The sequence below is a fragment of the Hemitrygon akajei genome, unplaced genomic scaffold, assembly GCF_048418815.1.
Source record: "Hemitrygon akajei unplaced genomic scaffold, sHemAka1.3 Scf000153, whole genome shotgun sequence".
NCBI classification, from domain to species: Eukaryota; Metazoa; Chordata; class Chondrichthyes; order Myliobatiformes; family Dasyatidae; genus Hemitrygon; species Hemitrygon akajei.
Window position 1 is genome coordinate 180,356 of NW_027332039.1, and position 144,179 is coordinate 324,534.

General features: G+C 45.9%; 2 protein-coding genes across 2 annotated transcripts in view; one reads left to right on the plus strand and one right to left on the minus strand.

Moving 5' to 3' along the window:
- The first annotated feature begins 29,885 nt into the window (after positions 1-29,885).
- LOC140724025 (E3 ubiquitin-protein ligase TRIM39-like) lies at positions 29,886-89,066 on the plus strand. Its single transcript, XM_073038511.1, has 5 exons — positions 29,886-29,984; positions 61,063-61,113; positions 61,995-62,125; positions 77,275-77,393; positions 88,264-89,066. The coding sequence occupies exons 1-5, from the start codon at positions 29,886-29,888 to the stop codon at positions 88,815-88,817; spliced, it is 954 nt and encodes a 317-aa protein (XP_072894612.1). The 3' UTR covers positions 88,818-89,066.
- Positions 89,067-118,439: 29,373 nt separating this feature from the next.
- LOC140724026 (zinc-binding protein A33-like) overlaps positions 118,440-144,179 on the minus strand; it is a 65,407-nt gene continuing 39,667 nt past the window's right edge. The window contains exons 6-7 of the mRNA XM_073038512.1: positions 134,835-135,031; positions 118,440-118,496 (exon numbers count right to left, since the gene is read on the minus strand). Coding sequence (XP_072894613.1) covers positions 118,440-118,496; positions 134,835-135,031 — 254 coding nt within the window. The remainder of the gene's footprint in view (positions 118,497-134,834; positions 135,032-144,179) is intronic.

The window sequence follows — 144,179 nt, forward strand, 5'->3', positions numbered from 1 at the left end:
TGATGGTTAAATTAATGGAAAGTATTCTTAGAGGTGGTATATATAATTATCTGGATAGACAGTGTCTGATTAGGAACAGTTAACATGGATTTGTGCGTGGAAGGTCATGTTTGTCAAAGCTTATTGAATTTTTTGAAGAGGTTACGAGGAAAGTTGACGAGGGTAAAGCAGTGGATGTTGTCTTTATGGACTTCAGTAAGGCCTTTGACAAGGTTCCACGCGGAAGATTAGTTAGGAAGGTTCATTCGTTAAGTATTAATATTGAAGTCGTTAAATTTATTCAGCAGTGGCTGGAAGGGAGATGCCAGAGACTAGTGGTGGATACCTGCTTGTCAGGCTGGAGGCCGGTGACTAGTGGTGCGTCTCAGGGATCTGTACTGGGTCCAATGCTGTTTGTCATATACCTTAATGATCTGGATGATGGGATGGTAAATTGGATTAGTAGTATGCAGATGATACTAAGATAGGTGGCATTGTGGATAATGAAGTAGGTTTTCAAAGCTTGCAGAGAGATTTAGGCCAGTTAGAAGAGTGGACTGAAAGATGGCAGAAGGAGTTTAATGCTGATAAGTTTGAGGTACTACATTTTGGTAGGAATAATCAAAATAGGACATACATGGTAAATGGTAGGGCATTGAAGAATGCAGTGGGGCAGAGTGATCTGGGAAAAATGGTGCATAGTTCCCTGAAGGTGGAATCTCATATGGATAGGGTGGTGAAGAAAGCTTTTGGTATGCTGCCCTTTATAAATCAGAGCATTGAGTATAGGAGTTAGGATGTAATGTTAAAATTGTTCAAGGCATTGGTAAGGCCGAATTTGGAGTATTGTGTACAGTTTTGGTCAATGAATTATAGGAAATATATCAACAAAATAGCGAGAGTACAGAGAAGATTTACTAGAATGTTACCTTGGTTTCAGCACCTTAGTTACAGGGAAAGGCTGAAAAAGTTAGGTCTTTATTCTTTGGAACGTAGAAAGTTGAGGGGGGACTTGATAAAGGTACTTAAAATTATGAGGGGGATAGATAGAGTTGATGTGTATAGGTTTTTTCCATTGAGAGTAGGGCAGATTGATACAGGAGGACATGAGTTAAGAGTTAGGGGGCAAAAGTTTAAGGTTAACACGAGGGGGGATTTCTTTACTTAGAGGGTGGTAGCTGTATGAAATGAGCTTACAGTAGAAGTGGTAGAGGCAGGTTTGATATTGTCATTTAAAGTAAAATTGGATAGCTATATGGACAGGAAAGGATTGGAGGGTTACGGGCTGAGTGCAGGTCGGTGAGACCAGGTGAGAGTAAGCGTTCGGCACGGACTAGAAGGGCCGAGACGGCCTGTTTCCGTGCTGTATGGTTATATGGTTATCAAATGCGCAAAAATATTTAAAAAATTTAATTTCTTAACATTTCTGCACACAAGACGTTAGATTCAACGCTTAAGCAGAGTGGATATTTAAATTACGAGGACAATTAACTGAAAAAGAAAATTCAAGTTGGCGTTGAAATTACAAGAAAATGTACAGTCATTTTCCAAAACTGGATCCGGGATGAAATTCCATACGATCACTTTCCCTGGATGAACGGATGACTATAGCTTCCCGCTGTAACATTGCTTCATGTCTGCATAGGCAAATGGAAACACGTCCGGGTGCCGTATTTCTCGCCAGTGGCTTCACCTGAACAACATCCCTTTCTGTGAAATCCATCCCCACTCTCCTCCATCCTGAAACGGACTCGGCCTTCTTCCTCTGCACAAGCCGCTGCCCTCTCTTCATTCAGTACTTCAGTCATCCTCTCTGCACCACCTGAGTTTACTTCTCACCTGAGCTTATCCTCTCAGACCCAATCTACTTTCCTTTCTCCGTATCCATTCATGCCCTGACCAACGAAGAAACTATCTACCTCTGCCTTAAATATATTGTAGAAAAGACTTGGCCTCCACAACTTTCTGAGGGAAAGATTTCCATAGGATCACCATTCTCTTGCTGAACAAATTCCACCTCATCTCCGTTCTTAAAGAACGTCCCTCTTGCCTGAGGCTGTCTTCTGTGGTTTAAACTATTTCACCATAGAACACATCCTCTCCACATCCACTATCAAGGACTTCCATCATTCGATAGGTTTCAAAAAGGTTACCCCTGATTCTTCTGAATTCTAGTGAATACAGGGCAGTGACATCCACGCTCTACATGTGACAATCCATTCAATCCTGGAATCATTTGCGTGTACCATCCTTCGGACCTTTTCAGTTTCAGCACATCCGCACATGTGACATAAGGGGTCCAAAGCTGTTCACAATTCTCCAAGCGAAGTCACACTTGTATATAACGTTTCAATAATACATTCCCGCAGAATTCCATCATGTTTGATTTATTGATCCTCTCAGCCCCATTCCCCGCATTTTCCCTGCAGCCTTTGACAACCGCACTCGAGAGAGGGTGTGAAGCACAGTTTGTCACACCACAGCTGCATTACATATACCATATGCTCACAACATGTTCATTTATGGGTCATACGGGGCGTCGTGGTTTTAAACTTTCGCTTTGGAAGGGGACGCGCGCTTTCTGGATGAAAATGCAGTCGTCACATATTTTGCACTGGTAACATGGCAATTGTAGGAATCCAGGTTCACACTAACTGACACCAGTTTTCCAGGTTTCAGGTATATTTTTTCAGTTGTCATTCAAATCCCTGGAATGATCCATATCCAGTGAATTAGAAAATAACTCTACCAATGTGAGAAAAATCATACTGGCTTCACATAGTTCCTTCGCCCAGATTCTGACATCTTTCCAAAATTTTGAATGCAATCTCTGCTAATGTAGCGATCATATCACCGCCTCTTTGCTGTTTGTTAAATTGAGTTAAATTTGCTGATTTTCCTGGAACAGACAAACTAATAACATTTGTTCACCTGACTGCAGGAATACAGGCACATTTATCAGACATAGAAATTACATAGAAATACATTTGAACCATCGTCAACATTTACAATTTGATTTACGTTTTAGGTACAGAGCCGACCATTTAACGTTACCAAATATTTGACTCCGCCCTTCAGCTGCTCCCTGAATTTCCTCTGTGACAGAGTGTAAATACACGTGTTGGTGCAGGTGGAGAGAAACTGCAACATGAACCCAAACTGTTGCAGGATATACGTCGGGGTGTTCAAATACTTGTCTGTGTAAAAGTAATTCTGAACTTGCCAGTTAACAGTGGATACAATATAGGGGATCCACAACAATATGAAATTGGCTGACAGAGCGAACAACAAAATTATTGACTTTCTCCGGTTCTCCACCTCTGGATCATTCTTTTTCTCTCTGCTGCTCCTGAGTTCCCGGCGAACTCTGTTTGCCGCGATAATATGACTGACTGTTAAAGCATTAAAAAGTAGAATCAAACCGATCGCTAATAAAGGAGTAGTGATAGTGTTAAGCAACTGGTATGCTTTCCACGCTGGTAAAGTTAGGAAATCCATTTTCAAAATGCATCTCCAGGGTATGTTGTCAATGATAAGGTAAGGTTCTACCTCAAAGTATGACGGAACACCCTTCGCACAACTTCCTAAACCCACAATTACTATCACAATAGTCGCCGTTCTCTCGGTACAGTATCGGTCCCGCAGCTTTTGACTGCAGATTGCAACGCAGCGATCGAACGTGAAAGCCACCGTGAGCCAAACAGAGCAGTCCATGGTTGCGAGCCTCAGGGCAAGCGTCACGGCGCAAACCGGTGTAATGAGCAAAGGAAAAGCATAAATATAAATATTATTGATCTGATCGAGTACAACAGCAAAAATAACACCCAGTAAATCAGCTGCCGCCATTCCCACCAGGTAACGGGAGATGCATTTAGAGAGTCCACAGTTTCCCTGAGACAGGATCACAATCGCCACTAAATTAACTGCAAGGAAGCAAAGAAGAGTTGGGTTCATGGGCGGAAACCCTGATCAGTTTCACTTGATATGCTTGCATTGAAATGTGCTGAATCGGATTGAGTGACCCATGCCGGGTCAGACAGGTTTCCATTCGGAGAGTGGAAATGTTGTCGGTACGGGTTCCGTCACTGTCCTCCGATTGGATGGTAACGACGTACCGAGTAACAGTTGAGCCCCAGCTGTCCGGCTGACAGCGTGATTTCCAGTGGGCGGCTTATCGACCCACTCATCTGGACAGACCCATCATTGTAGTGAGAATGCTGAAGGTTTTATATATTGTGGGAATAAAATGTACTCCGGGAGACTGTCCCTTCGAAAATAATATTTTGGAGTGGAGGGACAGCAGACCTAAATACCGGTGTATTTATCGGCGAAATATCGATGTACCGGTGGGAAATAAACTTCAATCTCGTACGTACCGATGGAGACGCAGCATAAAGATTTGTACTCCCTCATCCTGTGAGGTGGATGAAACAAATAAAATAAATCTAATTTATTCTAATCTATCTGAACTAAAACTGGGCAAAGATATATTCTGTGTATATCCGGGTGTCTGCGGAGCTCGCAGACAGAGCAACGGCGATGCTAAATATTGTTTTCATTTCGGCAAACGTTTGAGTTTTCATATTGATGTAGAATCAGATTTGGAAATGTACGCGCTGGTGAAGATGGAATGTCGAGTAAGGTACAATGCTAAAACGGGATCAGTATTAACCCTCGATTAATTGTTAATATTGACAGATTTATCGGACGTAAGAACCGAGTAACAGTTGCAGAGAAAATGAGAAAATAAAATATATACTTACACCTGAACGGTGTAAAACACTCATCTTATGAGGCACCGTCTGTAACAAATGCTGCAAGAACAGAACACACACATACAGTAGTAGCCAATTCCAGTTACTTACCAGGGATACCAATCGCTGCCAGTACAGGATAGTAAATACTCGCGATGTAGTAAATTACTGGATATCCCATTTTCTGTGTGAATTTGTTATCAGTTGAAAATAGTCCAGTTGCCGATATCTACTGTTGGTTGCTTTGCAAGCTCTTATACAGGAGAGGAAAGTGGACTCTGACAATTAATCGTATCACGTGTTAAGTCACATCAGTGACAGTCCACTGAACAAACACTTCATCTTGGTTTTCATTTATATGGATTGCGTCATCGTGCAATGAAGATCGCTCCCTCGGCAAAAAAAATCACAAAATAAGGATTACGTTTAATCTTTTTGTCTCACATCTTCAAACGACAACGTTGTACACTCTTCCTGTATGACATAGAGTTTGTGCGTTTCAAATAAAATAATTCTTGGTCTCCAATATTTTCACAGCGTGCACTATTACCCCAGATAATTCTGAATTGTAACATTAGGTCGAACCGATTGAGGTTCAGAGGTTAAGGAAGGGCTTTTAGTTTGGTTGTTCAATTCAATAATCCTTTCTTGGAAGGAAAATGTTCACAACTCAGCTTGTTCACAGCTTAGTTTGGTGCCACAGCAATGGTCAATTTGAATGAGAAATAACTTAGTAAACGATTAGATTAGTCATGTATCTTGAAGGTAATCTTAACATCTAAACTGGTATGAGGTTAGCGGGATAATCCGTGATTAATGTAAGGACGCAAACACGAGGAATCCTCTGTATCCCTTTTGCCAATCAACGTTCCAGCTTTGAGCTTCATCCCTCCCCCTTCAGTCTTCTCCTATCATTTCGAATCTCCCCCTCCCGCTCCCGCTTTCAAATCTCTTACTATCTATTTTTTCAATTAGTACTGACAATAGACAATAGGTGCAGGAGTCGGAAATTCAGCCTTTCGAGCCAGCACCATCATTCAAATTAATCATGGCTGATCATCCACAATCAGTACCCCATTGCTGCCTTCTCCCGATATCCCTTGACTCCGCTATCTTTAAGAACTATATCTAACTCTTCCTTGAAAGCATTTTGAGAATTGGCCTCCACTGTCTTCTGAGGCAGTGCATTCCTTAGAACTACAGCTCTCTGGGTGAAAACGTTTTTCCTGAACTCTGTTCTAAATGGCCTACACCTTATTCTTAAATTGTGGCCTCTGGTTCTGGACTCCCCCAACATCGGGAGCTTGTTCCCTGCCTCTAGCGTGTCCAATCCCTTAATAAGCTTATATGTTTCGATTAGATCCGCTCTCATCCTTCTAAATTCCAGTGTATACAAGCCCAGTCGCTCCAATCTTTCAACATGTGACAGTTCCGCCATCCCGGGAATCAACCTCGTGAACCTACGCTGTACTTTCAATAGCAAAAATGTCCTTCCTCAAATTTGGAGACCAAAACTGAACGCAATACTCTAGGTGTGGTCCCAACAGGGCCCTGTACAACTGCAGAAGGTCCTCTTTGCTCCCATACTCAACTCCCCTTGTTATGAAGGCCAACATGCCATTAACTTTCTTCACTGCCTGCTGTACCTGCATGCTTACTTTCAGTGACTGATGTACAAGAACACCTAGATCTCGTTGTACTTCCCCTTTTCCTAACTTGACACCATTCAGATAGTAATCTGCCTTCCTGTTCTTGCCACCAAAGTGAATAACCTCACATTTATCCACATTAAACTGCATCTGCCATGCATCTGCAAACTCACCCACCCTGTCCAAGTCTCCCTGCATTCTCCAAACATCCTCCTTATATTTCACACTGCAACACAGCTTTGTGTAATCTGCAAATTTGCTAATGTTACTTTTAATCCCGTTGTCTAAATGATTAATGCATATTGTAAATAGCTGTGGTCCCAGCACCGAGCCTTGCGGTACCCCATTAGTTCCTGCCTGCGATTCTGAAATGGACCCGTAATTCCCTACTCTTTGTTTCCTGTCTGCCAACCATTTTTCTATCCATGTTAATAACCTACCCCCAATACCATGTGCTCTAATTTTGCCCACTAATCTCCAATGTGGGACCTTAACAAAGGCTTTCTGAAAGTAAAGGTACACCACATCCACTGGCTCTCCCTTGTCTATTTTCATAGTTACATCCTCAAAAAATTCCAAAAGATTAGTCAAGCATGATTTTCCCTTCGTAAATCCATGTTGACTCGGACCGATCCTGTTACTGCTATCCAAATGTGCCGCTATTTCATCTTTTATAAATGACTCCAACATCTTCCCCACCACTAATGTCAGGCTAACTGGTCTATAATTCCCTGTTTTTTCTCTCCCCGCTTTCTTAAAAAGTGGGACAACATTAGTTACCCTCCAATCTTCAGGAAATGATCCTGAATCTATAGAACATTGGGAAATGATTACCAATGCGTCCACCATTTCTAGAGCCACCTCCTTAAGTACCCTGGGATGCAGACCATCAGGCCCTGGGGATTTGTCAGCCTTCAGCCCCATCAGTCTACCCAACATCATTTTCTGCCTAATGTGAATTCCCATCAGTTCCTCCGTTATCCGAGGTCCTCTGGCAACTATGATATCTGGGAGATAGTCTGTGTCTTCCCTAGTGAAGACAGATCCAAATTATTTGTTCAACTCGTCTGCCCTTTCCTTGTTCCCCATAATAGGTTCACCCGTTTCTGCCTTCAAGGGCCAACTGACGAAGGGTCTCGACCCGAAACGTCGACTGTACTTCCTCCTGAAGATGCTGCCTGGCCTGCTGAGTTCGATCAGCATTTTGTGTGTGTTGCATTAGTGTAAGGAGTCTGATTTTTAAAACCTATCTGAAGTATAGATAAATTCAAACCATTTTTCTTTTGCATAGGATTGCACTGTTTAACACGATGCATTCCGATTTCTCCCACTAACATATCAATCCATTTACCCCCTTTCCACTTGCAGCAGTGTGATCTTCATGCATTGTTCACTGCATTTTGCCCTTTTTATCATGCAAATTGTGCGAGGCTCAGGGTGTCACTTGTGAGAAGGCAAATGACGTCTAAAAGCGGTGATGTATCCGTAGGTGATGTCTCTTACTGCATTTAAGACACTTTGCATTTATGTTCAATGAATTGATACCTACCACAACAAAGCAACGAAAAGTGACAATAACTTCCAGTCGCGCTGTTCCTCTGTGTGGGAAGTCCCATGCCTGCAATAAATCATGTCGGGACAGTTTTTGTTCTCTATAGTCCAACGTTAATTGATTCCAGAATATGCCACTGAAAATTTTTTTTGGGAAAATTTCACTCCTTGATTAAATCTAAATAAAAACGCTGTACGGCCAGTTTTGTTGTCCAATGAAAGAGGGATTACCGTGCATCGCGTCTACGTCGCTGCTTGTACCTTTAGAAAAAAACTGGGACTCCACATGAACAACAACAAGGCAGCTCTTTCGGAGATCTTTCCAGTTGATTTTGGACAAACAGGTCTTTACATCTGACAACAGCAAATGAGAATTCATGTTATATATGCGTTCAAATGTCACTTCAATATGGTTGTGGATGAAGAAGTTTTCACCACTTGTGCTCTTTCTCAAGTTTCAATTTTAAGACAATGAAACATAAGATTTAGGAGGAGGATTCGGCCATTTTGCCCATAGAGTCCACTTCGCCATGTCATCATGGCTGATCTAAAATTCCTTTCAGCGCCAAATCCTTGCCTTCTCTTCACGCACAACCAATGAAGAATCTGTCAAGCTGAGTCTTCGACATACAGAATGCATTGGCCTCCACAACTTCCCGTGGAAAATAATTTCACAGATTCCCCACTCGCGGGCCAAATAGATTCATCTTTATCATTCTAAACGGACACCCCGCTGGCGTTAGTCTCTCCCACCATAAGAAACATACAATGGTTTCATTATATCTGCATGAAAAGACAAACAACATGAGAACAGAAGAAATAGGAGCGTCAGTCGGCCATCCGGCCCGTCGAGCCGTCTGACTCATTCAACAAGATCGTGGCTGATCTGACTGTGGACTCATCTCCACCTCCTGCCTTTTCCACGTAACCCTCAATTCCCGTTCTATGCAAACATCCCTCCAACCTGCCTTAAATATATTCACTGAAGTACTTCACTGGGCAGAGAACAATTGTGGGGCCTGCACCATCCCTTGTGCAACAACGCTCACCATTGATTTCCAGAGAAATATCCATGAACTTCATATCTCTGCTTTTTGTTAGTCAACCAATCCTCTAACTACGCTGATACATCGGCCCCAACTCTGTGAATCTTAATCCATGGAAAAGTCTTTAATCGGCCACCTTATTGATGTCCTTCCGGAAATCCAAGTAAATAACGTCCATCTGCGCCCTCAATGCCACTGCGCTCGTTACCGACTCACAGAACTACGGTAAGTTTAGCAAACAGAGCCCGCCTTCGCTAAATCCATGCTCAGTCTGCCTGATGGATCAATTTATTTCAGTTTCTTCTTTATAGATAGCTTCAAGTATTTTCCCAACTACAGACGGTAAAGCAACTGGCCCAAATCCTTTGGCCTACATCCGTTTTTGAACAATGGTGTGGCATTCGTCTTCTTCCCATCCACCGGTATCTGCCCGGAGTCCGCAGAATTTTGTTCAATTAACACCAATAAAAGAAAGACATGCAATTCTACGAATTTGATAAACATTTCATGCCCAAAGGTGGCGTTCTCCTTTGTTCCATTATCAATATTCCAACGCTACGTTCCATAACTAGCCATTTGTAACATAGAATCGGAGAATTTGAACCATTCGGTACTGTACAGCCGTTTGCTCAAGTCATATGGTTCAGCTTATGACTACGGTAAGTGTGATCCTGTCTCGGGGAACATTTGAATTTTCGGAATGCGTCCTCCGTACACCAGGTGGAAATGGCAAAAGAAGATCTCATGTTACTTGTTTTTGTTGAGACTGTGTAGACGGATTACATCTACTATTATGCTAATTTAACCCTCACGATCTGTCGGCTGCGTCAGTCCAGGGAAAACTGACAAGCGGGTGAGATTGTGATGACAGTCCGCCTGTTCGTGTGGATGCTGCGTGAATTGTTACCGTGTAACAAATTAGCACCACGAAATAACAGACAGTACACCGCACACAATAAAACGATTTAGCTTCATAATTCTTAATTTGGCTACAGAGTTAGTGAAGATGCAGCAATTTTTTTTTTTAAAAAAAGAAAGAAATGGGCCCGTTTTAACGAGACAGACCCATGTGCGTAAGTTGCATCTCACGGGTTCTCCTTCGGCGATCCTCTTTCGATCTCCCCGGCCTTCGTCGGATCATGACTCCGGTCCGGCGTCTTCCCTCTTCATCTCGCGAGGAACAAAGGACCCAGTTCACAGTGGTGTCAGGCACACTGCGCGGAAACACCCTCCCGTCCTTGACGGCTCGCATTCCGAAACACCCGTTATCTCCAACCATAACCCAAACAGTCCTTCTACAGAGAGACCATTACATTAGCAGTGAAACCTTTCCGAGGGTGTTAAACTCTCCTCCACCAAATGCAGTCATGTCCTCATGACATTAAGATAATTTACCAACACTTCATACAAAACACAAAGTCCTACCCAGGTGTAAAAGTCAGTGAAGTAGCTCCCAAAGGCGACAGCTGTCACACTCTGTTGCCCCGGTGCTGCACAGGACAGCCTAACCGGTGGTCTCCTCATTCTTTGAGACCTCCTTACCCCCTCATCTACTTCTCCAGTTCAGACATTCCTAGCGATACTTCTGGTCTACATGGTGAGGCCTTCGCCGGTCTATCAGTCCTGCCCTCCTGCAACTCGGACCCCACTATCCCCTGGCTGAGTCCCGCTTCAGCCCTTGCAGGGACAAGTTGAAACCCAGTTTATACACAGATAGATACCACCCCGACCCCGCCCCCGCTTTCATCCGATAGCTTGAGAACGGTTTGGAGTCTCTTTCTCAATCACTGCGGAGTTTGCAAAAGGCAGCAAATATCAAACCCCCATTTCCTCACCCTCAGAGTTCGTATCCTATTCAGGGGCGGGGGCCGGTCTGATCTCCCCTGCTGTTGGCTCTTCCGTCGCCGCTGAGTCCTCTTATTAGGAGTGTGCTGAATGTCGGCTTCGGGTCAACCCGCACCTCTTGTCCCAGAGGCAGATTGCAGTTCCTCTGGAGAATCCTGACAGGACGATTCCCATCCACTAGTTTCATCCGGAAAACTGGTACGTTTGCTTCCCAGGTATCCCCGAATTCCCTATGAAGAATCGGTCTCTTGGCATGAGTTGGCAGAACCGAACCTTTTGATCATAACTCCACTCATTTCCTTGATTCTGCTTGGCAGTCGAGACCTCGGCTAATTTATAAGCCTTTTTCAGCCTCCCTCTCCTATCAGACACACTTTAGATGAGTCTTCAGTAGAAGGTTGGCCTCGCCAGTCCCCAACCAAAGGCCAATGGGCAACCACGCCTCGCGGCCAGACATCAGATAATACGGCGAGTGCCCTGTAGCTTCATTTCGTGTATAATTATTACTATGAACCAAATGCCGAATGTGTTGACTCCACCTGTTCGGTGACAAATCTTCCTCCACAGTCCCAAAACAAATGGGCAACATCGCCTCGTGCCCAAACATGAGATAATATGGCGAGTACCCGGTAGCTTCTTTTCGTGTTCACTTCCAGCAGTGGACCAGATGTCCAATATTTACGATTCACTTGTTCTTCTTGATGATTTGCAAGTTTCCAAGCACTTCTGGCAAGGTCCGTGTAGACCTTTCGGGCTCGGGATCTCGACGCGTTGCTGGCGCAGAAACTCATGGATCAGCCTACTCTCGAAGTCCCGTCCCTGATCATTATATAGCCGCCTGGGGAAGCCATAGTAAAAAAAATACTTCTACCCTAACACATTGGCCACCGTGTACGCCCTGTGATCCACGGTCGGGAAAGTTTGCGCATCTCTGCGTTAGTGATCCATGATGACTAAGACATTCGTTGTGTTGCTGGAATCTGCCTCTATCGACAATAAATCCGTACAGACCAGTTCAAGGGATCCCACGCTCTGCAAGTGAGACAACGGAGCGGGCGGTATGTATCTCGTCCGTGTGTATCGAATGCTCGACTTGCAGTATTCCTGGACCACCAGCTTCACTCAGAGCTAGTAGAACCGATCTCTGTGCAGTCTTTTCAACCCACAAATGTCCAGAACCATCAAGAACTGACTTCAACGCAGTCCTCCAATACTTCTGATACAGAACCGGCTGAGAACGCCGAGACCAGTCCGGAAGCCACATGACCCGATACAGGAAGTGGTTCCTCAACTCCAGTCTGGGCCATTTTCTCAGTAATGGAGGCATTGTAGCTTGTGTCGTCTTCTCGCTTGGGCCCTTTCGACCGCTGACCAAATGGTACCGATGCCCATGTCATCTCACTGACCAGATGGCAATTCCCCAGGACTCTGTTTCGGTCAGGGTAGAAGTTAAGGGATTGTTGTCCGTTCTCACATCAAACTTGGCCCCGTAGAATTAGTGCGTTCTCCCATCAAACTTGGCTTCGTAGAGGTAGTCCGTTCTTACATCAAACTTGTCCCTGTAAATGAAGCAAGAAGGCTGCGAGTGGAACGTCGGAAGGGATTTTCAGGACGATGGCATTTTACTACTCGGGGTAAAGAGAGTCAAGTCTGTGCAGGCGCGTGACGTCAGCAAGTAACGAGCAGGAAGAGTTTAAAAAGAATTCCGCCTTATGCAGCGGGCAGCGGAGTGAGAGTGTAGCAGAGGGAGAGGGCTTTGGCTCAAACGGGGCTTCAACAAAGCGCTGATTCGCAGAGACTCACAGATAACAGTCTTCAACTTCCCCAGCGGGCTCTTCCCTTTCTCCCGTGGTCTTCTTCCGCTAACATCGGTTGCTCTGTCATGGCAGGTGAGCTCAGACCCGTGCCACGCTCCTCCTCTGACCTGTGGGAACTCAGGGAGGGAGACAATGTTTCGAAAGACTACGTCTGCTGGAAGTGTGTCTAATTGCAGCTTCTGATAGACCGCATGGCGGCACCAGAGCCGAACATGGACTCACTTTGGATTATCCGAGATGCTGAGAATGTCGTGGATAGCACACTTAGTGAGGTGGTCACATCGCAGTTTAAGGATCTAGGAAAAGATAGGGAATGGGTGACCAACAGGAACAGTTGTCGCAGGAAGGTCGTACAGGTGTCTCCTGCGGTCACCTCCCACCAAAACAGATATACCGCTTTGGAGTCTGTTGGGGGAGATGGCTCATCAGGTGAAAGCAGCAGTAGCCACGATCATGGCACCTTGGGTGGCCCTGCTGCGCATGAGGGCAAGAAAAAGAGTGGCGGAGGTGTTGCGGTAAGGGATTCCACGGTAAGGGTCATAGAGAGGAGCTTCTGTGGCCGCAAACGGGACTCCCGTATGGTGTGTGCCTCCCAGGTGCAAGGGCCAGAGATGTCTCGGAGAGACTGCAGGGCATTCTGAAAGGGGAGGGTGAGCAGCCAGCTATCGTGGTGCAGGTAGGTACTAACGATATAGGAAGAAAGCGGGCTGAGGTCCTACACGCTGAATTTAGGGAGCGAGGAGATAAATTAAAGAATTGGATCTGAAAGGTAATCACCTCAGGATTATTGCCGGTGCCATGTGCTAGCCAGAGTTGGAATGGCAGGACAGCTAGAATGAATATGTGGCTTGAGCGGTGGTGCAGGATGGAGGGTTACAGATTCTTGAGGCATTGGAACCGCTCCTGGGGGAGGTGGGACCAATACCTTCCGGACACTCTACATCTGGGCAGGGCCGGGTTCAATGTCCAAGCAAGATTGTTTAGCAGTGCTGTTGGGGAGGCTTTAAACTAATATGGCAGGCGGAGAGAAACTCACACAGAAAAGAGGGAAGGGATGCAGAGACCAAAGCTGGAGTTAGTGAAGATAAAAAAGTGAGTGTAGAGTGCTTAAAAGTAAAATGCAAAATTCGCATAGGTCACTAGATTCTAAACGGACAATGAGTATAAGGGCACTTTATCTAGATGCCCGTAGTATTAGAAACAAGGTTAGTGAACTTGTGGCACAGATCAGTACCAAGGCATATGATTTAGTGGCCATTACAGAAACCTGGTTGCAAGGTGGAGATGACTGGGAATCAATTATCCAAGGGTATCAGGTAATGCAGAAAGATAGGCAGGAAGGCAGAGGAAGTGGGGTGGTGCTCTTGATTAGGGATGAGATCAGGCGATTGTCAGAGACGACATAAGATCTACGGAGCAGAATAATGAGTCCATCTGGGTAGAGATTAAGAATAGTAAATGGAACAAATGACTGGTTGGTATTGTCTATAGGCAATATTGAAGTGGCAGAGGCGATTAACTAAGAAATAACTGAGGCTTGTAAGAACGGATCAGCCGTTGTCATGGGGGATTTCAACTTCCACATAGATTAGTGAATCAGGTTGGTCAAGGAAGTCTGGAGGAGGGCTTCATAGAATTCATCCGTGATGGCTTTCTTGAGCAGCATGTTAATGAACCTACAAGGGAAAATGTTATCTGAGATCTAGTCCTGTGTAATGAGAAAGGAAAAATTAAAGATCTTGTCAGGTATCCTCTTGTAAAGAATGATCACAATATGATTAAATTTCGCGTTCAGATGGAGGATGAAATAGTTAGATCTAAAACTAGTGTATTATGCTTGAACAAGGGAGACTACAGCGGGATGAGGGAGGAGTTGGCTAATGTGGATTGGGAGCACTGACTATTTGGTAGGACAGCTGAGGAACAGTGGAATACTTTCAAAGAGGTTTTTCACAGTGCTCAACAAAAGCACATTCCAGTTAAAAGTAAGGACAGTAAGTGTGCGGAGAGCCAGCCTTACTAAGGAAATAAAATATAGTATCAAATTAAATGCTCATGTGTACAAAGCCACAAAGAATAGTGGAGGGCCGGAGGATTGGGAAAACTTTAAAAAGCAACAGAGAACAACTAAACAAGAAATAAGGAAAAGGAAGATAGAGTATGAAAGTAAATTCGCAGAAAATATAAAATCAGACAGCAAAAGTTTTTAACAATATATAAAGCGGAAGAGGGTGGCTAAGGTCAACGTAGGTCCCTTGGAAGACGAGAAGGGAAAATTGATATTGGGTGGTAAGGAAATGGCTGAGGCATTGAACGACTATTTTGTGTCGCTCTTCACGGTGGATGACACATTTAATATACCAAAGAAGGATGTTATGGACGAAATGGGAGGTGAGGACCTCGATAAAATCACTGTCACTAAAGAGATAATGATGAGCAAACTAGAGCGCCTGAAGGTAGGTAAGTCCCCTGGTCCTGATGGGATGCATCCAAGGGTGCAGAAGGAATTGGCGGAGGTTACAGTAGACGCGTTGGTAATCATTTATCAAAACTCTCCGAACTATGGGCAGGTCTCTGCGGGTTGGAAGACAGCAAATGTCACACCACTTTTTAAAAAATGGATTTAAGCAAAAGAGGGGCAATTATAGGCCAGTTAGCTTAACATCTGTACTCGGGAAAATGCTTGAAGCTGTCATTAAGAAAGAAATGGAGAAATATTTAGAAAGGAGTGGTTCCATTAGACAGACGCAGCATGGATTCAGAAAAGGCAGATCTTGTTTGACAAACTTACTGGAGTTCTGTGAGGACATAATGAGTGCAGTGGATAGACGGGAACAGGTGGATGTCATATACTTGGATTTCGAGGGGGATCTTAAAGAAACATACAAAATTTTGAAGGGGATAGATAAGATAGAAGTAGGAAAGTTGTTTCCATTCCATCCCACACTGGAACTAAAGGACATTACCTCAGGATTCAGGGGAGAAGATTTAAGATGGAGATGAGGAGAAACCGTTTTTCCCAGAGCGTGGTGAATCTGTGGAATTCCCTGCCCAGGGAAGCAGTTGAGGCTTCTTCACTAAGTAAACTTAAGAAACGGTTAGATAGGTTTTTGCATAGTAAGGGAATTAAGGATTCTACGGAAAAGGGAGGTAGATGGAGTTGAGTTTGCGGACAAATCAGCTACTCCTGCTCCTATTTCTTATATTCTTATGTTCACTCAACCTATCCAGAACAGCCCATTTCAACGCCAGTAACAACTTGTGCATGGGATAGTTTTTCGAAGGGGGCGACAGGCTCCGGGTGCCAAAAGCAAAAGGCTTCAACCCGGTGCCCTGATCGTGATGCAGGACACCCCTGCGCCCTTTCTGCTAGCATCCGTATGCAGTTCATAGGGCAATCGGGGGTCTGCAAAACCCAGCACAGGAACCTGAGTCAGCAGCTCCTTCAGCGACTGAAAGGCCTCTTCACATTTCACATCCAGCCTTCCTCCGAAAGGCTCAGGTCTAAGATATTCTTTACCCTCCTCTCCGTTTGTCCTCGTCCCTTTCTTCACCAAGGGAGGGCACCACACAGAGGCTGAATTACATGGATTAATCACTCTCGCGTGGCCGATCACGAACCTCCGATAGTATTCACAGAACCCAATTAACGAGTGCAAAACATTCACAGCCTGGGGCGTTGGCCATGTGCTCACTGCCTCCAGCTTTGACGGATGGGTACTACACCATGCCCTGAGACTGTGTGCCCAACGTTGCTGGCGGACGTCTTGCAGAACTGGCGCTTCTTCATGGAAAGTTTTAACCCTGAAGATTTCAGGTGCCGCTGCACCTTCTGTCGCCTCGGTCCATATTCCTTTATGACACTATGAAGCCATCCAAATACACCAATATCTCAAACAAGTTCATACTCCCCACCTTTTTCTCCATGATCCGCTGGCAGAGTGCAAGGGCTCCCGGTATGCCATGGGCCATCCTTTCCAACTGGAAAAATCGGAGCGGATATATGAATGGCGTCCTCTCTTCGTCAGCCTCACTCATATCCTCTGGTAGTATCCACTCCTCATCTTTAGCTTACTGAAACACATAACACCACTCAGCGCATCATCAATCCTTTGGGACTTTACGACTGTTCTGAGTCCTATTGTCCACCCATATCCGTACCTTCCTATTCTTCTTCCAGGCCATGACTACTGGGGACGCATAGGGGCTTCTAGACTCAGTGATGATCTCAGCTTTGTTCAACCTACACAAGTGCTGCCGAACGTCCTTCGCCTCTGCGCAGGGCCAGTCGCCGTGACATCGCTCTGAGCGGAGTGTCCTTGGTCACACGGATAGTGTGATGAGTGTTGTTGGAACCTTCATCAAACTAATCAGTGGGAAAGACACCTTCCAGCTTGGGTATCTTCTCCATCAACCTCCTTTTCCAACCCACAGGCACCTGGGAGTCTCCGAATGTCAACGTTCCCCCTTTTGCAGACAGTTTCTCCTGTCTTTTCTCATTGGGTCACTAGACATTGCCAGCACAGGGAGGATATGCTCCGGGGCATACCCTGCTTGAAGGCGACATCCCCCTTCGTAAAGTTCCTGACAATCACTGCCATTCTGTTCGTCTGTACAACCGAGGGCTTCTGCAGTTCGCACCTCACCTGCAACCCAACAGGCGCGCCCGACTCCTCTTCGCGGTCTTCCGGAGCAGTCACCAATTGTCCATTACCCTCAGGCATTCCGGGAAATTTGGGGATTCCCATTACTGTCACTACCTCCCCGGGCCGTAAAACGAACGGCTTTGATTGGGTGAACCACACAATCCCTCGCTTAAATACGTTATCCTGTCCAATGCAGCCACGCACTTCCTCAAAAGCAGCTCGGAACAGTAGGTGAACAGACATTATTCTCAGAAAGTTCTCTCCAGCTTTCTCCTTGAAGGCTCCTATGAGCCTCTACACAATGAGTATTGGTCCACTCAAGAATTGAAGTGCCCCCACCTTCTCCGGACAAGCAAGCGCTAATGTATCAAGCACCTCAGCCACTCCCTCATCGGACTCCGAAACTCCAGCTTCACTGACAAATAACCATCATACGGGTAACCACACGCACGAAGACCCCACTGAGCGGGGTCGATGGGAAATGCGTCAAATACTGGTTGTCAAATGAACGGTAGAGCAAAGGAACCCGCGACGCTGTGTCAAGTTTGGCTCTTGCATAAAAACCCTCTATCTGGATTTTTCAGGAATAGGATCTTTTGCTTGAGACTGTTCCGGGACATATTGCTGGGAACATGCGTCCCACAATAGGCCAGGCCGTACCTCACTGGGTATCTTTTGACATTTTCCCAACGTCTCTTTCTTCTCAGGGACCAGGAAGTTCACTCTCCGATGTGTTTCCTGTCGTTCAAACTCCCGCCTGAAATGTTCCTCCACCACATTTATAACAGAGAATACCGGCCGCTACCCTTCTCGTGGGGCACCGGCTGTTAGCAGTCCTCTGCATAGTCCGTCCTCTCAGGGGATCCGCCTCCCTATCAGCTTCATCATACGAGTGGACCACAGCCTTTATGTCCCATAAAGATATCAACTGGGACATCTCAGTTCTCAACTCTGCCAGTCTTCTCTACGACTCCCCGGGGCAGACTATCCGTGGTCGCTGCAACGCAGGGAACCACTACCGACTACTGCACCCTGCTGACGGCGCTCTGCGCGCCTCCGGCGCATTCTCCTCCTCCCCTACTTCTCTGATAAGCTCAACAAACGACGGAGGGGGCGCGTCTTACGAGACAGTCAGAGACCACAGGCACCAGGTTCTGGGCCTGGGAGCCTTTCGCTATTTGGCACATTCTTAGCTGATCCACCTCAGCCGACTGACTGGCCCCTCTATGACACAAGCAATTTAGCTGCCTCTCCAACCGAAAAATGAAGGCAGAAAGATTCACCCCCTCCTCCTGACAATGTTTAGGAACCCTATCAGGAACTTCACTGAACTTACCGTTACACAAAACATCTTTTCTAGTGCTGGAAAGTAGGCCGCAGAACTGGCAAGTGGGTTTTGTGCCTTCTCTGCTCTGACTACGTCAGCAGCCCGCCCGCTCAAATTTTAAACCAATCGCTGTTGTTTTACGTCATCGGAGCACGACCAGTCTACTGACAACTAGGAGGTCTGCTCCGCCCTCTTACTCCTGTTCCCCTTTAGGGATGGGCTTCATTCAAGGGAAAAGGCAGGACCACCATAGCTGGGAGTTATTCATTTATTCCACAGGAGGTAAAGGCCAATGACAACGCGCTCCTCACTGAGGGGCTAACTACAATTACCAAATCAGGCCACGTCTTCCACTCGCTATGCGGAAACGAATGAACCCTGTCTTTAATGTATATAGCCTTCGGTTGCGGGAGACTCGGCTTGCAATTTGGCCCGCTCACCTATTCTCATCTTTCCCTGGAAATTATGAACAGTCCACGCCCCACCTCCCCTTGGGCGTCAATAGTACAAGGCAGTTCCACTGCCGTTATGTCACCGCTAGTCTGAACTAAAACAAAGTCTGTGCCCGCCATTTTATCAAACCTCCGGCCAAGAAACGTTACTTTCCCTATAGCTTTAACAGTACTGTAAAGCTGAATTAAAAATTCGTCAGGAATACGAATATCTACCCCATTCAACACGGACGGAATCGTTACCAGTACCACTGTGGATTCACACCACCGCTCAACCCCGGCAGCATCCGTATCCTCGCATCGTAATCACTTTACCGGTCAATGTTTTAGCACAATCTGAAACACACAACCCGCTGGTTCAAAGCAGCATCACACAGCACCCGAGAAATCCCGGTTGAGCCCTCACAATTGTAACCTTCAGTTCTGTCGGCTGCTGAAGTCTAGGGAAGACAATCTTTGGCCCTGCCAAACGGATGAGACTGAGATGCGAATCCATCCCGAAACCCCCCTGTTTGTGAGGATGCTCCGTGATTTGTAACAAATCAGTACGTCGAAATAAAAACCCAGATGCATACGATTAAACAACTTTGCTTTCTGATTCTTAAATTAGATACAGGGTTATTGACGAAAAGACAAAACAGGGGGCCCATTTTAATGAAACAGCCTGTTGTGTAGAAGATGGAGCTCACGGTTTTCCCTTCGCCGATCCTCCTTCGTTTTCCACGAGCTTCGTCGGATCATAGTTCCGCTCCAGCGTCTCCTCTCTTCATCTCCCGCCGAAGAAAATACCCGGATCATCCTCATGTCGAACACGCAGCACGAAAACTCCCTGCCGTCCTCACCCGTTATCCCGAACCATAACACAACACTGACAAACACTGCGTCTACAGAAAGACCATTAATTTGGCAGTGAAACCTTTCCCAGAGTGTTACACTATCTCATTGCTGATCACTCATATTTACGCTGAGGCTCTTACACCGAGTGGAGCAAGAAGGGACATGGTCATTTGACTGACAGTGGGTTTCACTTTCAATTGCTCTATAGCAGTTTGTTGACAAACAATTCGTGAACGCTGTGCAGTAAGAGAACAGCCACTGCGGTTGTAATGATTTTGTCGTTCGCCCGAGCTAATTAAAACAACACTAGTTGGTATCTTCTATCATCTGGCATTTAACAAACAACGTCTGGCGTGCATGTTGCGAATGATGGGCAACACCTGTATCTTTGGAGAAATGTCGGCAAAGATCAGAGAAGAGCTGACGAATGGAATGAAGTACATCGCATATTGGCAGAAATGGGAAACAAGTTGTGAAACGGTGCGTTTGACAGGTCTGCCATTTACTCATGAATCACTGATTCATGGGTTTAGAGAGACTGAAAGAAGCACTTCGGCATAGCGAAGTATTGGCATATTATTACTGGGTCTGCAGAAATCTATTACTAGAAGGATTTTATTCTCATTATTCAAATGGTAAAAGATTTCAGCATGCTGCTGTTCCTCGATACTTGGGAGCGCTTGTTCATGAATCGCAAAAGGTTGCTTTGCAGGAGCAGCAGGTTATGAAGAACGTTACGCTGCAACTGCACAGGGTACTGGTGAGGCCGCATCAGGATTACTGCGGGCAGTTCTGGTCCCCTTACTTGAGGAAGGATCCACTGGCTTTGGAGACGGTGCAGAAAGGTTCATCAGGGTTGTTCCAGAAATGGGAGAGACTGAGCCGCCTGGGACTGTACTTGCTGGATTTCAGAAGAATGAGTGGAGGTGTTTGAGAAACATATGAAATTGTGAAAGGGACAGGTAAGATATAGGCAGGAAAATTGTTTCCACTGGTAGGTGAGACTCGAACTAGGGGATATAGCCTCAAGAGACAAGATGCAGGGAACATAGCCTCATGATTCGGGGAGTACATTTAGGACAAAGATGAGGAGGAACTGCTTTTCCTAAAGGATTTAATCGCTGGATTTCTCTGCACAATGAAGCAGTGGAGACTACCTCAGTAGATATATTTAAAACAAATTTGGATGGATTTTTGAATAGAAGGGGAATTGAGAGTTACCGGGAAAAGGCGGAGATGAGTCTATAGTCAGATCAGCAATGATCTTATTAAGTAGCGGAGCAGGCTTGACGGGCCAGATGGCCGACTCCCGCTCCTATTTGTTATATTCGTGTGATCTTACCTCAGCCAGCCCAATGTCCCCGTAAAGCACCTACGTACTTGCAAACACCCCCTAAAGCACCTTCATACTTGCCAAGGCCCACGTAGACACAATATTATTTCCGTGCCCCCTTAGTGTAAACACATGTTTACCACGTCCGGATATGTGAAAAAGTATCCTGCTTAAATTTTTATTTGCCGTTAAACCTCGCTTACAGTCTTAAGGATATCAATGAGTTTGCTTTTATTAAGAGTTGAAATATCTTGCTGAAATTGTGACAATAAAAGCCTTAAATGACCGAGCAGTGTGTATTTTTGTGACTGTGGTTCACTGTACGAAGGCCTCTTTCAACGTGGTAGGAGAATGGATTTGCTGTGGAAAGCCGATTGAATCATCTCCAAAGATCAGGAAACTTTGTATCACAGCGTAATCAAAAACCACAAAAGCCGACAATTTTGAAACGAGCTTTTGATTGTTCATCATTCTGAATGTCGATAGTTTCTTTTTACAAACTCTCTTCGCGTACTTCAACCTTGTAAAGAAATAGGTTCGTTACACATTGCAGAATTTCCATATCGTTCAGATGATTGAATCCGATTCTGAGAACTCTTTCTTCAGTGACTGCAGGTGTGAGCAGACCTCCTGTAAATCACCAGCTGTGAAAAAGAGTTTCACACTTTATGCCCTCCCGTCTGCACCGTCCTCTGAGGTCGATGGTATGGTGAGAGTTCATCAACGCTTCTGCAATCCATTGCATCCAGTGTTCAAGGCTTTGGCCTGTACAGCTTCCCCAGAGTCCTTCTGGTCGGACTTAACGCCCCAACAGAAGCAAGAAACATTTTGATAGATATAAAACAGTAGTTCTAATTTGCATATAACGGATCGAAACAAAAGCTTACCTAAAGGCAACTAAAAGTTCACCAAGGGAGCTGTCAGGTTGTTGTTATAAAGTCTCAAGCTTCCTTTACGGTTCAAACTCCAACACAGTGCACTATATCCCGTTTACTTTTCTTTCACTGGATGAAAAGGATACATGTCGCAAACAAAATATTTATCGGGAACAGATTCTGGAATAAAATAACCTGGGATATGAGATAACAGAAAATGATATCAGATGATTTGCTCGAGATAATGAATCCACGGGATTTTCACACACACACACACACACACACACACACACACACACACACACACACACACACACACACACACACACACACACACACACACACACACACACACACACACACACACACACACTGGAAGTTATTGCCATTTGGGACCGCTTTGTTTTTGCGATTATCATGCATTTGCCTTAAGTGCTGTGTATTTAATCTAGGAAGCGAAATAGGCCAACCAGCTTCACCTACGTAGAGACATTTGCTCTGCGCGGTAACATCCCTTCTGACATAATATAAATTAATGCTTTCCGTGTCTTGTAAAAATTGAAAAATAAAGAAAGAACACACTAAACAATGGATGAAAATAATAAAACTGCATGAACAGACACTAAATATCAAGCTCCTTACAGTAATCACAGACGACCCCCATGACAGTGTGGATATCATATTGTCCTTCGAGAATTGTAACGATACCAATCTTTTGCTAAGTTGTTTCTCATTCATATTGGACGCTATCGTGGAACCAGACTAAACAAAAAACAAAGAGGCTTGAAGATACCCCTTCTATGGAAAATATTCTCTCATTTAACAGCCAAGCCACATGGCTTTCCAAAACTTAAAAAATTCTCAACATACTGCGCTGCACTGTTAATTATTTGAGGGTGATAGTGCACGTTGTAAACATGTTGAAACATAGAATAATTTCATTTGTAACGTACAAACTCTGTGCAAGAAGAATTTACAACTTGGAGGGCTATGGCCCCGGTGCCGCCAAATCCTTCCTTTAATAAACCTCGACCAACGCAGTAACAATATCGTCAATACTCTTCTGTTTGCCCCACTTTCCCATCCCAATTAAACTAAAGATGCAAACTTCGGCCGATGTAAGCGGATCCCAATGGTCAAGCAGATGTCTTCATGAATTAATATATTTATCCTGGAAAGGGACAAAAAATCTGTGGTGTTCAGTTGAAAGCGATGCCAGAAATATGTCAACGCTACGATTTAACATTTTAACAAGGAAAGGATTTTCAAAGGAAAGTTGTTGGAATTATGGAACAAAATGACAGAACCGACATACATAAGTGAAACTGAAATCATTAACAGATATTTCAACGGTTACAGGGACAGAATAGGTTCAACTGCATATAGCAGACAGACAACCAGGGGATGAGCGTAGATAGATATCTTGACTATAAATACCAGTTTGACGGAAATGCTTATTTCAGTCGCTAGAATCCCTTGAATCGATGATTTAATGAATAAATGACAGACGGGGGCGTAATTATTAGTGATCAGCAATAAATTAGCATCATAATAAATGTACTTCGTCCACAAAATCGCACCGAAGACAACTAGTCTGAGATCTCCTTTTGCCTTTTCCATCTGGTAAGGGTGATGCATTTCGAAAAGCCGGAGCAAACTCCGTCGGCCAAATGGTCTAATTCTGCTCCTATATCTCATAGTCTAACGGTCGTAATGTTATACTTGTGAAAGAACACCAGAGGGAAAGCTTCATTAACAACAACACTGTTGTTGATATTGAATCAGACATGTGGACCGATATAAAACAAGAGCTCCAATTTCGTGATATGAGGTGGAAAGACCTGCTTGTCTGATTTAACTGGAAGGTTCACCGAAGGAGCTTCCATGTTACTGCATTTGTAAGGACATTTTATTTCCCTAAAGCTACAACCTGCCACATAAACTCCATATACGTTAATCGTTCTTTCTTTGGACAAGATGACTGGCCTTACAGTGTTTCATGTCGATATAATAAAGGCGTGAGATTTCCCAAACAAAATACTTATAAGGAGCAGGTTCTATAATAAAATAACCTGGGACTGGAGACGACAAAAACTGTTCCGACATTATATACTGCAGATACAATGAAGGAATGGGACTTCCCACACACCGGGACAGCGAGAGGATAAGCTATGGTTATGTCTTCTGGCGGATATCAACCCAGTCAGGAAAATGTGGAGACTGCATCACCTCCAGATAAATCACCTATGCTAGACATCATCTGACTTCCCACAATGAACAAACAGAGCCTTGAAATATTTGCAAAATAATAAAAGGAAAAAAATGCAGTGAACAATGTATGAAAATAACGCTCCTGCAAGGAATAGCACAAAATGTCAATGGGGAAAGGGGAAATCAATCGGTATGTTACTGAGAGAAATACGAGTATTTCGTGTTAAACAGTGCAGTTCTATGGAAAAGAAATGGTATTGAATGTATCTATTTTAGAGAAAGTATTGTGAAACAAACTCCGTACATTAATTAAAGATGACCCCGCAAACCCCATATCAGTTTGGAATCATAAATTGGATCTTGGAAACATAAATTGGACCTTGGAAACATAAACTGTAAACAGATGTTCTCAGGGAAACGTTCGGAAGAAATGTGACAAATGTTCAGGGGATATTTGCGTGAGGTTCTGAGTAGGTACGTTCCAATGAGACGTGGTACGGATGGTGGGGTACAAGATCCGTGGTGTACAAAGGCTGCTGGAAATGTAGTCCAGACGAAAAGAAGGACTTACGAAAGAGTCAAAAAAACTAGGTAATGATAGGAATCCAGAAGATTATAAGTCTAGCAGGAAGGAGCTTAAAAATGAAATTAGGAGAGCTAGATGGGGCCATGAGAAGGCATTGGTGGACAGGATTAAGGAAAAACCGAAGGCATTCTACAAGTATGTGAAGAACAAATGGATCAGACGTGAAAGAATAGGACCAATCTAGCGTGACAATGGATAAGTGTGTATTGAACCGGAGGAAATAGAGGAGGTACTTAATGAATACTTTGCTTCAGTATCCACCACTGAAAAGGATCTTGGCGATTATAGAGATGCCTTGCAGTGGACTGAAAAACTTGAAAATGTAGATATTAAGGAAGAGGATGTGCTGTAGCTTCTGGAAAGCATCAAGTTGGATAAGTGACCGGGCCGGGACGGGCTGTGACCCAGGCTACTGTGGGAAGAGAGGGAGGAGATTGCTGACCCTCTGGCAATGATCTTTGCATCATCAAAGAGCACGGCAGAGGTTCCGGAGGATTGGAGGGCTGCGGATGGTATTCCCTTATTCACGAAAGGGAGTAGCGATGGCCCAGGAAATCATATGCGTGTGAGCCTTAATTCAGTGTTTGGTAAGTTGATGGAGAAGATCCCGAGAGGCAGGATTTATGAACATTTGGAGAGGCATAATATGATTATAGTCAGCATGGCTTTGTCAAAGGCAAGTTATTCCTTACGAGCCAGATCGAATTTTTTTGTTCATATGACTGAACACATTGATGAGGGTAGTGCCGTAGATGTAGAGTATATGGATTTTCGCAAGGCATTTGATAAGGTACTCCATGCAAGGCTTATGGAGAAAGTAATGAGGCTTTGCATTGTAGATCCAGAACGGGCATGCCCACTGAAGGCGAATGTGGTTGTAGTCGGGTCATATTCTGCATGGAGGCCGGTGACCAGTGATGTGCCTCAGGGAACTATTCGGGAAACCCGACTATTTGTGATTTTTAGAAATGACTTGGATGAGGAAGTGAAGGGATGGGTTAGTAAATATGCTGATGACACAATGTTGGGGGTGTTGTGGATAATGTGGAGGACTGTCAGAGGTTAAAACGGAACATTGATAGGATGCAAAAATGGGCTGAGAATTGGCAGATGGAGTTCAACCTAGATAAGTGTAAGGCGGTTCATTTTGATAGGTCAAATATGATGGCAAAATATAGCATTAATGGTAAGACTCTTGGCAGTATGGAGGATCAGAGGGATCTTGGGATCCGAGTCCATAGGACACTCAAAGCTGTTACGCAGGTTGACTCTGTGGTTAAGAAGGCATTCAGAGCATTGGACTTCATCAATCGTAAGATTGAGTTTAAGAGCCGAAAGGTAATGTTACAGCTATTTAGGACTCTGGTCAGACCCCACTTGGAGTACTGTGCTTAATTCTGGTCGCCTGACTACAGGAAGGACGTGGAAACCATAGAAAAGGTGCAGAGGAGATTTCCAAGGCTGTTTCCTGTGTTGGGGAGCATGGCTTATGAGAATAGGTTGGGTGAACACGGTCTTTTCTCCTCGGAGCGACGGAGAATGAGAGGTGATCTGATAGAGGTGTACTAGATAATGAGAGGCATTGATCGTGTGGAGAGTCAGAGGCTTTTTCACAAGGCTGAAATTGTTAGCACGAGAAAGCATAGTTTTAAGGTGCTTGGAATTAGAGCGGTGAGTGCGTAGAATGGGCTGCCGGCGGAGGCGGTGGAGGCGGCAACGATAGGGTCTTTAAAGAGTCTCCCAGATGGCTGTTTGGAGTTTGCCATGGGTAATACCTAGGTAGTTCTAAGGTAGGACACACAGACAGACAGACAGACAGACAGACATACTTTATTGATCCCTGAGGGAAATTTGCTTTCGTTACAGTAAATTATACCAAGTGGAAATAAGTCCAGGACCAGCCTATTGGCTCAGGGTGTCTGACACTCCGAGGGAGGAGTTGTAAAGCTTGATGGCCACAGGCAGGAATGACTTCCTATGACGCTCAGTGTTACATCTCGGTGGATGAGTCTCCGGCTGAATGTACTCCTGTGCCTAACCAGTACATTATTGAGTGGATGGGAGACATTGTCCGAGATGGCATGCAACTTGGACAGCATCCTCTTTTCAGACACCAAAGGACGTGTTCGGCACAGCTTTGTGGCCGAAGGACCTGTATTGTGCTATCTGTTTTTTTCTATGTTTCTATGTGGAGGTGGACTTCGAGATGCATAACTAATAATCGTTTATTGATGTCAGTTGTGGGAAAGATGCTGGAGTCAATTATAAAAGAGGAAATTACGACACATTTGGATTACAATAGAAGGATAAGTCCGAGTCAGCATGGATTTATGAAGCGGGACTCATGCTTGACAAATCTTCTGGAATTTTTTGAGGATGTAATTATGAAAATGGACAAGGGAGATCCAGTGGATGTAGTGTACCTGTACTTTCAAAAGCCTTTGATAAAGTTCCACATGGGATATTAGTGGGCAATATTAGGGCACATGGTAAATTAGGGCAGAGTACTGACATGGATTGAAAATTGGCTGGCTGACAGGAAACAAAGAGTAGCGATTAACGGGTCCCATTCGGACTGGCAGGCTGTGACCAGTGGGGTACCGCAAGGTTCGGTGCTGGGACCGCAGCTGTTTACAATATACATTAGTAATTTAGATGAAGGGATTAAAAGTAATATTAGCAAATTTGCCGATGACACAAAGCTGGGTGGCAGTGTGAAATGTGAGGAGGATGTTATGTGAATGCATGGTGAATTGGACAGGCTAAGTGACTGGGCTTATGTATGGCAGATGCAGTTTCAGGTGCATAAATGTGAGTTTGTCCACTTTGGTGGCAAGAACAGGAAGACAGATTACTATCTAAATCGAGACAAGTTAGGAAAAGGGGAAGTACAACGTGATCTAGGTGTTCTTGTACATCAGTCAATGAAAGCAAGCATGCAGGTACAGCAGGAAGTGAAGAAAGCTAATGGCATGTTGGCCTTTATAACAAGAGGAATTGAGTATAGGAGTAAAGAGGTCCTTCTGCAGCTGTACAGGGCCCTGGTGAGACCCCACCTGGAGTATTGTGTGCGGTTTTAGTCTCCAAATTTGAGGAAGGACATTCTTGCTATTGAGGGAGTGCAACGTAGTTTCACAAGGTTAATACCCGGAATGGCGGGACTGTCATATGTTGAAAGATTGGAGTGACTGGGCTTGTATACACTGGAATTTAGAAGAATGAGAGGGGATCTGATTGAAATATATTAGATTATTAAGGGATTGGACACGCTGGAGGCAGGAAGCATGTTCCCACTGATGGGTGAGTCCAGAACAAGAGGCCTCAGTTTAAGGATAAGGGGTAGGCCATTTAGTACAGAGATGCGGAAAAACGTTTTCACCCAGAGAGTGGTGGGTATGTGGAATGCTCTGTCCCAGAAGGCAGTGGAGGCCAAGTCTCTGGATGCTTTCAAGAGAGTGTTAGATAGAGCTCTTATAGATAGCGGGGTCAAGGGATGTGGGGAGAGGGCAGGAACAGGGTACTGATTGTGTATGGTCAGCCATGGTCACAGTGAATGGCGGTGCTTGCTAGAAGGGCCGGATGGACTACCCGGGCAACTACTGTCTATTGTCAATTGTTTACTGAGTTATTTATCCTCCAGTTTGACCACTTTTGTGGCACCAAACCAATCTGAAAGCAATAAGGAAGTGTGAGTATTCCCCATACGGAAAAGATTATTGAATTGAACAATCAAACGAAATGCCTTCCTTAACTACAGAATCTTAATGCGCTTCGCCTATTGTGACGATTGTTGATTATTTGAGGGTGATAGTCCACCTTGTAAAGATATTGAGACTAAGGGTTATTTTATGCGAAACGCACAAACTCTGTGCCATAGAATTGTCATAGAATACATATAATGTGCAACGTTCTCGTTTGAAGGTGTGAATAAACAGAATTGAACATTGTTATTTCGTAATTCCTCCGAGAGAGCGATTTACATTGCACGATGACGCAATCCATATGAACGGTTTACCTCAAGTGTTTGTTTAGTGGACTGTCACTGATGCGACTAACCACGTGGTATGATTAATTGTCAGAGGGCACTTTCCTCACCTGTATAAGAGCTTGCAACGCAATCAACAGTAACTATCAGTAGCTGTACTGCTTTCAACTGATCACCAACTCACACAGAAAATGGGATATCCAGCAATTTACTACATCGCGAGAATTTACTATCCTGTACTGGCAGCGATTGGTATCCCTGGTAAGTAACTGGAATTGGTTCCGACTGGATGTGTGTGTTTTGCTCTTGTTGCATTTGTTACAGATGGTGCCTCCTCCGGTTCAGATTTAAAGTTATATTTTATTTTATTATTTAATTTTATCCTGGAATTGTTGCTCTTTTCTCAGGTCCGATCACTTTGTCAATATTAACAATAGATTGAGTGTTAATATTGATACTGTTCCAGCATTTTACCTTTCTCGTCTTTGCAGCTTTACCATCACGTGTTGTTCCAAATCTGATTCTACATCGATACACGATCCCAAATGTTTACTAAAATGAAAACAAATCCTACAGCATCGCCGCAGCTCTCTCTGCCAGCACCCCGGATTTTCGGCAACACCCAGTTTCTTTTTTCTCCGTCTCAATCTCACTAGAAAGACTTCTTGTCTGTTTATTTATTGACATGTCTCTGAAATTGCCACGATAAGCTGAAAAACTCTTTTATTTTATCGTGTCATCTTAGGCCCAGTTTTGATTTAAATAAAAATGTATTTCATTTCTTCCATCCAGCATACAACATGAGGGAGCAAAAATCCTTATATTGCTTCTCAGTCGCAATGTACAAGATTGAAGTTTATTTGCCACCTGTACATCGAAACGCATTTAGCCGTCCTGTCCCTTCACTCCAAATGTCATCTCCCTGAATCTATTTTGTCCCTGCAATATATGAAACCTTCAGCATTCTCAGCTGTCTGGATGAGTGAGTCGATATGCCGCTCACTGATAACTTGCCGACAACTGGAAAGTTGCGGCTCAACTGTTACTCGGGTCCGTCGTTGTCATCCAACCGAAGGACAATGACGGAGCCCGTACGAAGAACATTTCCGCTCTCGGAATTGAAGCCTGTCCGACCCGGGATATGATCAGATGTCTGAGATTCACTCAATCCGATTTAAATCATTTCTATGCGTGTAATCCAAGTTAACGTGATCTGGGTGTCTGTGCATGAACCTAACTCTTCTTTGCTTCCTTGCAGTTAATTTAGTGGCGATTGTGATCCTGTCTCTGGGAAACTGCGGACTCTCTAAATGCATCTCCCGTTACCTGGTGGGAATGGCAGCAGCTGATTTACTGGGTGTTATCATTTCTATTGTAATCGATCAGATCAATAATATTTATGTTTATGCCCTTCCTTTGCTCATTATGCCGGTTTGCGCCGTGACGCTTGTCCTGAGTGTCGTAACCATGGACTGTTCTGTTTGGCTCACGGTGGCTTTCACGTTCGATCGCTGTATTGCAATCTGCAGTCAAAAGCTGCGGGAACGATACTGCACCGAGAGGATGGCGACTATTGTGATAGTAATTGTGTGTTTAGGAAGTTGTGCGAAAAATGTCCCGTTCTACTTTGCGGTAGAACCTTACCTTATCATTGACAACATACCCTGGCGATGCATTTTCGGAGTGGATTTCCTTACTTTACCAGCGTGGAAAGCATTCCAGTTGTTTAACATTATCAATACACCTTTATTGCCGATCGGTTTGATTCTACTTTTTAATGCTTTAACCGTCAGTCATATCATCGCGGCAAACAGAGTTCGCCGGGGGCTCAGGAACAGCAGAGAGAAAAAGAATGATCCAGAGGTAGAGAACCGCAGAAAGTCAATAATTTTGTTGTTCGCTCTATCGGCCAATTTCATATTGTTGTGGATCCCCTATATTGTATACACTATGAGCTGGCAAGTTCAGAATTACTATTACATCAACAGATATTTGAATACTCCAACGTATATCCTGCAACAGTTTGGGTTCATGTTACAATATCTCTGTACCTGCACCAACACGTGTATCTACACTCTGGCACAGAGGAAATTCAGGCAGGAGCTGAAGGCTGTAGTCAAACATCTGGTTACGTTATATGATCGACTCTGTAGATAAAACGCTGGTCGATTCTGAGCTTCGAAGGAGTTCAAATGCATTTCAATGTTATTTCCATGTCTGGTAAAAGTGTCCATATTCCAGCAGCCAAGTGAGCAAATGTTAGTAGTTTGCCGGTTCCAGTAAATTCAGCAAAATTACTTCAACAATGGGGGGAAGAAACAACAAATGGGCTCTACAAGGATCTCCAATCCTATTTGCCCGTTCCCTCACAAAAACTACTAACGTAACGGTTCAGAAGTTCACCCTGACAACCCTCTGCTGAACTCTCACCAACATTGCTTTTGGTCCATTACAGAGGTCCACAACCCCAGAGACTGGAAACGATACACTATGGGGTTGACAGAGACTAGGGACTATACAGTATAGGGGTGACAGAGACTGGAGACTATAGAGAAAAGGGGTGACAGAGACTGGAAATGATACACTATGGGGTTAACAGAGACTAGGGCCTATATAGTATAGGGGTGACAGAGACTGGAGATTATAGAGTATAGGGGAGTCAGAGACTGGAGACTATAGAGAATAGGGGAGTCAGAGACTGGAGATTATATAGTATAGGGGTGACAGAGACTGGAGTCTATAGAGTATAGGGGTGACAGAGACTGGAGATTATAGAGAATAGGGGAGTCAGAGACTGGAGACTATAGAGAAAAGGGGTGACAGAGACTGGAAACGACACACTATGGGTTTGACAGAGAGAAGGGCCTATACAGTATTGGGGTGACAGAGACTGGAGATTATAGAGAATAGGGGAATCAGAGACTGGAGTCTATAGAGTATAGGGGTGATAGAGACTGGAGATTACAGAGACAGGGGATTACATAGAATAGGGGTGACAGAAACTGGAGAAGGTATACTATGGGGTTGACAGAGACTAGGGACAATACAGTATAGAGTTGACAGAGACTGGAGACTATAGAGAATAGGGGAGTCAGAGACTGGAGATTATACAGTATAGGGGTGACAGAGACTGGAGTCTATAGAGTATAGGGGTGACACAGACTGGAAACGATACACTATGGGGTTGACAGAGACTAGGGACTATACAGTATAGGGGTGACAGAGACTGGAGACTATAGAGAATAGGGGAGTCAGAGACTGCAGATTATATAGTATAGGGGTGACAGAGACTGGAGATTATAGAGTATAGGGGTGACAGAGACTGGAGATTATAGAGAATAGGGGAGTCAGAGACTGGAGATTATAGAGTATAGGGGGGACAGCGACTGGAGACGATACACTATGGGGTTGACAGAGACTAGGGACAATACAGTATAGAAGTGACAGAGACTGCAGACTATAGAGAATAGGGGAGTCAGAGACTGGAGATTATACAGTATAGGGGTGACAGAGACTGGAGTCTATAGAGTATAGGGGTGACACAGACTGGAAACGATACACTATGGGGTTGACAGAGACTAGGGACTATACAGTATAGGGGTGACAGAGACTGGAGACTATAGAGAAAAGGGGTGACAGAGACTGGAAATGATACACTATGGGGTTAACAGAGACTAGGGCCTATATAGTATAGGGGTGACAGAGACTGGAGATTATAGAGTATAGGGGAGTCAGAGACTGGAGACTATAGAGAATAGGGGAGTCAGAGACTGGAGATTATATAGTATAGGGGTGACAGAGACTGGAGATTATAGAGTATAGGGGTGACAGAGACTGGAGATTATAGAGAATAGGGGAGTCAGAGACTGGAGATTATAGAGTATAGGGGTGACAGCGACTGGAGACGATACACTATGGGGTTGACAGAGACTAGGGACTATATAGTATAGGAGTGACAGAGACTGGAGACTATACACTATGGGGTTGACAGAGACTAGGGACTGTACAGTATAGGAGTGACAGAGACTGGAGACTATACACTATGGGGTTGACAGAGACTAGGGACTATACAGTATAGGAGTGACAGAGACTAGGGACTATACAGTATAGGGGTTCAGAGAATGGAGGCGATACACTATGGGCTTGAAAGAGATTGGGGTCTAGACGGTATAGACTGGAGACTATAGAGTATAGGGGTGACATAGACTGGAGATTATAGAGAATAGGTGAGTCAGAGACTGGAGACTATAAAGTATAGGGGTGACAGAGACTGGAAACGATACACTATGGGGTTGATAGAGACTAGGGACTATACAGTATAGGGGTGACAGAGACTGGAGACGATACACTATGGGGTTGACAGAGACTAGGGCCTGTATAGTATAGGGGTGACAGAGACTGGAGATGATAGAGTATAGGGATGACAGAGACTGGAGACTATACAGTATAGGGGTGACAGCGACTGGAGTCTATAGAGTATAGGGGTGACAGAAACTGGAAACGACACACTATGGGTTTGACAGAGACAAGGGCCTATACAGTATTGGGGTGACAGAGACTGGAGATTATAGAGAATAGGGGAATCAAAGACTGGAGTCTATAGAGTATAGGGGTGACAGAGACTGGAGATTACATAGAATAAGCGTGACAGAAACTGGAGAAGGTACACTATGGGTTTGACAGAGACTAGGGACAATACAGTATAGAGGTGACAGAGACTGGAGATTATAGAGAATAGGGGAGTCAGAGACTGGAGACTATAGAGTATAGGGGAGTCAGAGACTGGAGATTATATAGTATAGGGGTGACAGAGACTGGAGATTATAGAGTATAGGGGTGACAGAGACTGGAGATTATAGAGAATAGGGGAGTCGGAGACTGGAGATTATAGAGTATAGGGGTGACAGCGACTGGAGTCTATAGAGTATAGGGGTGACAGAAACTGGAAACGACACACTATGGGTTTGACAGAGACAAGGGCCTATACAGTATTGGGGTGACAGAGACTGGAGATTATAGAGAATAGGGGAATCAAAGACTGGAGTCTATAGAGTATAGGGGTGACAGAGACAGGAGACTATAGAGTATAGGGCTGACAGAGACTAGGAACTGTACAGTATAGGGGTGACAGAGACTGGAGACTATAGAGTATTGGGTTGAGAGAGACTAGGAACTCTACAGTATAGGGGTGACAGAGACTGGAGACTATAGAGTATAAGGGTGACAGAGACTGGAGACTGTAGAGTATAGGGGTGACAGAGACTAGGAACTATACAGTATAGGGGTGACAAAGACTGGAGACTATAGAGTACAGAGGTAATAGAGGCTGAAGACTACAGAGTACAGGGGTGACAAAGACTGGAGACTATAGAGTACAGAGGTAATAGAGGCTGAAGACTACAGAGCACAGGGGTGACAGAGAGTGGAGAATATAGGATATAGTGGTGACAGCGGCTGGAGACTACAGTTAGGGGTGAAGAAACGAGAGAATGTACACTTTAGGTGTGACAGAATCCGGGGATAATTCACTGTAGGATTACAGAGTCTGGAGACTTGACAGTGTTGGGTGATAGAGAGGACAGACTGTACAGTTTAGGGGAGACAGAGACTGGAGAAGATGCAGTGTCGGTGTGACAAAGACAGGAAACTATACAGTATCGGTGTCAGAGAATGGTGTCTAAGGGAGACAAGGACAGCAGAATATGCAGTATAGGAGTGAAGGATAGGATAAAGTTTCGGTGAAACAGACACCGGGGAACAGACCGTGTAGAGATAACTGATAAAAATAACGATTCTGGACACAGTCATTCCAAACAGTTTCATTTATTTTCACTCACACCGTTACTTCGGTTTCCAGACAGCAGAACGACCCCAAGAGACCGGAGAGGCCTCTTGGGGTGTCCTGAGACAATACCCGGGTTAGTGGGGTCCGGCGCCCCACACCTTGCAGAGGTAGCGCCACTGGGGGGAGGGCATTATTGTTTTATATTCTCCTGAGCATGTGGACACTGATCAGTGGGACATTTGTTGTGGAATCAAACTGTAACATGTTAGAACGCTGTTTAAAAAGGTCATTTTCTTCATCTAAAATAATTATTATCATCTGGTCACGTAATCCACACTCACCCCCACCCTCCCCCCGCCCAGACCAACAGTCCTTCTCGGCCAGGCGGAGGCAGATTTAAACCCTCAGTCTGCCTTTGCTGGGAGATGTGGCGGTTGGCTTTGACGTTTGGTGGATAGTTATATGGGAAGGTTAAAAAAAGAACAAAGTTTGTTGTGAAGAAAGCTTTGTATATTTGTAATTTTTTTGTGGATATATGTGTGCTTTAATTTGCCTCCTTTCTCCTTCACAACGTTTAAAGAGCTTTTGCACTATTTCCGCCTGGCACTGAATGAAACCCTTTGCACGAACGTGTTGTTGCGGCATTTTATCGGTTGCTTTTCAACTGGTGACCCTGGTCGGGTACGCTTCCTCAACACATCATAGTAAGGAGTGACAACCCCAAATGCACATTAGATTATCCCAGATCAGGAATCATTTCAAACAGTTCACAAAATAGCTGCCTCCACCTCACAAAAATAACGGAAACGATGTTCAAAGTTCTAACTGTATTTATCAGTAAAGTACCTTGAGATTCATTACACCTCAAGTTGACCTGCACCCCCTAATCTCCCATATCCGCCGACACACCCCTAAACCTGCGCACCCCCTCAGATCTGTGCGAACTCCTAAACCCACGGACACCCCACATGCATATTAGATCATCCCAGAGCAAGATTCATTTCCAAAACGCTGCCTGCTCCTTAAACTAATTTCAAGAACAAAGTTCAAAGAGCATTTTTATTAAAGTATCAAAACTGAAACAACCTTGGGTTTTGTCATAACCCCAGGTCCGCAGACACCTTTAATGATGTTATCCACCGTCCGGGTGGTCATCGGTACTGAGGCCCCAGGGCTCTTGCAAGCTGTGTGGTACCAATACGTCACATACCGGTTGTAGAGCGATCTGCACAGGGGGGTAACCTGGGAACCTGTGTCAAGTATGTCTATAGCCCAAATACCCGCAATACCTAGCGATAAGCTGCAGATTTGCCTCACTAAGCCTTCAGGAAGAGGACTTTACACTTCAGTGTTTTTCTTGATGTATTGATTGGAATGTGTCCCTATCGAGAGGCCATGCCGTTCCCTCACTGGGTCTCTCTGAAGTTTCCTGACTTCCCTTCCTGCCGGAGTGACCGCGGGCTCACTCTCTGAGGGTTTTCACGTTCTTTACACTCCCTCCTAAAGCGGTCGCTTTTTCCAGAGACCCCGTTCAACAGCGTCCCTCTGCTCAGTGTATCCCATCAGTGGGTCCGGCTCCCTGTCGGCTTTGTCATGCCTGGTGGCGGCAGCTACCCATTGTAGCCTGGACATCTCAGTTCACAAATCTGCCACAAACTCCTGTAACATCCCCGGTTGTGATATATCATTGTTCTCTTCAGCAACGGAGGCTACTACCGAGGTCGCCACCCTGCTGACGGAGGCTCCCGCTCACCCGTCGCATTTTCTCTTTCAATCTTTTTATTAATATTGAAAATATTATGAATGAAATACAATTCAAATATTGATAAGGGATTACAAACATATAGACTCCCATTACACATGAAGGAATACATAAGCAATGAATACAGTATAAGTAAGTTTCCCAAAACATAAACCAGATAGTGTATATATGAACAAGGTAAGTTTAGATATGCCATAATATATAGTATAAAAAAGAGAGAAAAAAAATAATAAATCTATCTAAGAAAGTTAACTAATCTACTAATCTAATATCAAGAAAAAAAAAACAAAGAAGGAAAAAAAACTTTAAAAAAACTTAAAAAGAGAGAAAAAAAGGGCTGTTCATAGTATCTCACAAGCATACATAAACATCAATGACGTCAACTCCGATCCTCTCAACATACATACGATTAAAGCTGAAAAAACCGATAAGCCTGGCACAGGGCCATTACATCATATGAAAATATTGAATAAATGGTCTCCATATCTTTTCAAATTTAATAGAAGTATCAAATACAGCACTTCTAATTTTTTCTAAATTTAGACATAACATAGTTTGAGAAAGCCAATGAAATACCGTGGGAGGATTAATTTCCTTCCAATTCAACAAAATAGATCTTCTAGCCATCAAAGTGAGAAAAGCAATCATTCGACAGGCGGAAGGAGATAAGTGAAGTAAGTCCATCATCGGTAAACCAAAAATTGCGGTAATAGGATGGGGTTGTAAATCAATGTTCAGTACCGCCGAAATAATATCAAAAATATCTTTCCAATATTTTTTCAAAAGCGGACATGACCAAAACATATGAGTTAAAGATGCGATTTCTAATTGACATCTGTCACAAATAGGGTTTATATGAGAATAAAAATGAGCTAATTTATCCTTGGACATATGGGCCCTATGTACAACCTTAAATTGTATTAATGAATGTTTGGCACATATAGATGATGTATTAACTAATTGAAGAATTCTATCCCAATTCTCAATAGGAATAATAAGATTAAGTTCTCTTTCCCAATCATTTTTGGTCTTACCAAAGGGCACTGAACGTATCTTCATAATTATATTATAAAGTTTTGATATAAGCCCTTTTTGAAAAGGGTTTAATTCAAACAAACTCTCCAAAATATCTGAAGACAGAAAATTTGGGAACGAAGGAAGTACCGTACTTAAAAAATGCCTAACCTGTAAGTATCTAAAAAAATGAAATCTAGGCAAATTATATTTATTAGCTAATTGCTCAAAAGACATAAAACAGTTGTCCAAAAATAAGTCGGAAAATCTTAATAATCCCTTAGTTTTCCAAGCCAAAAAAGCTTGATCTATAATTGAGGGGTGGAAAAAACAATTAGATACAATAGGACTATTTAACACGAATTGAGTCAACCCGAAAAATTTCCGAAATTGAAACCATATACGTAAGGTATATTTAACTATCGGGTTGTCGATTCGCTTCGGCAATTTAGAAAGAGCAAAAGGGAGAGATGTCCCTAAAATAGAACCCAGAGCATAAGCAGATACCGATTTGGTTTCCGAACTCACCCAATGAGGGCCAAAAGGACCATCCCATTCTTTCAACCAACATATCAAATATCTAATATTAACTGCCCAATAGTAAAATCTGAAATTGGGTAATGCCAACCCACCATCCTTCTTTGTCTTCTGTAAGTATATTTTACCTAACCTGGGATTTTTATTCTGCCATATATATGAAGAAATTTTTGAATCAACATTAGTAAAAAAGGATTTCGGAATAAAAATTGGTACCGCTTGAAAAACATATAAAAATTTAGGTAAAATAACCATCTTAATAGCATTAATCCTACCTATCAGAGATAAAGATAATGGTGACCACTTAGTAAACAAACCTTTAATCTGATCAATTAAGGGTAGAAAATTAAACCTAAATAACTCTTTATGGTTTTTGGTAATTTTAATCCCTAAATAAGTAAAAGAGTCATTAGCTAATTTAAAAGGTAAAATACCATAATTTGGGACCTGTCTATTCAAAGGAAACAATTCACTCTTATTAAGATTTAACTTATACCCAGAAAACTCACTAAATTGAGCCAACAATGATAAGACTGCTGGAATAGATTTCTCAGGGTTAGAGATGAATAATAATAAATCGTCTGCATATAAAGATACCTTATGAATATCTGTTCCACAATTAATACCCAAAATATCCTGTGATTCTCTGATGGCAATTGCCAAAGGTTCTAAAGCGATGTTAAATAGTAATGGACTAAGAGGACAACCTTGTCTAGTGCCCCGAAATAAACGAAAAAATGGAGATCTTTGATTATTAGTAAACACCGAGGCTACTGGAGTTTGATATATCAGCTTAATCCAAGAAATGAAGGTCGGACTGAAATTAAACTTCTCCAGCACATAAAATAAGTAAGGCCATTCAACTCTATCAAATGCTTTCTCCGCATCTAATGAAATAACACATTCTGAAGTATTATGTGAAGGAGTATAAACAATATTCAATAATCTCCTAACATTGAAAAAAGAATAGCGATTTTTAATAAAACCGGTTTGGTCTTCCGAAATAATTTGGGGTAATACCTTCTCCAGCCTGGAAGCCAGCAACTTGGAAAAAATCTTAGAATCCACATTCAATAAAGATATTGGTCTATAGGATGCACAATCAGTAGGGTCTTTATCTTTCTTCAGTATTAAAGAAATGGAAGCTCTATAAAAAGATTGTGGCAAATTCCCCAATCTAATTGCTTCTTCAAAAACCTTGCATAGCCAAGGAGATAGAGTAGCAGAAAAACATTTAAAAAATTCTACTGTGTACTCAACTGGACCTGGTGCTTTCCCAGAATTCATTGAGGAAATAACCCCTTTAATTTCCGCATCCGTAAACGGAGTATCTATTACTGAAAGATCATCAGATGATAGTTTTGGAAAATTCAATTTCCCGAGAAAATCACACATGGTATTATGATCCTGAGGGAATTCAGATTGATACAGGGAGGTATAAAAGTCTTGAAAAGACTTATTTATCTCATCATGGTTAATTGTCAAATCCCCATTCTGCTGTCGAACCTTAGTGATTTGGCGTTTAACTGAAACATTCTTCAGCTGACTAGCTAACAGTTTTCCCGATTTATCACTATGTATATAGAAATCAGATCTGGTTTTCATTAATTGATTTTCAATCGGAGATGTAAGTAATAAACTATGTTCCATTTGAAGTTCAACCCTTTGTTTATAAAGTTCCATGCTAGGAGTAGTCGAATATTTCTTGTCAATCTCTTTAATTTTATCAACCAATAAAAGAGTTTCCTTCTTAATGCGTTTTCTCAGACCAGCAGAATAAGAGATAATCTGTCCACGTATATACGGTTTAAAAGTGTCCCAAAGTGTTCCGCAAGAGATATCCTCCGTGGAATTAGTTGAAAAGAAGAAATCGATCTGTTCCTTCATAAATTTAATAAAGTCCGGCTCTTGCAATAAGGTAGAGTCAAATCGCCATTGTCTAGCACTTAAAGCTGTATCCGTAACATTAATAGAAAGTTTTAATGGAGCATGGTCGGAAATAGCTATAATATCATAATTACAACCAATTACCGATGGAATAAAACAAGAGTCAATAAAAAAATAATCAATTCTCGAATAGGAGTGATAAACATGTGAGAAAAAAGAAAACTCTTTGTCATTAGGATGACGAAATCTCCAAATATCAAAAACTCCATTATCAGTCAAAAAGGAGTTAATACAAGTGGCCGACTTATTGGGTAGAGTCTGAATAGGTGTAGATTTGTCCATCAAAGGAATTAAACAACAATTAAAGTCACCACCCATTACTAACTTATATTCATTTAAATTAGGTAAAGAAGTAAATAAGGACTTAAAAAGGTCAGGACAATCCACATTTGGGGCATAAACATTAACCATAGCAACCTTTTTATTACCGAGTAAACCCGTAATTAACAAAAATCTACCATTCGGATCCGAAAGGATATCATGTTGAACAAATGCAATAGAGGAGTCAATAAAAATTGAAACTCCCTTAACTTTGGCATTCGAATTCGAATGATACTGTTGACCCCGCCAAGACCTAAAAAAGCGATATATGTCCTCCTTCCTCACATGAGTTTCTTGTACAAAAATGATATGTGCATTAAGTCTTTGGAATACTTTGAAAATCTTCTTTCGTTTAATCGGATGGTTTAATCCATTAGTATTCCAAGACACAAAGTTAATGGTTTGAGCCATGTTTCTAAAGTCATCCCTTTGGTATATAAAGGGTTAACCATGTTATAAACTCATGCACCCGGAAGAGGGACAAAAATAAGGAGCGGGCCCGGAAGTGACGACATCGTAGACATATTTGTAGTTCATGAACAGCCCAAGTAAAAAAACTAAAACGAATTAATAAGAGAAAAATTAAAAAGGAAAACAGACCAACCCCCACCCCCACATGAAAAAGAAAAAAAGCCAAAATATGGCTAGAAAAAGGAAAAAATGAGACTAACTCTACCCCCATATCAGCGGCAGACAACTCCGTGTTTAAAGGATATATATAAAAAAACACCCCAACTTTAAGAATTATGATCGCAGTACTAAAATCTACGCTTCTTAATATGCTGGGTTGTAAGAAAAAGGAAATATAATCACTAAAAGTTTATAAATCGGGTTATAACCCAAACAAATCAAGAAGTGTTTAAAATATGATAAGCGATGCATTATAGGAAGAAGACGAAAAAAGAAACAATAACGCCATCTTAAACTAAGCCAAGAATACTTTACAAAAAACCACTATCTTGATATTAAAAAAAAAATTCCCTACGAAAGGTTAAAAATATACCTTCAAGGGAACAAAAATAATAGACAAAAATATAGTATAGTAGTTTAAGTGTATAAGACAAAGCGATTAATATAACGAAAGCACACTTTAACTTAAATATGAAGTATAGGATAAACCTACACCAATAGCCAGAGACTAACCCTGGTTTAAGGAATCGAAAACCGTCTTTCACGATCAGAATCACTCATTTATTAGAAAGTAGTGACTGTATCAGTAGGGAAGTTCTCTTCCAAATACTTTTTCGCCTCGAAGGTAGAAAAGACTACTCTACGCGGAGCGTTCGGCGGGGAGATCCTGAGCTTCGCCGGGTATAAGAGCGCAGGTTTTAGATTTTTCTCATAACATTCAGACATCAGAGGTTTAAAGAGAAGCCTCTTCTTCATAATTTCTGGACTAAAATCTTCCACCAAACGAAAGCAATAATCATGAAATTTAATCATCCCAGCCCTTCGAGCTTCACGAATGAGTTGTTCTTTGTCGTGAACATAGTGAAATCTGACGATTACCACCGGGGGTTTATCTGACACACTCGGTGAACGACTCCAAATTCTATGTGCTTGGTCAAGTACCGGGGGGTTTTCTGGAAAAACCGACGGAAACGCATCTTTTAAAAATTGAGCAAAGTATTTCGAAGGATCGTCTTTTTCTATGTCGTCTGGGAGACCAAGTATGCGTAAGTTCTGTCTTCTGGACCGATTCTCCAAATCGACACTCTTGGCTTTAAGTGTCTCCACCAGTTTAATGGTCGAAATTAAATCCTGTTGCAATTTTTCAATTGTCAAATCTCGTTTCCGCGCTTCATCTTGCAAAGACACGATAAGCATTTGCTGCTGGTTAATTACTGAATCCGTCTTAACCATATAATCTTGAAAAGCCTTTATATCTTGTTGAAAAGCCTGATGTTGTTCATCAAATTTTCTATCCAAAACCTCCATAAGCAGTTCATAAGTTAACTCAGTGCGTTGCGGTTGAGCTTGCTTCTTTCCATTGCCGTTCGGGTTACGCCCCGGTTCTCGTCCTTTGGATCTAAGAGCCATTTCTGTTTGCATATCTTCAAAAATTCACAATAAAATCTTAACGATAAGCCCAAGAAAGTAGTAAAAAACTTTTGGTGTAGGTAACAATAAGTTGAATAAGGGTGATCAAAGGTTAAAAAAGGTAAAGGTTATGGAGCGGATCTGAAACAGTACTCACTCCATGAGCGTCTCCCGCTGACCTCCCGTCGCATTTTCCTCCCCTCTTACTTCTCTGATCAGCTCAACCAACGCGGCAGGGAGGGGTACGCGTCTAACGGACATTCGGAGGCAATATCGCCTGTGACTGTGTGCCTTTTTGTCACTTGATCCATCCTTAACTAATTCGACTCAGCGATTTGTATGGGCCATCTCCGCCGCAAGCAACTCAGCCGTCTCTCTGGCCGAAAGCTGCAGGCAGAAAGTTTCTCTCCCTTCTCCTGAAACGTGTTCCTTCACTCCGTCATAAACTCCATCGGGCTTCCGACCGCGCCAACGACGTCTTTCAGCGCACGCATGTACCCGCGGCAGTGGTCAAAGGCTCCGTCTTTCAGCGCTCGCATGTACCCGCGGCAGTGGTCAAAGGCTCCGTCTTTCAGCGCTCGCACGTACCCGCGGCAGTGGTCAAAGGCTCCGTCTTTCAGCGCTCGCACGTACCCGCGGCAGTGGTCAAAGGCTCCGTCTTTCAGCGCTCGCATGTACCCGCGGCAGTGGTCAAAGGCTCCGTCTTTCAGCGCTGGCATGTACCCGCGGCAGTGGTCAAAGGCTCCGTCTTTCAGAGCTGGCATGTACCCGCGGCAGTGATCAAAGGCTCCGTCTTTCAGCGCTCGCATGTACCCGCGGCAGTGGTCAAAGGCTCCGTCTTTCAGCGCTTGCATGTACACGCGGCAGTGGTCAAAGGCTCCATCTTTCAACGCTCGCATGTACACGCGGCAGTGGTCAAAGGCTCCGTCTTTCAGCGCTCGCATGTACCCGCGGCAGTGGTCAAAGGCTCCGTCTTTCAGCGCTCGCATGTACCCGCGGCAGTGGTCAAAGGCTCCGTCTTTCAGCGCTCGCACGTACCCGCGGCAGTGGTCAAAGGCTCCGTCTTTCAGCGCTCGCACGTACCCGCGGCAGTGGTCAAAGGCTCCGTCTTTCAGCGCTCGCACGTACCCGCGGCAGTGGTCAAAGGCTCCGTCTTTCAGCGCTCGCATGTACCCGCGGCAGTGGTCAAAGGCTCCGTCTTTCAGCGCTGGCATGTACCCGCGGCAGTGATCAAAGGCTCCGTCTTTCAGCGCTCGCATGTACCCGCGGCAGTGGTCAAAGGCTCCGTCTTTCAGCGCTCGCATGTACACGCGGCAGTGGTCAAAGGCTCCGTCTTTCAGCGCTCGCATGTACACGCGGCAGTGGTCAAAGGCTCCGTCTTTCAGCGCTCGCATGTACCCGCGGCAGTGGTCAAAGGCTCCGTCTTTCAGCGCTCGCATGTACCCGCGGCAGTGGTCAAAGGCTCCGTCTTTCAGCGCTCGCATGTACCCGCGGCAGTGGTCAAAGGCTCCGTCTTTCAGCGCTGGCATGTACCCGCGGCAATGGTCAAAGGCTCCGTCTTTCAGCGCTCGCATGTACCCGCGGCAGTGGTCAAAGGCTCCGTCTTTCAGCGCTCGCATTTACCCGCGGCAGTGGTCAAAGGCTCCGTCTTTCAGCGCTCGCATGTACCCGCGGCAGTGGTCAAAGGCTCCGTCTTTCAGCGCTCGCATGTACCCGGGGCAGTGGTCAAAGGCTCCGTCTTTCAGCGCTCGCATGTACCCGGGGCAGTGGTCAAAGGCTCCGTCTTTCAGCGCTCGCATGTACCCGCGGCAGTGGTCAAAGGCTCCGTCTTTCAGCGCTCGCATGTACCCGGGGCAGTGGTCAAAGGCTCCGTCTTTCAGCGCTCGCATGTACCCGCGGCAGTGGTCAAAGGCTCCGTCTTTCAGCGCTCGCATGTACCCGCGGCAGTGGTCAAAGGCTCCGTCTTTCAGCGCTCACATGTACCCGCGGCAGTGGTCAAAGGCTCCGTCTTTCAGCGCTTGCATGTACTCGCGGCAGTGGTCAAAGGCTCCGTCTTTCAGGGCTCGCATGTACCCGCGGCAGTGGTCAAAGGCTCCGTCTTTCAGCGCTCGCATGTACCCGGGGCAGTGGTCAAAGGCTCCGTCTTTCAGCGCTGGCATGTACCCGCGGCCGTGGACAAAGGCTCCGTCTTTCAGCGCTCGCATGTACAAGCGGCAGTGGTCAAAGGCTCCGAATTTCAGGGCTCGCATGTACCCGCGGCAGTGGTCAAAGGCTCCGAATTTCAGGGCTCGCATGTACCCGCGGCAGTGGTCAAAGGCTCCGAATTTCAGGGCTCGAATGTACCCGCGGCAGTGGTCAAAGGCTCCGTCTTTCAGCGCTCGCATGTACAAGCGGCAGTGGTCAAAGGCTCCGAATTTCAGGGCTCGCATGTACAAGCGGCAGTGGTCAAAGGCTCCGAATTTCAGCGCTCGCATGTACCCGCGGCCGTGGACAAAGGCTCCGTCTTTCAGCGCTCGCATGTACAAGCGGCAGTGGTCAAAGGCTCCGAATTTCAGCGCTGGCATGTACCCGCGGCATTGGTCAAAGGCTCCGTCTTTCAGCGCTCGCATGTACAAGCGGCAGTGGTCAAAGGCTCCGAATTTCAGCGCTGGCATGTACCCGCGGCATTGGTCAAAGGCTCCGTCTTTCAGCGCTCGCATGTACCCGCGGCCGTGGACAAAGGCTCCGTCTTTCAGCGCTCGCATGTACAAGCGGCAGTGGTCAAAGGCTCCGAATTTCAGGGCTCGCATGTACCCGCGGCAGTGGTCAAAGGCTCCGAATTTCAGGGCTCGCATGTACCCGCGGCAGTGGTCAAAGGCTCCGAATTTCAGGGCTCGAATGTACCCGCGGCCGTGGACAAAGGCTCCGTCTTTCAGCGCTCGCATGTACAAGCGGCAGTGGTCAAAGGCTCCGAATTTCAGGGCTCGCATGTACCCGCGGCAGTGGTCAAAGGCTCCGTCTTTCAGCGCTCGCATGTACCCGCGGCAGTGGTCAAAGGCTCCGTCTTTCAGCGCTCGCATGTACCCTCGGCAGTGGTCAAAGGCTCCGTCTTTCAGCGCTCGCATGTACCCGCGGCAGTGGTCAAAGGCTCCGTCTTTCAGCGCTCGCATGTACCCGCGGCAGCGGTCAAAGGCTCCGTCTTTCAGCGCTGGCATGTACCCGCGGCAGTGGTCAAAGGCTCCGTCTTTCAGCGCTGGCATGTACCCGCGGCAGTGGTCAACGGCTCCGTCTTTCAGCGCTGGCATGTACCCACGGCAGTGGTCAAAGGCTCCGTCTTTCAGCGCTCGCATGTACCCGCGGCAGTGGTCAAAGGCTCCGTCTTTCAGCGCTCGCATTTACCCGCGGCAATGGACAAAGGCTCCGTCTTTCAGCGCTGGCATGTACCCGCGGCAGCGGTCAAAGGCTCCGTCTTTCAGCGCTCGCATTTACCCGCGGCAATGGACAAAGGCTCCGTCTTTCAGCGCTCGCATGTACCCGCGGCAGTGGTCAAAGACTCCGTCTTTCAGCGCTCGCATGTACCCGCGGCAGTGGTCAAAGGCTCCGTCTTTCAGCGCTCGCATGTACCCGCGGCAGTGGTCAAAGGCTCCGTCTTTCAGCGCTCGCATTTACCCGCGGCCGTGGTCAAAGGCTCCGTCTTTCAGCGCTCGCATGTACAAGAGGCAGTGGTCAAAGGCTCCGTCTTTCAGCGCTCGCATGTACCCGCGGCAGTGGTCAAAGGCTCCGTCTTTCAGCGCTCGCATGTACCCGCGGCAGTGGTCAAAGGCTCCATCTTACAGCGCTCGCATGTACAAGAGGCAGTGGTCAAAGGCTCCGTCTTTCAGCGCTCGCATGTACCCGCGGCAGTGGTCAAAGGCTCCGTCTTTCAGCGCTCGCATGTACCCGCGGCAATGGACAAAGGCTCCGTCTTTCAGCGCTCGCATGTACACGCGGCAGTGGTCAAAGGCTCCGTCTTTCAGCGCTCGCATGTACCGGCGGCAGTGGTCAAAGGCTCCGTCTTTCAGCGCTCGCATGTACCCGCGACAGTGGTCAAAGGCTCCGTCTTTCAGCGCTCGCATGTACCGGCGGCAGTGGTCAAAGGCTCCGTCTTTCAGCGCTCGCATGTACCGGCGGCAGTGGTCAAAGGCTCCGTCTTTCAGCGCTCGCATGTACCCGGGGCAGTGGTCAAAGGCTCCGTCTTTCAGCGCTCGCAAGTACCCGCGGCAGTGGTCAAAGGCTCCGCCTTTCAGCGCTGGCATGTACCCGCGGCAGTGGTCAAAGGCTCCGTCTTTCAGCGCTTGCATGTACACGCGGCAGTGGTCAAAGGCTCCGTCTTTCAGCGCTCGCATGTACCGGCGGCAGTGGTCAAAGGCTCCGTCTTTCAGCGCTCGCATGTACCCGCGGCAGTGGTCAAAGGCTCCGTCTTTCAGCGCTTGCATGTACCCGCGGCAGTGGTCAAAGGCTCCGTCTTTCAGCGCTCGCATGTACCCGCGGCAGTGGTCAAAGGTTCCGTCTTTCAGCGCTCGCATGTACCCGCGGCAGTGGTCAAAGGCTCCGTCTTTCAGCGCTGGCTTGTACCCGCGGCAGTGGTCAAAGGCTCCGTCTTTCAGCGCTCGCATGTACCCGCGGCAGTGGTCAAAGGCTCCGTCTTTCAGCGCTCGCATGTACCCGGGGCAGTGGTCAAAGGCTCCGTCTTTCAGCGCTCGCATGTACCCGCGGCAGTGGTCAAAGGCTCCGTCTTTCAGCGCTCGCATGTACCCGGGGCAGTGATCAAAGGCTCCGTCTTTCAGCGCTCACATGTACCCGCGGCAGTGGTCAAAGGCTCCGTCTTTCAGCGCTCGCATGTACTCGCGGCAGTGGTCAAACGCTCCGTCTTTCAGGGATCGCATGTACCCGCGGCAGTGGTCAAAGGCTCCGTCTTTCAGCGCTTGCATGTACCCGGGGCAGTGGTCAAAGGCTCCGTCTTTCAGCGCTGGCATGTACCCGCGGCAGTGGTCAAAGGCTCCGTCTTTCAGCGCTTGCATGTACCCGCGGCAGTGGTCAAAGGCTCCGTCTTTCAGCGCTCGCATGTACCCACGGCAGTGGTCAAAGGCTCCGTCTTTCAGCGCTCGCATGTACCCGCGGCAGTGGTCAAAGGCTCCGTCTTTCAGCGCTGGCATGTACCCACGGCAGTGGTCAATGGCACCGTCTTTCAGGGCTCGCATGTACCCGCGGCAGTGGTCAAAGGCTCCGTCTTTCAGCGCTCGCATGTACCCACGGCAGTGGTCAAAGGCTCCGTCTTTCAGCGCTTGCATGTACCCGCGGCAGTGGTCAAAGGCTCTGTCTTTCAGGGCTCGCATGTACAAGCGGCAGTGGTCAAAGGCTCCGTCTTTCAGGGCTCGCATGTACAAGCGGCAGTGGTCAAAGGCTCCGTCTTTCAGCGCTCGCATGTACAAGCGGCAGTGGTCAAAGGCTCCGAATTTCAGGGCTCGCATGTACCCGCGGCATTGGTCAAAGGCTCCGTCTTTCAGCGCTCGCATGTACCCGCGGCCGTGGACAAAGGCTCCGTCTTTCAGCGCTCGCATGTACAAGCGGCAGTGGTCAAAGGCTCCGAATTTCAGGGCTCGCATGTACCCGCGGCAGTGGTCAAAGGCTCCGAATTTCAGGGCTCGCATGTACCCGCGGCAGTGGTCAAAGGCTCCGAATTTCAGGGCTCGCATGTACCCGCGGCCGTGGACAAAGGCTCCGTCTTTCAGCGCTCGCATGTACAAGCGGCAGTGGTCAAAGGCTCCGAATTTCAGGGCTCGCATGTACCCGCGGCAGTGGTCAAAGGCTCCGTCTTTCAACGCTCGCATGTACCCTCGGCAGTGGTCAAAGGCTCCGTCTTTCAGCGCTCGCATGTACCCGCGGCAGTGGTCAAAGGCTCCGTCTTTCAGCGCTCGCATGTACCCGCGGCAGCGGTCAAAGGCTCCGTCTTTCAGCGCTCGCATGTACCCGCGGCAGCGGTCAAAGGCTCCGTCTTTCAGCGCTGGCATGTACCCGCGGCAGTGGTCAAAGGCTCCGTCTTTCAGCGCTCGCATGTACAAGCGGCAGTGGTCAAAGGCTCCGTCTTTCAGCGCTCGCATGTACAAGCGGCAGTGGTCAAAGGCTCCGTCTTTCAGCGCTCGCATGTACCCGCGGCAGTGGTCAAAGGCTCCGTCTTTCAGCGCTGGCATGTACCCGCGGCAGTGGTCAAAGGCTCCGTCTTTCAGCGCTCGCATGTACCCGCGGCAGCGGTCAAAGGCTCCGTCTTTCAGCGCTGGCATGTACCCGCGGCAGTGGTCAACGGCTCCGTCTTTCAGCGCTGGCATGTACCCACGGCAGTGGTCAAAGGCTCCGTCTTTCAGCGCTCGCATGTACCCGCGGCAGTGGTCAAAGGCTCCGTCTTTCAGCGCTCGCATTTACCCGCGGCAATGGACAAAGGCTACGTCTTTCAGCGCTGGCATGTACCCGCGGCAGCGATCAAAGGCTCCGTCTTTCAGCGCTTGCATGTACCCGCGGCAATGGTCAAAGGCTCCGTCATTCAGCGATCGCATGTACCCGCGGCAGTGGTCAAAGGCTCCGTCTTTCAGCGCTCGCATTTACCCGCGGCAATGGACAAAGGCTCCGTCTTTCAGCGCTCGCATTTACCCGCGGCAGTGGTCAAAGGCTCCGTCTTTCAGCACTCGCATGTACCCGCGGCAGTGGACAAAGGCTCCGTCTTTCAGCGCTCGCATGTACCCGCGGCAGCGGTCAAAGGCTCCGTCTTTCAGCGCTGGCATGTACCCACGGCAGTGGTCAAAGGCTCCGTCTTTCAGCGCTCGCATGTACCCGCGGCAGTGGTCAAAGGCTCCGTCTTTCAGCGCTCGCATTTACCCGCGGCAATGGACAAAGGCTCCGTCTATCAGCGCTTGCATGTACCCGCGGCAGCGATCAAAGGCTCCGTCTTTCAGCGCTCGCATGTACCCGCGGCAGTGGTCAAAGGCTCCGTCTTTCAGCGCTGGCATGTACCCGCGCCAGTGGTCAAAGGCTCCGTCTTTCAGCGCTCGCATGTACCCGCGGCAGTGGTCAAAGGCTCCGTCTTTCAGCGCTGGCATGTACCCGCGGCAGTGGACAAAGGCTCCGTCTTTCAGCGCTCGCATGTACCCGCGGCAGTGGTCAAAGGCTCCGTCTTTCAGCGCTCGCATGTACAAGCGGCAGTGGTCAAAGGCTCCGAATTTCAGCGCTGGCATGTACCCGCGGCAGTGGACAAAGGCTCCGTCTTTCAGCGCTGGCATGTACCCGCGGCAGTGGTCAAAGGCTCCGTCTTTCAGCCCTTGCATGTACCCGCGGCAGTGGTCAAAGGCTCCGTCTTTCAGCGCTCGCATGTACCCGCGGCAGTGGTCAAAGGCTCCGTCTTTCAGCGCTCGCATGTACAGGCGGCAGTGGTCAAAGGCTCCGTCTTTCAGCGCCTGCTTGTACCCGCGGCAGTGGTCAAAGGCTCCGTCTTTCAGGGCTCGCATTTACCCGCGGCAGTGGTCAAAGGCTCCGTCTTTCAGCGCTCGCATGTACAGGCGGCAGTGGTCAAAGACTCCGTCTTTCAGCGCCTGCTTGTACCCGCGGCAGTGGTCAAAGGCTCCGTCTTTCAGCGCCTGCTTGTACCCGCGGCAGTGGTCAAAGGCTCCGTCTTTCAGCGCCTGCTTGTACCCGCGGCAGTGGTCAAAGGCTCCGTCTTTCAGCGCCTGCTTGTACCCGCGGCAGTGGTCAAAGGCTCCGTCTTTCAGCGCCTGCTTGTACCCGCGGCAGTGGTCAAAGGCTCCGTCTTTCAGCGCTCGCATGTACCCGGGGCAGTGTGTCAAAGGATCCGTCTTTCAGCGCTCGCATGTACCCGCGGCAGCTGTCAAAGGCTCCGTCTTTCAGCGCTTGCATGTACCCGCGGCAGTGGTCAAAGGCTCCGTCTTTCAGCGCTTGCATGTACACGCGGCAGTGGTCAAAGGCTCCGTCTTTCAGCGCTTGCATGTACCCGCGGCAGTGGTCAAAGGCTCCGTCTTTCAGCGCTTGCATGTACACGCGGCAGTGGTCAAAGGCTCCGTCTTTCAGCGCTGGCATGTACCCGCGGCAGTGGTCAAAGGCTCCGTCTTTCAGCGCTCGCATGTACCCGCGGCAGTGGTCAAAGGCTCCGTCTTTCAGCGCTCGCATGTACCCGCGGCAGTGGTCAAAGGCACCGTCTTTCAGCGCTTGCATGTACCCCCGGCAGTGGTCAAAGGTTCCGTCTTTCAGCGCTGGCTTGTACCCGCGGCAGTGGTCAAAGGCTCCGTCTTTCAGCGCTCGCATGTACCCGCGGCAGTGGTCAAAGGCTCCGTCTTTCAGCGCTGGCATGTACCCGCGCCAGTGGTCAAAGGCTCCGTCTTTCAGCGCTCGCATGTACCCGCGGCAGTGGTCAAAGGCTCCGTCTTTCAGCGCTGGCATGTACCCGCGGCAGTGGACAAAGGCTCCGTCTTTCAGCGCTCGCATGTACCCGCGGCAGTGGTCAAAGGCTCCGTCTTTCAGCGCTCGCATGTACCCGCGGCAGTGGTCAAAGGCTCCGTCTTTCAGCGCTCGCATGTACAGGCGGCAGTGGTCAAAGGCTCCGTCTTTCAGCGCCTGCTTGTACCCGCGGCAGTGGTCAAAGGCTCCGTCTTTCAGCGCCTGCTTGTACCCGCGGCAGTGGTCAAAGGCTCCGTCTTTCAGCGCTCGCATGTACAGGCGGCAGTGGTCAAAGGCTCCGTCTTTCAGCGCCTGCTTGTACCCGCGGCAGTGGTCAAAGGCTCCGTCTTTCAGCGCCTGCTTGTACCCGCGGCAGTGGTCAAAGGCTCCGTCTTTCAGCGCCTGCTTGTACCCGCGGCAGTGGTCAAAGGCTCCGTCTTTCAGCGCCTGCTTGTACCCGCGGCAGTGGTCAAAGTCTCCGTCTTTCAGCGCCTGCTTGTACCCGCGGCAGTGGTCAAAGGCTCCGTCTTTCAGCGCTCGCATGTACCCGGGGCAGTGGTCAAAGGATCCGTCTTTCAGCGCTCGCATGTACCCGCGGCAGCGGTCAAAGGCTCCGTCTTTCAGCGCTTGCATGTACCCGCGGCAGTGGTCAAAGGCTCCGTCTTTCAGCGCTTGCATGTACCCGCGGCAGTGGTCAAAGGCTCCGTCTTTCAGCGCTGGCATGTACCCGCGGCAGTGGTCAAAGGCTCCGTCTTTCAGCGCTCGCATGTACCCGCGGCAGTGGTCAAAGGCTCCGTCTTTCAGCGCTTGCATGTACACGCGGCAGTGGTCAAAGGCTCCGTCTTTCAGCGCTGGCATGTACCCGCGGCAGTGTTCAAAGGCTCCGTCTTTCAGCGCTTGCATGTACACGCGGCAGTGGTCAAAGGCTCCGTCTTTCAGCGCTGGCATGTACCCGCGGCAGTGGTCAAAGGCTCCGTCTTTCAGCGCTCGCATGTACCCGCGGCAGTGGTCAAAGGCTCCGTCTTTCAGCGCTCGCATGTACCCGCGGCAGTGGTCAAAGGCTCCGTCTTTCAGCGCTGGCAAGTACCCGCGGCAGTGGTCAAAAGCTCCGTCTTTCAGCGCTCGCATGTACCCGCGGCAGTGGTCAAAGGCTCCGTCTTTCAGCGCTGGCATGTACCCGCGGCAGTGGTCAAAGGCACCGTCTTTCAGGGCTCGCAAGTACCCGCGGCAGTGGTCAAAGGATCATTCTTTCAGCGCTCGCATGTACCCGCGGCAGTGGTCAAAGGCTCCGTCTTTCAGCGCTTGCATGTACACGCGGCAGTGGTCAAAGGCTCCGTCTTTCAGCGCTCGCATGTACCCGCGGCAGTGGTCAAAGGCTCCGTCTTTCAGCGCTCGCATGTACCCGCGGCAGTGGTCAAAGGCTCCGTCTTTCAGCGCTGGCATGTACCCGCGGCAGTGGTCAAAGGCTCCGTCTTTCAGCGCTCGCATGTACCCACGGCAGTGGTCAAAGGCTCCGTCTTTCAGCGCTGGCATGTACCCGCGGCAGTGGTCAAAGGCTCCGTCTTTCAGCGCTGGCATGTACCCGCGGCAGTGGTCAAAGGCTCCGTCTTTCAGCGCTCGCATGTACCCGCGGCAGTGGTCAAAGGCTCCGTCTTTCAGCGCTCGCATGTACCCGCGGCAGTGGTCAAAGGCTCCGTCTTTCAGCGCTGGCATGTACCCGCGTCAGTGGTCAAAGACTCCGTCTTTCAGCGCTTGCATGTACCCGCGGCAGTGGTCAAAGGCTCCGTCTTTCAGCGCTCGCATGTACCCGCGGCAGTGGTCAAAGGCTCCGTCTTTCAGCGCTCGCATGTACCCCCGGCAGTGGTCAAAGGCTCCGTCTTTCAGCGCTGGCATGTACCCGCGGCAGTGGTCAAAGGCTCCGTCTTTCAGCGCTCGCATGTACCCGCGGCAGTGGTCAAAGGCTCCGTCTTTCAGCGCTCGCATGTACACGCGGCAGTGGTCAAAGGCTCCGTCTTTCAGCGCTCGCATGTACACGCGGCAGTGGTCAAAGGCTCCGTCTTTCAGCGCTCGCATGTACCCGCGGCAGTGGTCAAAGGTTCCGTCTTTCAGCGCTCGCATGTACCCGCGGCAGTGGTCAAAGGCTCCGTCTTTCAGCGCTCGCATGTACCCGCGGCAGTGGTCAAAGTCTCCGTCTTTCAGCGCTGGCATGTACCCGCGGCAGTGATCAAAGGCTCCGTCTTTCAGCGCTGGCATGTACCCGCGGCAGTGGTCAAAGGCTCCGTCTTTCAGCGCTCGCATGTACCCGCGGCAGTGGTCAAAGGCTCCGTCTTTCAGCGCTCGCATGTACCCGCGGCAGTGGTCAAAGGATCCGTCTTTCAGCGCTCACATGTACCCGCGGCAGTTGTCAAAGGATCCGTCTTTCAGCGCTCACATGTACCCGCGGCTGTGGTCAAAGGCTCCGTCTTTCAGCGCTCGCATGTACCCGCGGCAATGGACAAAGGCTCCGACTTTCAGCGCTCGCATGTACCCGCGGCAGTGGTCAAAGGCTCCGTCTTTCAGCGCTTGCATGTACCCGCGGCATTGGTCAAAGGATCCGTCTTTCAGCGCTCACATGTACCCGCGGCTGTGGTCAAAGGCTCCGTCTTTCAGCGCTGGCATGTACCCGCGGCATTGGTCAAAGGATCCGTCTTTCAGCGCTGGCATGTACCCGCGGCAGTGGTCAAAGGCTCCGTCTTTCAGCGCTCGCATGTACCCGCGGCAGTGGTCAAAGGATCCGTCTTTCAGCGCTCACATGTACCCGCGGCAGTGGTCAAAGGATCCGTCTTTCAGCGCTCACATGTACCCGCGGCTGTGGTCAAAGGCTCCGTCTTTCAGCGCTGGCATGTACCCGCGGCAGTGGTCAAAGGCTCCGTCTTTCAGCGCTCGCATGTACCCGCGGCAGTGGTCAAAGGATCCGTCTTTCAGCGCTCACATGTACCCGCGGCAGTGGTCAAAGGCTCCGTCTTTCAGCGCTTGCATGTACCCGCGGCAGTGGTCAAAGGCTCCGTCTTTCAGCGCTTGCATGTACCCGCGGCAGTGGTCAAAGGCTCCGTCTTTCAGCGCTCGCATGTACCCGCGGCAGTGGTCAAAGGCTCCGTCTTTCAGCGCTCGCATGTACCCGCGGCCGTGGTCAAAGGTTCCGTCTTTCAGCGCTCGCATGTACCCGCGGCAGTGGTCAAAGGCTCCGTCTTTCAGCGCTCGCATTTACCCGAGGCAGTGGTCAAAGGCTCCGTCTTTCAGCGCTGGCATGTACCCGCGGCAGTGATCAAAGGCTCCGTCTTTCAGCGCTGGCATGTACCCGCGGCAGTGGTCAAAGGCTCCGTCTTTCAGCGCTCGCATGTACCCGCGGCAGTGGTCAAAGGCACCGTCTTTCAGCGCTTGCATGTACCCCCGGCAGTGGTCAAAGGTTCCGTCTTTCAGCGCTGGCTTGTACCCGCGGCAGTGGTCAAAGGCTCCGTCTTTCAGCGCTCGCATGTACCCGCGGCAGTGGTCAAAGGCTCCGTCTTTCAGCGCTCGCATGTACCCGCGGCAGTGGTCAAAGGCTCCGTCTTTCAGCGCTTGCATGTACCCGCGGCAGTGGTCAAAGGCTCCGTCTTTCAGCGCTCGCATGTACCCGCGGCAGTGGTCAAAGGCTCCGTCTTTCAGCGCTGGCATGTACCCGCGGCAGTGGTCAAAGGCTCCGTCTTTCAGCGCTTGCGTGTACCCGCGGCAGTGGTCAAAGGCTCCGTCTTTCAGCGCTTGCATGTACCCGCGGCAGTGGTCAAAGGCTCCGTCTTTCAGCGCTTGCATGTACCCGCGGCAGTGGTCAAAGGCTCCGTCTTTCAGCGCTTGCATGTACCAGCGGCAGTGGTCAAATGCTCCGTCTTTCAGCGCTCGCATGTACCCGCGGCAGTGGTCAAAGGCTCCTTCTTTCAGGAGCTCACAACCTCAGCGGTCGGACTTCTCAGGCTCTCTACAGTCGCTGTCTTCTCACATCAAAAGCGCGGCAATTCATTCTCGTCTGAGAAGTTGCTCGGCCCAAGTCTCATATTCCTCCTCAGTCTCTGAGGTGCGCTTCCTTCCCGAGAACATCCTCACTCTCCGATAACCGGGACTCTCCGCCGGTGCGTACAGACATTTATTCGGCAGCTGAGGCCAGATACAACGCAGAACTGTCATCCTTCGCTGGAGGTCCCATTCGCTCTTCCACATCGGACCACACCTTCCCCTCACTCCGCCGAAACCACAGCAGCTTTTCTTTAAAGTCTCCGCGCACAGCTACAGGAATCTCGGCTTCCAATTCGGCAGCCTCGCCTACACCCCCCTCTTCTCGAAAGATGACCCACCCCCGCTCCCGGGGCCGCAAGAGCACCGGACAGATCTACTGCCCTAACGAAAGCGCTAGTATAAACTCAAGCGAAATCTTTGCCTGCCATTTTGTCAAATCTCCTCTCCATGATCGCAACTGTTGCTAATGCTCTAACGGTACTTATAATCATAAGTAACATTTAATATAGGCTACGAATATCCATTCCATTCCAAACACAAGCATTAGCTGCAGGTAATTTCTTTGATTCGCAACAACATTCAATCCCTGTAGCCTTCATAATCCCGTCTCTCAATCACTTTACGGACAATTGTTTAACGCAGGTTTAAACACACAACCCCACTTGTTCAATGTTCAGGGCAATCACACAGCAGCTCAGACACTCCATCCCGGACGAGCCCCAACAATGAAACCCCCTTTTGGCCTGGGCTGCCCTTGCTGGCCGTCCCATAAATCTTTCAATTACCTCGTACGTCCGGTGTATGCATACTACAGTCGCGCCAATTCTGTGCACAAGTTGGGGCTCAAATCATTCACAAATCATATTCAGCGGCCCACAGTGGACTACCGCAAACTGGCTCCATCAATAAAAGCACTTTAAATTTGTGTTTGTTTTGACTCTGAATTTAAGTTGGTTGCTGCTATTTTGTAAACTATTTGATTTTTTTTCCTCTCTGGGATAATCTAATGTGTAAGTGGGACATGTTGGCGGGTTGGAAATGCCCACGGATTGGGGGTGAGTACTGATTTGGGGGTGTACACCGATTTCTGGGTGTTGGTGAATTTTTGGGGTAATGACAAACATCAAGATTGTTCCGTGTATGGATACTTAAATAATAACTTTGAAAGTTGAAAAAATGTTCTTGCTACTTTTAATGTGGTGTAAGCTATATTGTGAACTGTTTGCAATGTTTCTTTTACTGGGGTAACCTATTGAGCATGTACTGGGTCGCTCGTCTTTGGGGGTGCACACAGATTTGGGGATGTGCATGGCGAGTATGAGTGTATCCGTTTTAGGGGTGTCGGTAGAAGTGGATGTTTGTGACGAATCTAAAGCGTGTTTCATTAGTAAATACGTTGAGAGTAAATGTACATAGATAGAACTTTTTGACGGTGGAGGAAGCAATATTGTGAACTGTTTAAAATGATTCTTTTAAAATGAGCCTTTGGGAGACTCGCTGAGAATGAATGGGAGCGGAGAGGACTCAGCCTTACCACCAAGCTGAAGGTCTACCGAGCAGTGGCTCTCACCACCCTCCTCTATGCCAGCGAGACCTGGACTGTCTACAGCAGACACGCTAAACAGCTCAACCACTTCCATTTGAGCTGCCTCCGCAGACTTCTCCACGTACGATGGCAGGACAAAGTCCCAGACACGGAGGTCCTGGAGCGGGCTAGCACCCACAGCATCTACACCCTCCTACACCAGATGGGCCGGCCATGTCGTCAGGATGTCTGACAGTCGACTACCAAAACAGCTGCTGCATGGAGAGCTGAGCCAGGGCAAGCGCTCAGTTGGAGGGCAGAAGAAACGTTTCAAAGACTGCCTCAAAGTGACCCTCAAAGACCTCAGCATCAATCCCAGTAGCTGGGAATTGCTTGCTCTGGACCGCCCAAACTGGTGGAGCAGGACCACGAAAGGAGAGTATGCAGCAGAAATCAGACGCACCGCAGAGGCTCAGAGGCTCGACCTACCTCCACTTCCACTGCAGCACCTACCCTCATGTGTCCCACATGTGGGCGAGCTCTCAGGGCCCGGATTGGCCTCACCAGTCACCTCCGGACCCACAGTCACAAACCCTCCACCTGACAGAAGTCGTGGTCGTCTTCGACTCCGAAGGACGAACAACAACAACAACAACAACAACTATGAACCTTCAACAGTCTTCTTGCTAATTTACAGTGGAGGCAGTTTTTTTATGTCGAGGTATGACGAATATAAAAGGCTGTGACAAATCAGGTTTCCTCATCTATGGAAACCTTTTCAATAAATGCACACTGAATGGTGAATTTGTTCAATAATTTACGCCAGCTACTTTGTGAACGGTTGAAATGATTCTTACCCTGGGATAATCTAATGTACATGTGGAAGTGTCGGCGGAATTGGGGTTGCCTACGGATTTGGTGGTGTGCACAGATTTAGGATTCTATCAGCAAATATGGATGAACGGGGCATTAAGATTCCGTCCTGACTTGGGTGTGTGACGAATATAAAACTGACTTCATTACTAAATACTTTGATCATAAATCGACAGTGAACTTTGAATTCTCTGAAGTTGAAAGCAACTAATTTGTAAACTCATTAAAATGATTCTTGCTTTCGGACAATAGACTGCGCATGTGAGGTTATCAGAGGGTTTCCGGTTATGTGTGGCCGGGGTTAGAGACAGGGTGAGGGTGTAATTGCGCGGACATTAGGAAAATTATATCTCTTGGATTTCTTGATCTTGTTACTGGGGATTTAGTATCACACAACCCTGAAACTTTGATCTGGCCGACGCATTGATTAACCAGGTCCCACGCCTGCCTTTATTGTGATCTACCGAACATCTTTTTCAGGGTGTAAGGTTATTAATATGGTTAAGTGACGGGTCTGTTACTTATCGCTGGTGTTGGCGTGGATGTTGATTACAGGAAATGCTTGCAATGTGTAGGCGTGTGTGGGCCACCGTTTCTGGTGGCGTGGGGACCACAGTTTGTGGTGGTGAGTGGGCATCTATGGAGGTTGTATTTCCTCCATGGCCCAGGGTAATGAAAGGTTTGCCACTTTGAGCATTAAGGGTATGTAAGAACCCGCTGTTAGTTTTTATTTTGACCATTTGGGGAGTACATTATGTTTTGAGGTCTAGTTATTTGGCTTCACCTCGCAGTAAGATGTAACCTCCCTGCATTTGTTTTTCTCTGAGCTTTATGTTAAATCTGTGTATGTCGGGGGCGTGTGTACCCGAGAGTAAATTAACAGAATTTACTGGATATTCAGTGTCACTTAACCCGCAACCTGGGGTTCAGAGGTGACATATTTTCTGTGATTCCTTGTTTTTTTATTGCCATGGCGTGGAAAAGGATAATGAAAAGCCTGTCACATTGATGAGGTGCAATTATATAACCTTATAACCATATAACAATTACAGCACGGAAACAGGCCATCTCTGCCCTTCTAGTGCTACCTGCACTCAGCCCATAACCCTCCATTCCTTTCCTGTCCATATACCTATCCATTTTTTTAAAAATGGCAATATCGAACCTGCCTCTACCACTTCTACTGGTCGCTCGTTCCACACAGCTACCACTCTCTGAGTAAAGAGGTTCCCTCTCGTGTCACCCCTAAAATTTTGCCCCTTAACTCTCAACTCATGTCCCCTTGTTTGAATCTCCCTTGCTCTCAGTGGAAAAAGCCTATCCACGTCAACTCTATCTATCCCATCATAATTTTAAATACCTCTATCAAGTCCCGCCTCAACCTTCTGCGCTCCAAAGAATAAAGACCTAACTTGTTCAACCTTGTTTCTGTAATTTAGGTGCTGAAACCCAGGTAACATTCTAGTAAATCACCTCTGTACTCTCTCTATTTTGTTGACATCTTTCCTATAATTCAGTGACCAGAACTGTACACAATACTGCAAATTTGGCCTCATTAATGCCTTGTGCAATTTTAATTATGCGGGCAGTTGGAAATTACCTTGTGTTTCCTAATCTCCTAGTTGAACGCTCATCGTCATCACACAAACCTGCCATATTGCTCCGCCCCACGTCATCATCACCAAAGTCAACACTTACCTTTACTGGGATCCTCCTCGTCCGTGCACAGATTTGAATGTTTAGATAGATAGATAGATAGATAGATAGATAGATAGATAGATAGATAGATAGATAGATAGATAGATAGATAGATACTTTATTCATCCCCATGGGGAAATTCAACCTTTTTTTTCCAATGTCCCATACACTTGTTGTAGCAAAAATTAATTACATACTATACTTGACTCAGTAAAAATATGATATGCATCTAAATCACTAACTCAAAAAGCATTAATAATAGCTTTAAAAAATAGTTCTTAAGTCCTGGCGGTTGAATTGTAAAGCCTAATGGCATTGGCGAGTATTGACCTCTTCATCCTGTCTGAGGAGCATTGCATCGATAGTAACCTGTTGCTGAAACTGCTTCTCTGTCTCTGGATGGTGCTATGTAGAGGATGTTCAGGGTTTTCCATAATTGACCGTAGCCTACTCAGCGCCCTTCGCTCAGCTACCGATGTTAAACTCTCCAGTACTTTGCCCACGACAGAGCCCGCCTTCCTTACCAGCTTATAAGACGTGAGGCGTCCCTCTTCTTAATGCTTCCTCCCCAACACGCCACCACAGTGAAGAGGGCGCTCTCCACAACTGACCTATAGAACATCTTCAGCATCTCACTACAGACATTGAATGACGCCAACCTTCTAAGGAAGTACAGTCGACTCTGTGCCTTCCTGCACAAGGCATCTGTGTTGGCAGTCCCGTCTAGCTTCTCGTCTAACTGTACTCCCAGATACTTGTAGGTCTTAACCTGCTCCACACATTCTCCATTAATGATCACTGGCTCCATATGAGGCCTAGATCTCCTAAAGTCCACCACCATCTCCTTGGTCTTGGTGATATTGAGACGCAGGTAGTTTGAGTTGCACCATATCACAAAGTCCTGTATCAGTTTCCTATACTCCTCCTCCTGTCCATTCCTGACACACCCCACTATGGCCGTGTCATCAGCGAACTTCTGCACATGGCAGGACTCCAAGTTATATTGGAAGTCTGATGTGTACAGGGTGAACAGGACCGGAGAGAGTACGGTTCCCTGCGGCGCTCCTGTGCTGCTGACCACAGTGTCAGACCTACAGTCTCCCAACCGCACATACTGAGGTCTATCTGTCAAGTAGTCCACTATCCAATCCACCATGTGAGAGTCTACTCCCATCTCCGTTAGTTTGTGCCTTAAGATCTTGGGCTGGATGGTGTTAAAGGCACTAGAGAAGTCAAGGAATGTAATCCTCACAGCACAACTGACCCCATCTAGGTGAGAGAGTGATTTGTGCAGCAAATACGTGATAGCATCCTCCACTCCCACCTTCTCCTTATACGCAAATTGAAGCGTATGTTTACAACTATGCCAATGTGGTGCTTATCGTTGGTGTCTCGGCAACGGTTGGGGGGTGAGTAGGTCAGGTGTTGTGACGGTGTGTGGGCCAGGGTTTCTGTGGCTGTGAGGGCCAAATTTACAGTGGTGCTGGAAGGTTTTCTCTATTTCTGCATAAATACGATCAGATCTTCATTAATGTCATAGCACTAGACAGAGAAAACAACTAAATAAACAAAAGAGAAACATTATAGTTGTTCATTTATTTAATGAGGAATAATGATGCAATAATACATAGATTATGTGGGAAAAGTATGTGAACCTCAGGGATAATGCCGTCCATAAAAAAAACTATTTGGAGTCACGTGTTCAATGAGATGAGATTGGAATTGCTGGTTGTAGAGATGCCCTACAATTAAAAAAGATTCACGAAGTCAGGTTACCGACAGAGCCTGTAACTGTTTATATGGACCATGCCTCGAACAAAAGAAAACTTTCCGAGAACCTTAGAAGTTCAGTAGAGCTGCATGAAGATGAAAAATGCTACAAAAGCATTTCTAAAGTCCCGAGTGTTCTTCAGTCCACAGTAACGGAAATTATCTGCACCGGAGGAAATACAGTACTGTTGTCTCTCTCCCTAGGACTGGACATCCTGCAAAGATCTCATCAGGAGAATCCTGAACGAGATGAAAACTAGCCCAAGGGTAACAGCAGGAAACATGCAGAAATCTCTAAAGTCTCATGTGTCCACTGTGAGAAAAACAGTGACAAGAATGGTTTTCATGGACGGACACCACGGAGGAAACGACAGCTCTACAAAAAACACTTTGCTGCACGTCTCAACTTGACAGAAGACCAGCTGGGGGCTCTACAAGGCTTCTGGGACAATGTTCCGAGGACAGGTGAGACAAATGTTGAAGGTTTTGGCAGAAATTCACATTGCTCTGTTTGGAGGGAAAAGCGCACTGCCCACCAACACCAAAACCTCATCCTAACTGTGGAGCCGGATGGAAGGAGCATTATGGTTTGGGACTGTTTTGCTGAGTCAGGGCCTGGACAGCTTGCAGTCGCTGAGGGAGCGATAAAATCAAAATTGTATTCAGGCATTGTATCCATGTCAGAATGGTGAAGAGTTGGGAAGTTGATTGGTGAGAGATACAGGACTGGAAAAGGGGAATCTGATAGAGAACAGATGGGTATCGCCTCCGTCAGGTGCTCCAGCCTCTTTTTCTTTCTTCCATTGCCTTCTTTACTTCACCCCTACACACTCCATCCGGTTGCACCTATCACCTTGTATTTCTCCCCATTATCCCCACAGCCTCTCAGCCTGACTCCTCATCGTTATTCCACCAGTCCTGCTGGTGTCTCAGCTGGAAACATCGACTGTCCGTACTCCCTTCCATAGATGCTGCTTAGCCTGCTGAGTTCCTCCAGCAATTTTGTGTGTGTTACTATTCACCCTTTCACCCCTTCGCTTCTCGCCTGCCTATCACCTTTCTCTGGTTCCACTCATCCGTCCTTTCGTCAGTGTTCCACTCTACCCCTCTATTAGATTCGTTCTTATGCAGCTCTATAACTTTTCACACTCTCATCTCCCAGCCTCTGAGTTCAGATCCATCCCCTCCCCCAACCTTGTCCCTCATCTACCATCTGCCAGCTTGTACTTCTACCGCTTTCCGAAATGTATCATTCTAGCACCTATCCCCGTCCTTTCCGGTCCTGATGAAGTGTCATTTTACAAAACGTTGACTGTCTGCTGTTAACTGTTGAGTGTTGTCCACAGTGGACGGGTCATTGCGGCAGCACACCACCAGGTGGGAGTGTTGTCAACAAGGGAGCGGCCATTGCGGCAGAAACCCTCCGGGTGAGAGTGCTCTGCACAGAGGACCTGCCATTCCGGCAGGACACCACTAGGTGGGAGTGTTGTCAACAAGGGAGCGGCCATTGCGGCAGAAACCCTCCGGGTGAGAGTGCTCTGCACAGAGGACCTGCCATTCCGGCAGGACACCACTAGGTGGGAGTGTTGTCAACAAGGGAGCGGCCATTGCGGCAGAAACCCTCCGGGTGAGAGTGCTCCGCACAGAGGACCTCCCATTCCGGCAGGACACCACTAGGTGGGAAAGTTACACACAGAAATTGCTGGAGGAACTCAGCGGGTGAGGCAGCGTCTATGGGAATAAATCAGCAGCTGACGTTTCGATCTGAGACGCTTTTCCAGGACTGGAATGGAAGGGGGAAGGCCAGAATAAAAATGCCGGGCGGAAGAAAGAGGAAAGATGTGATGTGATTGATGATGTCCGTTGGGTGGGAACGATAAAGGGCTGGAGAGTAAGCCATCTGATTGGAGAGGAGAGGGTAGTTCATGAAATAAAGGGAAGGAGGAGTGGCAGCAGTGGGAGGTGATATGCAGGTGAGAAGAAGAGGTAAGAGCCAGATTGGGGGAAAGAAGGTGAAGGGAGTGGGAAGGATAAAGTTTACTGGAAGGAGAAATCGCTACTCATGCCATCTGGTTGGAGGTTATATAAAGAAAATATAAGGTGTTGTTTTTCTAGCCGGAGGGGGGGGGGGCTTCATCATGGCATAAGAGGAAGCCATGGACCGACATGTTGGAACGGGAATGAGGATAGGAATAAAATTGTTTGGGCACAGGGAAGTTCCACTTTTGGCAGCTGAACAGGAAGTGCGAGACAAAACGATCCCTCCAATTTACACAGGATCTCACCAATATACAGAAGGCTGTATCAGGAACAGCGGATGCAATAGAGGAAGCGTTGCCTCACCTGGAAGAACATCTTCGGGCGATGAACGGAGTAAGGGAGGAGATGAATGGGCAGGTGTAGTATTTCTTTCACTTTCAGGGATAAGGGCCAGGAAGAATATGTGGAAAAGGAGAAAAGAAGGGAGCGATTTCTGCAGAAACCGGAAAGTTGGGGGAAGGTAAATCTGTGTTTAGTCCACAAGACATAGGAACAGAATCAGGCCATTCGTTCCATCGAGTATGCTCCACCATTTCATCATGGCTGACCAATTTCCCTCCTGAATCCATTCTTCTGCCCTCTTACCGGAACAATTCACGCCCTGAGTGATCGAGAATCTACCAGCCTCCGCCATATTTATACTCCATCACCTGCCAACACATCCACCTATGGCAACGAATTCAACACATTCACCACCTGCTGCTCTCAGCCAGGTAATTATAGGCCGGTGAGACCGATATCAGAAGTGCTAAATCTATTGGATGGTCTAAAGTCAAGTCTTGTGAATGGCCTCGGCCCGAAACGTCGAATGTATTCTTTTCCATAGATACTGCCTGGTCTGCTGAGTTCCTCCAGCATTCTGTGTGCGTTGCTTGGATTTCCAGCATCTGCAGATTTTCTCTTGTGTGTGACAATCAGTTGCATTCATTTTTACGGACAGGAAGCTGGTTTACCATTTTATCTGGAACTGGACACTTTAGTTTTGAACACTGTGAGTGCGATGTTGTACTGTGAACACTCTGACCACTGTGCTCTAAATGTTTCTGTTCTATTTGAGTTCCTGCCTGTAAAATGTTTGAATAACTTATGTTTATGTTGTTGTGACGGCGGCTTTGCCATGTGTCTGTGACGCTGCTGCAAGTCTGTTTCTCAGCGCACCTGCCTTTGATGCCATTTTCCGTACACAACCGTAAAGGAAAAGACAATAATTGTTACTCCGGATCCGATGCAGCAATAAAAAAGGAAACACACAGTCATTGTGGAAAATCATTTATTTTACCACAAAATCATTGAGATTCCACATTTGTGGAACTCTGGGTGAGAGGGAAATCAGCTTGTGTTTGGATCCAACAGCAGACAAGTGTGTGTGTCCTTAGCAGAACAGATGTGTTAGTTCAGAATGTTCTTTCTCACCCGTCTGCACTTATCTCATCTGTACAGCTGTATTATCGCCATACTGAGGGGTCGTGGTCAGCACAATAATCTTAGTTCTGCAGGCTTGCAACTGAACTGGATAAATACAGGCTGTCAAGTCACAAAGCTTTAACAGCACACAACTGTTAACCCTCTCTTCTCCCCTCCCCTTCTCTCTCTGCCACCCTCACCTTCTCTCTAAATCTCTCCCCCGGCTCTCTCTCACCCTCCCCCCACTCTCCACCCTCTGAGTTAGAGGGAAATCAGCTCGTGTTTGGATCCAGCAGCGGACAAGTGTGTGTGACCTTGTCAGAACAGAGGAGTCAGTTCAAAACGTTCTTTCCCACCCGTCTACACTTATCTCATCTGTACAGCTGTATTATCGCTCTACTGAGGGGATGTGGTCAGCACAATAATCTTAGTTCAGCAGACTTGCAACTGAATTGGATAAATACAGGCAATCGACAAAGTCACAAAGCTTTAACAGAACTCAACTCTTAACCCTCTCTACCCCCTCCCCCTCTCTCCACTCTCCACCCTCTGAGTTACAGGGAAACCAGCTTGTGATTATATCTGTGAACAATCCGCAAGGCCTCAAAACGTTAACAACACACAGCTCTTCGGACTTTATATTTCAAATGTTCTTCCACAGGGCCGGTGACTTTAAATGCCTTGGTGCTACCAATTCAGAGAGCTGACTCGTAAGTGTTGTCACAAAGAAGGCACAGAGCTTCCACTGCTTGAGAAGTTGCACAAATTCAGCTTGTTGTCCAAAACTTTGTCAAACTTCAGTAAATGCATGATAGACAATATCCTGACTGGTTGCATCACAGCCCACGACAGAAACCAGTTCCCAAGAACGGAAAGATCTACAGAAAGTGTTGGACATCTCCCAGCCCAGCAAAGAGAAATTCAGCACATCTACAAGGAGCGCGGCCACAGGAAAGCAGCATCAATGATAACCATCCCCCACCCACTCAGACCACGCTCTCTTCTCGCTGCTGCCCTGGGGAAGCAGGTCCCACACGTGTGGACACATTTTCCAGGCCTCTGCAACTCATCGTCTCAAAATGATCAGTTTGTCAGTCGTTGTGTGGAGTTTTTTATTGATTCTGTTGTATTTTTCTGTTCAACTGTGGATGCCAGCAAGAAAATGAATATCATGTCTGTATGTGGTTACGTATATGTACTGTCAGAATAAGTTTAATTTCAAATGTGAGGAAAGGCACAAAAATTCACAGACATCCATCCACAGGCAGAGTGACACACACACGCACACGCTCAGACACACATCCACACAAACTCTCTCTCTCTCATACACACACACACAGACGCCGAGCCACACGTCTTCGCGCAGACAGACACGCATTGACATAAATGTGCACACAGGCCCTGAGACTCACAGAAAACACAGACAGACACGCACTCATCGAGATACACACACGTGCACGCACAGACACATAAACAGTTCATACACACTGACACACATTAATAGAAACAAGCACGCACACAGACTCAAATACACACACAGACACTCACTGGCATACTAGCACGCAGAGACATAGAGACAGAAACACACACACAGACACAAAAGGAGACACAAACGCATGCACCACACACACATGCACACACAAACAACTCTCACATCTCCCTCTCCAGCTCTCCTCTGTGTTTTCTGTGCTTTCAATGTTTGATTTGTTTCATTCTTCTGAACTCTGCAAGTCCAGGCCTGGAGCCATCATTAAGTTGGCAAAGCGTTTGGACGCTGCGTCCTCTCGGGGCAAAGAAAAGGTGTTTTGTTTTTTTTTCTCTCTGCTTAATGTGTTTTATATGATCACAAGACTACAAGAACTTCGAGGACTGCTGCACAAGTCAGCTGCTTGTTTCGTCTCAAGGGAAAATCTTAGATCTGGCAAATCTGTTGGAATTCTTTGAAGTAATAACAATCAGGATCGACAAAGGAGAATCGGTTGATGCTGTGTATCTGGATTTTCTGAAGACTTTTGACAAGGTGCCACAGAAGCGGCTACTTACCCGTGTTATTACAGGGAATATGCAATGCTCCTCAGACAGGATGAAGAGATCAATACTCCCCAATGCCATTCGGCTTTACAATTCAACCGCCAGGATTAAGATATGTTAAAGTGCCGGGGTAAGGACTGAGCTTAAGATACCATTCAATGTATTTAAGAACTTTTTAAAAGCTATTTATTAATGCTTTTTGAGAGGGTGACTTTAGATGCATATCATATTTTTACTGAGTTAAGTATTGTATGTAATTAGTTTTGCTACAATAAGTGTATGGGACATTGGAAAAAAATGTTGAATTTCCCCATGGGGATGAATAAAGTATCTATCCCTCCATCCATCCAATAAAGCAGTGGCTGATTGGTAAGAGGCAAACAGTGGGAATAAAGGGAACCCTTACTGCTTGGTTGCTGGTGACTAGTGATGATCCACAGGGATTTGTGCTATGTCAATAATTTGGCTGAATTGATTGTTTTGAGCAAAGTTTCAGCCAATACGAAACTAGGTGGAGGGACAGATAGTTTTGAGGAAATAGAGATGCCACAGAAGTACTTAGACAGATTAAGAGAATGGGCGAAGAAGTGACAGATGAAATACAATGTCAGGAAATGAATGGTCATGACTTTGGTAGAGGAAATGAAAGGGTAGATATTTTCCTCAAATGGAGAGAAGACACAACCATTTGAGGATTAAAGGGATTTGGGAGTAATTATGCAGCATCCCCCAAAGCCAATTTGCAGTCTGAGTCTATCGTGGGGACGGCAAGTGCGATGTCAGCATTTAATTTCAGGAGAACCAGAATATAAAAGCAAGGATGCAATTCTGAGGTTTTCTAACTCACTGGTGAGGCCTCACCTGGAGGAATGGGAGCATTTTGAGTCCTTTATCTTAGAGAGGATGTGTTGAAACTGAAGAGAGTTCAAATGAAGGTCACGAAAATGATTCCAGGATTTGACAGCTTGTCCTTTGAAGGGCTTCTGACGGCTCTGGGCCGAGATTCACTGGAATTCAGAAGGGCGAGAGTGACCTAATTGAAAATTATCGCATGTTGGAAGGCCAGTGCAAAGGATGAGGGAGTGTCCTTTTGGAATGGCGATGAGGAAGAATTTCTTAAAGCCAGGAATGAGTGAATCTGTGGAATTCCATGCTACAGCCTGCTGTGGAGGCCATCATTATTAATATTTAAGGCAGAGGTTGATAGATCCTTGAATGATCTGGGCATGAAGGGATAAGGGGAGAAGGCAGGAGATTGGGGCTGAAAGGGATAATGAATCAGTCATGATGATATTTTGGTGCGAACTCCATGAGCTAAATGGCCTAATTAAGCCCCTGTAACTTGTGGTCTTATAACAAACTCTCATTCAATATCAGCAAGAGAAAAGAGCTGATTATTAACCCCAGAAGGCGGAAACAGGAGGTCCAGGAGCCAGTCCTCATCGGGGTCAAAGGTGGAGAGGGCCATCAACCTCAAACCTTTGGAATCACATTCGAGGCTCTTCATCTCACGTTAGTAATATTTATTATTTATTTATATATATATTAAAATTTGTATTTGCATCGTTTGTTGCTTTTTTGCATATTGTTCTCTCTTTTGTCCTGTTGTGTTCAGTCTTTTACGGATTCTGTTGTGGATCTTTGATTTACTGAGTTTGCCCACAGAAAACGAATCTCAGGATTGTACATGGTGACATGCGTGTACTTTGATAATACGTTTACTTTGTAAATTTTAAATTGACGTGTGAATTTGTGAATGTTTCTCTCAAAGACCAGACTGATTTGTGAGTTCTGAAGGTTCACCAGTGGCTGGGTAAATAATTTTGTTCTGATCTGAATGGTCGTCCTGTCACTGTGAGCCCTCTTTAGAGGCACCACAATTACTGGAAACATTCCTCAATCGAACTAGGAAGCCTTAGATTCTCTGATTGTTCCAAACACTCTCTCCCTCTCTCTCCCTCTCTCTCTCTCTCTCTCTCTCTCTCTCTCTCTCTCTCTCTCTCTCTCTCTCTCTCTCTCTCTCTCTCTCTCGCGCGCGCGCGCACACCCGCACACACACACACACACACACACACACACACACACACACACACACACACACACACACACACACACACACACACACACACACACACACACACACACACACGCGTGACACTCATAGCAGTACCCGTAAAGAGCAGGTGAACTGCCTCAATGACTATCCCCCGGTGGCGCTCAGACCTCAGTGATGAAGTGCTTTGAGGGGTTGGTCATGTCTAGAATCAACTTCTCTCTGTGCATGGACCTGGACCCAGTACAATTTGCCGATCGCAACAATCTGTCCCCAGTAGATGCAATATCACTTGCTCTCCACTCAGCCCTAGATCATCTGGACAATAGCAATACACAAGTCAGACTGCTGATTACAGATCAGCGTTCAACACAATCAGACCCTCAATTGTAATCAACAAGCTCCAAAACCTGGGCCTCTGTACCTGCTTCTGCAACTGGATCCTCACCAGGAGACCCAAGTCTGTGTGGATCTGAAATAACATCTCCTCCTTGCTGACAATCAACACGGGCACACCTCAACGATGTGTGCTCAGCACACTGCTCTACTCTCTCTACACCACGTCTGTGTGTCTAGGCTCATCTATAAACTTGCCGAAGACACAACTATTGTTGCTGGAATTTCAGATGGTGACGAGGAGGAGTACAGGAGTGAGATAGATCAGCAAGTTGAGTGGTGTCGCAGCAACAACCTTGCACTCAACATCATGAAGACAAAGGAATTGATTGTGGATTCAGGAAGGGGAAGTCGAGGGAACACACACCAGTCCTCATCGTGGGATCAGAAGTGAAAAGGGTGAGCAGTTTCCATTTCCTGCCTGTCAACATCTCTGAGGAACTATCCTGGGCCCAACATATTGATGCAGTTACAATGAAGGCATAACATCGGCTATATTTCATTTGGAGATTGAGGGGAATCGGTCTGTCACTAAAGACACTTGCAAATTTCTACAGATGTACTGTGGAGAGCATTCTAACTGGTTGCATCACTGCCTGGTGTGGAGAGGCCACTGCACAGGATTGGAAAATGCTGCAGAAAGTTGTAAACTCAGCCAGCTCCTTCATGGGCACTGGACTCCACAGCATCCAGGACACATTCAAAAGATGATGCCACAAAAAGGTGGCATCCATCATTAAGGACCCCCATGACCCAGGACATGACTTCATCTCATTGCTGCCATCAAGGAGGATGTACAGGACCCTGAAGACACACTCACCGGTTCAGGAACAGCTTCTTCCCCACCATCAGATATCTGCATAGACAATGAACCCATGAACACCCCCTCAGTATTTTCCTTCTCTTTTGCACTGCATTTTAAATATAATTAGACATACTAATTGTAATCTATAGTTTTTATTTCTAAATATTGCAATGTACTGCTGACACAAAGGAACAAATTTCACCACATTTGCCGGTGATATTAAACCTGATTCTGATACACAAACACACACAGCTGGGCTCAGACATACAACACTCCCACATTCCTCCCTTTGTGACACCCTGCTTGCTCCGTGGCCCCCGGTATGAAGCTCAAACTGTTGCAACACCTGCCCTTTAAATTCATGGCTGAGGCTGTGTTGTGTCTGTTCACTGTTTGAGTTCGATATTAAATGAAGAGCATTGAATGGGAAGGAAGGTTTGAATACAAGAATAAAGATCTCCACTGAAGGTATATGGGGTCCTGGTGAGAGCGTACATGGAACACTGTGCACAGGTCTGGTCTCCCGCCCCTAGTCAGCCTGTGGGTGAAGGGAATGAAGAGAATGTTTCAGACATTGAATTGATTTAGGAGGTAATGTAGTGTCCTCAGTGAGATTACACTAACTGGGCCTGTCTCAAAATTTGGACAAATAAGAGGTGGTCTGACTGAGACGGACACAGTCTCACAGGGTACTGACAGGGTGGGGGCAGCAATGGCGTTTTTCCTCACTGGGTGTTGAATAAGGGGTCACAGACTCAGAATCCGATATCAGCTCACAGGACTTAGATGAGGAGTGCGGAGAACCTTTGTATTATTTTTCCCACAAGTTTTCTAAATTCAAAAGGCACATTGAAGGGCTGAGCGAAGATGGGAACGTTGCAGGAAAGTGGCGCTGAGGTCAAACATCAGCCATGATCGGAGGAAATGCGGAACTGCCACAAGGAACCGAATGACCACGCTTACTCCTGTTTACCTTCGCGCCTTGTTCTGCCTTGGCCTTCAGCCTGTCCGATTGCAGCGTAGAGCCAACGGCAACCACTGCGGGCCAGATCCGGGCTCCCAGTAGCGCAGACAGGTCTGGGAGGTAACTCCCGACAACAGGCCCCGATCCTCGGCAGGGAAAGACCGGGCACCCTCCGTGCAGCTGAAACTTCTCACGGAATCTCCGCCAGTTTATTCACCTCTGCCATAGAAGGATTCACCCGGCCGGTGTTGCAACCTTTACACGAAATTTAGCTCCCAATCTCCGGTCTCTCCCGGGTCCACCCGCTCTCAGTTCCAAACCTCGGACCGCTCCGAACGTTCAGCATCCCTCCAACTGACACTCCTCAGCCAATAGAAGCACGACTCTCCCAGCTCTGCCGCTGATTGGCTGTGAGTGTATCTGAGAACGGGCTGCTACTGGTAGCTGGAGATGTCAGTCACAGTTTGTGACAGAATCAAAGCAAGTTCCCCGAGGCTCAAAGTTCAAAGTAAATTTTATTATCAGAGTGCAGATAAGTCACCACATACAACCCCGAGAAGCATTTTGCTGCAGAAATGGGGAGAAAATCTGCAGGATAGTAACTATAACTGGATCAGTGTAATATCATCCAAAGTGCAGACGACAACAAACTGTGCAAATGCAAATATAAATTAATAGCAATAAATAAGGAGAACATGAAATAACCGCAGGGGCTGCCGACGGATCTCCGGAGCTCTCACCGCTCCTCTGTGCATTCTGACAGGCTGAAGACCAGGGCAGAACAAGGCACAAAGGTAAACGCGTGGTTTAGAAAAAAATGAAGCAGGCTATTCGGTCCCTTGCGTCTGTTCTGCCCTTCGCTCGGAACATAACACTATAAGACCATAAGACATAGGGGCAGAAGTAGGCCATCTGGCTATTCGAGTCTGCTCCGACATTCAATCACAGCTGATCCTTTTTTTCCCTCCTCAACCCCAGTTCCCGGCTTCTCCCCGTAACCTTTGATGTCATGTCCAATGAAGAACCTACGAATCTCTGCCTTAAATACACCCAACGAGGTAGCCTCCACACCTGCATTTGGCAACAACTTCCACAAATTCACCACTCTTTGTCTGAAGACATTTCTCCGATTCTCAGTTTTGAAAGGGCGTCCCTCTATCCTGCGGCTGTGCCCGCTTGTCCTAGACTCTCACACCATGGGAAACATCCTTCCCACATCTACTCCGTCTATTGGTAAATATTCAAAAGGTTTCAATCAGATTCCCCGCACGATTTTGAATACAACCGGGTACAGACCCAGAGCCATCAAACGTCCCTTTCATACCTGGAATCATCCTTGTGAAATTCATCTGAACCCTCTCCATGTCAGACCTTTGACCTCAAAACCACTTTCCTGCAATGTCCCCAACAGAGCAGAGCCCCAGAATATGTCTATTAAATTTAGAAACCCTGTGGAGGAAATTCCAAAGATTCGCTGCACTGGTGAGCAAATTTCTCCTCATCTCAGTCCTGCTGAGGTGAACTGTGGTATTCAGTCTGTGAACCCTGGTTCCACAGCCCAGCCAGGGGAAACATCATTCCTGTCCCACCCCTGTCAATATCCTGTGAGATTGAGCCTGTACCTTTAACTTCTCTAATTCTGAGACAGGCCCAATGCGATCCGTCTCAGTCAAACCACCTCCGGTTTCACTCATTTTGTTACGATGATTGGCTGTGGGAGCATCTCAATGGACGGTAAGTGAGTGTAGTCATCCTGTGTTGTTCCCGAGCCTGATGGTTGAGGGGTAGTAACTGTTCCTGAACCTGGTGGTGCGAGACCTGAGGCTCTTGTACCTTCTCCCTGATTGCAACAGCGAGAAAAGAGCTTGGCCTGGGTGGTGAGCATCTCTGATGATGGATGCTGCTCTACTCCGACAGGGTTTCATGTCGATGTGCTCAGTGGCTGGTTGGGCTCCAACCGGAGTGCACTGGGATGAATATAATAGATTGTGTCGGTTCATCAGGAGGGCGATGAACTACTTCAATCATCGTGCCAAACCGTAACTGGCTGGGGGAGAGGGACTCTCCCAGTCTGATCCTTGCTGCATGCCCGGAGATCACTCCCACAGCGCGCTGCCCCGAGATTACTGCAGTGGAGACGAGACGGTCACTCGCTTCTTTGCGGACTGTGGGCTGGCGAAGATCTGTGGAGAAAGATGCAAGGGCCTGTGCCACAGCAGCTGCGTGACAGAAGGCTCACTGATCCTCGGGTAAAGACATTGCACGGTTTATCCCTGTGAATATTTCATGGCAAATAATGTTTATTTTGATTTTAAAAAACATCAACGTCTGGGCTCTGTCCAGAATTGTGGAAACTGGCCTTTCACTGGAGCTGGTACAGACATGGGTAAAGTCAGAAAGTTTCTTCAGGACTTCACCGACCAAAATAATCTTTTCCCACCCTGTGACGTGGAATGTCCAGTCCTGTACTTTCCCCTGCAGCCACAGCATCTGTCTTGTCACGGCACAATTTTTAAGTTTTAAATAGTTACTTAACCCCTGTTTTACACCCCAGTCTGACTGTCTTTACACAGAGAGAGAAAAAAATAAAAAAAAACCGAGCTGCTGGAGGAACTCAACGGGTCAGGCAGCATCTGAGGGAAATGGCGATTGAGATTTCGGTTTGAGACAGTCTAGCTGAAGGATCTCGACCTGAAAGTCGATTTTACATTTCTCTCCACAGATGCTGCCTGACCCGCTTAGTCCCTCGAGTTTCTTACTCGAGATTCCAGCATCTGCAGTCTCTTGTGCCTCTCTTTTCAGAACTTGTCCCTTTCAGTCCTGCCTCAGACTGAACCAGGCTCTTCTCTCCGGCTTCATTTCTGTTCTGCTTCTTCTTTAGCCCATCACGCTTACCGGGACACAGGCCGTCAACAGCAGCTCGTCAGAGTCCCCTGTCCAGAGCGAGGGTTGATCGGTCCTGTCGCCTCTGCTTTCACCACACAGGGGAAGGTCCTTCGGATCGCAGCGATGGGACCTTTGCAGATTCAGCGAATGTTTCTGTCACACTGGGTTTTCACGGGTTTCCTCCTTTTGCAGCCGGGCTTGGGCAGTCCATGGCCGAGTTTTCATTTCTGTTCCGACTTGCTTAATCTGTTTCTGATCCCTCCCTGATATAGATACCGCAATCGCTTCCCACAGACATCAACATAATGTTCATTCCCTGAGACTGCTGCGCGTGTAGTGGACAATCGCAGTACTGCAGGGGATCAGCAACTCCCCGAACGTAAAAGGATTCTGAATCAGGAAGTGCTGGGAGACAACATGGCTTCGAAAGGACAGGCCGAGAGTTTGAGCGAGGAGGCAATTTGTCCCATCTGCCTGGATTTCTTCATCGATCCGGTTATACTGGAGTGTGGACACAACTACTGTCGCTCTTGTATCACACGGTGTTGGGAAAGGGAGGAGAGAAACTCCTGCCCGGAATGTAGAGAGGAGTTTGCTGACCGCACCCTCAGGGTGAATCGGGCCTTAGCAAATATGACACAAAAAGTTCGGAATCTAAACCTGAACCCGAAAGGGAAGGGAAGTAAACTTCATTGCGAGGAACATGAGGAAGAACTGAAGCTGTTTTGTGAAACGGACAAGACACTGATCTGTCTGGTCTGTAGAGATGCGCAGGAACACAGAGAGCACCGCTTCATGCCGATTAAAGAAGCCGTTAAAACCTACAAGGCAAAACTAAAGTTAATTTGATACTTAACACATTTCCTTTGTCCTACGTACCATCACCCCGCAACTTCCGCCATCTCCAACGGGATTCTACCAGCAAACGCATCTCTCCCTCCAACAGCCCAGACCCACCCCTCCCCGCAACTCTCCGCTCTCTATTCGGATCGCTCCACGTACTGTATCGCCCTTAGCCACTCGCTCCTCCCCACTGATCTCCCTCCTGACACCGACACCTGCAAGCGGGACAAGTGCTACACCTGACTCCTAACCTCCTCCCTCGTCACCATTCAGGGCCGCAAACAGCCCAGTTCCTCCCGTTTCTTCCATGGTCGATAGTCTTCTCGTATTAGATTCCTTCTTCTCCAGCCCTTTATCTCTTCCATCTGTCCCTGTCAGCTTCTCACTTCATCACCCTCCCCCACGTTCCCCCTCACGTTGACTCACCCGTCACCTGTCAGCTGGTTCTCATCCCCAACCTTTTTATTCTGGCTTCTGTCCCATTCCTTCCCAGTCCTAATGAAGGGTCTCATCCCGAAACACCGACTGTTTATTTCCCCTGAATAGATGCTGCCTGACTCACTGAGTTCCTCCGGCATTTTGTGTGATAATCAGGTTTGATCACCTATTTCTTTTGATGCAAATTTTCTATTTCCTTCACTCTCTGACTTCCAGGATCAGCTAAAATCTTCATTAGACTCTCTCACAAAAAAGAAATCAGACTTCCAGGAAAAGGAGCAGCAACAGAAAGAGAAGATTTCCGGAGTTCGGGTAAGGCTTCCTGAGCGAAATTTCTGATATTACTGTCGGGTTTTGCTCCATTTAATGCAGGATAGCCGAGTATCGCAGCTCCAGTGACCTGGGTTCGATCCTGACCTCTGCAGCTGTCTGTGTGGAGTGTGCATGCTCTCCCTGTGACCACGAGAGATTCCGACACACCTCAAGGACATGCTGGATGAATGGCAAATTACCGTTAACCCTGTAAAGGTGGGGAGGGTGTGCGTGAATCAGATGGGAGTTTATGGGTCAATAAGTGAGAATAGGTTTCAGGAAAACGTGAGGGAATGGTGTTGACGGGAATGCACTCAGAAGTAGCATGGACTCTAGTAGACTGAACTTAACGGCAAAAGGTAACAGAACACAGCAATGAAGTATATTAATCTTCACCTTTCATTCAACAGGAACAGTCACACAGCCTTCAGTCCCACATCACATCCCAGTTTGCTGAACTGCGCCAGATTATCACTGAGAAAGAGCAGAGCTTACTCAGGGATCTCAGGGAAGAAGAGGAGAGGATTCTCAACCCAATGGAGAAAAATCTTCGGGAGATTCAAGAGAATATAAGGTTTATTCAGGAGGAAATCTCAACGTTAAAGGAACAGATGGATCAAAAAGACAGTGTGATATTTCTCAAGGTGAGGGATTATATTTCAATTTGCTACTGTCAGAGGGCACTAAATGAACAGTGGTATATTCGAAATAAACACAGCACAGCGGCCAATTCTAACAAATCAATTGCCGCTGCTGGCGACCTCACACAAGTTGTTATACCTGCATGATGCGCCCTCCAATAATGACATTTCAAAATGTCCAAGATACGCTTTCAGTCCTTCATTAGCAAAATACAATCTTGAAGCGATGAAACTTCAGGGTAATTCAGTGTAAAGTAAGCTGCAACACAGCGGTCAAGAACAGAATGACATCCGCCCGTCTCCAGCTCAAATCTGCCCAGAACAAAGTACAGATACGTAACTTTTTTCACTTCGCTTTTACCATGTCCCCACTCACGTGACGAGTTAGCATAATAAACACATAACACAGAATACAATGCAGACAGAAAACAGATGCGTTGCTCCTACACACAACATTTACCAATCGCATTAAACAGTTTCTCACCAGACTATTGATGCATCTATTCAGGGTTGTTGTTGTCCCATAATAAAGCATGTTCCCGCTGATGGGTGAGTCCAGAACTAGAAGCCACAGTTTAAGAATAAGGGTTAGGCCATTTAGAACAGTGATGCGGAAAAACTTTTTCACCCAGAGAGTGATCGATATGTGGAATGCTCTGCCCCAGAAGGCAGTAGAGGCCAAGTCTCTGGATGCTTTCAAGAGAGAGTTAGATAGAGCTCTTTTAGATGGCGGGGTCAAGGGATATGAGGAGAGGGCAGGAACGGGGTACTGATTGTGTATGATCAGCCATGATCACAATGAATGGCGGTGCTGGCTAGAAGGGCCGAATGGCCTACTCCTGCACCTATTGTCTATTGTCCCAAAACTGGACTTCCACAACTTCTGTACATCCCAGGACAGAATACAAATTTCTCTGAAATTATTTACTCTGATCATAACACAGAGCTGCTGACTGTGTCCTTAATTCTACATTAAATATCCTCTAAAACTCTCATTAACTCCCATTTCCAGTCACAGGCGGTGAGTGTGTCTGGTGTGGTTGGTGTGAGGGTCTCTTTGTCAATCAGTGAGAACAAAGAATGTGACCCACACATCAGACTTTAAAAACATCATCGTTAAAAACATAACCAGGCCATTCGGCCCATTTTCTCCTCTCAATTTCCCTGCTTCACAATCCTCCACCCACCTACTCACCACAACCAGCTACAGTGCCCCGAAATCTCTGGTCCCTCACGTGTTTATCCAGCCTCCACATTACATTCAATCTCTGCCGTTCCATTTCAACCACTCGCTGTTTAGTGAAGAGGAGTTCCACATCCTCTTCACTAAATTTCTTGTGGAATTTGTTAAAATCCATCTGGAATTACAACTCCCCACAAGTCTCCCCATAAATAGAGGTACTTCCTCCACCCGCACACAATCACATACATCATTGATCTTAAATTCCTCCATCCTATCACTCTGTCGTCATATCCAGATGAAAATGCACAGCCTGTCCTGTCTTCCCTGTAAGTTTCATCCTCTCAGTAATGGTCTGACATTCAGAAACTTTCCTTGTAAGTTACCCTGTGGTTCTGTATTGTCCGTGTGTGTGAGTGATTGCGGGAGTGGGAATTTTCAACACCTTGTAATGATTTGGATGAAATTCAGGATGTGGACAGTAAGTCCAAGTCTAATCGGATTTGTGTTTTATTTATTTCAGGAGGAAGCTCGTCGGAACAGAAGGTAGGACATGGTCTTTACTGAAACCCTGAATGAATTTGTAAAATAGTTCAGAATAGCAATTTATAACCAGCAGTTTAATATTTACAGGATTAATGACGATATCCAGGAATTGTCAGTGACAGATGAGACCCTACCGGTTGAAAAATTCGATCACCTCTATTGGTTGAAAACAGTGCTGAGAGAGACGCTTGATGCTATTAATCGAGGTAAAACTTACAAAGATTTAATTCTCCTTGTTTATGAAGCTCAATTTAGTTCCAATTTGAGGCAAAGATTGTCTGTAATACTGGGCTGAAGGGGAACTGAAGTTTATTCCACATCAACCCCACCGACTGGAGAGCATCACTGTCACATGGTCAGCTGGAGATGTCAGACCCCTGGACACACCAGCACAGGGTCACAATACAACCAATACACGGGACTGGCAGATAAACCACTGTGTCCTGATCCCAGGCAAATGCACTAACGCACCAGGACATGAGTTTGGATCTACCAGAGGAACTGGGAATTTAATAGTGATGATAATATTATAGGGAATAAAAGCAGGTATCGGTGTGGTGACAGGGATTGTCAGGAAAATACACAAGTCCTTCATGTGCCCTGTGAGTGCAGACTCTGATTGACGCAGGTCTTCCCCCTTACGGATCAGCATCTCTCATTGTTGTTAGAGGCAGAAGAGGGGAGTGGTCGTGATCGGGGACTGAATCGTCAGGGGAACAGACAGGAGAATCTATTGATGTGAACGGGACACCCGAATGGTATGTTGCCTCCTGGGTGCCAGGGTCTGGGATGCCTCGAATCGTGTCCGCAGCATTTTAGAGAGGGGGGGGGGGGGGAAGAGCCAGATATCTTGGTAAATTTGTGACAATGATATTGGAAGTAAAAGCAAAGAGGTCCTGAAAATAGAATTTGGAGAGCTTGGTAGAAAGCTCAGAAGCAGTACCCCCACGGTTGTAATTTCTGGATTGCTGCCTGTGCCACGTGCTGGTGAGGGTAGAAACAGGATAATTTGACAGATAAACATGGCTGAGAAGATGGTGCTGGGGACAGGGCTTCAGGTTCTTGGATCATCGGGATCTGTTCTGGTGGAGGAATGACCTGTTCAAAAGGGATGGGTCGCACCTGGACCCGAGGGAGAACAATATTCTCACAGAGAGGTTTGATAGAGCTGTTGGGGAGGATCTGAACTAATTTGGTAGGGTGGGGGGCAGTAAGTGGAGTGAAGGGATAGGACTGATGGTAAAAATGCAAAGATAGCGTGCAGTCACACTGTCAGATAGGGCAGACAGATGAGAAGAGAAAATTGCAGCCAGCAGGGTGAGTATCAGTGCATTAGAGATGCAGAATTAAAAAGGGTAGCAGATACAGTACAGAAAGTGTTATATCTCAATGCATGGAGTACGAGAAATAAGGTGGATGATGTTGTTGCACTATTACAGATTGTCAGGTATCACGGAATCGTGGCTGAAGGATGGTTGTAGTTGGGAGCTGAATGTTCAAGGTTACATAATATATCGGTGGTATAGGAAGGAAGGAAGGCTGATGGGGTGGTGTGGCTCTGCTGGTAAATCAGCAGCAAGATGTGATATAGGATTGGAAGATGTTGAATCGTGTGGGTTGAGGTAACGAACTGCAAAAGTAAAAATGCCACTGACACCAGTCATATACAGGCCTCCCAACAGTCAGTGGGTTGAGGCCCACAGATTACAACTGGAAATAGAAAAGACTGATGAAAAGGACAATGTTATGATAATCATGGGAGATTTCAACATGCAGGGCAATTGGGAAAATCAGGTTGGTATAGGATCTCAAGAGAGTGAGTTTGTTGAATGCAATGTGATGGCTTTCTAGAGCAGTTTGTCGTTGAGCCTACTCGGGGAACAGCTCTACTGGATTGGGTGTTATGTATTGAACCAGAGGTGAGTAGTTAAAAGAACCGCTAGGAGGCAGTGCTCACAACATGACTGAGTTCAACTTGAAATCTGATAAGGAGACAGTAAAGCCTGACATTGTAGTATTTCAGAGGAGTAAAATAAATTACAGTGGTGAGAGAGGAGTAGGCCAAAGCAAATTGGAAGGAGATGCTGGCAGGGATGAGAGCAGAGCAGAAATGGTGTCAGTTCCTTGGAAATGAGGAAGGTGAAGGATAGGTGTGTTCCAAAAATAAATAAATACTCAAATGGCAAAATAGTAAAACCGTGGCTGACAATGGAAGACAAGTTAATGTAAGGGCAAAAGAGAGGGCATACAACAAAACAAAAAAATAGTAGGAAGACAGAGGATTGGGAAGCTTTTAAATATCTACAGAGAGGAACTGAAAGAATGATTGGGATGAAAAAAAAACATGAAATTGTTTTGAATTGAATTGACTTTATTACTTACATCCTTCATACACATGAGGATTAAACATCTTTACGTTACATCTCCGTCTAAATTGCAATGTGCAATTTATAGTAATTTATGATGAATAATATGTCCAACTGGCTGGTTAATACATAGAAATACAGTTGTGTCCACATGAGTTAATGAGTCTGATGGCCTGGTTGAAGAAGCTGTCCCGGAGCCTGTTGCACCTGGCTTTTAATCTGTGGTTTAGAATAGCATTCCATCTAAGAGCAGGGATGTGATGCTGAGGCTTTATAAGGCACTGGTGAAGCCTCAACTTGAGTATTGTGAACTTGGGCTCCTCATCTAAGAAAAGGTGTGCTGGCATTGCAGAAGGTTCATTTCATAAGAATAATTCCAGGAATGAAAGGGTTATCCTACGAGGAACGTTTGATAGCTCTGTGTCTGTACTCGCTGGAATTTAGAAAGATGAGAGGGGATCTCAGTGAAACATTTCGAATGTTGAAAGTCCTAGACAGGGTAGATGTGGAAAGAATGTTTCCCATGGCGGAGGAGTTTAGGACAAGAGGGCACAGCCTCACGATAGAGGGGGATCTATTTAAAATATGTGGAGAAATTTGTGCCAGCGGCTGGTGAATTTGTGGAACTTGTTGGGCGTATTTAAGGCAGAGCTTGATAGGTTCTAGATTGGACACAGTATCAAAGGTTACGGAGAGAAGACCAGGTAGTGGGGCTGAGAAGGAAAAATAAGGATCAGCCATGATTGAATGGCAGAGCAGACTCGATGGGCAAATGGCCTAATTCTGCTCCTATGTCTTATGGTGATCAGACCAATACATTGAAGGATTGTGAGAATGAGCTCGGACACACCAACAAGCATTGACATGGGTCAAGATTTCATCTCGGGAGAAGCACACACAGCATAACTGGCCTGGCAAAGCTCCCTCACACAGATACACAGGAAGGACTGGCAGATTGTAGTCAGAGCCTCAGCAAACTACGTTGTTATTTCCCTCAGTAACCTGGAAACCAATCTCTTCAGAGACAATCATTTATTCATTTAAACAACTCAATCACATGTGACACATTGTCAACACCCACCAGACATGCGATGACACACTGTAACATACAAATTCTTCAATGTGCACACTCTCCTTCAATGTGTATACACACCACACGGATATTTACGACAATACACACACACACACACACACATACACACACACACACACACACACACACACACACACACACACACACACACACACACACACACACACACACACACACAATATACTATCAGAGTGTGACACACGGCCACAGAAACAGGCACAAATTTCCATTTATGATTGAAATCTGCCGTCCTTACCCAGTCTGTCTGTTCTGTGGCACTGAGCTGCCCTCTGACGTGAAGTCACATCAACACTTCACAGACAGACTCCGGGGTGAGATTCCTCAGGAGGATGATCTGGGAGGGTTTGACGGATGTTGAACCCACGGCCCACTTCATCAAGCTGCAAGACTAAGATGTCTTCTTGAGCCTGGCCCATATGTGTGTGTTTTCCCCCTTCCATCCCTCTAACCATTTCCCATCTGTGTACCTGCCCAAATTTATTTTCAAATATATTATTTTTACGAGTTTCTACAGTGTCTGAGGGCAAATTCCATTTACCAACCTCCCTCTCTATGAGAATATTACCCGATAGACCACTCAGAAGAATTTCCATTTTCATTTTCAATCTGAGGCCTTTGGTTCAGTACTCCCATTTCTTGGAAAAAGAAACTTTATTTTAGCACCTTATGAATTATTTACCTTGATAAGGGATCATACCTGAACATCCTACACTACAGCTGAATAGCCCAAGCTTATCCACCCTCTGCTTTTAACCCAAGCCCCCAGTCCTGGTAACATCCTCCAGAAGCCTCCTGTCCAGTGTAATGACATCCTCCCCATACTCGGGAACTGGAAATGCAGACAATGCTCCAAGTGTGGTCTATCATCGACATCAAAGGCCTTGCTGAATTTCATGTGGACAGTGTGGAATAGGCTGATGAATACAGGGCTGAAAGTGTTTTTTTAGATTGGGACAAGAAGGGCGGTGTGGGAGCTAAATTCTGAAGGAAGGCAGTTCTGTAAAAAACTTCGCATACAAGAACGGCGAGACTGCGTAGGACAGCGCGGAAAGTTTAAAAAGTTGACCACCCTATCAGCGGGCAGCGGAGTGGGTGGCAGCAGAGTGTAGGGTTTTGGCTCAACGGGCTTAGGCGGTAACGGGAAGAGGCGAGAGCGAGGCACCGACTCTTTTCCTCCCCTTGGCAAATCGGCCTGGACGGACGGGGGAACAGCAGGGCACATTAGCTAACGGTTTAATAAGTTTCTGTGTTTGGCGAAGTAAGTGGGTGAGTTGACCTATCTTTCTTTGTTTCATTCCTGTTGAATTAGGTAGCATGTCTGCAGGGTTAGTGCTTTGTTCAGGGTGTCAGATGTGGAAAACCTGGGAGACCTCCCGCCTCCCTGATAGCCACATCTGCACCAGGTGAACCGAGATTCAGCTCCTCGGAGACCGTGTTAGGGATCTGGAGCTGCAGCTTGATGACCTACTGCTTATTAGAGAAAATGAAGAGGTGATAGACAGGAGCTACAGGGAGGTAGTCATCCCTAGGCTACAGGGGTCAGAAAACTGGTTAACTGTCAGGAGAGGGAAGGGAAATGCCCGGATAGTGGAGAGCACCACTGTGGCTGCCCCCCTCAGCAACAAGTATATCGTTTTGGATGCTGTTGAGGGGGATGACCTGACAGGGGACGGCCATGGTGACCGGGTCTCTGGCACTGAGCCTGGCGCTGTTGTGCAGGAGGGATGGAGGGAGAAGAGGAATGCGGTAGTCATAGGGGATTCCATAGTCAGGGGAACAGACAGGAGATTCTGTCAGCCTGGTAGAGATACCCGCATGGTGTGTTATCTCCCAGGTGCCAGGGTATGAGATGTCTCGGATCGGGTACAGAATATTCTGAAGGGAGAGGGCGAACAGCCAGCTGTCTTGGTACATGTTGGTACCAATGACATAGAGAGGAAAAGGGAGGAGGTCCTGAAGAGAGATTTCCGGGAGTTAGGAATGAAGCTGAGAAGCAGGACCTCCAGGGTAGTATTCTCAGGATTGCTACCTGTGTTACGTGCGAGCGAGGGCAAGAATAGTAGGATCAGGCTGATGAATGCGTGGCTGAAAGACTGGTGCAGGGGGCAGGGCTTCAGATTCTAGGATCATTGGGATCTCTTGAGGGGTTAGTATTACCTGTTCAAAAAGGACGGGTTACACCTGAACCATAGCGGGAATGTTTAATAGAGCTGTTAGGGAGGGTTTAAACTAATTTGGCAGGGGGATGGGAAACCGGAATGATAGAGCGGAGGAGGGGGAAAACGGAAATAAATCTAAGATAGTGAGCAGTGAAGATGTCAGGATGGACAGGCAGGTGATGGGGCAAATTTGCAGCCTCTGGGATGAATTGCAGTGCAATGAAAACAAAAAGTACCAAATACTGGACTTAAGGTGTTATACTTGAATACACACAGCATAAGGAATAAGGTGGATGATCTTGTCATACAGCTGCAGATTGGCAGGTATAATTTTGTGGCCATCACTGAGACGTGGCTAAAGGATGCATGTCCTTGAGAGCTGAATGTCCAAGGATACACGGTGTATCGGAAGGATAGGCAGGTAGGCAGAGGGGGTGGCGTGGCTTTATTGGCAAGAAATGATGTTAAATCATCAGAAAGAGATGGGATAGGATCGGAAGAATCTTTATGGGTTGAGCGAAGAAATCGCAGCGGTAAAAGGACCCTGATGGCAATTATATACAGGCCTCCTAACAGCTGCAGTGAGGTGGACTACAAATTACAACAGGAAATAGAAAAGGCTTGCCAGAAGGGCAGTGTTATGATAATTGTGGGGGATTTTAACATGCGAGTGGATTGGGAAAATCAGGTCGACACTGGATCTCAAGACAGAGAATTTGTAGATTGTCTACAAGATGGCTTTTCACAACAGCTTGTTGTTGAGCCCACTAGGGGATCAGAGGTACTGGTTTGGATATTGTGTAATGAACCAGAGGTGATTAGAGAGATTGAGGTGAAGGAACCGTTAGGAGGCAGTGATCGTAACATGATTGAGTTCACTGTGAAATCTGAGAAAGAGAAGCCGAAATCCAACGTGTCAGTATTTCAGTGGAGTAAAGGAAATTACACTGGCACGAGAGAGGAACTGGCCAAATTTGACTGGAAAGGGACACTAGCGGGAGGACAGCAGAGCAGCAGTGGCTGGAGTTTATGCGAGAAGTGAGGAATGTGCAAGACAGATATATTCCAAAAAAGAAGAAATTTTCGAATGGATAAAGGATGCGACCGTGGCTGACAAGAGAAGTGAAAGCCAAAGTAAAAGCAAAGGAGAGGGCATTCAAGGAAACAAAAATTAGTGGGAGGACAGAGGATTGGGAAGTTTTTAAAAGCTTACAAAAGGAAACTAAGAAGGCCATTAAGAGGGAAAAGATGAACTATAAAAGGAAGCTGGCAAATAACATCAAAGAAGATACTAAAAGCATTTTCAAGTATATAAAGAATGAAAGACGGGTGAGAGTGGAGAAAGGACCAATAGAAAATGATGCTGGATAAATTGTCATGGGAGATAAGGAGATGGCTGAGGAACTGATGGAGTATTTTCATCAGTCCTGACTGAGGAAGATATCAGCAGTATACCGGACACTCAAGGGTGTCAGGGAAGAGAAGTGTGCGCAGTCACAATTACGACAGAGAAAGTACTCAGGAAGCTGAATAGTCTAAGGGTAGATAAATCTCCTGGACCAGGTGGAATGCACCCTTGTGTTTTGAAGGAAGTAGCTGTGGAGATCGCGGAGGCATTAGCAATGATCTTTCAAAAGTCAATAGACCCTGGCATGGTTCCGGAGGAGTGGAAGATTGCAAATGCCACTCTGGTATTTAAGAAAGGGGCAAGGAAGCAAAAAGTGAATTATAGACCTGTTAGCTTGAGAAATGGTTGGGAAGTTTCTGGAGTCAATTGATAAGAATGAGGTTACGGAGTACCTGGAGGCATATGACAAGATAGGCCAAAGTCAGCATGGTTTCCTTAAAGGAAAATCCTGCCTGACAAACCCATTGAAATTTTTTGCGGTAATTACAAGTAGGCTAGACAAGGGAGATGCAGTGGATGTTGTGTATTTGGATTTTCAGAAGGCCTTTGACAAGGTGCCGCACATGAGGCTGCTAAACAAGATAAGAGCCCATGGAATTACGGGAAAGTTACATACGTTGATAGAGCGTTGGCTGATAGGCAGGAAACAGAGAGTGGGAATAAAGGATCCCATTCTGGTTGTCTGCCAGTTACCAGTGGTGTTCCACAGGGGTCCGTGTTGGGGCCGCTTCTTTTTACGTTGCATATCAACGATTTGGATTATAGAATAGATAGCTTTGTGGCTAAGTTTGCTGATGATACAAAAATAGGTGGAGGGGCCGGTAGTGCTGAGGAAACAGAGAGTCTGCAGAGAGACTTGGATAGATTGGAAGAATGGTCAAAGAAGTGGCAAATGAAATACAATGTTGAAAAGTATATGGTCATGCACTTTGGTAGAAGAAATAAATGGGCAGACTATTATTTAAATGGAGAGGGAATTCAAAGGTCTGAGATGCAATGGGACTTGGGAGTGCTCGTGCAGGATACGCTTAAGGTTAACCTCCAGGTTGAGTCGGTGGTGCAGAAGGTGAATGCAATGTTGGCATTCATTTCTAGAGGAATGGAGTATAGGAGCACGGATGTGATGTTCAGGCTCTATAAGGTAAGACTTCACTTGGAATACTGTGTGCAGTTTTGGGCTCCTTATTTAAGAAAGGATGTTCTGACAATGGAGAGGGTTCAGAGAAGATTGACTAGAATTATTCCGGGAATGAGAGGGTTAAGATATGTGGAACATTTAATCGCTCTTGGACTGTACTCCGTGGAGTTTAGAAGAATGAGAGGGAACCTCACAGAAACATTTCGAATGATAAAAGGCATGGACAGAGTGGATGTGGCAAAGTTGTTTCCCATGGTGGGGGAGTCTAGTACGAGAGAGCATGACATAAGGATTGAAGGGCGACCATTCAGAACGGAGATGCGAAGACATTTTTTTAGCCAGAGGGTGGTGAATCTGTGAATTTTTTGAGGCAGTGGAGACCAGATCATTGGGTGTATTTAAGGCAGAGATTGATAGGTATGTGAGTAGCCAGGGCATCAAAGGTCATGGTGAAAAGGTGGAGGAGTGGCACTAAATGGGAGAATGGATCAACTCATGATAAAATGGCGGAGCAGATTCGAAGGGCCGAATGTCCGGCTTCTGCTGCTTTGTCTTATGGTCTTATTTAAATGCACCAGTATACATACTAAGGATCTTATAGCACAGGTAGAATTAGGCAGGTACGACTTTGGTCGAAGGATTAAAGGCATTGACAATTCATAGACAAAAAGGGCAAAATTCAAAAATCAGAGGTGCAAAGGGACATGGGTGTCCTTGTGCAGGATTCCCTGAATGTTAACTTGCAGTCTGTGTCAGTGGTAAGATTGGCCAACTCAATGTTTGCTTTCATTTCGAGAGGATTAGAGTACAAGAGCAAGGATGTAATGTTGAGGTTTCATAAGGCATTGGTCAGACCACACTTGGAGTATTGTGAGCAGTTTTGGGTCCCTTCTATCGGAAAACAAGTACTGGCATTGGAGGGGGTGCAGAAGATTCACAAGAATGATTCCGGGAATGAAAGAGTTAACATATGAGGAGTGTTTGATGGTTCTGGGCCTATATGCACAGGAGTTTAGAAGAAAAGCTGATTTATTATCCCCCTCACCCCTATTCTCCTGCCTCCTCCCCGTACCTTTTGAGAATCTGACTGATCAAGAAGTTTACTTATTAACTTCTGCTTTAAAAATCAACCATGAGAAAATCTGCAAATGCTGGTAATCCAAGCTACACAGGTCCTGATGAAGGGTCTCTCTGACACCTGTCGGGAGAGAGTTGATGTTGGGAGGATGTAGGTGGGTTGAGAATGGTAAGCACAGCCTCCCACTACAGGGATGTCCATTTAGGAGAGATGAGGAGGAATTCCTTTATCCACAGGATAGTGAATCTGCCACAGGCAGCTGTGGAGGCCAAATAATTGAGTATATTTAAAGCAGAGTAACACACACAAATTGTTGGGGGAACAGCAGGCCGGGAAGTTTCTATGGAAAAGAGTAAACAGTCCACGGTTCAGACTGAAACACTTCATCAAGACCTGTGTTGCTTAAGGGTTCCTGCAAATTCATCCCCAGTCCTAATGAGGGGCTGCGGGGGATGGGGTTGTGGGAAAGGGACAAAGTCATCCTCATCTGTCATCTTTGCCACCTCCAGCTTCTCATTACGTCTACACACACAGTTCACCCACAGGCTTTCCACCCCTCCCCCACCTGGTTCAATCTGCCATTCATCTCTCCCCTGTTTTCTGTGCTGTACTGCTCTATGTTCTCTGTTCCGTGTTTCGAAGAATGAGAGGAGAGTTCATGGAAACACAAAATTCTTTCAGGGGTCAATAGGCAGGAGTGAGGGAGGATGTTTCCCCTGTCTGAGGAGTCAAGCACCAGGGGTCTCTCTGCTCTCCGTCCAGCATAAAACCCCTGGGGGGACATTAGCTGTCCATCCGCTTTTGTCGGTCAAACCACGGGAAAGGTTCGTGTCGTCCACCCGACCGCGTATGAGGGCCAGGGGCATTTCCCCGATCCCCGGGGCCGCGCTGTCCGAGTCCCCCCGATCCCCGGGGCCGCGCTGCCCGAGTCTCCTCCTATCCCCGGGGCCCCGCTGCCCGAGTCCCCCCGATCCCCGGGGCCGCGATGTCCGAGTCTCCCCCCGATCCCCGGGGCCGCGCTGTCCGAGTTTTCCCCCGATCCCCGGGGCCGCGCTGTCCGAGTCCACCCGATTCCCGGGGCCGCGCTGTCCGAGTCACCCCCGATCCCCGGGGCCGCGCTACCCAAGTCTCCCCTCGATCCCCGGGACCGGGCTACCCGAGTCTCCCCTCGATCCCCGGGGCCGCGCTGCCGGAGTCCACCCGATCCCCGGGGCCGCGGTGTCCGAGTTTTCCCCCGATCCCCGGGGCCGCGCTGTCCGAGTTTTCCCCCGATCCCCGGGGCCGCGCTGCCCGAGTCTCCCCCCGATCCCCGGGGCCGCGCTGCCCGAGTCTCCCCCCGATCCCCGGGGCCGCGCTACCCGAGTTTCCCCCCGATCCCCGGGATCGGGCTACCCGAGTTTTCCCCTCGATCCCCGGGGACGCGCTACCCGAGTCTCCCCTCGATCCCCGGGGCCGCGCTGCCCGAGTCTCCCCCTATCCCCGGGGCCACGCTGTCCGAGTCCCCCCGATCCCCGGGGCCGCGATGTCCGAGTCCCACCGATCCCCGGGGCCGCGCTGTCCGAGTCTCCCCCCCGATCCCCGGGACCACGCTGCCCGAGTCTCCCCCCGATCCCCGGGGCCGCGCTGCCCGAATCTCCCTCCGATCCCCGGGGCCACGCTGCCCGAGTCTCCCCCCGATCCCCGGGACCGCGCTGCCCGAGTCTCCCCCCCCCCCCCCCGATCCCCGGGACCGCGCTGCCCGAGTCTCCCCCGATTCCCGGGGCCGCGCTGCACGATCCCCGGGGACTCTCTAATTTTCAGCTTCTCCCCCCAGTCTCTGTCACCCTGGATGTGGAAACGGCGAATCCGTGGCTCGAGGTGTCTGAGGATCGGAAGAGTGTGAGACCGACCAGGACCTGGAGGAATCTCCCTGACACCGGGAAGAGATTCACAGACCAGCCTTGTGTGCTGGGATCGGAGGGATTCACATCGGGGAGACATGACTGGGAGGTGGAGGTGACGGGAAATCGGGGCTGGTATCTGGGAGTCGCCGCAGAGTCTGTGAAGAGGAAGGGAGGGGTCAGTTTGAGTCCGGAGACCGGATTCTGGGTCATCGGGTGGGATGGTGAGGTGTTACATCGGGGTTGTGACGTGTACGGTGATCCCACCTCCCCCGAGTCCGGTCTCCCTGCCGGTCCCATCCCCGGGAGGGTGGGAGTTTATCTCAGTTACGAGTCCGGGACAGTTTCATTTTACAACGCCGAGACCAAGTCCCATCTCCACACCTTCACTGGGAATAAATTCACGGGGAAACTTTATCCTTTCTTCGCGACCTGGGATGAAAACCAATGGCTGAGAATCTGCTCAAGTTCTGCTCCGGGTCTGTAAACGGGTCGGGTCCCGGGACCGGCGTCAGGAGTAAAGTCCCTGTAAATATAAATGTGCGGAGAGTGCAGCTAAATACGTGGCCAAGGAGATGGTGCAGGAGGGAGGGCTTCATGTTTCTGGACAATTGGGCTTTGTTCCCGGGAAGGTGGGGCCTGTTCCGACGGGACGGTTTGCCTCTGAACTGGAGGGGGACTAACATCCTGTGGCTCCTCCCACAGACCCCTGCTGACTGCTCCTGTGGCTCCTCCCACAGACCCCCTAACATCCTAACACTAGATTTTGGGGGGGGGGGGGGGGCGGGGGGGAGGGGGATATAACAAATGAGTTGCTTAGAGAGTATAGAAAACGTAAGAAAATACTAAAGAAGGAAATCAGGAAGGCGAAAAGACATGAGGTGGCTTTGGCAGATAATGTGAAGGTAAACCCAAATGATTTCTACAAATATATTGAGAGTAAATGGATAGTAAGGGACAAAATTGTTCCCTAGAAGATCAGAGTGTGGAGCCTCACGAGATGGGGGAGATCTTAAACAGTTTTTTTGCATCAGTATTTACTCAGGAAACTGGCATAGTGTATATGGAAGGAAGGGAAACAAGCAGTAGTGTCATGGAACATTTGTAGATTAAAGAGGAGGAGGTGCTTGCTGCCTTACATCGAATAAAGTTAGATAAATCCCCAGGGCCTGACTTGATATTTCCTCAGACCTTGAGAGAGACTAGTGTAGAATTTGCAGGGGACCTGGCAGAAATATTTAAAATGTCCTCAGCTACCTGTGCATTGCCGGAGGATTGGAGTGTAGCTCATGTTGTTCCGTTGTTTAAAAAAGGCTCCAACATAAACCAGGTAATTACAGGTCAGTCAGCCTGACATCAGTAGTAGGTCAGTTATTGGAAGGTGTTCTGAGAGATCGGATATACAAGTATTTGGACAGCCAAGGGCTGATTAAGGATAGTCAGTATGGCTTTGTGTGTGGTAGATCGTGTTTAACAAATCTTGTAGAATTTTTCGAAGAGGTTACCAAGAAAGTAGATGAAGGAAAGGCTGTGGAAGTTGGCTGCATGAACTTTAGTAAGGCCTTTGACAAGGTCCCACATGGGAGGTTAGTTCAGAAGGTTCAGACATGAGGTGTCCATGGAGAGGTTGTAAACTAGATTCAAAATTGGCTGTGTGGAAGACAGAGAGTGGTAGTGGATGATTGCTTCTCAGACTGGAGGCCTGTGACTAGTGGTGTGCCTCAGGGATCTGTGCTGGGACCATTGCTGTTTGTTGTCTATATCATTGATATGGATGTGGTCCATTGGATCAGCAATTTTACTTATGGCACCAGGATTGGAGGCGTTGTGGACAGCGAGAAAGGCTTTCAAAGCTTGCGGAGGGATCTGGACCAACTGGAAAAATGGGCCAGAAAATGACAGATGGAATTTAATGCAGACAAGTGTGAGGTGTTGCATTTTGTATGGACAAACCAAGGTAGGACATACACAGTAAATGGTAGGGCTCTGAGGAGTGCGGAGAAACAAAGGGATCTGGGAGTTCAGGTACATAATTCCCTGAAAGTGGCGTCACAGGTAGACAGGGTTGTAAAGATGGCCTTTGACATCCCGGCATTCATAAATCAAAGTACTGAGTATAGGAGTTGGGATGTCATTGTGAGGTTGTATGAGACACTGGTGAGGCCAAATTTGGAGTATTATCTGCAGTTCTGGTCAACTAACTATAGGAGGGATTTCAGTCAGATGAAAGAGTGCAGAGAGGATTTACTAGGATGTTGCCAGGTCTTCAGGAGTTGAGTTACAGAGAAAGATTGAACAGGTTAGGACTTTATTCCTTGGAGCGTAGAAGAACGAGGGGAAATTTGATAGAGGTTTACAAAATTATGAGGGGTATAGACAGTAACTGTGAGTAGGTTCGTTCCACTTAGATAAGGAAAGATAAAAACGGAAGGACATGGCTTTAGGGTGAAAGGGGAAAGGTTTAGGGGGAACATTCGGGGGAACTTCTTCACTCAGAGAGTGGTGGGAGTGTGGAACGAGCTGCCATCTGACGTGGTCAACGCGGGCTCACTCTTAAGTTTTAAGAATAAATTGGATAGATACGTGAATGGGAGAGGTTTGGAGGGTTACGGACTGGGTGCAGGTCAATGGCACGAGCAAAAGAAAGTTTCTGCACAGACTAGAAGCGCCGAATGGCCTGGTTTCTGTGTTGTAGTGTTCTATGGTTCTACGGAATGAAATAAACATGAGATGAGAATGATCGATCGATTAATTTTAACTCGTTCACCGCATCCGTCAACCGAACAGAAACCCCGGGGATTCAGCAGCAGCTGCGGGTGGCGAGTCCTGAGCTCCCCCGGGTCCCAAAGTCCACCCGCAATGAGACAGGTTAAATGGGACTAGTGGGGGCGGTGCTGACCGGAAAAGACAGTGAAGATTGTTCATTAAGTTCATCTGCCATTTCTTTGTCCCCCATTACTACTTCACCAGCATCATTTTCCAGTGGTCCAGCATCAACTCTCATCTCCCTTTCACTCTTCATGTAACTGAAAACTAAACTTTTAGTATCCTGATTTATATTATTGGCCAGTTTGCCGTCATACTTCATCTTTACCATTCTTATGGCTTTTTTCATGTGTTTTGTTGAATTTTAAAAGCATCCCAATAATCCAACATCCCACTCACCTTTGCTACCTTATGTGCCATTTCCTTAGGCTTCACACAGTCGTTAACTTCCCTTGTCAACCACGGATGTCTACACCTGCCATTTGAGAAACTTTTCAGTAGGACACGTCTATCCTGCGCCTTGTGAACTAATTCTAGATATTTCAGCCACCTCTCTTCAGCCATCATCCTGCAATTCACTCGGGCAAGTTCCTCTCTCATGTAATTCCCTTTATTCCATTGCGAAACTGATACATGTGACTTGGGCTTCTCCCTCTCAAATTGCAGTTTGAATTCAATTGTATTATGATCACTGCGTCCTCTGGGTTCCTTTATTTTAAGCTCCCAAATAAGATCAAGGTTATTAAACAACACCCAATCTAAGATAGCCTTTACCCGAGTAGGCCCAAACACAGGCTGCTCTAAAAAGCCGTTTTGTAGGCATTCAACGAATGCCCTCTTGTGATCTGACAACAACCTGATTTCCCCAATCCTCTTGCATATTGAAGTCCCGGATACAATTGTGACATTGCAATTATTACATCCATTTTCCAGCACAAACTGTGAATGAATTTAAAGTCAGTTCCATAATTTAATAAAGTTTTTATCTGAAAATTATCTACCCTCCCACCGATTGTATTGAAGACTGCATTTGACTTTTCTTCAGCCTTATATGCTTCACATTGAAATAGCATTTGTTTCGACAGTTTCGTAATGACAAAATATACATGACACAGAATGAAGTTTTCCAGTTAATTACAAGGCAGAATTAAGCATAGTGTGGGCATTTCTAAGTTGTGTCAGTATTATTCCTTCCCTTGTTTTAAGCACTTCTTCTGTAAACCCAACGGGTTTATGTATTCTGTAAAGGTGTCTGTCCTTATGTCCATTATCCAACAAGTCTTGCCATAAGCCCCTAATTCCTAACATGACCTAATTCTTTAGCTTCTAATTTGCTAAGTGGAAGGTCTATATCCACTGCTTAACATTTAACAGCTTTTGTTGCTGAACAGTCAACCCCATCATTTCCCTCAACAGTGTGATGTGCAGGGCCCATAATGTGCAGACATATAAATCAAACTTTATAGTTGAAATACCGTTTGTCGAGTTTCCAACAGTCAATATGACCTACTGCCAGAATGACCTGTTTAAGACTCATCAAAACCGAAATGTATTGTAAACAAATTATAAGGACCAATTTCCTCCACCCTCTGTAAGGTTAAACTGTTGGCAAAGAATTCTACTTTTTATGCTGATAAATGGCTGTAAGTCATTTCATTATCATTTACCTGCAATTCAGGCACACAAAAACAGCCACACCAACATCCCCAGTTAAATTATCTTTTGATTCATTTGTAAAAATGGTTACCGTATTATAATAACTTTTATTAATATACCAATGAACCAACAGACTCTCAGGCAGAAACGAATCCTATCGTGTAACCTAAAATCAACTGAAGCCATTGGAAAAAACAAGATGGGGTTACAGAGAAAGCTACAGTGGGACACATTGTATCATCAAATACACCCATATTCCCAGCGTGGTAAGAACCCAGCCATCCAAAACAAAAAAACACTCTTCTTGTGATGTCCCCAACCGTCCTCCAGCACACCTTTAACAGGATGATCATTTCCTTGCCCCAGCAAATTAATCCAGTATGTTGACATTAACTTCAACCTCTGTTACTGTGAGGGGAATTGTCCCATTGCAATCAGTAAAGCCAAAACAGGAGACAACATTACCGCACCAGAACACAATCTTAAAGCCTCTAATGGTATCACATACAAACATTTTTAATTTGAAGATTAAGCTGATCCATTAGCCACACAGACATAATCAAGAACAGATCAAATTATTCAAATATAATTGGTCAACAAAGATTTTCATGTTGCACCCAAGAATACCCACATAGATGTCTGAGGAGAATTAAAGCTCCTTTACATTTATCAATTATTTTACTGATAGGTGCTTCCATGTCAGTTTATTATCCATCCACATACTGAGAAATCTTACCACTGACACTTCCTCAAGATAGTAATGATAAAATTTAAAATCAAGTGCAAGTCTATTAATCCTGTTTGTGATACACGTAATGTGTTTAGCGACTGAAAGCTTAAAATCCTGTTTGACGTATTAATTGTAAATTGCAATTAATACCTCTAATCTATAAAGCTACGTCATCTGTATATTGTGATTTACCCAGGGTATCCCATTTTCCCATCTCAGAGAAAATATCATTCATCATAATATTAAATAATGAACGGCTACAAATACTGCCTTGTGGGATCCCATTCTCTATCTCATAGAAACACAAACATAATATGCTGACCCGTACCTGCACAGTCCGTCCAAAAGAAAACTCAGAAAAATTATACAATCTTCCCTCACACCTAATTTCCATAACTTAATCCAAAGTCCTTCCTTCAATAATATATCATTTCCCTTTTCAGTATCAAAAAAATACTGCTATTACAACGTCTATTTAATTTTCCATTCCTAATATCATCTTCCAAATCTAAAACTGAATCTAATGTCATTTTAACCTTCCATAATCCACTCTAATAAAACACTTTATCACCACTCTTTCCAAAATATAACTCTAGCGCTTGATTACCATACATTCCATCAGTTTACATAAATTAGACACTCACGATATTGGCTCTTAACTAGAAGGATCAGACAGGGACCTCCCAGGTTTTAGAATGTCTGCTGCCATTTTCCGTGAGGAAAGTAGATGGCCTAATCTCCAAGCACTATTCAATTAATTAATATTTTCACAAAAGAGAATTATGTACAATCACAAATACATATATCACCCTTTCCCAGGGACACCTGACCTGCATTATTAATAGACTTCTTAAATTCATACAAAGAAATCTCTCCATCAGTGATACTATCATTGCTACAGCTGACGTCCAACACATCAGGGTATTCACTGAAAAACATATCCCTACATTGTTTAACTTCTTCACTCAAATTATCCTGATTATGAATCTCAGCAAATGACCCAGCCAGTAACACAACCTTCCCTGTTTCAGTAACAATCATTTTGCCCTCATTAATCAACACTGGAATATTATGATCATTTCAATTCCCATTTCCTTAATCATACCCCAAACATCTCCAAGTTTAACACCCCTTCCAATGTTATCTCAATTTTACCTCCAGTAAATCACCGCCTTCCGCACCACGGCCTGTGCCCTTTTATTCTGAATAACGTCACTCGGAGACTGATGTACCATCACATAAAAAGTTACTTTTCTCCCAATTTGCTTCCTGTCCCGGATACAAATCCAAACTCAAGCTCATAAAGACAGGAAGGCTGACTGACGTTCATATTAACTTAACACTGTGTGAGTTCCCATTTGACTAACAGGCACTACATCCAAAGACAGATGACAGCAGGGGTCAGTGTTGAGTCTGAGCTACGATAGGCTGGTGGAAATCTGCCCATGATCAGCCCCTCCTCTTCCTCTGCATCGCCATGGCGGAGTTCATCGAGTCACTTCTGTCGGTGTCACTGGCCTCGGCGTCCACAAGGTCGGATGTCATTCCCCTTCGCGCTTCGATGAGTCTTTTTCGGTCATGTCTGTGGTAGCAGAGAAAAAATGCTTTCGCAGTGAGCGAGAGAGGAGGCTAGGATTATTGACTACAACTCCCAGAAGGCCCCGCTGATGACACAAAAGTTGGGGGTGTTGTTTAGGGGAAAGATATAAAAGCAAAACGGAGGAACATGTAATGCATTCCGTATTCTGTATTGTGTCATTCCTTCAATAAAAAATAAATTAAAAAAAGAGATTACAGCGGGGAATAGATAAGATGCAGAACTGGGCTGAGAAGTGGCAGATGGAGTTCAGCCCAGATCCGTGTGAAGTGGTTCATTTCGACAGGTCAAATTTGAACACAGAATATAATTTTAATGGTAAGACTCTTGGCAGTGTGGAGATCTTGGGGTCTGTGTCCCCAACCTGCTGCACAGGTTGGCAGTGTTGCTAAGAAGACGTCTAGTGTGATGGCCTTCATCAACCGTGGGATTGAGTTCAAGAGCTGTGAGGTGATGTTGAAGCTATATTTCTCCTAACCTGTGCATAAGTAATTGTACCCCAACACGGCAGGGCTGTGGGCTTAGTTGGACCCCACTTGGGAGTCCTGTGTTCAGTTCTGGTGACCTCACTACAGGAAGGATGTGGATACTATAGAGAGTGTAGAGTAGATTTACAAGGATGTTGCTCTTGGATTGGAGAGCATGCCTTATGAGACTAAATTGAGTGCACTTGGCCTTAATCGTTTCCTGATCGGTCCGGGCATCAAAGGATATGGCGATAAAGCAGGTGTATGGGGTTGAGTGCGATCTGGGATCAGCCAGGATGGAAAGGTGGCAGACTCGATGGGCTGAATGGCCTGAGTCTGTTCCTATCACTGAAGGTCTCTGGACACAAGCCCCGTCAGTCATGATGAATCTCCTCTGCTGTCTTCCAGCACAAAACATCCTTTGTATAGAATGCTTAGCAGAACGGAATGCACCTTTTCAAGGATGTTGGCAAGTCCGGCAGGGGAATTGAGGGGAATAGAGTCGATGTTTGGGACAGAAAACCTCACTTATGGCACTAACTCAGGCCCTTCGGCCCAACCTTTCCATGCTGTCCTGGTGCCCATTTAAACTAATCCCTCTGCCTGTCTTTCATATAGAACATGGAAATATACAACACTTAACAGGCCTTTTGTCATGTAACCTACTCCAGTAACTGCCTGTCCAAGAAACTCTTAAATGCCCCTAATGTTTTAGCCTCCACCACCATCCCTAGCAAGTCATTCCAGGCACTTACAACCCTCTGTGTAAAAAACTTACTCCTGATGTCTCCCCTAAACTTCCCTCCCTTAATTTTGCACATATGCCCTCTGGTGTCTGCTATTGGTGCCCCGGGAAACAGGCACTGACTATCCACCGTATTTATGCATCTGGAGAACTGGATTTCAAAGACAGGCATTATGTGGAGGTTTTGGATGCTGCCTGGATAAAGTGAGACCGGACAATCGCGGGGAATTTTCTCCGGAGTGGCAGAGGCTGAGGGAGGTCTGACAGACGTTTACAGGAATGTGAGAGGCACAGACAGAGTGGACAGCCGGGATTTTTTCTCTAAGGAGGAAATGTCCAATGCCAGTGGGCATGCACTTCAGGAGAAAGGGGGAACACATCCTCATTGGTCCTTTTTGCACTATTTAAGTATTTTGTAATTTAGTGTAAATTTGTACATTTTCTCTGCATAGCTGCTGCTAAAAAACAATGAGAAAAGACAATGATGTTAAAAACCTGACTCAGGATGTTTAAAGGAGATTTGCGTTTCAAGTTTTGTTTTTCATTCCCATCGTGGTGGGTGTCTGGAGTGAATATTGGGGGTGGTGGTGGAGGCAGATGCGAAAGAGGCTATTAGATACTACGTGAATATAAGGAGAATTGAGGGATGTGTTCCTTGTGTCGGCAGAAGGGATTGGTTTAGTAAGGCATGAAATGACCAGTTCAATTGGTTCAGAACAACATAGTGAGCAGAAGGGCCTGTTCAAGGACAAGTACAACAAGCAGAGCAGGTAACCTGGATAAAGTGACCCCACTCAGAGAACAGACTGTGACGTCAGTGGATATATACCGGCATCACAGTTCTTTCACCAAAGATACTTCACTGCTGGATAAAATGAAGTTTGTGATGTTTATAACCGATGTGGTGAATTGTACTGCTCAGACATCTCATCGTACTGAGGAAATTAAAATTATTGTGAAAGCTGCAGAAAGGTATCTTGGTGTAACTGGTGTTATGTGGGAAGCTGTAAATGAAGCTCTGATTTGTGGGGGTTTCTGCATCCCAGTCTACTTGTGAAGATATGTAATGGGATTGAAATATTGAAGTGAAATGCAAGAAGCCTGATTTTACTTGGTCAACACATTTAAGCAGTTTATTTCTGATTTGTCAGATTCTTCCGATGTTATATCTGTTCAGGAAACCTGCACATTTTAAGTTTTATTCCCGTGCAGGATTATATTGTCGTTTGGCTTGACGGGTTGGTTGGTAGAGGGGTGGTGTTGTCAGTTTTATAAGGAAACGGCAGAGTATAGTGTTGTGAATGGGAATAAAATGTATCATGAACTTGTAGTAGAAAATCTTGATTCAACAGGCATGTGTGTAATTTTCTTTTGTGAAAATATTAACTTTCTGAATCGTATTTGGAGGTTTGGCCATCTGCTTTTCTCATGGAAAATGGTTGTAGTAGTTCCCATTCTAAAACTTGGATCTCCCCGTCTGATCCTCCTCCTTGTAGGCCAATATCATTAGTGTCTCATTTATGTAAATTTGTGGACTATATGGTAATCGACTGTTTGAATTATATTGTCGATAAAAGAGATAATTTCACGTTTTATCAGAGGAGAATTTGGAACTGTAGAATAAGACCATAAGACAAAGGAGCATAAGTCTGACATTCGGCCCATCGAGTCTGCTCTGCCATTTTATCATGAGCTGATCCATTCTCCCATTTAGTCCCACTCCCCCGCCGTCTCACCATAACCTTTGATACCCTGGCTACTCAGATACCTAGCAATCTCCGCCTTAAATACCATTGGAATCAGTTTGGATTTGGAAGATCATATTAGGAAAGTACAGTTAAATAAAGATGTTGTAATAGCAATATTTTTGATATTGAAAAGGCAAATAATATTTATTGAAGGATGGACTTTTGATTAATGTTTGGAAATGCATTTGAGAGGGCTATTGTTCAATTTTTGCTGATTGTTTCTATTTGTACGTCTTGTAAAGGTATGGGTGGGCAAGTATGACATTGAATTCATTTTTATATTTGGAATATGGTATTAGTAAAGCCAGTTAAGTATAGATTTTGTAACAGCAGTTTTTGTACTATTCAAAAGACGGATGGTATTTATGGAAGGAAATAATTTTTATGAAATTGTGGAAATGAGGATGGAAGGGCTATTATCTAACTTTGAGTTGTTTTAATTGAATGTTTTGTGTCAGGTATGGGTGGGAAAGTTATATTCAGGTTGTTATGAGATAGAGACTGGGATCCCACAGGCAGTATTTATTATTTTATAATTCGTAATATTTTTCTCTGAGACAGGTTTTGGAGTGTGTAAATCACTGTATGCAGATGATGGGGGTTTATGGATTAGAGGTAGAAATTTCAATTTTACTGTATATAGGATGCATTCGCAATTAAAAGATCGAAAAGTCGGCAAATAGATGGGACAAATTAAGTGTTTTACAGACAGAATTAATGAACCTGCACTTGATTGGAAATGATAGGAACTGATATGGTCAAACTCCATAAAAGGTGTCGGTGGTAAGGTTTCCAGGCATGTGGACGGATAATAAGCTGACATGGAAGCACGGGATCAGAAAATAATTGATAAATATAAAAAAAACATTAAATATTCTCAGTTATCCCTGCGGGTATTCTAGGGTGTTACATGAAAATATTTGTTGACCAATTTCGTTTGTTTAATTGGATCTGTTCTTGATTATGGTTGTGGTTTATAGATCAGCTTCATCTTCAACTTTATTATGTTTGGGTGTGATACAAGCACAGGCTTTGAGATTGTGTTGTGGTTCAGTCAGGTCGTCCCCTGTTTCGGCTTTACTGGTTGAAATTATGGAGTTTGAATTTAATGTTAACATACTGGATTAATTTAAGGGGGAAGAAATGATCATCCTGTTAAAGGTGTGTTGGAGGACTGTTGGGAACTTCACAAGAAGAGTGTTTTTAGTTTTCGTTGCCTGGATTCTTATCACATTTGAAATATGGGTTCGTTGGGTTGTGCAAAACGTCCCACAGTCGTGTTCTTGGTAACCCCACCTTGTTTCTTTCAATGCCTTTAGTTGATTATAGGATACACGATTTAATGAAGTCTAACAATTCTGTTCTGCCTGAGAATTTGTTGGTTCAGTGTATATTAAGGAAATTATTGAGAAAGTCATTTTCCAGAGGATCAAAATATAATTTAACTGGGATTGTTGATGTTGCTGTGTTATGCGTGAGTTATTGGTAACGATAAAGAAACGACCTACCAGCTATTTATCAGGATTTACAGATCGAGCGCCGTCTGCGAGCTGGTCTCTGACACAAAAACATACAGAAACATGAAAAGACGGACAGACACATACACATACGTGGACACATATAAACTGAGATGCAGACATACAGAAATACTTTAAAAATGAGTACAGTTTGCATTTTCATCGTTTTAAGATGGAGGCAGCTATTTTGTGAACTGTTTGAAATGATTCTTCCTGTGGGATCATCTAATGTGCATGTGGGAGAGTCTGTTGATTTGGAGCTGTGACGAGTCTCTAGGCAGATTTACAGTGGAATCATATTCAATTGATCAGTCAACTTTGTTGAGACAAATTAACTCCCACATATGGTCTAAATATTAACTCATTAATGTAATCACAATCTGTCTCCGTGGGGATTGCGCCGGTCAGACGTTATCAGGTGATGAGCCGGTGAAATATCCGGTCACCTCGGGGCTTCAGTTCATTAATAAAGCCGCGTCCTGAGCACACGGCAGAGGCGGCCGCAGTGTCTCCGGTCCGGGCTCCAGCTCCTCACATTCACCGCCTCATCTCCCAGGTCTTATTCCCGGGCGGATTGTTCCTTTGACCAGCAGCGGCGGGACATTAGGAAAGTGTGGGTGGGGGGAGGGGGGCGTGGGGGTGGGAGTGTAAATGCACCGTCCTGCAGAGTCGATAACTCAAAGGACCCGTCAGATGTCAGTCAAACAACTAGTCCGGATGCCCCCCGCCCATTGGTCGGTAGATACGTCCATTCTTTTTCCCCATTCCCTCCCACCGAACTCACTGCCCGACCTTCCCACACAATGGCGACGGTCTAGTTGAATGCTGGTTGGCTAATCCACTGTCAATCACAGCAGTCTCCGCCTTCCCCTTGAATGACTGGCTAACGTGAAGCACGAGGGCGGGGTTTTGATAGACTGCGGTTACACTCCAACTTGAAGCCGCAGTCCAGCCACTAACTGTACTGGAGTGTGGTGTAGAGAATTGGGACATAAACCCTCACTGCTTCCTTTTTCAAATGAAACCTAAATTATCCCCTAAAAGTCCTATAGATTGTACGTAACAAAACACAATACCGTGAATTAAATTAAAGTTACTGCTATTACTTAAGAAAGCTTTTAAATAATAACTACACGACCCAGAGTAATGTTTTCCAACACGAACGAATGAATAGTGGCAGAGTGTGCCAAATTCTAAGTCCTGTCAGTGTAATTCCTTATCTTCTTGTTTTACCCCCAATCTCCCATAAACCCAACAGGTATGTATTCTGCACAGGTGTCTCCTTTGAAGCCCTTTATCCCACCAGTCTGGATATAATTATTAACCCACCAACCCCTTAGCTTCTGATGTGCTAGCTGAAATTTTAACAGCTTTTGTAACTGAACCGCTGTGTGCAGGGACCCAAAAGAAGTGGAAATATAACCCAATACACTACGTATGAAATAATGTTTGATGAGTTTCCAACAGTAAATCTGTCCTACTGCGGGAATTACCTGTTTTAAGACTCATCAAAACCGAACAGGCATCTGAACAAATGACAACTTTACATGAACAAATTTCCACCACCCACTGTAAGCCTCAAATGATGGAAACAAATTCTACTATATATACTGATAAATTGTTTCTTTATCGTTACTTGTAATTCATGAACAAAAAACAGCCACACCCTCATCCCGGTTAAGTTATCTTTTGATTCTTCTGCAGCAATGTTTAACATATCATAATAATTTTCCACAATATACCACAAATCAAGATTGTCCAGCAGAACAGAATCCTGAGACCTCATTAAATCGTGTATCCTAAAATAAACTAAAGGCATTGAGAAAAACAATGTGGGGTTACCAAGAACGCGACAGTGGGACATATTGCATAATCCAAAGAACCCATATTCCCAGCGTGATTAGAACCCAGTCCCTGGACAACAAGCTGTGTGAACTGACAGCCAGAATCTCTCACCAGCGGGAAACAAAAGAATATAACGTTTTGTGCTTTGTGGAGACCTGGTTGACGGAGGAGACACCGGACCACGCCATCGAACCCTCTGGGTTCTCCCTGTTCCCTGGGGACAGGTGGAAACCCCTCACTGGGACGAGTAAAGGAGGTGGGGTATGCTTCATGGTCAACAATGCTTGGTGCAACCCCCAGAATATGCATGTGCTGCAATCCTTTGTTGCCCAGATGTGGAGCAGCTGTTTAGACCCTACTGGCTGCCCAGGGAGTTCACGGTGTTATCATCACAGCGGTGTACATTCGGCCCCAGGCAGATACTGACCTGGCTCTCAAGGAACTGTACGAAACCCTTAACACGCTGAAGACAGCCCACCGAGAGGCTGCCTTCATTGTCGCCGTGACTTTAATGCAGCATCGCTGACTGAAGTCCCTCCGAAGTGTTGTCAGCACATCCAGGTGAGCGCTCAGGGAACTGGCACACTCGACCTTTCCATAACGCTTACAAAGTGCTCCTCCGACCACACTTCAACAATCAGATCACTCTCTGATCCGGCTTCTGCCGATGTACAGGCAAAAGCTGAAACAAGAGGCGGCCATAGGTGATCCGCCCACTGTTGGTCCGACCAATCGGTCTTCATGCTACAGGACTGCTTGGATGACATCAATTGGATTGTCTTCCATGATGAGGATGTGACCAAGTTCACGATGGGGTCACGTGCTTCACCTGAAAGTGCATCGAGAATGTTGTTCTCCAGAAATCGGTCAATGTCGTTTCTTTATCGTTACCTATAATCTGGGCACAAAAGCAGCCACACCGACAATCCCAGTTAAATTAAATTTTGATCCTTCTGAGACTTTGTTAAATCGTGTATCCCAAGATCAATAAAGGCATTGAAAAAACAAGTTGGTGTTACCGAGAATGCCACAGTGGAACATATTGCATAATTCAACGAACCCACGTTCCCAGCGTAATAAGAACCCAAGCACCCAAAACTATAACACTCTTCTTGTGATGTTCCCAACAGTCCTCCGACACACCTCTAACAGGATGATCATTTCTTTGCTCCTTCAAATTAATCCAGTACATTAACATTAAATTCAATCTCGGCAAAATCAATCAGTAAACCTGAAACAGGAGACGACCTTACTGCACCACCACAGAATCTTAAAGCCTGTGCTTGTATCACAGCCAAACATTTGAAAGTTGGAGATGAAGCTGATCCATGAGCCACAGAATCCAGGCAAGATCTAATGAAACAAATGTAAATGGTCAGCAGAGATTTCCATGTCGCTCCCGAAGAATATCCACAGAGACACCGAGAATATTTATTGCTCCTTTATATTTATCAATTATTTTACTGACACGGTGCTTCCATGTCAGCTGATTGTGCATCCACCTGCCTGGAAATCTCACCACTGACACGTCTTCAAGAGTTTGATCAGATGATTTCAGATCAAGCGCAGGTCTATTAATCCTGTTTATAAAACACTCGACTTGTGTTTTGCCACTGAAAGCTCAAGTCCCATCGATTTGCCAAATGATTAATTCCTAATGGCATTCCATATACAGTTAAATTGACATTTCTACCTCTAATTCATAAACCTCCATCATCTGCAAATAGTGATTTACCCACCCCTTCTTAATTATAATAAGAAATAATAAATACTGCCTTGTGGGATCCGAATCTCTATCTCAGAAACCCGTGTATAACTTGCCCACCGGCGCCTGCACAAAGCGTCTAAATAAAAAAAAAAACCTCATAAAACTTTACAGTCGAACTTCCAAAAAATAATCATAAGGACTATGTAAAAGCTGAGGAAATGGCATGTAAGTAGCAAAAGTGAGTGGGATGTTGGATCATCGGGATGCTTTTAAAGTTCAACAAAAGGCAACTGAGAAGCCATAAGAATGGTAAAGATGAAACACGAGAGCAAACTAGCCAATAATATAAAACAGGATACTATTTTTTTTCAGCTACATAAGTAGTGAAAGGGAGATGAGAGCTGATATTGGACCATTGGAAAATGATGCTGGTGAAGTAGTAATGGGGAACAAAAAAAGGCAGATAAACTTAATGAATACTTTGCATCGTTCTTCACTGTGGAAGACACAGAAGGAGTGAGTGCCTTTGCTATTACAAAGGGAAAAGCGCGTGACTAACTCAAAGGTCTGAAGGTGGACAAATCACCTGGAACAGATGGACAACAACCCAGAGTCCTGAGAAAAGCTGTTGAAGAGATACAGATGCATTGGTCACGGTCTTTCAAGGATCACTTGATTCTGGCATGGTCCCGGAGGATCGGAAAGTAGAAAATTGCACTCTTTACGAGGGGGGCAAGGCAAAAGAAAGTAATTTCTAGGCCGGTCAGCCTGACTTCAGTGGTTGGGAAAGTATTTTAATCATTTAACGAGGATGAGTTTCGAGGTACTTGGAGACTGATGATAAAACAAGTCAATGTCAGCATGGTTTCTGTAAAAGGAAATCGTGCCTTACAAATCTGTTAGAGGTTATTGAGGAAGGGAAAAGGAGGATGGACAAATGAGAGGCAGTTGATATCATTTACTTCGATTTTCAGAAGGCCGTTGATAAGGTACCACACATGAGGTTGCCGAGAAAGATAAAATCCTATGTTGTTACAGGAAAGATACTGGCATGGACAGAGGAATGTCTGACAGGCGGGAGGCAGCAGGTGGGAATAAAAGGAGCCTTTTCAGGCTGGCTGCCAGTGACTAGTGTTCCTCAGGGGTCAGTATTGGGACCGCTACTCTTCACATTGTGTGTCAAAGATTCAGATAATGGAATTGATAGATTTGTGACAAAGGTTGCGGACGATACAAAGATAGGTGGAGGGGAAGGTAGTGCTGAGGAAACAATGTGATTGCAGCAGGACTTAGACAACAGAAGGATTGGTAAAAAAAAAAGTGGCAGATTGAATACGGTGTTGGGAAATGTATGATAATACATTTTAGTCAAAGGAATAATAGTGTGGACTATTCTTTAAATGGGGAGAAAATTCAAACATCAGAGGGGCGGGGGGACTCGTGCAAGAGTCTCAGAAAGGTATTTCACAGTTTGAGTCTCTGGTAAAGAAAGAAAATACATTGTTGGCTTTTTTTTGAAGGGGAATGGAATATTTAATTAAGGATATAATCCTGATCCTTTCTAAGACACAGGTCAGGCCGTACTTGGAGTTTTGTCAACGTGTTGGGTCCCATATCTCAGAAAGGAAGCGGGATCTCATTGAAACCCACCGAGTGTTGAAGCGACGAGATAGGTTGGATGTGGAGAGGTTGTTCCATGCGGTGGGGGTAACCAGTCTAGAGGACACAGCCTCAACATTGAGGGGAGATGTTTTTGAACAGAGGTAAGCAGGAATATTTTTAGCCAGAGAGTAGTGAACCGGTGGAATACCCTGCCACGGGCTGCGGTGGAAGCTGTCTGTGGGTATGTTTATGGCGGAAGCTGATCATTTCCTGATCGATCAGGCCATCAAAGGATATGGCGAGAAGGCAGGTGTATGGGGTTGAGTGGGATCCGTGATCTGCGATGATAGAATGGCGGAGCAGAATCGATGGGCTGAACGGCCACATTCTGCTCTTATGTCTTACGGTCTTTCCAAGATTCAACTTGACCTCCGTTTTCCAGTCAGCACCGCCCCCACTTGACCCTTTTAAACTGTCTCAGTGCGGGTGGACTTTAGGACCCGGGGCAGCTCAGGACCGAATCCACGGTGTTTCTGTTCTGTTGATGGACGTGGTGAGCGAGTTAAAATTAATAGATCGATAATTCTCATCTCGTGTTTATTTCACTCTCCGCACATTTATATTTACAGGGACATTACTCCTGACACGGGTCCCAGGACCCAGCCTGTTTACATTACCGGAGTGGTACTGGAGCAGATTCTCAGACACTTGTTTTCATCTCAAGTCCCGACAGGATAACGTTTTTCCGTGAATTTATTCTGAGTGAATTTGTGGAGTTGGGACTTCGTCTCCGCGTTGTAAAATGGAACTGTCCCGGACTCGTAACTGAGATAAACTCCCACCCTCCCGGGGATGGGACCGACAGGGAGACGGGGACCAGGGGAGGTAGCAACACTGAACAAGTCATAATTCCGCCTGACCACGTCATAACCCTGTCCGATGACCCAGATCAGCGAGATCCTGGCGTCTGTGTCCACAGGACACTCGAAGCTGCTGCGGAGGTTGACAGGGTTGGTAAGAAGGCGTATGGCGTAATGGGCTTCATCAACTGTGGGATTGATTTCAAGAGCTGTGAGGTGATGTTACAGAGAAACAACACCTTAGTTAGACCCCACCAGGAGTACTGTGTCCAATTCTGGTTACCTCACGACAGGAAGGATGTGGATACTATAGAGTAAGTGCAGAGGAGATTTACAAGAGTGTTACTTGGATTGGAGAGCATGCCTCATGATAATAGGTTGAGTGAACTTGCCCTTTACTCCCTGGAACGCCGGAGGGTGAGACGTGACCTGATACACGTGTATAAAATGATGAGAGGCACTGATCGTGTGGATTGCCAGAGGCTCTTTCCCAGGGCTAAAATGGCTAACACGAGGGGGCACAGTTTTAAGGTGCTTGGAAGTAGATCCAATGGGGGTGTCAGAGGTAAGTGTTTCACACAGAAAGTGGTGGGGGCACGGAATGCATTGCGAAAATGGAAGAGGCGGAGAGAATAGGTTTTGTTAAGAGTCTCTTAGTTTAAGTACATGGAGCTTAGAAAAATAGAGGGCTATGCGGTAGGGAAGTTCTTGGCAGTTTGCCGAGTATGGTACATGGTCGGCACAACATTGTGGGCCGAAAGGCCAGTTAACTACCGGTTAACTGTCGGCTAACTATTACTTGGATTGCACTACCTGTATGTGTAATTTATATTTTCATTTATATCTATCATTATTATTGTTATGAGCAGAGAGACAACATCTGCCGGAAGTAAATTCCTTGTATGTGCATAGGTACATGGTGATTAAAGTCTGATTCTGATTCTGATTCAGCAAAACATGTTCATTCCCCGAAAGGCATGTAATGTGCTGCAGATTCCATGTTCACTGATAACGGCAAGATGCCGAAATGTGTTGCGGATTAGAGAGACCTTGGATGCAAGTTCACAGCTCGTTGGATGTGGCTAAACAGATCGATTAGGTGATGAAGAAGGCTTATAGAATACCGGCTTTTATTCGTGAAGCGCTGAGTTCAAAAGCCAGGAGGTTATGTTGTAATTTATAACACTCTGGTCAGACCATGTCCGGAGTATTTATCTGAGGCTTCTGTTGTGCATATCTGGACAGTTCGGACGCAACATCCATGGCCGACCCTCTCCGACGGAGGCCTCACACACTCACATTGAGAAATATACAAATAACCAATGTCCCAGCACCCGACCCAGCGGTACACCACTTGTTCCAAACTTCCCTCAGAACAGAGATGAGGAGGAATTTATTCAGAGTGGGGTGGTGAATGTGAGGCATTAATTGCCCTATCCCTGCTGTCGGTGTTTGTCGGCCTCTGCGTCCATAACGACAGGCGTAGTTCTCCTCCGACATCACGGTGAATCTGTTCCAACAGATGCTTTGTGATGGCTGAGCAATAGTGTTGAAGCAGGGAGCGACTGAGAAGCTGAGACATTTGGACTACAACTGCCAGATGGCCCCGCGGCGCCGCATGATCGGTAGCTGAAGCTGACTGAGCGCCATGCCCGATGGGAACTATAGTTCTTATGGAAAGCGGGTGACAATGGGGCCTGTGGTGGCGGAGGGAAGAATCGGTGGTGCATCACGCTCAGTTTTGGGGTCAGTGCACAGTCGCAATCGAGCCTCCTTTTGACTCCCGTTCTCCCCGGCCGGCAACAAAACTCGTGAATCCTTACTGCGAATTCCAGGCTAATCACGTCCTTTCGGAGGCGGCCGGCCAGAGTTGCACAGTTCTCCAGCCGTGGTCTCACCGACATAGAACAATGACAGCAGGGGAACAGGCCCTTCTGCTCACTGTGTTGTTCTGAACCAATTGAACCGGTCACTTTATGTCTCACTAAACCAGTCCCCTCTGCCTACACAAGGTCCACATCCCTCCATTCTCCAACCATTCACGTGGTATCTAATAGCCTCTACCACATCTGCCTCCACCACCTCCCCTGGAATTCCTTCCAGCCACCATCACTATGAGTCGGAAAAAAAGCAAAAGTTGCAACACATATCTACTTTAAACGTTCAGAGTCAAGTTGAACATTACAGTCTAATATAAGGTGTTTGTTTTACAGCAGCAGTGTCATGAAAAGAGAGAAAATATGCACTAGAGTACAAAATAAATAAAAATCGCAAAAAGGACCAGTGAAGTACTGTTCCCCGTTTCTACTGAAGTGCGTGTCGTCTGGTAGTATACATTTCCTACTTAGAGACACAATACCGGCTGTCCACTCTGTCTGTGCTTCTCAGGTACCCATAAACTTCTGTAGGGCTTCCCACAGCCTCTCCCGTACAGAGCAAATTCCCCTGGATTGTCCAGTCTTACTTTATCCAGGCAGCATTTTGTTAAGCGTCTTCTAATTACCATCCAAAGCTTCTGCATTATTCCAACATTAGAATGCAATTCTCCAGATGCGGTTGAAATGGAGATTTATAGAGTTGCAACATAACTGCCTGACACTGGAACCACTATCTGGGAGTTATGAACTCGGATTCCCTCTGTAGATCAGCCCATGAATACAGAAGCAAAGGGATAGCGTTGAGCCTTTATCAGGCACTAGTCATGCTGTACTTGGAGTATCGGCAACATTTTTCTGCCCCGTATCTCAGAAAGGAAGTGCTGTCCTCGGAGAGAGTTCAGAGGAATTTCACCATGATGATTCCAGGAATGAAAGGGTTAACATACGGGAAGCATTTGGCGGCATTGCGCCGGTACCGACTGGAATTCAGAAGAATGCGGGGCGATCTCATTGAAACCCACCGAATGGTGAATGGACTGGATAGGGTTGATGTGGAGGGGATGTTTCCTCTGGTGAGCGTATCCAGCACTAGAGGGCGCAGTCTCAAAATTGAGGCGCAACCTTTCAGTACTTTCCTTGTTTTTACTGACTCTGTCTCAGGAGACAGCTTATCCACTGATGTCTACTGCAAACCCACGGGCTCTCAAAGCTGCTAGGGTTATAACTATTCCCATCCTGTTATCTGTAAAATCGCGATGCATTTCTCTCAATTCCCCCGTCCCCAGCACATCTGATCTCCGGATGAGGCTTTTTATTCTAGAGCGGAGGAGTTGTCCTCCTTTTTCAAGAAAGAGGAGCTGCCCTTCCTCCATCTTGTTAGAGGAACAAGACCTTGTATTCCGTCTGGGTTGCCTCCAATCTGATGTCATGAACATCGATTTCTGGAACTTCTGGTAATGACCCCCCTTCGCCAGTTCTCATCACATTTTCCCTCTCTTACCTTACTCCCTGCCTGCCCATCGCCTCCCACTTTTTCTTTCTTCCATGGCCGACTATCCCCACCTATCAGATGCTCCTTCCACCCCTTCTCTAGCCCTGTATCACTTTCACCAATAAACTTCCCAGCTATTTATTTCATTATTCCCTACCCCCGGTTTCACCAATCACCTTGTCTTTCTCTCTCCTCTTCCTCGCCTTTTAAAACTATTCCACATCTTTTTTTTTTCCCGAAATGTCGAATGTACTTTTTTTCCATTGACGCTGGCTGGCCTGCTAAGTTCCTCCAGCATAGTTTTGTGTCGCATGGATTCCATAATCGGCAGATTTTCTCTTGTTTGTGAGAGGAAAGGAGGAATTTTGTTAGCCCAAGAGTAGTGAGCCTGCGGAATGCTCTTCCACACACTGCGGCGGGGGCTGAGTCTGTGGGTGTATTTAAGACAGAAGTTGACCAGAGCATCGAAGGATATGGAGAGAATGCAGGTGTTTGAGGTTGAGTGCGATCTGGGATCAGCCGTGATGGAAAGCGTAACAGGTGGGTTGGATGACTAATTCTGCTCCGATGTCTTATGGTTGTATGGAAGCCGGCCCGCACAATCATAACGAATCTCCTTTGCGGCACAAAACATCCTTTGTATAGAATGCTGAGCAGAACTGAATGCAAATTTTCAAGAAACTTGGCCAGTCAGGCAGCATCTATTGAGAGAAATAGAGTCGACGTTTGGACGAGACCCCTCCATACAGCGTGGACACCAGCCCTTCGGCCCAACCTGTCCATTCTGTCCTGATGTCCATTTAATCTAGTTCCATCTGGCTGCTCTGAGACGGGAATGACCTTGAATGTACATCCAGGTCGCATGAGCACATGTGCTGAAGGGTCTTTTCCCTGCTGTAAGAGTGGATGATATGACCATCCTGTACTTAACAATAGCACCGGGGACGTGTGCTCCAGAACTTGCCGCGCCGCTAGGAAATCTGTACCAGACCAGCTGCAACTCCGGCATCTACCCGTCAATGTGGAAAATTGCCCAGGTATGTCATGTACACAAGAAACAGGACAAATTCAACCCAGCCAATTGCCGCTCAATCACCTACTCTCAATCTTCACCAAAGTAATGGGGAAGGGATCATCGGCAGTCCTCTCAGGCAGCACCTACTTGGCTTACGGATGACCTGTTTGGGTTCCGTCAGGGCTACTGAGCTCCTGACCTCATCACCTCCTCGGACCTAATCCGGACCAAAGAGCTAAATACCAGTGGTGAGGTGAGATGACGGCCTTCGACATCGAGGCAGCATTTGTCGGAGTATGGCATCACTTGCTAAAATGGAGTCAATAGGAATTAGGAAGAAAACCCTCCACAGGTTGGAATCATACCTGACACAAAGAAAGATGGTTGTGGTGGTGGGTGGTCAATCCTCAGGGCATCACTGCAGGAGTTCCTCAGGGAAGTGACCGAGGACCAACCATCTTCAGCTCCTTCATCAATTCCTTCCGTCAGCAGGTCCGAAGTGGGAATGTTCGCAGATGACTGCACAGTGTTCTGCCCCATCCGTGATTCCTCTGATACTGAAGCAGTTCATACCCAAACGCAGTAGGACCCGGACAATATCCAGGCATTCGAGCCACGCACTACCAGGCAATGACCATCTCCAAGAAGAGAGGCTCTAACCATCGTCTCTTGACAATCAGTGGCATCACCAGCACTAACCCTATTATCAACGTACTGGGGGTTACCCTTCACAGGAAACTGAACTGGGCTAGCCATATAAACACCACGGCTACCAGAGCAACTCAAAGGCTAGGAATCCTGCGGCGTGTTTCTCACCTCTTGACTCCCCAAAACCTGACCACCATCTACAAGGCTTAGGTCAGGAGGGTAATGGAATACTCGTCGCTCGCCTAGACGAGTGAAGCTTCATCGACACTCGAGAAGCTTGCCACCAACCGGTACAACGCAGCCCATTTGATTGGTACCCTCACAAGCATCCAAACACTTCACCATCGACGAACATTTGCAGCAGTGTGTACTATCTACAAGATGCCCAACTACAACACACCAAATTTCCTAAGGCAGCACCTTCTAGATGCACGACCACTACCACCTAAAAGGACGAGAGAAACAGATATCTGGGATCACCACCACCTTGGAAATCCGCCTCCAAGTCCCTCACCATCCCGATTTGGAAATCCACCGCCTTTCCTTAATTGTCGTTTGGTCAAAATCATGGAATTCCCTTCCTAACAGCAAGAGCAGAGTTCAGAGCTCAGGGTGTATTTATTATTAAAGTCTGTATCAGTGAAACAACCTTCAGATTCAACACACCGGGATTCCCTAATCTGCGCCTCTCTGCAAATCTCTGCGCATTCTTAAATCTGTGCACACAGGTAAACCCGCGTGCAACCCCAACTCAGTTCACACCCAAATCAGTGAGATTCCCCAAATCCATGCGTACCCCCAAACGTGCTGACACCCCGACATCCACCGACGTACCCGGATCTGTGCGCACCCCAAACCCACTGCCACCCCTACATGCACATTAGATTATCCCACAGCCAGAATCATTTCAAACAATTCACAAAATAGCTGCCTCCACCTTAGATCAAATAGCAAGAACGAAGTTCACAGTTCACCCTCAAACGCACATGCAATCCCCGAAGCAGTGTGATTCCCCAAATTTACCCACATTCCGAAATTCTTGTGCACCCTTTATTCGCCAGCACACAGTGAAAGCTGCGCTGATCCGCAAGTCAATGTGCAGCCCCATTTCCATGTGCACTACCAAACCCGCTGGCATCCCCACAAACACATTAGATTATCCCAGAGCAAGAGTCATTTCAAACCGTTCACAGAATAGCTGCCTCCATCTTAAAATGTTCTAAGTTCAAACTGTTTAATTATTAAAGTATCTATGTGTGTCTGCATCACTCTGTGTCTGCATGTGTGTCTGTCCGCCTTTGTGTGTGTCTGTGTGTGTCTGTGTCAGATACTAGCCAGCAGACAGCACTCGGTGTTTGTCGAGACAGCGCGCATACTTTCGACACCTGGCTAGAGTTGAGGAAACCCTTCAGGGCACCAGAAGGACGAGTGTACGCTGATTCGGGGAATTATACAACATTGCATTGTTTGTAAGGGATACAGCAATATCATGGGTTTTATTCTGAAGAGGGGAGATCTCGGAGAGTCTCTGCTGTTACCAACCCGCAGGTTTCGTTTACTGTGGACTGACGCTTTAAGCACCTGAGTGAGGCGGGACTGTGACGTCAGTGACAGGCTATCGCGGTTTGTGCAGATTAAAATACAGAGAGGGAGAGGGAGGGAGGGAGGGAGAGAGAGAACAGCTACTCTCACAGTCTTCGCAAGAAAGACTTGGAACTACGAACTACCGGGGCAAGTTTGCTCGAGAATGTGTGATTGTCACTTCGTATAATCCACACGAGTGGATTTTGGGATATCTTGTGGGACCACTTACGTGTTAACCCTTGCCTGGGTATGTTGTGTGGTGACCTCTGGAAGACGGTGTTCCTGTGACAGGTCGTTTTCGGTGATAATTCGTATGTGGATTTGGAACGATGACGGACAAGATCTACGGCGGCTGTTATCTCGTTTTCCCAGCGTTTAACCTGCGGAATACTTGGTACTTGCCTTCTCTCTCCAGTACAACGTGCATTGCGAATATCTCTTCCCCATCATTTATTCCGTGGATGACTGAACTTTCCTACTTTACCATCTCAAGACTCCGAGCCTTATTCCCCCAAGCTCAATAGTTGGGAGTTATATTTACACATACACACAGAACATTGTGAACTTTTGTTTATCTTGGTTAAGTTAACACGTTACAAGTAGTTACTAATAAAGATAGTGGTTTTAACATCAAAACCAGACTCGAGGTGTAATATATTGCTGCTGGTTCGATCCTAAAACGTTACATTTCGTAACGCTGCTCAAAACATTTGGGGAGGCTGAACAGGGAATAAAAGAGTGAACATATGAGGAGCGTTTGATGACTCTCGGCCTGTACTCGTTTAGTTTAGGAAAATGAGGAAAAAATCACATTGAAACTAACCGAATATTGAACTAACACAGAACAGAGCGGAGACCTGGGGAGGCAGATGTGACAGTGTCGGGGTGTGTGTGTGCATGTGTGTGTGAGTGTGTGTGTGTGTGTGTGTGTGTGTGTGTGTGTGTGTGTGTGTGTGTTCACAAGATCACGTGATTCTACACATGATTTAAACCAAATGAAGAGCCACATTGGCTCTTAATATGACAAGGCTTTCAATCCAGGAGTCATTTATGCGAACCTCTTGTGAACCCTCCCCAATGTCAGCACACCCTTTCTAAGATAAGAGGTCTAAATCTGATCAGAATACTCCAAGTGAGGCCTCGCCAGTGTTTTATGAAGCTTCAATATTACATCCTTGGTTTTATATTCTCGTCCTCTCGAAGTGAATGTTAACACTGTATTTGCCTTCCTGATCACCGACTCAACCTGCAAATTAACCTTCACAGAATCATGCACAAGGACTCCTAAGTCTCATTGCGCCTCATGTTTTTTTTTTAATAATTTTCTCTCCATCAGGTATATAGTCTACTCTTCTATTTATTTTAACAATGACTCTACAGTTTTGACAATATATTCCATCTGCCACTTTTTGCCCATTCTTCTAATCTGTCTAACTCTTTCTGTAGCCTCTCTACGTCCGCAAAACTATCTGTCTCTCCATTTATCTTTCCGACATTCGGAAAACTTGGCCACAAAGCTATCAATTCCGTCATCTAACTTATTGACATATAACGTGAAAAGAATCGGTCCCAACACAGACCCTGTGGAACACCACTATCTACCGGCACCAACCAGAAAAGGTTCTCTTTATTCCCACGACTCCAAAATCTTCCCAACCACTACACGCAGACTACCAGGCCTATAATTACTTTTCTTATTCCTCTTTCCCTTCCTGCAGAGTGGAGGAATATTTCCAATTTTCCATTCCTTCTGACACATGCAAGAATAAATTGATTCCTGAAATACCATTACTAATTCCTCCACAGTCTCTTCAGCCACCTCTTTCAGAACCCTGCAGTGTACACCACCTGGTCCAGGTGATTGATCCACCTTCACACCTTTCCTTTGCCCCTGAGGGTGAAAAACCTCTGTTTGGGTGTGACTGGACCGTTTGAATCTTTCAGTGAAACTCAGATCCGCAAGCCCTGGGAGCATCATTATAAAGATTCTCTGCAATTTTCAACCTTACTGATATTTTTCCTGTTGATAGGTGACCAGAACTGCACACAATACACCAAGTGTATCCTCCCTAATGTCCTATAGAAGTATAGGTAACTATAGGTAACTATAACTATAACTATAGGTATCCTCCCTAATGTCCTACAGAGTTCTATAAAACTCTGGTTAGGCCACACCTGGAGTACTGTGTTCAGTTCTGGTCGCCTCACTATAGGAAGGATGTGGAAGCATTGGAAAGGGTGCAGAGGAAATTTACCAGGATGCTGTCTGTAGAGCATGCATTGTGATCAGATAATAAGGGAGCTGGGCTTTACTCTTTGGAGAGAAGATGAGAGGAGACATGATAGAGGTGTACAAGATATTGAGAGGAATAGATAGAGTTGATGCCCAGCAGCTCTTCCCCAGGGCACCACTGCTCAATACAAGAGGACATGGTTTTAAGGTAAGGGATGGGAAGTTCAAAGGGAATATTAGAAAAAGTTTTTTTTTACCCAGAAGGTGGTTGGTGTGTGGAATGCACTGCCTGAGTCTGTGGTGAAATTTAAGAGCCTACTAGAGAGTATATGGAGGAATTTAAGGTGAGGAGTTATATGGGAGGCAAGGTTTAAGGGTCGGCACAGCATTGTGGGCCGAAGGGCCTGTATTGTGCTATACTGTTCTATGTTTAAAATAGAAGCTGGAGCCGATACCGGACCACTGGAAAATGATGCTGGAGAGGTGGGGCACGAGGTAATGCCGGGCGAAATGAACAAGTATATTTAATCAGACATTTGGATAGGTACATGGATGGGAGGGGTATGAAAGGCTCTGGTCCTGGTGCAGGTCGATGAGACTCGGCCAGAAAACATGAAAACTAGGCCAGAGAATTGGAAGTGCCAGAGGGTTCTTTACGATAATCGGAACGGTTTATTGTTGTGGGGTTCAATGAGTCTATATTCTATCGCTAAGAATCCTCTGCAGTAACTTGCCTGCCCCAGACATGAGACTCACCAGTCTACATTACTCAAGTATTATCCATTCCAGTTCTTAAATAAGAGAATAACATTTATCGCCGCTTTCCTGGTATCTTCATTGTGGCTCGATAAAACACAAACATGTTGGTAAAGTCCACTGTAATTTCATTTCCTGCCTCTCCCAATAATCTGAATTATACCCCGCCAGGCTGCGCGGAAATATCCCCCGTTAACTTTCTAAACACGACCTCCTTAGTGGTCCTGTACTTATACAAATTGCAAAGACATTGTGGATAAGAACAGGACAGGAAAGGTTTAGTCATTGGCACTTTGAACAGGGAAAGGATCCTTCAGCCCATGTGACAGCGAAGTACATTCAAGCTAATTCCTGTACCGGAGGAGATGGGTCAAACGCCGGCAGATGGAATTAATTTAGCTGGGCACCAGGTAGGCATGGAAGAGTTGGGTCTAAGGGCCTATGTCAATTCTGAAAGGGAAGGGAATCGTTCAGTTCTGGTCAGAGTTATATACAAAATGATATTTTACGCTGGAAAACTGCATAAGCGATACAGTATTTGGTGGGAGAGTTTGAGGGTCTTGTGCCATGTGACGAGATTGTTCTCTGGATATACAAATGGATCTTGGGATCCTAATTTATAACTCCCAGAAATGGGTACACACGATGGCGGGTTGTTCAAGGTGATGTAAGGCCTCCTTGTCTTTTGTAGTGGAAGCGCACAGTTCCAGTATCAGGTAGTTATTTTACAGTTTTGTAAATCTGCATTCCACTGCATTCCATTGTTGGGAAAATGTGGAGGCTTTGAACGGTGGTTAGAAGAGGTTTACGAGGACACGGCAGGGTAATGAGAGATTGGACAATCTGGAGATATTTTCTCGGCAATGGTAAAGGCTGAGGGAGGCGGGCCGAGTTTTATAGGAATATGAGAGGCACAAACAGCGTAGACAGCCTGAGGAGCAAATGTCTAACACTAGAGGGCGAGCGTTTAAGGTGAACAGAGGAACACGACCTCATTAGTCTTTGTTTATGTACTATTTATTTAGTTTGTAATTCCGTGTACTTTTCTACCTTTCCCTGACACTGCTACTGTAGAACAATTCGCTTCTGCAATGTTAAACCTGTCTCAGAATGGTTCAAGGAGATGTGTGTTGCAACATTAGTAAAACATGAAACGATAGTTCAATTGGTTCAGAACAGCACAGTGAGCGGAACGGCCTGTTCCCCTGCGGTACTGTCCCATGCTTGTGAAATCACGGCCGGAGTACTGTCTGCATCTCGGGTCGCCGCCACAGGAAGGACGTGATTAACCTGGAAAGGAGCAGTAAGGATTAACGACTTTTGTTTCCTGGACTGGAGGATTCGTATCCGAAGGAGACTGGATAGAGACGGAGGGTGATGAAACACTGATTCCCCCCTCCGACAGCACAGATCCCACTTTTGAATGTGAATGGAACGTATGTGGGATCTGTAGGAGAATTAAATTCATTCAATGTGTAGGGGCATTAAAGTGTTTAATTTTAAGCACATATGTGAGACGTTAACGATATAGCTCCCCCTCCCGATCCTTCTCGTTATGGACCTATATCGTTAACGTCTCATTTACGTAAACTTATGGGACGTTTGTTAATCTAGCATTATATTTTGGAAGAGAGGTGATGTATCGTTTTATCAGACTGGGTTTAGGAAGGGTAGAATGACATTAAGTAGAGTTTTATGTTTGGAAGACGATACTGATACTGTTGAAGTGTTGTTAAATAAAGTTGTAATAGCAGGGTTTTTAATATTGAAAAGGCAGATGATATTTACGGAAGGAAGGGCTTTTGATGAAATTATGGACATCAGGAGGGGAGATTGTATCATCTTTTCTGAGTTTATTTTAATTTGGACGGTCTCTGCAAGTAAAGGTAGGAAAGATACATTCTAGTTTCTATGGGATCGAGAATGGTATCACACAAGGCAGTATTTGCAACTCTTTATTGTATAATATTTTGACTAATGCTGGTTTCTCTGAGAATGCGTGGTTAAATTACTATGTACAGCTGAAGGAGCTTTCTGGATTAGAGGTAGACATTTGAAATTAAGTGTATGGAGGCTGCATTTAGCGATTAATATATTTAAACAATAGGCAAATAGCTTTCGGTAGCTAAACACAAGTTATGTGTTTTACAAACAGGACTAATGGACCTGCCATTGATCTGAAATTATATGATCAAACTCTTGGAGACGAGTCTGTGCTGAGACTTCTAGTCGTGGGTGTATAATAAACCGACATGGATGCACCATATCAGTAAAATAATTGATAAATGTAAAGGAGCATTAAATATTCTCAGGTATCCATGTCTGTATTCTTGGGGTGTTACACGAACATCTTTTTTGATCATTTATATTTGTTTAATTGGATCTGTTCCTGATTATGGATCAGCTTCATCTTCTACTTTAAAATGCCTCTGTGTGATTCAGAACACGGGCTTTGAAATTGTGTTGTGGTGCAGTAGATTCGCGCCCTATCAGGCCTCACTGCTTGAAATTGTACAATCACCCTGACAACTGCGGCGGCTGAACTTGATGTTAACATGGATTAATTTGATGGGGCAAGGAAAAGATCATCCTGTTAAAGGCGTGTTGGTGGACTGCGGTGACGTCACGAAGAGTGCTTTTAGTGTTGGGTGGCTGAGCTCTTATCACGCTCGGAATATGGGTTTGTTGATTCATGCAATATGTCCCACTGTCGCGTTCTCGGTAACCCCGCCCTGTTTTACTAGTGACTTCCGCTGATTTTGGGCTGAACAGTTTAATAATGTTTAAGGATGCTGTCATGTTTGAGATTCTGTTAGCTCATCAGTATATTCAGGAACATTATTATGATATGTGAACCATTCATCATTAACCAGGTTAATCATTTTAACCATTTTTGCAAACGGATTGAAAGATGATGTAACTGGGAATGTTGGCGGAACACTTTTTTTCTGACTGAATTAAAGGAAAGGATAGAGAAATGACTTACCTACCATTTATCAGTACATACGGCAAAACTGGTTGCCATCTGTTTTCGGCTTACAGGGTATGAAGGAAATTTGCCCAGATAAATTTGTAATTCGTTCAGATTCCTTTTCGGTTTTGATGAGTCTTAAAACAGATTACTTCAGTAATAGATGAGATTTATTGTTAGAAACTCATCAAATAACTCATCATTATTTCCTGTTCAATGTATTAGTTTATATGTCTAATTCTCAAGGCTCTCTGCACATAGAGGGTTTGAGGGGAATGAGCGGGTTGACTGTTTAGGTATAAAAGTTGTTAAACTGTTCAACTGCCAACTGTCGATAAAGAGCTTCCACCTAGGAAATCAGCAGGTAAGGGGTTTTAGTGTTAATAATTGTGGGCTTATGGCAAGACTGGTGGGATAATGGTCACAATGGGAGACACCATTACAGAATACATAAAAGTGCTGGATTTATGGGAGAAGGGGTTAAAACAAGAATAGTTTTCCAATTAGCAATACTATACCTCATGTCGTGTTGGTAAACATCACTCTGGGCCGTGTACGTTTTGTCAATATGAAACAGTTGAACACATATTAATTCAGTGTGAAGCGTATCAGAAAGAATGAAATCAAATGGAGGTTTCATTACAATCTTCGGGGTAGTTAGATTTCATTTAAAAACTTACTGAAGTAATGGGAGTGACTTTAATTTAATTCACAATATTGCGTTTCATTCCGTACGATCTCTGCGACTCTGGGATAAGTTACCTTTCAAATGGAAAAACAATAGAATCGGTCAGGGTTTTATTTCCCAATTCTGCGCACCACACTCCAGTCCAGATGGTGGCGGCATCAGCGTCTTGAAGTGGGAGTGTCGACCGTCGTTTGTCCAAATCCCGCCCTATTTCTTCACGTTAGCCCATCATTCAAGGGACAGCGGAGACTGTTGTGATAATATTGGAATAGCCAACTAGCATCGTACTCTACGCCGCCGACATGGTGGAACGTCGGACTGTGAGGATGGCAGAAGGGAATGGAAATAGATGCAAATATCCACTGACCAATGGGTTTGCGCCTTCCGGAACAGTTCTTCGACTCTCATCTTCCAGGTCAAATGAGATACTGATCCTCCAGGACGGCATTTTGCCCCACCCCACACACAAACTATGCTAATGTCCCATAGCTGCCGGACGATGGGATAATCGGCCTGGGAATAACACCTGGGAAATCAGGTGGTGAACGTGAGGGGCTGGACACGGACAGGAAACACTGCGGCCGCCTCCGGCTTTACTCAGGACGCGGCTTTATTAATGAACCGAAGCACCGAGGTGACCGGATATTTCACCGCGCTGATCACCTGCTCCCTGAATTTCAACTGAGTCACCAGGTAAATAAATGTGTTCGTGCAGCAGCTGAAATTCTTCAGCAAAACCCCGACGTACATAAAGATCCATTCAGAAACATTGAAATCGAATCCTTTTCCTGAGACCTGATAATATATGAAATTTACAACCGCCGTCATCCACAGGAGGATGAAGCTGCCGGAGAGGGTGAAGAGTAAAACTACAGACCTCCTCCTGCTCTCCATCTCCGGATCACTGCGGTTCTCCCCCTTGCTCTGACCCTTCAGCCCCTTACGGACCCGACTGGCCACTAAAATGTGTCTGACTGTCAGAGCGTTGAGCAGCAGGATCCCAGCGAAAGGGAGGAACGGAACAAAAACCGTATCGAGCCAGTCATATGCTACCCACCCGGGGTCAGTGTGATAATTGTCCTTGGTAATACAGAGCCACGGTACATTATTAATGATCACTGCGGGTTCCAGTGTGAAGTATCGGGGAACGTTTCTCAGACAGGTCAGTACGCCGGTTGTTGTTAGAACCACAGCCGCAGTTTTCCCGGTGCTATATTTTGTTTTCAGCTTCTGGCAGCAAATGGCGACAAACCGGTCAAAGGTGAAAGTGACGGTGAACCAGACAGAACAGTGTGTGGCTGTGAACTTCAATACAGTGATAACACTGCACACAGGGGTGATGTCCAGAAAACTCCACCGGAAATAATACCAACTGATTTCAAATAAAATGATCTCGGTAACAACGGTCAGTAGATCGGCCGCTGCCATGGCCACCAGGTAGCGACTGGTGCAGGTAGAGAGGCCGCACTTTCCCCGGGACAGGATCACAATCGCCAATAAATTCACTGGAGAGAGAAAGAATAGACACTGGACATTACTGAACACATTCTGCGGAAATTTACAACGGATCGGTTTTCATCTGAAGATCAGGAGTGCTAGAGTCTGTGAACCGTTGTTAATCCAACATCAGACAGGGGTCACACTGTCACTAACTTGCCCTCTTCAATGTGGAGTTAAGTCGCTGTGTGGGCAAACGTCCGCGATAAAAACGAACTGCACGATCAACACAATCGGTGCTGATCCCGATTCCAGTCACTGATTGAGCCGGTTTCACTGATTTAACCGTGACTGACCAGGTCTCTGGAAACTCAGTATCTGACTGGGCCGAGAAGCGATACAGAAGGGAGCAACGCACATAAAATACTGGAGGAACTCAGCAGGTCAGGCAGTTTCATGGAATTGAACAAACTCTCCGGTCCTTTTCACCCTGTACACATCAGACTTCCAATATAACTCGGAGTCCTGCCATGTGAAGAAGTTCGCTGATGACACGGCCATAGTGGGGTGTGTCAGGAATGGACAGGAGGAGGAGTATAGGAAACTGATACAGGACTTTGTGATATGGTGCAACTCAAACTACCTGCGTCTCAATATCACCAAGACCAAGGAGATGTTGGTGGACTTTAGGAGATCTAGGCCTCATATGGAGCCAATGATCATTAATGGAGAATGTGTGGAGCAGGTTAAGACCTACAAGTATCTGGGAGTACAGTTAGACGAGAAGCTAGACTGGACTGCCAACACAGATGCCTTGTGCAGGAAGGCACAGAGCCGACTGTACTTCCTTAGAAGGTTGGCGTCATTCAATGTCTGTAGTGAGATGCTGAAGATGTTCTATAGGTCAGTTGTGGAGAGCGCCCTCTTCTTTGTGGTGGCGAGTTGGGGAGGAAGCATTAAGAAGAGGGACGCCTCATGTCTGAATAAGCTGGTAAGGAAGGCGGGCTCTGTCGTGGGCAAAGTACTGGAGAGTTTAACATCGGTAGCTGAGCGAAGGGCGCTGAGTAGGCTACGGTCAATTATGGAAAACCCTGAACATCCTCTACATAGCACCATCCAGAGACAGAGAAGCAGTTTCAGCGACAGGTTACTATCGATGCAATGCTCCTCAGACAGGATGAAGAGGTCAATACTCCCCAATGCCATTAGGCTTTACAATTCAACCGCCAGGACTTAAGAACTTTTTTTTAAAGCTATTATTAATGCTTTTTGAGTTAGTGATTTAGATGCATATCATATTTTTATTGAGTTAAGTATTGTATGTAATTAGTTTTTCTACAACAAGTGTATGGGACATTGGAAAAAAGGTTGAATTTCCCCATGGGGATGAATAAAGTATCTATCTATCTATCTATCTATCTATCTATCTATCTATCTATCTATCTATCTATCTATCTATCTATCTATCTATCTATCTATCTATCTATCTATCTATCTATCTATCTATCTATCTATCTATCTATCTATCTATCTATCTATCTATCTATCTATCTAACTCTAGTTTCTGTCCGAGATCCCTCGTCTGGACGAAGTGGGGCCCCGATTTCCGACGGGTCTCAGAGGGAAAGCAGATTCAAGCTAATAACCTAAGGCTGAGTTAATGGATTAATTCTACAGCGCAGTTCAGTTCGATATCACACGATAGCAGATCCGTCAACACTGGTTCAGGTGATCACACCCAATCACTGACCAACAGACAGTAGGATCGGACTGTGACAGACTTGGTAACGAGAAGTAAAACACAGGACCAGGGGTTCTGTCTGATCAATAACTCAGGAACTGGGAACTTCACGATGTAAAACCCTCCGAGGTACAACTTCCCTGGAAGGTGCTGCCCCCAGCACTGGGATAAATCTGGACAAATTCCCATTTAAACCCACCCTGTCACACCTTTCTATGGAGCTGCCTGTACCCAGCAATGGGACTGCTCTGGAAAAGGCTCCACTGAAATCCTCGCCGTCACACCCTCCCGGAGAGCTGCTTGCCCCCAGCACTGGGAAAAATCTGGACAAATTCCCATTTAAACCCACCCTGTCACACCTTTCTATGGAGCTGCCTGAACCCAGCAATGGGACTGCTCTGGAAAAGGCTCCACTGAAATCCTCCCCGTCACACCCTCCCGGAGAGGTGCTTGCCCCCAGCACTGGAGAAACTCTGTACAAAGTCCCGTTAAAGGTAAGAACAACGTTCGAGTCGATCCCGTGAGTTAGAGGAGAGGCAGCGGTTTAGTTCCGGTTGTCGTTAAATATAAAATATCAGAATACGGAACTGACAGGATCGATACCTCTGACGGAGATGTACACAATGACCATCAAGTTAAAAGCTTGTTAAATGATCATAAACAGCATCACACCAGTAAACACTCAAAAATACCGAACATGAATTGCTCTGCTCACTCACCAGGAACTCCAATGACGGCAATCCACACGAACAATATTTTCTGCACACTCAAGTACCTTTGGGCAATTGAGGACATTGTCTCTGTCCAATGATCCGTCTGTGCCACAGGTGATCTCTCGGAATGACATGTCGAGGTAGCACTTGCCTTGGGTTTTTAAATCCATTTAGCGACTCCACAGGGACAGATTTCAACAGATTTAAAAATAAAGATTTTTTAATTATTTACAAATCATTTACGCCAGACTCGTGAAATCCCCGCGGTGACAGAATGTGATTAAATTAAAGATTTAATATTTAGACCATTGGTAGGAGATAGTTTGTCCCAACAAAGGTGTCTGAACCTGACAGGTATCTTATCAATTAATTGTGCTTCCACTGTAAATATGAACATCAAAGGAACCTGTCACAGCGGTGCGGACATGGCCGGAGTGCGCAGCGAGAGACACTGAAGCAGTTCGACAGTGCACAGACTTTAACGCCAACAATGTCACAGGGAAAAGCAAACAAAAACGCTCGGCCAAACAGGCCGTGAACTAAAACTCTCAAATGGAAAACGAAGCCTACACTGCGGCTGAAAAGAACAAGTGAGAATTAAACGAAGATCGCTAGTCTTCAGATTCAGGTGACTCAACAGTCCAATTTCACAGGCAAGGATGAAAGGGAAGTGTTGCTGTGTCCTAGGTTCAAGTCCGGACAAAAACTACGACGGGGCGAATGCAGTTAAATACGATCACAATGAAATAATAATTGGCTGCCACGTGCATATTCGCGAGCGCAATTGCCGAATCTGCCGCGCTGCTGAATCCGTGGTTGTGACAGAAGCATTTGTCAGACACTGAATATTGAAGTAAATTGTGACATTCTAGCTTGTGAAATTATATTGAATCACCTACTGTTAGCATTCTCCTCAAGAATATAAACTCTCCATGCAGTTTGTGCTTGGCGCATTCTAATGAGCGGGTCCCCAAGAAACTGTCTGTCTGTGGTGATGAATAAACACTTTCATATTGAAGAAACCCTCCAGTTTCCTCAGTGACTGTCACAGGCAGAACATCAGGGGGCTCGTCCAGGTCCACTCCTAATCCTAATGCATGGCCATCAAACTCAGCAGTCTAGTGGTGGGGGGTGGGGGTGAGTGTGTTCTGATCATCTCACCCCGTATGTGTCAAAGAGCTGTGGATAGCGGGACATTGATAGGATGCGAAACTTTGCTGAGCAGTGGCAGCTGGAGTTCAAACCAGATAAGTGTGAGGTGGTTCATTTTATTATGTCAAATGTAATGGCGGATATAGTATTAATTGTAAGACTATTGACTGTGTGGAGGATCAGAGGGATCTTGGCGTCCGAGTTCATAGGACACTCAAAGCTGCTCCGCAGTTTGACTCTCTGGTCAAGAAGGCATTGACCTTAATCATCCGTGAGTTTGAGTTTAGGAACCGTGAGGTGATGTTGCAGTTATATAGGACCCTGATCAGACCCCACTTGGAGTACTGTGCTCAGATCTGGTCGCCTCACTACAGGAAGGATGTGGAAAATGGCTGCCTGAACCATAAAAAATATAAGAACAGAGGTCAAAATTCAAAATAGCTTCATGATTAATGTATGAACAAATGAGACAATCTTGACGTACAGAAAAGCTGGATGAACTCAGCTGGTCGGGCAGCATCCGTTGAAAGGAGCAGTCAACGAAGGGTCAGGACGAAGGGTCATGACGAAGGGTCTCGATCCAAAACGTTGACTGCTCCTTTCATCGGATGCTGTCCGACCTGCTGAGCTCATCCAGCTTTTCTGTACGTCTTGATCTGACCACAGCATCTGCAGTGTACTTTGTGAGACAATCTTGAGTTTTGTCACGTCTCCGACTCAGCAGACACCCCCACATGCACATTGGATTATCCAAGAGCAAGTATCATTTCAAATAGTTCACAGAACGGCTGCGTCCGCCTGAGTAAATAGCAAGAAGCAATTTCAGTCCAAACTGCATTTATTACTGAAGTATCTATGACTAATACAAGTTCGAGAGTTGTCACACCTCCATATCCTGACAACCCCGAAATACGTGCGCACCCCCAAATCAATGACATCGCTCCCAAACTACTGATTCTCCAAAATCCGCGTGCACCCTCAAATCCGCAGACTTCGCCAAATCTCTGCACACCCAAATTCGTTTGTGCCCCAAAACTCGTGTGCACACCTAAATCAGTGTGTGCCCCACATCTTCCAACTCTCCGAATCCGCCTGCACCCCAACATTCGCTGGTAAAAAGCCATTTCTGTGCACAGCACATCCCCAAATCCCTGTACATCCTATATTCTCTAAAACACCCCTAATTCAGCGCATATTCTCAAATCCGTCTGCACCCACAATCCGTGCCTGACCCTGCCGCATGCAAATTCGATGATCCCATCGCAATCGCTTCATACAGTTCACAAAATGGCTGTCTGCATTAAAAAAAATACAGGACAGAGCTCAAAGATCATATTGGATTTATTATTTTTTTTATAAACCGAACACGTCACGTACAGTGAAGCTCAAAAGGCCACCTTCATTACTACTCCTTAACTGCAGCTATCAGCCAATCTTCTATCCATGTTAGCGATTTCTTTTTCTCTATCCTACCTGTTATTTCCTCAAAGAATTCAACTGATTTTCCAGGCAAGAATTCCAACAGATCAGATCTTACAGGCACGATTTCCCTTAAACAATCTGTGCTAAACGGCCTACTTTGTCATGTGCCTCCAAGTACCCTGAAATCACATCTTTAATCATGGACTCCAACACTTACCAACCTAACTGACCTGAGTGATGCTAACTCACCTATAATTTTCTTTCTTTTGCCTCCTTCCCCCTTAAAGAGTGGAGGGACATTCGCCATTTTCCAGTCTTCCACAGCAATTCCAGAATTTGGTGACTCTGGATCAGTCATTGATATTAACTCAACAATCTCTTCTGCTGCCAGGTGACCTATCTACCTTCAAACCTTTCAGCTTCCAAAATACCTTCTTATTAGTAAAGGCAGCTCACACATTTCTATTGTCTGATATTCCGATGTTCAGGCGTTCTGCTGCTGTCTACCATGGTGGAGACTGACGCAAAATAACATTGACTTGATCTGCTATTTTTTGTTCTGCTTTGCCCCCTCTCCAGCATCATTTTACAGTTGTCTGATATCCACTTTACCTCTCTTGTACGCTTTGTGAGGAATATCTGAAAAAGGGGATTTCTGGTTTCCTCTTTTATGTTACTGCCTAGATTACCCTGACATTCATCGTTTCTGTCCTCACTGCTTTGTTTTCTTTGCATGCCGCATTGAGATGGCTGAGAGCGTTATGACGCGGCAGGGCCAGAACCAGAGGCGTGGAATGACATGAGATTCAGGAGGTTGAAGTACTAGGTCAGGCTGAAAATGTCAGGGTGTTGGGGCTGGAGGACAGGACAGGTAAGTTCAGATCACGGCACTGCGGGGTTTCCTTGTCTCTGCGCTGGTCTGCAATAAACGGGCTCCTGAATCGGCTGCAGTGATGACTGGTTCTGTGGCTTTAGACTCACTATCGAGCACTTCAGTTCAATATGTTATGTGCTGACTTTTGTTGTCTGCAGGATCTGTTTCTTTTTTCTGTACATCGGGTGTTTGACGGTCTTCTTTCTTTAATAAGTTCCATGAGATTTCTTTGTTTTGTGGCTGCCGGTATGGAGACGAGTCTCAAGGTTGTATGCAGTATATATACATTGATAATAAATGTACTTTGAACTTCTGAACGTCGATACTGTTGAGTTATAAAAGCTTTCCATTCCTCTAGCTTTCTACAAATAGTTGCTATATTCTATGCCCCTTCTTTTGCTTAGCCTCATCCTCCCTTTAAAATACTTCTTCTTCGGGATATATCTATACTGCGCCTTCTGAATTTCTTGCAGAAGGCGTAGCATTGACGCAGAGGTACAGCGGTACGTAAAGGTGTTGAGACAGGTAAATAGAATGAAGGCATCCAGTGGGATACCTGTCGTTATTAGGAAAGTACTGAACAGAACTCTTGGAAGGACTTCTTAAAACATGAATTGTTTGAAAAGCTTGAAAAGTGTATACTTCTGGTGTCACACGACAGAAAATGTTTAATTGCACTGGAGATTCATCAGAATGTGTGGTATGGACTGAGGTACAAGGAGAGACCGCATTGGTGGGAACAATGATCTCCTGGAGCATCTAACGTTGAGAGGTGATCTTAACGAAGACAAGGAACATGAGGTGCATCGATAATATAAATGGAGACCGCCTTTTCAAGCCCGAGGGGGTGGTTGTAAAACTCAAGGACATAGATTTTCCGTAAGAGGAGAAAGACTAAAAGGGGACATTTTATCCACAGACAATGATGGGGATGTGGAAGGAGCGACTATAGAAAGTGGTAGGGTTGGGTTCAGCTAGAGGGTTTAAAGGATTTCTTTACAGGCTAATGGATAGTACCTGATCACAGGGTTATGGGCTAAACGCAGGCAAATGGGGTGAATTCAAGTGGGCATGGACCATTTGGAAGGAACCACACTTTCTGTTCGTTGGGACTCTGTGATTCCAGACAGAATAACAAGGAGAGTTTTAAGAAGAAGAGTGTGAGGTTTCGAAGGGATCTGAGGAATAATTGCCTCTGAAGGTTACCATCTGGAACATAATGACGGAGGACATGTTGCAGGCAGGTATTTAAACACCATCTCTTTGATCATTTGAATCACCAAGGCAGAGAAGGCAATAGACCAAACGCTGAATTGGAGAAGGCAGATAACTGGGATATAATGATGAGCCGAAATCCCTGTTTCACTACTTATATGCCGGTTCCTTAGCTTTTACACAGGCCTTTTGATCATAGTTAAAGACTGTAAAGTTTTATGAGATTTTTTTATTTATTCGCCTTGTGCAGGTGCCGGTGGGCAAGTTATACACGGGTTTCTGAGATAGAGATTGGGATCCCACAAGGCAGTATTTATTATTTCTTATTATAATTAATAATATTTTCTCTGAGATAGGTACAGGGGTGTGTAAATCACTATTTGCAGATGATGAAGGTTTATGGATTAGAAATAGAAATGTGATTTTAACTGTATATAGGATGTCATTAGCAATTAATCCGTTGGCAAATCGATGGGACTTAACTTTCAGTGGCAAAAAACACACAAGTCGAGTGTTTTATAAACAGGATTAATCGACCTGCGCTTGATCTGAATTCATCTGATCAAACTCTTGAAGACGTGTCAGTGGTGAGATTCCCAGGCAGGTGGATGCACAATGAGCTGACATGAAAGCACCGTGTCAGTAAAATAATTGATAAATATAAAGGAGCAATAAATATTCTCGGTGTCTCTGTGGATATTCTTCGGGAGCGACATGAAAACCTCTGCTGACCATTTACATTTGTTTCATTAGATCTTGTCTTGATTCTGTGGCTCATGGATCAGCTTCATCTCCAACTTTCAAATGTTTGGCTGTGATACAAGCACAGGCTTTAAGATTCTGTTGTGGTGCAGTAAGGTCGTCTCCTGTTTCAGGTTTACTGATTGCTTTTGCGGAGGTTGAATTTAATGTTAACTTACTGGATTAACTTGAAGGAGCAAAGAAATGATCATCCTGTTGGAGGTGTGTCGGAGGACTGTTGGGAACATCACAAGAAGAGTGCTATAGTTTTGGGTGCTTGGGTTCTTATTACGCTGGTAATGCGGGTTCGTTGAAATATGCAATATGTTCCACTGAGGCATTCTCGGTAACCCCAACTTGTTTTTGTAAATGCCTTTGTTGATTTTGGGGTACACGGTTTAATAAAGTCTCAGGATTTTGTTATGCCTGAGAATCTGTTAGTTCATTGGTATATTAAGGAAGTTTATTGTGATATGTTAACCATTTTACAGAAGGATCGAAATATAATTTAACTGGGATTGTCGGTGTGGCTGTTTTTGTGCCCAGATTATAGGTAATGATAAAGAAACGATATTGACCGATTTCTGGAGAACAACCTTCTCGATGCACTTTCAGATGAAGCACGTGACTCCATCGTGAACTTGGTCACGTCCTCATCATGGGAGACAATCCAATTGATGTCATCCAAGCGGTCCTGTAGCATGAAGACCGATTGGTCGACCAACAGTGGACGGTTCACCTGTTTCAGCTTTTGCCTGTACATCGGCAGAAGCCGGATCAGAGAGTGATCTGATTGTTGAAGTGTGGTCGGAGTAGCACTTTGTAAGCGTTATGGAAAGGTCGAGTGTGCCAGTTCCCTGAGCGCTCACCTGGATGTGCTGACAACACTTCGGAGGGACTTCAGTCAGCGATGCTGGATTAAAGTCACGGCGACAATGAAGGCAGCCTCTCGGTGGGCAGTCTTCAGCGTGTTGAGGGTTTCGTACAGTTCCTTGAGAGCCAGGTCAGTATCAGCCTGGGGCGGAATGTACACTGCTGTGATGATAACACCGTGAACTCCCTGGGCAGCCAGTAGGGTCTAAACAGCTGCTCCACATCTGGGGAACAAAGGATTGGAGCACATGCATATTCTGGGGGTTGCACCAAGCATTGTTGACCATGAAGCATACCCCACCTCCTTTACTCTTCCCAGTGAGGGTTTTCCACCTGTCCATAGGGAACAGGGAGAACCCAGAGGGTTCGATGGCGTGGTCCGGTGTCTCCTCCGTCCACCAGGTCTCCACAAAGCACAAAACGTTACATTATTTTTTTTCCCGCTGGTGAGAGATTTTGGCTGTCAGTTCACACAGCTTGTTGTCCAGGGACTGGGTTCTAATCGCGCTGGGAATATGCGTTCGTTGGATTATGCAATGTGTCCCACTATCGCGTTCTTGGTAACCCCACATTGTTTTTCTCAATGCCTTTGATCTGTTCTTGATTATGTCTATGTGGCTTATGGATCAGCTTCATCTTCAAATTAAAAATGTTTGTATGTGATACAATTACAGACTTAATAAGATTGTGTTCTAGTGCAGTAATGTTGTCTCCTGTTTTAGCTTTACTGATTGCAATGGGACAATTGCCCTCAAAGTAACAGAGGTTCAAGTTGATCTCAACATACTGGATTAATTTGCGGGGCAAGGAAATGATCATCCTGTTAAAGGTGTGCTGGAGGACGGTTGGGGACATCACAAGAAGAGTGTTTTTTGTTCTGAGTGGCTGGGTTCTTATCACGCTGGGAATATGGGTGTATTTGATGATACAATATGTCCCACTGTAGCTTTCTCTGTAACCACACCTTGTTTTTTCCAATGACTTCAGTTGAGTTTAGGTTACACGATCGGATTCAGTTCTGCCTGAGAGTCTGTTGGTTCATCAGCCTATTAATGAAAGTTATTATCATACAGTAACCATTTTTACAGATGAATCAAAAGATAAGTTAACTGGGGATGTTGGTGTGGCTGTTTTTGTGTGCCTGAATTGCAGGTAATGGTAAAGAAATGACTTATAGTCATTTATCAGCATAGGAAGCAGAATTCTTTCCCAACAGTATAGGCTTACAGTGGTGGAGGAAATTGGTCCTTGTAATTTGCTCAGAATACATTTCGGTTTTGATGAATGTTAAACAGGTCATTCTGGCGGTAGGTCAGATTGACTGTTGGAAACTTGTCAAACGGTATTTAATATATAAAGTTTGATTTATATGTCTGCACATTATGGGCCCTGCACATCACACTGTTGAGGGAAATGATGATGTTGACTGTTTAGCACCAAAAGCTGTTAAATGTTAAGCTGTGGATATAGACCTTCCACTTAGCAAATTAGAAGCTAAAGGGTTGGTAGTGTTAAGAATTAGGGGCTTATGGAAAGACGTAGGACAATGGACATAAGGACAGACACCTTTACAGAATATATAAACCTGTTGGGTTTATACAAGAAGGGCTTAAAATAAGGGAAGGAATGATATTGACTCGACTTAGAAATGCCCACACTATGCTTAATTATGCCTTGTAACTAATTGGAAAACTTCATTCTGTGTCGTGTACATTTTGTCATTATGAAACTGTCGAAATACATACTATTTCAATGTGAAGCGTACAAGGCTGAAGAAAAATTAAATGCAGTCTTCAGTACAATCTTTGCGATGGTAGATAGTTTTCATATAAAAACTATTAAATTATGGGACTGACTTTAAATCAATTCACAGTTTGAGCTGGAAAAGGCATGTAATAATTGTGTTAAACCTAAGGAAATGACATATAGGGTAGCAAAGGTGAGTGGGATGTTGGATTATTGGGATGCTCTTAAAATCCAACAAAAGGCAACAAAAAAAGCCATAAGAATGGTCAAGACGAAATATGAGAGCCAACTGGCCAATAATATAAATCAGGATACTAAAAGTTTAGTTTTCGGTTACATGAAGAGTGAAAGGGAGATGAGAGTTGATACTGGACCACTGGAAAATGATGCTGGTGAAGTAGTAATGGGGGACACCCTAATGGCAGATGAACTTAATGAACAATCTTCACTGTCTTTTCCGGTCAGCACCGCCCCCACTTGTCCTATTTAACTTGTCTCATTGTGGGTGGACTTTAGGACCCGCCGCCCGCAGCTGCTGCTGAATCCCCGATGTTTCTGTTCAGTTGACGGATGCGGTGAACGAGTTAAAATTAATCGATCGACAATTCTCATGTCGTGTTTATTTCACTCCATAGAAACATAGAACACTACAGCACAGAAAACAGGCCATTTGGCGCTTCATTTCGGTGTGGAAACCTCATTCCGCTCGTCCCATTGACCTGCACCCAGTCCGTAACCCTCCAGTCCTCTCCCATCCAGGTATCTATCCAATTTATTCTTAAAACTTAAGAGTGAGCCCGCATTTACCACGTCAGATGGCAGCTCATTCCACACTCCCACCACTCTCTGAGTGAAGAAGTTCCTCCTAATGTTCCCCCTAAACCTTTCCCCTTTCACCCTAAAACCATGTCCTCTCGTATTTATCGTTCCTAATCTAAATGGAAAGAACCTACTCGCATTTACTGTCTATATCCCCCATAATTTTGTAAACCTCTATCAAATCTCCCCTCATTCTTCTACGCTTCAAGGAATAGATTGCTAACCTGTTCAATCTTTCCCTGTAACTCAACTCCTGAAGACCTGGCAACATCCTAGTAAATCTCTGCACTCTTTCAATCTCTCCAACCTCTCCATGGATACCTCATGTCGGAACTTTCTGAACTAACCTCCCATGTGGGACCTTGTCAAAGGCCTTACTAAAGTTCATGTAGACAAAATCCACAGCCTTTTCTTCACCTACTTTCTTGGTCACCTCTTCAAAAAACTCTACTACATTCATTAAACACGATCTACCACGCACAAAGCCATACTGACAATCCTTAATCAGCCCTTGGCTGTCCAAATACTTGTAAATCCGATCTCTCAGAACATCTTCCAATAATTTACATACTACTGATGTCAGGCTCACTGGCCTTTAGTTACCTGGTTTTCTATTGGAGCCTTTTTTAAACAATGGAATAACAAGAGCTACCCTCCAATCCTCCGGCACTGCACCCGTGGCTGAAGACATTTTAAATATTTCTGTCAGGGCCACTGCAATTTCTACTGTAGTCTTTCTCAAGGTCCGAGGAAATATCAAGTCCGGCCCGCATATCTACCTTTATGCGCTGTAAAGCAGCAAGCACCTCCTCCTCTTTAATCTACAAATGTTCCATGACACTACTGCTTGTTTCCCTTCCTTCCATATACACTATGCCAGTTTCCTGAGTAAACACCGATGCAAAAAAACAGTTTAAGATCTCCCCCATCTCGTGAGGCTCCACACATAGATGATCACTCTGATCTTCTAGGGGACCAATTTTGTCACTTACTACCCTTTTACTCTTAATATACTTGTAGAAACCCTTCAGGGTTTCCTTCACATTATCTGCCAAAGCCACCTCATGTCTTTTTTTTCCTTCCTAATTTCCTTCTTCAGTATTTTCTTACGTTTTCTATACTCTTTAAGTAACTCATTTGCTCTTTGTTGAATCTACCTGCTATACACCTCTCTCTTTTTCTTAACCAGATCGCCAATATCCCTTGAAAACCTAGGTTCCCTGTGCCTGTTAACTTTGCCTTTTATCCTGGCAGGAATATGCAAACTCTGCCCTCTCAAAATTTCACATTTGCAGGCATTTCACTTACTGAACACATCCTTGTCAGGAAAAAAAAAACTTATCCCAATCCACTCTTCTTAGATCCTTTTTCATTTCCACAAAATTGGCCCTTCTCCAATTTAGAACCTCAACTCGAGGACCAGGCCTATCCTTATCCGTAATTAACTTGAAACTGATGTCAATATGGTCACTGGACCTAAAATGTTCGCCTACACATACTTCTGTCACTTGACCTGTCTGGTTTCCTGATAGGAGACCAAGTATTGCATCCTCTCTCGTAGGTACCTCTATATATTGATTTACAAAACTTTCCTGAAAACATTTCGCAAACGCCAAGCCATCTAGCCCTATTACAGGTTGGGAGTCACAGTCAATATGTGGAAAGTTAAAATCCCCTACTATTACAACTTCCTATTTCTTACATTGGTCTACTATCTTTATACAGATTTGCTCCCCCAATTCTCTCTGACTATTGGGCGGTCTATAATACACCCCTATTAGTGTGGTCACACCTTTCCCGTTCCTTAGCTCCACCCATATGACCTCTGTAGACAAGCCCTCCGGGCTGTCCTGTCTACGCACAGCTGTGATATTTTCCCTGACTAGTAATGCCACTCCTCCCCCTTTCATCCCTCCCCCTCTATCACGTCTGAAACAACGAATATTTCTATCATGTATAAACCTTAGGTGGGAGGTTATCTTTTTGTATTAATGTATTAAAAATAAATTATAAATTCTACCAATGAGAATTACAAATTCTCTTACTGAAGGATTCATATTCAAAATAGTATTCAACAAATCAGATTCTTGCATATATGGGAACTTAGATAATTAGTTTTTCTAAAAAAAAAGTCTAACGTGAAGATATTGCAGTAAGTGTGTACGAGAGAGAGAATATTTGCTAATTAACTCTTCAAAAGTCATCAATCAACCATGACAAAATAAAGCAGATCCCCTTAATCACTAAAGATTAAACAAGTTTGGGAGAGAGAACTTAATATGACCTTTGTTAATGAAGATGGTCAATTCTTCTTTAATATGTGCCAGTCAGTGTTTAATTCAATTTAAAATAGTTCACTGTTACTATTTAACAAAGGAGAGACTATCCAAAATATTTCCTAACATAGACAATTATTGCGATAGGTGTAAAACTGAAGTATCCACTTTTTCACATATGTTCTGGTTATGTTCTTCATCAAAATCTTTTTGGAAATCTTTAGTTTCCACCATTTCTAAAGCTCTGAAAATTAATTTACAACCTAATGTACAAACCTTTGATTTCTGTCTATACATGCAGTCCTCGCATGACCTTTATCCTCCTCCACCTCACTATCTGCTCTAACACTCTGGTTCCCCTCCCACTGCAAATCGAGGTTAACCCCCTTCCCCCCCCCCCCCCCCCCCGAACAGCACTGGCAAATCTACACGCAAGAATGTTAGTCCCCCTCCAGTTCAGGGGCAAACCGTCCCTTCAGAACAGGTCCCACCTTCCCGGGAACAAAGCCCAATTGTCCAGAAACATGAAGCCCTCCCTCCTGCACCATCTCCTTAGCCACGTATTCAGCTGCACTCTCCGCACATTTATATTTACAGGGACTTTACTCCTGACGCCGGTCCCGGGACCCGACCCTTTTACAGACCCGGAGCGGAACCGGAGCAGATTCTCAGCCATTGGTTTTCACCCCCGGTCGCAAAGAGAGGATAAAGTTTCCCCGTGAATTTATTCCCAGTGAAGGTGTGGAGATGGGACTTGGTCTCCGCGTTGTAAAATGAAACTGTCCCGGGATCGTAACTGAGATAAACTCCCACCCTCCCGGGGATGGGACCGGCAGCGAGACGCGACTCAGGGGAGGGGAGACCAGACAGGTCATAATCCCGATGTAACACGTCACCAACCCGCCCGATGACCCAGAATCCGGTCTCCGGACTCAGACTGAACCGTCTCTTCCTCTCCACAGACTCTGCGGCGACTCCCAGACACCAGACCCGATTCCCCGTCACCTCCACCTCCCAGTAATGTCTCCCCGATGTGAATCCCTCCGATCCCAGCACACAAGCCCAGTGTGTGAATCTCTTCCCGGTGTCAGGGAGATTCCTCCGGGTCGGGGTCCATCTCACACTCTTCCGATCCTCAGACACCTCGAGACACGGATTTGCCGTTTCCACATCCAGGGTGACAGAGACTAGGGGGAGAAGCAGAGAATTAGAGAGTCCCCAGGGATCGGGTGGAGACTCAGGCGGCGCAGCCCCGGGGAACGGGCGGAGACTCGGGCAGCGGGGTCCCGGGTATCGGTGGGGGGGGGGTGGGGGGGAGACTCGGGCAGCGCGGCCCCAATGATCGGGGGGAGACTCGGGCAGCGCGGCCACGGGGACCGAGGGGTTTTCCGCTGGACGGAGAGCAGAGAGACCCCTGGCCCTTGACTCCTCAGACAGGGGAAACATCCTTCCTCACTCCTGCCTGTTGACCCCTGAATGAATTTTGTGTTCCCATGAGATCTCCTCTCATTCTTCGAAACTGGGAACAGAGAACATAGAGCAGTACAGCACAGGAACAGGCCCGTCATACAACGTTCACTTTCATTTGTGAGTGTGAAGTGGGGGAGTGTGATGGTTTGAGACAGTAAAGGAGGTGATAATGGGAACCAGTAGGGGAGAGACGAATGGCAGATTGAACCAGGTGGGCAAGGGGTGGAAAGCCCGTGGGTGAACTATGTGTGTAGACGTAATGAGAAGTTGGAGGGGGCAAAGATGGTAGATGAGGATGACTTTGTCCCTTTCCCACAACCCCATCCCCCGCAGCCCCTCATTAGGACAGGGGATGATTTTGCAGGAACCCTTAAGCAACACAGGTCTTGATGAAGTGTTTCAGTCTGAACCGTGGACTGTTTACTCTTTTTCATGGAAACTTCCCGGCCTGCTGTTCCCCCAACAATTTGTGTGTGTTACTCTGCTTTAAATATACTCAATTATTTGGCCTCCACAGCTGCCTGTGGCAGATTCACTATCCTGTGGATAAAGGAATTCCTCCTCATCTCTGTCCTAAATTGACATCCCTATAGTCGAAGGCTGAGCTTACCGTTCTCGACCCACCCACATCCTCCCAACATGAACTCTTTCCAGACAGGTGTCAGAGAGATCTGGCGAGACCCTTCATCTGGACCTGTGTAGCTTGGATTACCGGCATCTGCAGATTTTCTCCTGTTTGATTTTTAAAGTAAACTTCTTGATTAGTCAGAGTCTCAAAAGTTATGGGGAGGAGGCGGGAGAATAGGGTTGTGTGCGATAATAAATCAGCTATTCTTCTAAACTCCAGTGAGTACAGGCCCAGAACCAACAAACACTCCTCATATGCTAACTCTTTCATTCCCGGAATCATTCTTGTGAGCCTCCTGGACCCTCTCCAATGCCAGCACATCTTTTCCGATATACGCGACCCAAAAATGCTCACAATACTCCAAGTGTGGTCTGACCAATGCCTTATAAAACCTCAGAATTACATCCTTGCTCTTGTATTCTAATCCTCTCGAAATGAAAGCAAGCATTGAGTTTGCAAATCTTACCATTGACACAAACTGCAAGTTAACCTTCAGGGAATCCTGCACAAGGACACCCATGTCCCTTTGCACCTCTGATTTTTGAATTTTCCCCCTGTTTATAGAATTGTCTATGTCTTTATTCCTTCAACCAAAGTCGTACCTGCCTAAGTTTGTACCTGTCAAACTCTATCTGTGCTACAAGATCCTTATTACGTATACTGGTGCATTCAAATAAGATCATAAGACAAAGCAGCAGAAGCCGGCCATTCGGCCCTTCGAATCTGCTCCACCATTTTATCATGAGCTGATCCATTCTCCCATTTAGTCCCACACCCCCACCTTCTCACCATGACCTTTGATGCCCTGGCTACGCATATACCTATGAATCGCTGTCTTAAATACACCCAATGACTTGGCCTCCACTGCTGCAAGAAATTCACAGATTCACCACCCTCTGGCTCAAAAAATTTCTTCGCATCTCTGTTCTGAATGGGCGCACTTCAATACTTAAGTCATGCTCTCTCGTACTAGACTCCCCCACCATGGGAAAGAACTTTGCCACACCCACTCTGTCCATGCCTTTTAACATTCGACATGTTTATGTGAGGTTCCCCCTCATTCTTCTATACTGCGTGGAGTACAGTCCAAGAGCGGTCAAATGGTCCTCATATGTTAACCCTCTCATTCCCGGAATAATTCTAGTTAATCTTCTCTGAACCGTCTCCAATGTCAGAACATCCTTCCTTAAATAAGGATCCCAAAACTGCGCACAGTATTCCAAGTGAGGTCTTACCAGTTCCTTATAGAGCCTCAACATCACATCCCTGCTCCTATAATCTATATTCATTCCTCTAGAAATGAATGCCAACATTGCATTCACCTTCTTCAACACCGACTCAACTTGGAGGTTAACCTCAAGGACATCCTGCACGAGCACTTCCAAGTCCCATTGCATTTTAGAATTTTGAATTCTCTCTCCATTTAAATAATAGTCTGCCCATTTATTTCTTCTAACAACGTGCATGACCATACACTTTTCAACATTGTATTTCATTTGCCACTTCTTTCACCATTCTCCTAATCTATCCAAGTCTCTCTGCAAACTCTCTGTTTCCTCAGCACTACCGTCCCCTCCACTTATCTTTCTATCATCAGCAAACTTAGCCACAAAGCCATCTATTCCATAATCCAAATCATTGATATACAACGTAAAAATAACGGCCTCAACACGGACCCCTGTGGAACACCACTGGTAAATGGCAGTCAACTAGAATGGGATCCCTTTATTCCCAATCTCTGTTTCCTGTCAATCAGCCAACGCTCTATCCACATATGTAACTTTCCAGTAATTGCATGTGCGCTTAGCTTGTTTAGCAGCCTCATGTGCGGCACCTTGTCAAAGGCCTTCTGAAAATCCAAATAAACAACATCTACTGCATCTCCCTTGTCTAGCCTACTTGTAATCTCCTCAAAAATTTCAATGGGTTTGTCAGGCAGGATTTTCTTTTAAGGAAACCATGCTGAGTTTGGCCTATATTGTCATATGCCTCCAGATACTCTGTAACCTCATCCTTGACAATTGACTCCAGCAACTTCCCAACCATTTCTCAAGCTAACAGGTCTATAATTTACTTTTTGCTTCTCTGCCCCTTTGTTAAATACCAGAGTGGCATTTACAATCTTCCACTCCTCCGGAACCATGCCAGAGTCTATTGACTTTTGAAAGATCATTGCTGATGCCTCCGCGATCTCCACAGCTACTTCCTTCAAAACACAAGTGTGCATTCCATCTGGTCCTGGAGATTTATCTACCCTTAGACTATTCAGCTTCCTGAGAACTTTCTCTGTCGTAATTGTGACTGCGCACACTTCTCTTCCCTGACACCCTTGAGTGTCCGGTATACTGCTGATATCTTCTCAGTGAGGACTGATGCAAATACTCGTTCGGTTCCTCAGCCATCTCCTTATCTCCCATTACAATTTCTCCCGCATCATTTTCTATCGGTCCTATATCCACTCTCACCTGTTTTTCTTACTCTTTATCTACTTGAAAAAGCTTTTAGTATCTTCTTTGATATTATTTGCGAGCTTCCTTTCATAGTTCATCTTTTCCCTCTTAATGGCCCTCTTAGTTTTCTTTTGTAAGCTTTTAAAAACTTCCCAATCCTCTGACTTCCCACTAATTTTTGCTTCCTTGAATGCCCTCTCCTTTGCTTTTACTTTAGCTTTCACTTCGCTTGTCAGCCACAGTCGCATCCTTTTTCCATTCGAAAATTTCTTCTTTTTTGGAATATATCTGTGTTGCACATTCCTCACTTCTCACATAAACTCCAGCCACTGCTGCTCTGCCGTCCTCCCGCTAGTGTCCCTTTCCAGTCAAATTTGGCCAGTTCCTCTCTCGTGCCACTGTAATTTCCTTTACTCCACTGCAATACCGACACATCGGATTTCGGCTTCTCTTTCTCAAATTTCACAGTGAACTCAATCATGTTACGATCACTGCCTCCAAAGGGTTCCTTCACCTCAATCTCTCTAATCACCTCTGGGTCATTACACAATATCCAATCCAGTACCTCTGATCCCCTAGTGGGCTCAACAACAAGCTGTTCTGAAAAGCCATCTCGTAGACATTCTACAAATTCTCTGTCTTGAGATCCAGTGTCGACCTGAATTACCCAATCCACTCGCATGTTAAAACCCCCCACAATTATAATAACACTGCCCTTCTGGCAAGCCTTTTTATTTCCTGTTGTAATTTGTAGTCCACCTCACTGCAGCTGTTAGGAGGCCTGTAGATAACCGCCATCAGGGTCCTTTTACTCCTGCTATTTCTTAGCTCAACCCAGAAAGATTCAGCACCTTTCATCCTATGTCACCTCTTTCTAATGATTTAATATGATTTCCATGCCACCCACTCAGCCTACCTGCCTATCCTTCCGATACACCGTGTATCCTTGGACGTTCAGCTCTCAGAGACATGCATCCTTTAGCCACGTCTCAGTGATGGCCACAAAATTATACCTGCCAATCTGTAGCTGTACGACAAGATCATCCACCTTATTCCTTATGCTGTGTTTATTTAAGAAAAACAACTTAGGTCCAGTATTTGGTACTTTTCGCATTCATTGCACTGCACCTCATCCCATTGGCTGCAAATTTGCCCCATCACCTGCCTGTCCTTCCTGGCATCCTTACTGCTCACTATCTTAGATTTATTTCTGTTTTCCCACTCCTCCACTCTATCATTCCGGTTTACCATTCCCCTGCCAAATTAGTTTAAACCCTCCCTAACAGCTCTATTAAACATTCCCGCTATGATATTGATCCCCTTCGGGTTCAGGTGTAACCGTCCTTTTTGAACAGGTAATACTTCCCCCTGAAGAGATCCCAATGATCCAAGAATCTGAAGCCCTGACCCCTGCACCAGTCTCTCAGCCTCGCATTCATCTGCCTGATCCTACTATTCTTGCCCTCGCTAGCACGTGGAATAGGTAGCAATCCTGAGATTACTACCCTGGAGGTCCTGCTTCTCAGCTTCCTTCCTAACTCCTGGAAATCTCTCTTCAGGACCTCCTCCCTTTTCCTCTCTATGTCATTGGTACCAACATGTACTAAGACAGCTGGCTGTTCGCCCTCTCCCTTCATAATATTCCGGACCCGATCCGAGACATCCTGTACCCTGGCACGTGGGAGGCAGCACACCATGCGGGTATCTCTACCAGGCTCACAGAATCTCTTGTCTGTTCCCCTGACTATGGAATCCCCTATGACTACCGCATTCCTCTTCTCCCTCCTTCCCTCCTGCACAACAGCGCCAGGCTCAGTGCCAGAGACCCGGTCACCGTGGCCGTCCCCTGTCAGGTCATCCCCCTCAACAGCATCCGAAACGATATACTTGTTGCTGAGGGGGGCAGACACAGGGGTGCTCTCCATTATCCGGGCATTTCCCTTCCCTCTCCTGACAGTTACCCAGTTTTCTGACCCCTGTAGCATAGGGATGACTACCTTCCTGTAGCTCCTGTCTATCACCTCTTCATTTTCTCTAATAAGCAGTAGGTCATCAACCTGCAGCTCCAGATCCCTAACACGGTCTCCGAGGAGCTGAATCTCGGTTCACCTGGTGCAGATGTGGCTATCAGGGAGGCTGGAGGTCTCCCAGGATTCCCACATCTGACACCCTGAACAAAGCACTAACCCTGCAGACATCCTACCTAATTCTACAGGAATGAAACAAAGAAAGATAGGTCTACTCACCCACTTACTTTGCCAAACACACGAACTTTTTAAACCGTTAGCTAATGTGCCCTGCTGCTCCCCCGTCCGTCGGCCGATTTGCCAAGGGGAAAAAAGAGTCGGTGCCTCGCTCTCGCCTCTTCCCGTTACCGCCTAAGCCCGTTGAGCCAAAGACCTGCTGCTGCCACCCACTCCGCTGCCCGCTCTATAGGGTGGTCATCTTTTTAAACTCTCCGCGCTGTCCTGCGCAGTCTCGCCGTTCTTGTACGCCAAGTTTTAAAACAAATCTGCCTTCCTTCAGAATTTAGCTCCCACGCCGCCCTTCTTTTCCCAATCCAAAAAAAACACTTTCAGTCCTGTATTCATCAGCCGATTCCACACTGTCCACATGAAATTCAGCAAGGCCTTTGATGTCGATGATAGACCACACTTGGAGCATTGTCTGCATTTCCGTTTCCCGAATATGGGGAGGATGTCATTACACTGGACAGGAGGCTTCAGGAGGATGTTACCAGGACTGGGGGCTTGGGTTAAAAGCAGAGAGTGGATAAGCTTGGGCTATTCAGCTGTAGTGTAGGATGTTCAGGTATGGCCCCTTATCGAGGTAAATAATTCATAAGGAGCTTAAATGAAGTTTCTTCTTCCAAGAAATGGGCGTACAGAACCAGAGGCGTCAGATTGAAAGTGAGACGGGAAATTTTTCTGAGTGGTCTATCGGGTGACATTCCAATAGAGAGGGAGGTTGGTAAATGGAATTTGCCCTCAAACACTGCAGAAAAAGGTAAAAAATAAAATATATTAAAATAAATTTGGGCAGGTACACAGATGGGAAATGGTTAGAGGGATGGGGGGGGCGGGGGCAAACACACACAAATGGGCCATGCTCAAGAAGACATCTTAGTCTTGCAGATTGATGAAGTGGGCCGTGGGTTCAACATCCATCAAACCCTCCCAGATCATCCTCCTGAGGAATCTCACCCCGGAGTCTGTCTGTGAAGTGTTGATGTGACGTCACGTCAGAGGGCAGCTCAGTGCCACAGAACAGACAGACTGGGTAAGGACGGCAGATTTCAAACCTAAATGGGAATTTATGCCTATTCCTGTGGACGTATGTCATACTCTGATAGTATGTCTGTGTGTGTGTGTGTGTGTGTGTGTGTGTGTGTGTGTGTGTGTGTGTGTGTGTGTGTGTGTGTGTGTGTGTGTGTGTGTGTGTGTGTTGATTGTGGTAAATATCCGTGTGGTGTGTATACACATTGAAGGAGAGTGTGATGCACGTTGAATAATTTGTATGTTACAGTGAGTCATCACATGTCTGGTGTGTGTTGACAATGTGTCACACTTGATTGAGTTGTTTAAATGAATAAATGACTGTCTCTGAAGAGATTGGTTTCCAGGTTACTGAGGGAAATAACAACGTACATTGCTGAGGCTCTGACTACAATCTGCCAGTCCTTCCTGTGTATGTGTGTGAGGGAGCTTTGCCCGGCCGGTTATGCTGTGTGTGCTTCTCCCGAGATGAAATCTTGACCCATGTCAATGCTTGTTGGTGTGTCCGAGCTCATTCTCACAATGCTTCAATGTAGTGGTCTGATCACCATAAGACATAGGAGCAGAATTAGGCCATTTGCCTATCGAGTCTGCTCCGCCATTCAATCATGGCTGATCCTTTTTTTCCCTCCTCAGCCCCACTCCCTGGTCTTCTCCCCGTAACCTTTGATGCTGTGTCCAATCTAGAACCTATCAAGCTCTGCCTTAAATACACAGAACAAGTTCCACAAATTCACCAGCTGCTGGCTCAAAATTTTCCGCATCTGTTTTAAATAGACGCCCCCCCCCCTCTATCGTGAGGCTGTGCCCTCTTGTGCTAAACTCCACCGCCATGGGAAACATCCTTTCCACATCTACCCTGTCTAGGACTTTCAACATTCGAAAGGTTTCAATGAGATCCCCCCTCATCTTTCTAAATTCCAGCGAGTACAGACACAGAACTATCAAACGTTCCTCGTATGATAACCCTTTCATTCCCGGAATCATCCTTATGAAATGAACCTTCTGCAATGCCAGCACATCTTTTCTTAGATGAGGAGCCCAAAATTGTTCACAATACTCAAGGTGAGGCTTCACCAGTGCCTTATAAAGCCTCAGCATCACATCCCTGCTCTTGAATTGAATGCTATCAAAACACCTTGAATTGAATGCTAACGTTGGATTTGCCTTCTTCACCACTGACTCTATCTGCAAGTTAACCCTTAGTGTATTCTGCAGAATGACTGCTAAGTCCATTTTCATCTCAGCTTTTTGGGTTTTCTCCCCATCTGAAAAAAAAATCTGCACATTATTTCTATGACCACAGTGCATGGCCATGCATTTTCCAACATTGTATATCACTTGCCACCTCCCTTCCCATTCTCCTCATCCAAGTCCTTGTCCAGCCTAACTGTTTCCTCAACACGACCGGCCCCTCCACCAATCTTCGTATCATCTGCAAACTTGGAAACGAAGCCATCTACTCTAGGACATGAGGGTATGACTTCAGGATTGAAGGACGGCCTTTTAGAACTGCTATGTGGAGAAATTACTTTAGTCAGTGTGTGGAAAATCTGTGGAATTTGTTGCCACAAGTGGCTGTTAAGGCCAAGTCATATTTAAGACAGAGATAGATAGGTTCTTGATTAGCTAGGGCATCAAAGGGTATAGGGTGAAAGCAAGGGAGTGGGGATGACTGGAAGAATTGGATCAGCCCATGACTGAATGGTGGAGCAGACTCGATGAGCTGAATGGCATATTTCTGCTCCTATATCTTATAGTTTATTCCATCAGCTAGATCTTGATATACAGCGTAACATGATGGTGTCCTAAGACTGACCCCTGTGGAACACGAGTCACTGGCAGCCAACCAGAAAAGGATACCTTTACTTTCATTCGCTGTTTCCTACCAATCAGCCAATGTTCTAACCATGCCTGTAACTTTTCTGTAATACCCTGGCCTCTTAAACTGGTTACCACCTTCATGTGTGGCACCTTGTCAAAGGCCCTCTGAGATTCCAAATATACAACATCCACTGCATCCCCTTTATCTATCCTGCTTGTAATCTCCTCAAAGAATCCCAACAGGTTTGTCAGGCAGCATATTCCCTTAACGAAGCCATGCTGCCTTGTCCTATCTTGTCCAGTGTCACCAAGTATTCCATAACCTCATACTTAACAACTGACTCCAATTTCTTCCCAACCACAGAGGTGAGGCTAACTGGTCTATAATTTCCTTTCTGCTGCCTTCCTCCTTACTTAAAGAGATAAGTGACATTTGCTGTTTTCCAGTCCTCTGGCACTATGCCAGGGTCCAATGATTTTTGAAAGATCATTTAAAATGCCTCCATAATTTCTACTGCGACCTCTTTCAGAACACTAGGGTGAAGTTCAACTGGTCCGGGTGACTTATGTACCTTTAGGTCTTTCAGCTTTTTGAGCACCTTCTCCCTTGTAACAGTAACTGCACTCACTTCTCTCCCCTCGCACTCTTCAACACCGGGCACAGTGCTAGTGTCTTCCACGGTGAAGA

Excerpts from the sequence above, each read along its gene's own strand:
- LOC140724025 (XM_073038511.1), top strand. The coding sequence starts at position 29,886 with ATGCCGCTCACTGATAACTTGCCGACAACTGGAAAGTTGCGGCTCAAC. Across the intron at positions 61,114-61,994 it reads GGACAATGTTCCGAGGACAG|TGGACGGGTCATTGCGGCAG; the intron begins GTGAGACAAATG and ends TGTTGTCCACAG. Across the intron at positions 77,394-88,263 it reads GCTTGATGCTATTAATCGAG|TCTCTGTCACCCTGGATGTG; the intron begins GTAAAACTTACA and ends TTCTCCCCCCAG.